The following is a 144,179-nucleotide window of genomic DNA, read 5'->3' on the forward strand; positions in this document are numbered from 1 at the left end:
AGGGTATTTGTTTTATATGGTTCGGGGTGGTGGTGTAGGTAGTAGGTTGTTTTATTTATGTATTCCGGGGGTTTTGGGCACTGCTCTGTGTTTATGTATTTCTAGGTTTATTTAGTTAGTTGTGGGTATAGGTTCTAGGTTTGTTTTCTATGTAGAGTTAATTGGGATTGGACTCCCAATTGAAGGCAGGTGTGTTGAGTTGTCTTTGATTGGGAGTCCTATATTAGTAGGGTGTGTTTGTCTGTGTGTTTGTGGGTAATTGTTTGTGAGCACTGCGTTTATTGAGCCTGCTACACTGTCTAGTCGTGAGTACTGTTTACTGTTTTGTTTTTCCCTGTGGATGCTTTTCTGAGTTTTTCCATTAAAAGAATGAGTATCCACGTACCCGCTGCATTTTGGTCTTCTCTCCACTACGACACCTGTGACAACAGCGGAGATTGGAGTATCTGTCCATAGGACTACTTTAAGCTGTACACTCCACAGAGCTGGGCTTTACGGAAGAGTGGCCAGAAAAAAGCTATTGCTTAAAGGAAAAAATAAGCAAGCACGTTTGGTGTTCGGCAAAAGGCATGTGGGAGACTCCCCAAACATATGGAAGAAGGGGTACTCTGGTCAGATTAGACGAAAACGCTATGTCTGGCACAAACCCAACACCTCTCATCACCCCGAGAATACCATCCCCACAGTGAAGCATGGTGGTGGCAGCATCATGCTGTGGGTATGTTTTTAATCGGCAAGGACTGGGAAACTGGTCAGAATTGAAGGAATGATGGATGGCACTAAATACAGGGACATTTCTTAAGGGAAACCTGTTTCAGTCTTCCTGAGATTTGAGAATGGGACGGAGGTTCACCTTCCAGCAGAACAATGACCCTAAGCATACTGCTGAAGCAACACTCGAGTGGTTTAAGGGGAAACATTTAAATGTCTTGGAATGGCCTAGTCAAAGACCAGACCTCAATCCAATTGAGAATCTGTGGTATGACTTAAAGATTGATGTACCCCAGGGAACCCATCCAACTTGAAGGAGCTGGAGCAGTTTTGCCTTGAAGAATGGGCAAACTCCCAGTGGCTAGATGTTCCAAGCTTATAGAGACATACCCCAAGAGACTTGCAGCTGTAATTGCTGCAAAAGGTGGCTCTACAAAGTATTGACTTTGGGGGGGTGAATAGTTATGTACGCTCAAGTTTTCTATTTTTGTGTCTTATTTCTTGTTTGTTTCACGAGAAAAAATATTTTGCATCTTCAAAGTCGTAGGCATCTATGTTAATTCCTTGTTGTAAGGCAACAAAATAGGAAAAATGTCAAGGGGGTGAATAATTTTGCAAGCCACTGTATGTCTTATGAAGGGACCTGTGCATCAATTTACCAACATCAGGAACCTGTGGTTGTGTTCATCTAAATTAGACTCCTGGCTTAAAGGTCAAAGTAGGTTGTAAGACAAGGGGTTTGGTTTAATACACCTTTCTGAGACGTGTTTGAATGCAGAAAGAATGAATGTCTTAGATTGTTAAAACATTTATGATGCTCAGTAAATTGGGTACTGCTTAGCATTATTTTACATATTGCTGTAGCCTACACTGAGAATACCAAACATTAGGAATACCTTCCTAATACTGAGTTGCACCCCCTTTAACCCTCAGAACAGCCTCAATTTGTCAAGGCATGGACTCTACAAGGTGTCCAAAGCGTTCCATAGGGATGCTGGTACATGTTGACTCCAATGCTTCCCACAGTTGTGTCAAGTTGGCTGGATGTCCATTGGGTTGGACCATCCTTCTTTAACCTGTCTCCTCCCCTTTATTTACACCAGGGATTCCCAAAAGTTTTGGCTCGCGACCCCATATTGACATCTGAAAATTCTTGTGACCCCAACCATATGAAAAAACATGTAATTAACAGCCAATGCTTACATTTTTAATTGGGGATATGACAGTCAGTTGCAAAACATTCAAACAGTATTTCTGATTGTTTTCTCAACTCACCATCATATATTTTTACTGTGGGCCTATGACAGTCAATTGCAAGTTAGACTGACATATTTTCTCTTATCGAACCACTACTAATGAGATGGTTGTGCTTGATGCATGTCGCATCAGAGCTTCTCAAAGTCAGGGGGCAGGGTCGACAGTGTGCACCTCGTCTCTCCTGTCACATCCAACCTGGATCGATATTTGTTTTTTATGCAGACGAGAGCACTGTATCAGTGTAGCATGAGTTTTAATGCTTGGAGGGAGACAGCACAGTATTCCCTTTGAGTCAGGAACCAAAACTCCTCCATAGTGACATTGTCTGCAGCATTCGGTGACAGCTCGATCAGCTGTTCAGTTTCACTTGCCGGCATGCCAACTGAGTCAGGATCACAGTCAAATGGATTTCACTGATTCGGTCAGTCATCTGTATAATATTTTTGTATTTCCCCTGCATGCTTGCATTCAGTTTCCCAAATATGTCTGTTTACATAGGCAAGGAGACACATTTTCTTTTCATTAAACAGAAAGTCAACAAAGTCTGTTTTTTTTACTTCCATTGCGAATGACAACAGTTCCTCTCTCAATTTGAAAAATCTTTCTAACACTCCCCCTCGATAACCATTGTCATGCTCTGATCCCATATCTCCACACAGTGCATTTGGAAAGTATTCAGACCCCTTCCCTTTGTCCATGTTTTGTTCGATGGTATCAAAAGCAGCACTAAGATCTAGGAGCACGAGGACAGATGCAGAGCCTCGGTCTGATGCCATTAAAAGGTCATTTACCACCTTCACAAGTGCAGTCTCAGTGCTATGATGGGGTCTAAAACCAGACTGAAGCATTTCGTATACATTGTTTGTGTTTAGGAAGGCAGTGAGTTGCTGCACAACAGCTTTTTCAAAAACAATTGAGAGGAATGGAAGATTCGATATAGGCCGATAGTTTTTTATATTTTCTGGGTCAAGATTTGGCTTTTTCAAGAGAGGCTTTATTACTGCCACTTTTAGTGAGTTTGGTACATATCCGGTGGATAGAGAGCCATTTATTATGTTCAACATAGGAGGGCCAAGCACAGGAAGCAGCTCTTTCAGTAGTTTAGTTGGAATAGGGTCCAGTATGCAGCTTGAAGGTTTAGAGGCCATGATTATTTTCATCATTGTGTCAAGACATATAGTACTAAAACACTTTAGTGTCTCCCTTGATCCTAGGTCCTGGCAGAGTTGTGCAGACTCAGGACAACGGAGCTTTGGAGGAATACGCAGATTTAAAGAGGAGTCCCTAATTTGCTTTCTAATGATCATGATCTTTTCCTCAAAGAAGTTCATGAATTTATTACTGCTGAAGTGAAAGCCATCCTCTCTTGGGGAATGCTGCTTTTTAGTTAGCTTTGCGACAGTATCAAAAAGACATTTCGGATTGTTCTTACATTCCTCAATTAAGTTCGAAAAATAGGATGATCGAGCAGCAGTGAGGGCTCTTCGATACTGCACGGTACTGTCTTTCCAAGCTAGTCGGAAGACTTCCAGTTTGGTGTGGCGCCAATTCCGTTCCAATTTTCTGGAATCTTGCTTCAGAGCTCGTGTATTTTCTGTATACCAGGGAGCTAGTTTCTTATGACAAATGTTTTTAGTTTTTAGGGGTGCAACTGCATCTAGGGTATTGCGCAAGGTTAACCTCTCTGGGTTATGTGGGACGCTATGTGGGACACTATTCAACAGTCAGTGAAATAGCAGGGCGCCAAATTCAAAACAACAAATATCTCATAATTCTAATTTCTCAAACATACAACTATTATATCCCATTTTAAAGATACACTTCTCTTTAATCCAACCACATTGTCCGATTTCAAAAAGGCTTTACGGCGAAAGCATAACATTAGATTACGTTAGGACAGCGCCTAGACAAGAAACACCACACAGCCATTTTCTAAGCAAGGAGAGGCATCACAAAAAACAGAAATACAGCTAAAATGAATCACTAACCTTTGATGATCTTCATCGGAATGTACTCCCAGGAATCCCAGTTCCACAATAAATGTTCATTTTTTTTTCGATAAATCCATCCTTTATGTCCAAATACCTCCATTTTGTTTGCGCATTCAGTTGAGTAATCCAAATCCACTGTGCTCGCGCAATGAGTAAAGACGAAAAGTCAAAAAAGTTATATTACAGTTCGTAGAAACATGTCAAATGTTGTATAGAATCAATCTTTAGGATGGCGCACACTCTCACGTGAGTGTGCGCCACTGAGCTCATGTCATTTTCTCAGTAATCTGATTCCAATTGCTCTTATTCTCTCCCCATTCACAGTAGAAGCATGAAACAATGTTCTAAAGACTGTTGACATCTAGTGGAAGCCTTAGATAGTACAAATTTACCCCTCAGACACTGTATATTGGATAGGGAATCACTTGAAAAACTACAAACCTCAGATTTCCACACTTCCTGGTTGGATTTGTTCTCAGATTTTTGCCTGCCATATGAGTTCTGTTATAATCACAGACATCATTCAAACAGTTTTAGAAACTTCAGAGTGTTTTCTATCCAAATCTACTAACAATATGCATATCTTAGCTTCTGGGACTGAGTAGCAGGCAGTTTACTCTGGGTACCTTCTTCATCCGGACGTCAAAATACTGCCCCCTACCCAAAAGAGGTTAAATTGAGTGCCTCAGTTAGGTGGTTAACTGATTTTTGTCCTCTGATGTCCTTGGGTAGGCAGAGGGAGTCTGGAAGGGCATCAAGGAATCTTTGGGTTGTCTGAGAATTTATAGCACGACTTTTGATGCTCCTTGGTTGGGGTCTGAGCTGATTATTTGTTGCGATTGCAAACGTAATAAAATGGTGGTCCGATAGTCCAGGATTATGGGGAAAATCATTAACATCCACAACATGTATTCCACGGGACAAAACTAGGTCCAGAGTATGACTGTGGCAGTGAGTAGGTCCAGAGACATGTTGGACAAAACCCACTGAGTCGATGATGGCTCCGAAAGACTTTTGGAGTGGGTCTGTGGACTTTTCCATGTGAATATTAAAGTCAACAAAAATGTGAATATTATCTGCTATGACTACAATGTCCAATTAGAATTCAGGGAACTCAGTGAGGAACGCTATATATGGCCCAGGAGGCCTGTAAACAGTAGTTATAAAAAGTGATTGAGTAGGCTGCATAGATTTCATGACTAGAAGCTCTTCATCCTGTTTCAACTGTTGCCATGCACCTGCAATAAGATTGCACAGATGTGCGAGTGCCTTTTGAATTTTGTATGACTAGAAGCTCAAGAGACGAAAACATAATTTTTTTTGTAAATTGAAATTTGCTATCGTAAATGTTAGCAACACCTCCGCCTTTGCGGGATGCACGGGGGATATGGTCACTAGTGTAACCAGGAGGTGAGGCCTCATTAAACAAAATACATTCATCAGGCTTAAGCCATGTTTCAGTCAGGCCAATCACCTCAAGATTATGATCAGTGATTAGTTCATTGACTATAACTGCCTTTGAAGTGAGGGATCTAAGATTAAGTAGCCCTATTTTGAGATGTGAGGTATCACAATCTCTTTCAGTAATGGCAGGAATGGAGGAGGTCTTTATTCTAGTGAGATTGCTAAGGCGAACACCTCCATGTTTAGTTTTTCCCAACCTAGGTCGAGGCACAGACACGGTCTCAATGGGGATAGCTGAGCTGACTACACTGACTGTGCTAGTGGCAGACTCCACTAAGCTGGCAGTCTGGCTAACAGCCTGCTGCCTGGCCTGCACCCTATTTCATCGTGGAGCTAGGGGAGTTAGAGCCCTGTCTATGTTCGTAGATAAGATGAGAGCACCCCTCCAGCTAGGATGGAGTCCGTCACTCCTCAACAGGCCAGGCTTGGTCCTGTTTGTGGGTGAGTCCCAGAAAGAGGGCCAATTATCTACAAGGAGGGGCAAAAAACAGTTTTCAACCAGCGATTGAGTTGTGAGAGTCTGCTGTAGAGCTCATCACTCCCCCTAACTGGGAGGGGCCCAGAGACAATTACTCGATGCCGACACATCTTTCTAGCTGATTTACACGCTGAAGCTATGTTGCGCTTGGTGACCTCTGACTGTTTCATCCTAACATCGTTGGTGCCGACGTGGATAACAATATCTCTATACTCTCTACACTCGCCAGTTTTAGCTTTAGCCAGCACCATCTTCAGATTAGCCTTATCGTTGGTAGCCCTGCCCCCTGGTAAACAGTGTATGATCCCTCAGGATCCCTCAGGAGACCATCCGCCACCTCATCAGGAGCATGCCCAGGCGTTGTAGGGAGGTCATACAGGCACGTGGAGGCCACACACACTACTGAGCCTCATTTTGACTTGTTTTAAGGACATTACATCAAAGTTGGATCAGCCTGTAGTGTGGTTTTCCACTTTAATTTTGAGTGTGACTCCAAATCCAGACCTCCATGGGTTGATAAATTGGATTTCCATTGATTATTTTTGTGTGATTTTGTTGTCAGCACATTCACCTATGTAAAGAAAAAAGTATTTAATAAGATTATTTATTTCATTCAGATCTAGGATGTGTTGTTTAAGTGTTCCCTTTATTTTTTTTAGCAGTATATATACAGTTGAAGTCGGAAGTTTACATACACTTAGGTTGGTGTCATTAAAACTTGTTTTTCAACCACTCCACAAATGTCTTGTTAACAAACTTTAGTTTTGGCAGGTCAGTTATGACATCTACTTTGTGCATGACAAGTAATTTTTCCAACAATTGTTTACAGACATATTATTTCACTTATAATTCACTGTATCACAATTCCAGTGAGTCAGAAGTTTACATACACTAAGTTGACTGTGCCTTTAAACAACTTGGAAAATTCCAGAAAATGATGTCATGGCTTTAGAAGCCTCTGATAGGCTAATTTACATAATTTGAGTCAATTAGAGGTGTACCTGTGGATGCACAGTCGTGGCCAAAAGTTTTGAGAATGACACAAATATACATTTTCACAAAGTCTGCTGCCTCAGTTTGTATGATGGCAATTTGCATATACTCCAGAATGTTATGAAGCATGATCAGATGAATTGCAATTTTTTTGCAAAGTCCCTCTTTGCCATGCAAATGAACTGAATCCCCAAAAAACATTTCACTTCATTTCAGCCCTGCCACAAAAGGACCAGCTGACATCATGTCAGTGATTCTCTCGTTAACACGGGTGTGAGTGTTGACGAGGACAAGGCTGGAGATCACTCTGTCATGCTGATTGAGTTTGAATAACAGACTGGAAGCTTCAAAAGGAGGGTGGTGCTTGGAATCATTGTTCTTCCTCTGTCAACCATGGTTACCTGCAAGGAAACACGTGCAGTCATCATTGCTTTGCACAAAAAGGGCTTCACAGGCGAGGATATTGCTGCCAGTAAGATTGCACCTAAATCAACCATTTATTGGATCATCAAGAACTTCAAAGAGAGCGGTTCAAATATTGTGAAGAAGGCTATGGGGCGCCCAAGAAAGTCAAGCTAGCGCCAGGACCGTCTCTTAAAGTTGATTCAGCTGCGGGATCGGGGCACCACCAGTACAGAGCTTGCTCAGGAATGGCAGCAGGCAGGTGTGAGTGCCTGCTGCCATCACTGCACGCACAGTGAGGCGAAGACTTTTGGAGGATGGCCTGGTGTCAAGAAGGGCAGCAAAGAAGCCACTTCTCTCAAGGAAAAACATCAGGGACAGACTGATATTCTGCAGAAGGTACAGGGATTGGACTGCTGATGACTGGGGTAAAGTCATTTTCTTTGATGAATCCCCTTTCCGGAAAAAGCTTGTCCAGAGAATACAAGGTGAGCGCTACCATCAGTCCTGTGTCATGCCAACAGTAAAACATCCTGAGACCATTCATGTGTGGGGTTGCTTCTCAGCCAAGGGAGTGGGCTCACTCACAATTTTGCCTAAGAACACAGCCATGAATAAAGAATGGTACCAACACATCCTCTGAGAGAAACTTCTCTCAACCATCCAGGAACAGTGTACTGTTGAACAATGCCTTTTCCAGCATGATGGAGCACCTTGCCATAAGGCAAATGTGATAACTAAGTGGCTTGGGAAACAAAACATCGATATTTTGGGTCCATGGCCAGGAAACTCCCCAGACCTTAATCCCATTGAGAAGAGGCGGGTGGACAAACAAAAACCCACAAATTCTGACAAACTCCAAGCATTGATTATGCAAGAATGGACTGCCATCAGTCAGGATGTGGCCCAGAAGTTAATTGACAGCATACCAGGGCGGATTGCAGAGGTCTTGAAAAAGAAGGGTCAACACTGCAAATATTGACTCGTTGCATCAACTTCATGTAATTGTCAATAAAAGCCTTTGACACTAATGAAATGCTTGTAATTATACTTCAGTATTCCATAGTAAAATCTGCCAAAAATATCTAAAGACACTGAAGCAGCAAACTTTGTGGAAAGTAATATTTGTGTCATTCTCAAAACCTTTAGCCACGACTGTATTTCATGGCCTACCTTCAAACTCAGTGCCTCTTTGCTTGACATCATGGGAAAATCCAAAGAAATCAGCCAAGACCTCAGAAAAAAATTGTAGACCTCCACAAGTCTGTGAGCATTTGGGAGCAATTTCCAAACGCCTGAAGGTACCACGTTCATCTGTTCAAACAATAGTATGCAAGTATAAACACCATGGGACCACGCAGCCATCATACCGCTCAGGAAGGAGATGCGTTCTGTCTCCTAGAGATGAACGTATTTTGGTGTGAAAAGTGCAAATCAATCCCAGAACAACAGCAAAGGACCTTGTGAAGATGCTGGAGGAAACAGGTACAAAAGTATCTGTATCCCCAGTTAAACGAGTCTTATATCGACATAACCTGTAAGGCCACTCAGCAAGGAAGAAGCCACTGCTCCAAAACCGCCAAAAAAACGCCAGACTACGGTTTGCAATTGCACATGGGGACAAAGATCGTATTTTTGGGAGAAATATATTCTGGTCTGATGAAACAAAAATAGAACTGTTTGTCCATAATGGCCATCGTTATGTTTGGAGGAAAAAGGGGGAGGCTTGCAAGCCGAAGAACACCATCCCAACCGTGAAGCACGATGGTGGCAGTATCATGTTGTGGGGGTGCTTTGCTGCAGGAGGGACTGGTGCACTTCACAAAATAGATGGCATCATGAGGTAGGAAAATTATGTGGATATATTGAAGCAACATCTCAAGACATCAGTCAGGAAGTTAAAGCTTGGTCGCAAATGGACAATGACCCCAAGCATACTTACAAAGTTGTGGCAAAATGGCTTTAAAACAACAAAGTCAAGGTATTGGAGTGGCCATCACAAAGCCCTGACCTCAATCCTATAGAACATTTGTGGGCAGAACTGAAAAAGCATGTGCGAGCAAGGAGGCCTTCATACCTGACTCAGTTATGCCAGCTCTGTCAGGAGGAATGGGTCAAAATCCACCCCATTTATTGTGGGAAGCTTGTGGAAGGCTACCCGAAATGTTTGACCCAAGTTAAACAATTTTAAGGCAATGCTACCAAATACTGATTGAGTGTATGTAAACTTCTGACCCACTGGGAATGTGATGAAAGAAATAAAAGCTGAAATACATAATTCTCTCTGTAACATGGGTTGTCTAAAGGAGACCAAGGTGCAGCGTGTATAGTGCTCATTCTCTTCTTTAATGAAAAAACACTTCAACAAAACAACAAACGACCGACAACAGTTCCGTAAGGTACACTTGACAAAACGGAAAACAACGACCCACACATGAAAAACAGGCTGCCTATGTATGGCTTCCAATCAGAGACAACGAAAGACAGCTGCTTCTGATTGGAAACCATACCTGGCCAAAACATAGAAAACAAAAACATAGAAATAGAAATCTAGAAACCCCCACATAGAAACAGAAAACCAAAACCACCCAAAACACCCACCTGTCACACCCTGACCACTCTACTATGGAAAATGACCTCTTACAAGGGTCAAGACGTGACAGTACTCCCCCCCCCCCAAAGGTGCAGACTCCGACTGCACCCAAACATAAACAACCCCAAAGACAAAGGGAGGGCAGGGAGGGTGACAAAAGTCTATGGCGGCTCATGTGCTACACCCAGAACCTTCCTCTCCCTCCGATCCTCCAGCAACGGAGGTGGCTCCGGCTCAGGGCGTAACCCCCGTTCCGCCCGCAGATCCCTCCGCTTCTGTAACACTGGCCTGTGGATCATTATCGGAGGAATCGGACTGTATCATTACCGGAAGCTCTTTGCTGTAGACCACCACTGGAGGTTCTGACCTCCAGGCCGCCGCTGGAGGATCTGGGCTGCAGGCCGCCGCTGAAGGCTCTGGGCTGCAGGCCGCCGCTGAAGGCTCTGGGCTGCAGGCCGCCGCTGAAGGCTCTGGGCTGCAGGCCACCGCTGAAGGCTCTGGGCTGCAGGCCACCGCTGAAGGCTCTGGGCTGCAGACCGCTGCTGAAGGCTCTGGACTGGGGAGTGTCGCTGGAGGCTCCGGATGGAAAAACGTCGCCGGAGGCTCCAGACTGGGAGGCGTCATAATAGGTTCCGGACTAATGACCGTTGCTGCTGGCTCCATGCCATGGATCATCTCTACAGGTTCCGCGCCAAGGATTATCACTGGAGGCTTCTTACCATGGATTATCTCTACAGGTGCCGGGCCATGGATTATTCCTACAGGCTTCGTGCCATGGTTTATCCCTACAGGCTCCGGACCATTTATAATCCCTCCAGGCTTTTTGCCAAGGATTATTTCTTCAGGTTCCGGGCCATGAATTACCTCTTCAGGCTTCGTGCCATGGAATATCCCTACAGGCTCCGGGCCATGGATCATCACTAGAGGCTTAGTACCATGGATCATCTCTACAGGCGTCGGACCATTGATTATCACTGGAGGCTTTGTACGTGGAGCAGGAACCGGTCTCACCGGACTGGGGAGACGCACTGAGGAGCGAGTGCTCAAAGCAGGCACCGGCCGTACTGAGTTATGGATGCGCACTGACGGGAGAGTGCGAAGAACAGGCACAGGACCTACTGGATTCTGGAGGCGCGCTGGAGGGAGAGCACGAGGAGCAGGCACAGGACGTACTGTGCTTTTGGAGGCGCACTGGAGAGAGAGTGCGAGAGGCAGGCACATGCTTACCACAAAAAGCACGGGTCGTTGACTCAGGCCTCACCCCTGGCCCAGCCTAACTACCCGTGTGTGCCCCCCCCAAATGTTTTTTGGGGCTGCCTCTCGTTTTTCCTAGGTAGGCTCCGATATCTATCGATTACCTGGCCCCAAGTCCAGTTCCTCCTCTCTATCCACTCCGTATGTGACCAGGTGTCCATTTCTGCCCAGGCACACCGCTTGATCCAGTCATGGTGGGTAGTTCTGTAACATGGGTCGTCTAAAGGAGACCAAGGTGCAGCGTGTATAGTGCTCATTCTCTTCTTTAATGAAAAAACACTTCAACAAAACAACAAACAACCGACAACAGTTCCGTAAGGTACACTTGACAAAACGGAAAACAACGACCCACACTCACACATGAAAAACAGGCTGCCTAAGTATGGCTTCCAATCAGAGACAACGATAGACAGCTGCCTCTGATTGGAAACCATACCTGGCCAAAACATAAAAAAACAAAAACATAGAAATAGAAATCTAGAAACCCCCATATAGAAACAGAAAACCAAAACCACCCAAAACACCCACCTGTCACTCCCTGACCACTTTACTATGGAAAATGACCTCTTACAAGGGTCAGGGCGTGACACTCTCCGCTATTATTCTGACATTTCACATTCTTAAAATGAAAGTGGTGATCCTAACTGACCTAAAACAGGGATTTTTTACTAGGATTAAATGTCAGGAATTATGAAAAACTGAGTTTAAATGTATTTGGCTAAGGTGTATGTAAACTTCCGACTTCAACTGCATATATACATTTTTTTTCCAGGATTTTGGAAATTCTCCCGTGACCCCGTTTTCATATCAGGCGACCCCCACATGGGGTCGTGACCCCTAGTTTGGGAACCCCTGATCTACTCTGATTAAAGTGGATTTAACAGGTTACATCAATAAGGGACCATAGCTTTCACTTGGATTCACCTGGTCAGTCTAAGTCATGGAAAGAGCTTGTGTTCTTAATGTTTTGTACATTTTGTATATTCTCCTTTCATTTTCCATTTCCCATCAGTAGTTTCAGATTCATTCTATATGTTGTTCTGGATATTTTAGTGTATATTATATGTATTCCATAGGGGAACTCTGTTAATACATGTGTATGGTGTATTCTTTATGGCAAGGTCTGTCCTCAGTTACAAGTGCACGAATGCCTGTATTGCATCTCAAGTGATGTCTTTGATCACCCAATCGTGGAGCTATTTAAGCTTGTGAGGTCCATTACAATTAGAAATATCAAATCAATGAGAGCGAGCTTGGGCGTTTTGTCATCATCAGTCACTCATTGGCCGATAAAGGTCAAAGAGTGGCAGGGATAAGGCAGCACACCACACACAGCATCACACACAGGAGAGGGAAAGGGCAGAAAGCATTGATTTGTTTTTACCATCATTAAAATCTGATCATGAAATAAAAGGACAAATTATTCATAGGCCTATTTATAAAGGCCTATTCATGCAATCACTATACCTCGTTTACCCTAAATAGCTATATTTATGCAAACATAGGATATGTCACAAATGGCTATGGCCCTGGGTCTAAAGAAGTGCACTAAATAGGGAATATAAGGTGCCATTTGACACGTAGTCTTGGACTTCACCATACAGATGAGCTCCACTAATGACCTCTTCAGGGACTTAGGGCTCATCCATTTTCCTACCAGCAGCTGTTGATGTATATGTATGTTTTGTCATTAACAACACAATTGTGATTCCGACCGCATGTAAATTATTGAAATTAAAGCCATTGGATGACAAAATAAAGTCTTCAATAAAACATTATGTATACTGCCTGTGGATAAATCGCACAACTGAAAGTTGATGAGGAACATACAAAAGGTGAATTGACCGGAATATTTTCTATATTCTGACCATGCCCGTAAACGTTGCATAAAATCAATATTTATTCCCACATTATAGTACAAGCAAAAAAAGGACACATTTTCATATATTGTTGAATCTCTCAATATCAAACAGGTGTTTTAAAAGCTGTTTGTTAATCTTGCGAGAGGATTAGAAATACCCAAATACATGTCTTATCTATCTTGTAATTCAGGAAGTAAAGGCAATAAATAGGCCATGGTGGCGAAGTAAATACAATATAGCAAGTAAAACACTGGAATGGTAGATTTGACAGTTGATGAGTGTGCAAAGTACAAATACTGGGGTGCAAAGGAGCAAAATAAATAAATAAATAAAAAATACAGTAGGGGAAGAGGTAGTTGTTTGGGCTATTTATAGATAGGCTATGTACAGGTGCAGTGATCTGTGAGCTGCTCTGACAGCTGTGCTTAAAGCTAGTGAGGGAGATAAGTATAAGTATTATGGCTTGGGGGTAGAAGCTGTTAATGAGCCTTTTGGTCCTAGACTTGGCTCAAGGCGGTGAGTTGGAAATGAATACCGCCAGTCGGTTACTTTGAATTGTTAGAATGTTTTGTCTCACAGTCAGGGACAGGTAAGTGGGCAACTGCAGTTTGACTGTTTGTCAGTAAATACTATAGTAGTTAGCCTGTTTTGACAGCATAGCCTAGCTAACTCGCTGTTTACCCTACATTAGCAATGATCAGCTGATACAGCCTAACCCCAGTAGCTGTTCTTCTAGCAAAGAAGTAGGCCTAGTGCTTTTTTCTAACTCCCTTTTATCTGTGGTTCTAGCTTTCTTAGGTGGTTTGGTGAATTTGGCTATAGGAGCAGTTGGCTACAGGAGCAGCCCGCCCATACCTTTATAATGCCTTGGATGTTGCTCATCTCTTCTCTGTGTATGTGCAGTCAGGTAAACATACAGATGTGAGCAGATTGAGATCTAGGCTATAAGGGCATATATTTAATTATATATGAATCAACTATATTTATAACCTACTCTTTAATAGACGATAATATGATTCAGTGAAATACCTAGGAAATTGCTTTATTATTTTTAACTTCTACCTCGTAATCTTTTCTGATATTTCAGGTTATCCTGTGTGAAATGTTAATGATTCAATCCAAATAATTTCAGTTGGAAAAGGTCACTGGGGTCTTGTCTGTATTCTATAAGTGCAAGCCACCCACCTCGCTTGCTAGCTTAGCAGGCTGGTAGGTGTACCTGGACCTTTGCCGTTGCATTGACCCTTGCCAAATCGAATCACCTGTTCTAAATATACTGAACAAAAATATAAACGCAACATGCAACAATTTTAACAATTTTACTGAGTTACTGTTCATATAAGTAAATCAGTGAGCTGAAATAAGTTCATTGTGCCCTAATTAATGGATCTCACATGACTGGGCAGGGGCGCAGCCATGGGTGGGCCTGAGAGGGCATAGGACATTCCTGCAGTCAGCATGCCAATTGCACGCTCCCTCAACTTGAGACATCTATAGCATTGTTTTGTGTGACAAAACTGCACATTTTAGAATGGCCTTTTGTTGTCCCCAGCACAAGGTGCACCTGTGTAAGGATCATGCTGTTTAATCAGCTTCTTGATATGCTACACCTGTCAGGTGGATGGATTATCTTGGCAAAGGAGAAATGCTCACTAGCAGGGGCATAAACAAATTTGTGCACATAAATAAAAAGAGAAATTTGCTTTTTGTGCATATGGAACATTTTTGGGATCTTTTATTTCTGCTCATGAAACATGTTGCATTTGTTCAGTATGTAATGCTTTGCATCCACTTTGGAACAAACAGTATTGAGTCATTCAAAACTAATTCCTTGCTTTATTATGGGTAAAAATCTGTATCACAATGATGGTGGTGGTGGTGATAATGGTGGTGGTGAAGATGATGATTGCATTTTATTATTAACCCTGTGCCACTGTCCATATCATTATTTTTTTCATTCATTCAGGAGCAAGGCCATATCCATAGTTAGTTGAACAATGGCACACTAGAAAACAACACATCCCAATTACTTTATGACTCATCTGATATTAACCCCGTTGTGGGACCATTGTGGACTGAGGGATGCTCCCCATTCATATTCAGGTGTTGCCTTGACTTCTTTACATTAGCGCTTGCGCAGACCATCATGATTCATGTCAGAGCACGATGATAGCCTCAGGTCTATGATATATAAGTCTTGTTTCGATGCTGTTTTGAAAACGCACTGTTGCAGGTTCATTGGAAGGCACAATTATTGTAGAAGAGATATCCTTTTCATAGCAACTTCACAGAAACATCTTCTGTCACAGTTAAACTCAGGTATTTGACAACCACTTGAATTTTTGGTTTAATTTAGGGAAATAGTTGTGGTGTTGTGTGCAGATCATTTAATTATTGATAGAAATGTAGCCTATTTACCATAAAATGCAATACTTAATACTTGTATACAGTATTAAATAATACTATTCGATGAGGTGGACATAGTTAACATAAAAGGGAATTGAAAAGTAATTAAATAACATATTATAGTTAAATAAGCAATTACAACATAAGCAACTGCTTTTATTGTTTTCAATGCAAATAAAATACATGTAAAATACAAAATCAGTCTTTGTGGCATATGAAAATACAACTTTTTGTCAAAGGGACACTCCCAGCCTAGGCTACTTAACATGCATCTTCACTTTAATTAATTTAATTGTGATTATGCACATGATAAAAATGAGCCTACATTTAATTCTCAGATTTCTCACAATCTCCTGAGATGAAGGTGAATGTCTTCGTTTTCGCCGTGGCTCTACTTGGTGCCTTCCAACCTCGCTATGAATGTAGAGCTATTGAAACCCCCCGGGCGGTCCATCCATCCCACGATCTACAGGCAGAGCGTCAACAGCAACTCCCTATTCTCCTGCGACTAGGAGAGGAGTACTTCATTCGGCTAGACAACTCCAATCAAAATTCGCTCCAGTCCTCATCGCCGAACACATCTCCTGGAGCTGCTGCGCCCTCAACAACGGTCAACAGGGCTTTACAACTTCAGCTCACGCAGCGCCTTCTGCAAGGTAAATTCGGTGATATCAATCGGTTTCTGAACAGCTACGCTAACCAGATGGGAGATTCCATGGAAAGAGGAAAGAGGTCCGGGCCGGGCGAAGAGCCACCGATCTCTTTGGACCTGACGTTCCACCTGCTGAGGGAAGTTCTAGAAATGGCTCGAGCCGAGCAATTAGCACAGCAGGCAAATAGTAACCGAAAAATGATGGACATATTCGGGAAATGAAAGTGTTAGAAATACATTTGCCAAATAATTTGTTTACATCTTGCACAAAGTGTACGCTACTATTCCATTTCTGTATTACTCTTTAATTGGTTAACTTTCGTTATTTTATTTATAATTTGTATTTATTTAAACGAGAGCTGTAAAATCGAGTTGTAATTCGCTGTATAGTTATTACATTGTTTGATGAGAAGCAAACATAGCCCGTTGACATGCTGAAACTGAACAAATATCCTTTGTCTTAATTTATATTCAAGCATAACATGTTTTGTATATACTGTTAGTCACACATTCATCCTCTCTTTCTGAAATTCCCTCTCATTGTACAACTGGTTAAAGTTTGATAATAAAATACAATATGAGCAACCAATCACATTTGTTGTGCAAGAGAATGTCTAATATTAATGTTTGTAATAAAACGTTGAAAAGTTACATTTATTGCTTGCTGTGTAGCCTAAATTGAGTGTATAAATACATTCCGGCTGTTCTTCTGACTGGCGCGTAAATCTATTGCGCAAAGGTGTGCCAAATTACGCACATTTTTCTCAAGTCAGAGATCAGCCCAATGACGTTTGTTTTCACAGTATGACGAATATACTGTAAGTGCTAGAGAGCATTTACAGATAAATTACAGTTATTCAACGGTAACAGAGTACTTATTTAAACCGTTCCTGCAGCAGGATGCTGACTCAATCAAAACAATGGAGTATTACAACAATTTCAGTATAGTCTTGAGGTAAGATGATAATCTACTTCTGGTTGTTCAGCCAAGAAAAGGAGAAGACGTGTTTGGGTCCATCTTTGTCATCTGTGTTTTGCTGACTTGATGCCGTATCAGAGGACATCTGTGAAAAACAGAGCAAAACCATTAGATGTCCCTTGTGTCACTGAACTATTGCGAAGCTACTCAAATTATAAATAGTAAATTGTTCAGAATGGGGTTTCTAAATGGGATCAAATTACTCGCAATGCATACTGAACAAGTAAAGTCTTATTTGGACAGAATACATAGAAATATTTCTGATATCTATAAAATGTCGACATGTCCATGCAAATGAACTAAAACGAAGGAACAATTCTGACTTTCTGAGTGGAAAATATAGTTTTTTTCATAATCCAAAGCACTAATTTAACACAATTTTCATTAGGGAAATCAAATATTTTGTAGTCTAAAGCACTACTATGAGATACGAAATACAAATTGACTCTAAAAGCTATATTTATCTCACCACACACATTGCCACACACAACCACGCCCACATGATGTCCTGTATCAATCAACATGATGTCCCGAATTACCATAATCATACCGATACAATAACCTTAGCGTACACAATAGCAGACAGCAATTTGACCTGATAAAAGAACATTGCACTGAATTGAAGCTTTTCATGTTTTCAATTTAAAGGGAACCTTTTAAGTGTTATAGATTGACTGCTTAAGTATTAGTCAGCGCCCAAATGAAGAATAAACATATCCGACCCAAAAGCTCAATAATTGTAGACTTTATCAGATTCCAAAGCTGATGCAGTACAATAAACAAAGACAAATACTTCCTGTGAAGAAACAAAACAGGATTATTAGAGTTCTTGTATGCAACATGAGGTGATGATTTTAGGTTATGCAGACACACCACACACACACACACACACACACACACACACACACACACACACACACACACACACACACACACACACACACACACACACTGTTACCACACAAAGGCCCCTTATGATAATCACATCTATGAATCAGTAGGCTGTTCAAGCCAATTTGTTTCCCTCTGGAATGAATGCAAACTGTTCCAGGTGGCTTTTCACTTCTAATTTGGATCCACCTGATTATGTTGGTGTGAACTTTATGCTCATTCAAATAAGCACTCCACATGTAAATTAACTCAATGATGATGACATGTAACAGAGTGGCTGATAATTATCCCAATGAAAACAGCAGCCTCCCCCTCCCTGCTTCACCCCTCACACGCAGTGCCCTGGCAACCAGAGAGCAGGCAGGTGGCTCATCATTAAAGCCTCCTGCTGAGGTGAAAGCCACTTCTGTAACACAGGCCAGGTTCCATGCAGGCTAACAGAGCTGAGAGGAGCATAGCTGCTTTAAACAATGACTGGAATATTCTGATACAGACTGGTTATTGACTGGTTTCAACAACCATTTTTTCCTCATACAGAAGGTAGGAGATGAAAGTCAAGCAATATTCATTTTAGATTTTCTTTAGCAGACACTCTTATCCAGAGCGACTTACAGGAGCAATGAGGGTTAAGTGCCTTGCTCAAGGGTACATCGGCAGATTTGTTTACCTACTTGGCTCGGGGATTCAAACCAGTGACCTTTCGGTTACTGACCCAGCGCTCAACCACTAGACTACCTGCCGCCCAATATCCATACGGTTAGTGAACTCAAATGTGACCTCGACTGTCACTGTGCTAGGGGTTTACTTGAGAAATACACACTCTTTAAAGACCCTTACAAGACAGCTGCTGGAATGGAGTTAGCCACGGCTCATGTATTGTTATTATTATATCAGTTATTATGTTGAGACATTTACAGTAAATCTCCCGGCTAGGCTGTATTGTGTCACAAATGTTTCTCTCACCTGTGTCGGTGGCTCTGCTGATGGGAAGTTGACCGGGATTGTGTTTGGGAACTGAACTGGGGTTGTGGTTGAAGTTGGGAAGTGGACTGGAGTTGTGGCGCGGGCCTGTGCGCTGGCAGTTGGGGTTGGGTTTAAGGATGGGAATTGTACCGGGGTTGTTGCATGGGCGGGGGCCTGTTGGGTGGCCAGTGTAGTGGTGTCGCCTAGGGTTTCAGTAGGTCTCTGAGGTAGGGGTGGGGGTGATGTAAGCTGGGGCTTTGGAGGGTTGGCCCCAACCGTTGCCGCCACTGCAGCAGCAGGAGAGACCTCTGTACGGGTCACCCCTGTCACCCCACTCACTTCTTCTTCCTCTTCACCATCTTCAAACTCATCATCATCATCTTCATCATCTGAACAATAATTCGATTTCAAAATAAGATTTGTTTATATTGTATAATTGGAAAGTGCTTCTACTGAGTTTTTATTTGATCTTGTTCTTGTTATTTACTGTATGTCATCAGTTAACACAGTCTCTATGGCACTGGAAGAAGTGATTTTGGACACATTGTGAAAGAACATTGAAATACCAAGGGAGGTGAAGAGAGTGTACCGGCGGTGGTGTACTCATAATACTCATTATACTCCCTACCTTTCACAAAGTCTATGGTGAGCAGTGCCCTCCTCTCCCGCTCAAAGTTGGCTGCGTAGTGATCCATGTTGTCATAGCCACGCTCCACTTTGTCCAGGTTGGAGATGTTAGTGCCTGCAACGAGCCTGGTGGACAAAGAGAGATCAAAGGTACACTGTTCTACAGATCAGCCCTACAGACTAAAACTGGCAAATGGGTATGTGTACTCACTTTTGTAGAAGAGGCTTTGCAGTCTGTGGGAGCAAAGATGAGAAAGGAATTATTTCTCAGAAAGCTCTGATGTGAAACATTAGAATACATTGCACAACATGACTTCTGGGAAGAAATCTCAGAAGACATCTCAGAAGACAACATGGTTGTAATAGCATGTTAACACTTTTTATTTAGACATGGTATATAACTTTATATAATTGTAATATGTCACTGATGCAGAATTTCTGCTGCCTATTTTATATGGTAGTAATTTGTTATCTTTGTAGATAAAGGCCATTCTTATCCCTTCTGGACAAAAAAAAGCATGTCATCACCTGCAGGAAAGTAGCCATTTCTGACTCCTCCATTGTCTGTATCCCTGTCTCCACGATCTTTGCCATGTTCTCCAGGTGCTCTCTATACTTCCTCATGAGGCCGTTTATATAGTCCAGTTTCTCCTGTTGCTCTGCGTTGATCTTCAGGGTCATGTCCCCTTTCCGCTCCTCCAGGATGGCATAAAGGTGATCAAAACTTTCACACACCTTGGATTTCTGCCTCCTGCCATTCTCCTGGAAGACAGCCATGATTGTACTGTAAGGTCGAGCCGACAGATAACTGGGTCATAGATATTGTCAGAAGTCAAAATTAGGGTGAATAAAAATAAACAATACATTTTTTCCCATCAATATTATTGCAGTTTTATACAATGTGTAAATGCTGTTATAGATGAAACATAAGAAAGGAGAAAAGGTTGAAGGCTTCACCTCAACGGTCTTACAGGTCTCATCCAGTTGACTCATGATGCCTTGAATCCTGTCATTATTCCCCACTAGCATGGCTATACAGTCAGTCAACTCAGTCTGGAACACACACACAGAGGAGGTTCATCATTATTTTACAAAGAAGGACGTTGTATGTACCAACTCTGATACTCTGTTCAATTCTTTTCTATCGAGAACCTAAAAGGGCTCTTCAGCTGTCCTCATAGCAGAACCATTTGAAGAACCCTTTTTGGTTCCAGGTGGAACTCTTTTGGGTTACATGTAGAACCCTCTATGTAAAGGGTTCTACATGGAACTCAAAAGGGTTCTACCTAGATTCTAGATAGGAAAAAAGGTGCTAAGAGTGTATACCTGTAAAGCATCGTTATTAAAAAGGTGATAGACAGTGGATGTAAAATAAATAAGTTAACCTTTTGCTTATTGAACACAGTGTTGAGTGGGGCCACATCACAGTCTTTGTGGGCTCCGAACACCTTGCAGAGAGAGCAGGTGGGCACGCCACACGTCACACAGTAGATGTTGATCTTCTCATCCTCATGCTCCTCACACATGGGCTGGTCACACCTGGCAGGCTCAGGCTTGCTGCTGCAGATTGAACCAGAGGGCTACAGTACAGGTTACAGTCATACTTAGGGGATCCCGTTTAATACACTCTTAGAAAAAAAAGAGTTCTACCTGGAACCAAAAAGGATTCTACCCGGGAACCAAAAAGGGTTCTCCTATGGGGACAGCCGGTGAACCCTTTTGGAACCCTTTTTTCTAAGAGTGTAAGACTACACATTTGGCAAAGACTTCCCTGTGACCTTTTTAAAAACTCAACAGCCCTGGTTTAACCGAGTTAACCGGGGTTTGTGAGCGAGGAAGCTATACTGTTGAACAAGCACAGTAACGTCCGTCACACTGGAAAGTCACAAAAACGATGTCTTTGAGACTCAAAGACTAAGTGTCTCTCTTTAAGCCATAATAATGTCACTTAAAAGTAAATAAAACAATGTAGTACAGACAGACTTTCTCCTCGTGGAATGTTGGCAAGTCAGAATAGCCATTACTTTGTCATTTATGTTTATTTGGCAACCAAGAGTATGTTAACATTTGGAATAACTGTTTTTAATAGCCCACTTGTGTTATCTAAACCATGGTTAATTGATTACCACACTGTTGATACCCAGAGCTGTGCTTTTCACACCGATTCAAACAACGTGTCCATGTGAAAATTGTATTCATCTTGTCACTGCAATATACTCAATAACATGACATTGATTACGCAAAAATAGCAAGAGCAGATGATGTCTTTCCAGAGACTACCATTAATGTAGTTACAGTAAGTAAATTACATGTAGATACTGTAGATACATATTCTGTAGGGAATCTACAGTGTATATTTAGTGACAGAAGTTGTATTTTGAAAACATACACCCTGTTCAAAAGTTTGGGGTCACTTAGAAATGTCCTTGTTTTGAAAGAAAAGCAAAAAAAATGGTCCATTAAAATAACATCATATTGATCAGAAATACAGTGTAGACATTGTTAATGTTGTAAATGACTATTGTAGCTGGAAACGGCAGATTTTTGTAATGGAATATCTACATAGGCGTACAGAGGCCCATTATCAGCAACCATCACTCCTGGGTTCCAATGGCACGTTGTGTTATCTAATCCACGTTTATCATTTTAAAAGGCTAATTGATCATTAGAAAACCCTTTTGCAATTATGTTAGCACAGCTGAAAACTGTTGTTCTGATTCAAGAAGCAATAAAACTGGCCTTCTTTAGACTCGTTGAGTATCTGGAGCATCAGCATTTGTGGGTTCGATTACAGGCACAAAATGGACAGAAACAAAGACTCTTTCTTCTGAAACTCATCAGTCTATTCTTGTTCTGAGAAATGAAGGCTATTCCATGCAAGAAATTTCCAAGAAACTGAAGATCTCGTACAATGCTGTGTACTACTCCCTTCACAGAACAGCGTAAACTGGCTCTAACCAGAATAGAATGAGGAGTAGGAGGCCCCGGTGCACAACTGAGCAAGAGGACAAGTACACTAGAGTGTCTAGTTTGAGAAACAGATGCCTCACAAGTCCTCAACTGGCAGCTTCATTGAATAGTACCCGCAAAACACCAGTCTCAAAGTCAACAGTGAAGAGGCGACTCCGGGATGCTGGCCTTCTAGGCAGAGTTCCTCTGTCCAGTGTCTGTGTTCTTTTGCCCATCTTAATCTTTTATTTTTATTGGCTAGTCTGAGATATGGCTTTTTCTTTGCAACTCTGCCTAGAAGGCCAGCATCCCGGAGTAGCCGCTTCGCTGTTGAGAGTGAGACTGGTGTTTTGCGGGTACTATTTTTTCTTGGCAATTCCTTGGCAATTTCTCACATGGAATAGCCTTAATTTCTCAGAACAAGAATAGACTGACAAGTTTCAGAAGAAAGTTCTTTGTTTCTGGCCATTTTGAGCCTGTTATCGATCCCACAAATGCTGATGCTCCAGATACTCAACTAAGAAGGCCAGTTTTATTGCTTCTTTAATCAGGACAACAGTTGTCAGCTGTGCTAACATAATTGCAAAAGGTCAACTATTTTTGTGAACTACTTGTGTCTCTAACCCTCCTAAAAGCAGAAGATATACTATATTGACGTCTAGAAAATGTAGTACGGCTCAAAGTGCAATAAAAATAGGCCTCTCTTAACTGACTGCTACCTCACTGGCCTACATTATAAAAATAGTTCAAACTAACAGGCTACTTGTCCAGCCACCCATGAGTCAAACCCTGATTTCACAATAGTGCTCTACAAAAACAAATATACACTGCATGTACAAAACATTAGGAACACCTTCCTAATATTGAGTTGCATCCTCTTTTGCCCTCAGAACAGCTTCGATTCGTTGGGGCATGGACTCTACAAGGTGTTGAAAGCGTTCCACAGGGATGCTGGCCCATGTTGACTCCAATGCTTCCCACAGTTGTGTCAAGTTGGCTGGATGTCCTTTGGGTGTTGGACCATTCTTGATACACCAGCAGTGTTGCAGTTCTTTTTGCAGATAGACTGTAGCTTCCATCAATGTAATTGGCTGCATCACTTCCAATCCCCAATACATTTTTTTGCACATATGTATATACATACATACATACATACATACATACATACATACATACATACATACATACATACATACATACATACATACATACATACATACATACATACATATACATAGAGTTGAAGTTGGAAGTTTACATACACCTTAGCCAAATACATTTAAACTCAGTTTTTCACAATTCCCGACATGTACTACTCTACTATTATTCTGACATTTCACATTCTTAAAATGAAGTGGTGATCCTAACTGACCTAAAACAGGGATTTTTTACTAGGATTAAATGTCAGGAATTGTGAAAAACTGAGTTTAAATGTATTTGGCTAAGTTGTATGTAAACTTCCAACTTACATTTACATTTACATTTAAGTCATTTAGCAGACGCTCTTCTCCAGAGCGACTTACAAACTTCAACTGTATATGGCACAGCTGTACATTTTTTGGTCCTTAAATGAAACTGGTATGCTTTTTTATTTATCACAATTTTCTGTAACCAATTATGGTCTTTAATGCAGGGCCGACAGACAAGTTCCCTACTTTTTCCCCCTTCCACTTTCCTCTTCCATTTTTGCCCTAATGCTGCAATTAGTTAGTTGTAATTTTGGGTAGAGCAGACATTTCCATATGGTAGCTGCATGTGTGACTTAACTCCACCAGTCCTAGTCATGATATCATTTACAAAATTGTTCTTAAAAAAAAAAATTGAATTAAAAAAAAAAGTGTATATTTCAGTTTAACCACAATATTTGTTGTATTATTTGTTAAATCTTTTTCTGGTGGATTAAACTGAAATTGACCATTCTTGATACACAGGGGAAACTGTTGTGCATGAAAACCTCAGCAGCGTTGCAGTTCTTGACGCAAACCGGTGTGCCTGGCACCTACTACCAGGAACTTTAAACATTTGTCTTGCCCATTCACCCTCTGAATAACATACATACACAATCCATGTCTCAATTGTCTCAAGGCTTAAAACACTCTTCTTTAACCTGTCTCCTCCCCTTCATCTACACTTATTGAAGTGGATTTTAACAAGTGACATCAATAAGGGATCACCGTTTTCACCTGGATTCAGCTATGTCATGGAAAGAGCAAGTGTTCTTAATGTTTTGTACATTCTGTACATTCTCCTTTAATTTTCCATTTCCCATCAGTAGTATTCAGATTCATTCTATATGTTATTTTGGATAATATGTAGTCTTCTTGATGTCCAGATTTGTTGGTGTGGGGGTTTGCTGTATGTCTAATGGGCCAGACATACATGGGACTACTACTGAGTGCCTTTGACTAGATTGTCTGCCGCAAACATTTTAAATAGGCATGCAGTGTCTAACCTTGAGGACTGCTGTATATATCAATGATACTCTGCCTGTCTTAGGCCCATTGTTTTAGACCCATTGTTTTAGACCCATTGTTTTAGACCCATTGTTTAAGGCCCATTGTCTTCTCTTATTAGGCCTTTATTTCCTCACCTTGAGGACTCCTGTTCCTGTTTGTACATATCAATGATATTCTCCACCAGCAGGTTCCTCTGGAGGCCATAGACACCATGCCTGTCCAGGACTACCTCATGTCTGCAGGATGGGCAGCGGAAACGCCCCCCTGAAGTCACAGTGGTTCCTCTGGTTGATAGATAAGGGTTTGAGGCCTACACAGATCAGGACAGCAGTAATGGCGTTAGATAAAGCCGGTCATGGATTTTTTAAAATATAGGCCTAGTAGTATTTGCATTGGTTACTGAACTTGTGTGCTAAATGAATCTGGAAATGGCATGGGTCAAGAGGTATACATGATGACAAAACACTTTTTGTTTCTTTTCAACATTACCAAATAAGTGGTAATTAAACAGTGACAATTGAAGGATGCACAATACCTTCACTACAATTTCAGAATGCTGTACATGTATATGAATGGTTTTTGACAGAGATAAACCTGTAACTTTACAAAGCCCATCAAGAGACAGCAGTAAAGGTTAAAAGTGAAAAGTTCAGCTGTATAATAACCAACCTACCTGGAAAATATCTTGGGCACATTTTCGACAAAGGTTGTGTTGACAAGGGAGAATGACCACCGGTTTGGTAAACATCTCCAAACAGATAGGGCAAATGAGCTGTTTCTCCAAGCTGTCCATGGTGCCTTCTTGCTTTGTGGAATGTGAATACCCCAGAGAGATACTCATTGCACAGTGGAAAAACAAAAACACTACTGGTCTTTGGGGATACCAAGAAATGGTCCCCAATGGTCCCCCAATCCCTAAAGAACTGACTTGGCAAATATCAAAGATGTCTACTCCTTTTGAACAACGCAGAGTCACTGGGCCTGCTCAGGCGCTCGTTGCTGTCCTCAAAGTTTCTTCGAACGGATCGCGTTGCTCCCTAGCTGGCAATCCACTGAGTGTCACAGGCTGTTTTTAGAAACCCCCACGTCAAGGGTTGTCATGCTTACTTGCCCATATATGAAAATGTCATGAGAAGGGTTAGGGAGTCCAGCTGTTACCACCTCTGAAACAGGAAGGGGTAGGCCCATACCTCCACTAAACAGAGTAGGCTGAAATAGCCGCTAGCCGCTGATCTTGGGTCAGTTTTGCATTTAGGATTGGGGGAGGGGGAAATGATCCTAGAGCTGTGTCTAGACTTCACCCTGGATGGAGCCTTTCTAACAAACACAGGCAAGTCCCTGCTTTGACTGTTGAATAACGGACTATAACTTCATTTTATGTTTGGAGTTGTCAATCAGAAAAAATGTCACTATAATGCAAGAATGCTTTAGTAGAAAACATGCAAGTTAGCCTACAACTGCGAAATCATTGAGATCAATGTTAAAAGACTCCAGTCCACCTCCCAATGACAAACATGATCCATTGCGAAACAGTGGTCGCCTAACAAATTAAGTAATTACACTACGCTGACACTGTAAGTAATGCCGCAGTCCCACATTGACTCAGAACCTTTCCTCAGGATGGAGACTTAAAACAAATATATACCACACTCATACCAAGATAATCAGATACCATTTCATGTTGACTGTATAGATAGATAAAATCATACATTTAATTTCGACAAAATACTTTAGTTGTATTTTATACATACACGTAATCTTTCCACACTGAGCTGTTTGTAGTGTATTGTAGGTGATAAGTAAAACCAATGCACTCCAGAGTGTTTAGTTCAGTGAATGGAGATGATGGATTGGTTTTGCAGGGGAACAATGACATCAACTACATCCAATGAAAACCCCAAAACTGAAATCAAGAAAAGTGAATAAAAACAACCAAAAGCACTGATTTCCAGACAATGCAATTGGGTTTGAGTGTGGGAACAGTCATTGACATAGAAATAGGCTGTGTAGTGTTTATGTAGTCTAGTGCCGCTACTGTTTATAGACATCCAAGTTCAGGTGTAGCTTCGGTGCCCATCCCCAATCAACTGCGTCTTCTCACTGGCATTAGTTGGCTGGTGCACAACCGGAGTGTCCACATCTAGGATTAGACAACAGTGTGAATAATGACACAGAAAATCCCTACAATATTAGATGATCAGCATAGATACATTTGTCCTTCTTATTGTGGTATATTCTCTCGTTCTGTTCAGGGATACATTGATGTTAAACTTTACTATTTAAGGGTATGTTTAGTTTGTTTGTTGTTTGCAGAAGATGTAAAGGTATGTTTAGAAATCATTTATTCATCTATTATTTTCCTAAGAGGTTATAGGAAATGGTTCTGACTGGCACAAGAAGGATATATCGCATCAACACAAATCTACCACATCTACTTGTTGTTGAAACTGCGGAGACATTTGCACATTGTACATAATTGCTCCTTTACTTCCCATAATTGATGAGTTGTCCAAAAATAATTAGCTATTTATCTGGCTTCACTGCCTCCCATACATTTCTGAACATGTAATAAACTAACATTCACAGTGAGAATTGTAATTTATAAACAGGGATTTTTTTTCTCCGTCAGCTATACCTAAATGGATGTTATATGAATATTGTGCTGTTGAAATCGTAGCGGCAAGGGTAGCTATGAGTTTCTTAAGTCTGGTCATACATTGTTGTGTATGTTGGCGGTAGTCATGAACTTTCACTTCCCTCCATGTTGGTGTAAAGTAAGCTCACCTTACCATATGGGCATTGGTCATCAGTTCCTTCTTGTGAAGTGTGTTAGTGGTGTGACGGGACCATCTGTCTACTGGTGCTTGCAAGCCGTACACTTTAACTATATGAGTTGTTGTTCCCTTTGCCTCTTGCCCTCCTCAAGTGTGAAATGCTTGTGTGTGTGAGCCTGTGTGTGCTTATGGGTGTGTGTATGTGTGTGTGCATGTGTGTGTGTGCCCTCACTGAGTGTGTCCCCTCACCAGTCTCCATGTCGTACTGGATCTCCTCCTCCAGGTCTTCAGGGGAGACATAGCTATCTGTTCCATCTCCAGGAGGCATCGGCTTCAGCTTCCCACAGCAGCAGTTACAGCAGCAGCACAGGCAGCAGCAGCAGTAGCACCCCGTTATCACGCCACACAGGGCAAAGAGACCCTGAAAGGAGAGAGATATAGGTTAACACAACACAAACAAACCAACATGCAATCATGAACTAATGCACACACAGACATACACACAGACAACCACACACGCATGCAGGGACTCACAGCAAATCATCCAGGGACTCTTTATGATTGTGAAGGCTCACCTTAGCCCACCAGGTAGAGAGCATGAAGTAAGTGTTGACATTCTCCTCTCCAAACTGCTGGGCCACGTAAAGTCCAAGGGAGCCGTAGCTGTCATAGATGTTTCTCTTTGTGACGTCTGACAGGATGGAATTAGCGCTATTGAGCTCCTTGAATTTCTCTGCCGTCTCTGGGTTGTCAGGGTTCTTGTCCGGGTGGTATCTCAGAGCTAATTTTCTGAAAGGCATTCAAAAGTAAATCAATGAACACACAATAATATCAAAAATCAGGGTAGAAAATGGACAACAGAACTTGGTGAACCTCTCGCTTGTGGTTTCAGAAACTGGATGAGAGATAATGTGCAAAGATAGAGGTTGTATTGTCAGTTTAGTGTTTACCCTACAGCTCTATGCCCGCTCTCTGGCTGGTATTTCATTGACATATCTAGACACACACTTGTTTGTATAGGTTAGTTAATGTACCATTTGATCAGCCCTGCTGGAGCTAAGTCCACTGCCCCATCTACTGTCTGGCAGAAAACAACACAGAGGAGATGTGTGGCTCAGTTGGTGGAGCATGGCGTTTGCAACGCCAGGGTTGTGGGTTCGCTTCCCACGGGGACCAGTACGGAGAAAAAAATAAAAAGATTTTAAAAAGTATGAAATGTATGTAAGTCGCTCTGGATAAGAGCATCTGCTAAATGACTAAAATGTAAAAAATGTGTCTGATGAGGTGAGCGAACATGCTCTGAAAATGTATTTTTTTGTATTATAAACTACTTCAGAGATAGTGATGTTCATAAAAATGTCTAATTCATTCAAGATACTGAATGAATACAGTTCAGAGAATATGAAACATGAATATCATTAGGGGTTATTCGCGTCTGCATTTAATAATGGCATGTCAGCTACCATTTCCAACAAAATAGGTCATAGGGGCATAACACATACACTCACCTATGTATTTATTTGGACAGTGAAGACAAAACTTTTAATTTGGCTCTATACTCCAGCATTTTGGATTTGAGATCAAATGTTTTTTATGAAGCGACATCACAGAATGTCACCTTTAATTTGAGGGTATGTTCATACATATCGGTTTAACCGTTTAGAAATGAAAGAACTTCATGTATATAGACCCCAATTTGAAGTATTTTGACAAATTCACTTATAGTGTACTACATTTAGTTAAAAGTGTAATATTTGGTTCCATATTCCTAGCACTGCAATGGAAAATGTGATTCATCCTGGTACGAGTGTCTACAGTATAACATAATTTCTTCCCAACATCTCATGTGGAATACAGTATATAATACATATAAACTGAGTGTACAAAACATTAAGAACACCTTCCTAATATTCAGTTGCAACCCCCTTTTGCCCTCAGAACAGCCTCAATTCGTTGGGGCATGGACTTTACAAGGTGTCGACAGCATTCCACAGGGAAGCTGGCCCATGTTGACTCCAATGATTCCCACAGTTGTGTCAAGTTGGCTAGATGTCCTTTGGGTGGTGGACCTTTCTTGATACACACGGGAAACTGTTGAGCATGAAAAACCCAGCAGCATTGCAGTTATTGTCACAAACCGGTGCGCCTGGCACCTACTACCAAGATCTGTTCAATGGTGCTTACATCTTTTTGTCTATGCACATTCACACAATCCATGTCTATTGTCTCAGGGCTTAAAAATCCTTCTTTAATCTGTCTCCTCCTCTTAATCTACATTGATTGAAGAGGATTTAACAAGTGACATCAATAAGGGATCATAGATTGAACCTGGATTCACCTGGTCAGTCTGTCATGGAAAGAGCAGGTGTTCTTAATACTCAGTGTGGATGTGATAGTTTATTGGATACACCCTAGGTTAGACCCCCCTTTGCCTCCAGAACAGCCTGAATTCTTTGTGGGATGGAAAAGTAGCTCAATTGGTATCAAGGGACCTAACGTGTGCAAGGAATACATGAACCACACCATTACATCACCGCCACCAGCCTGTACCGTTGACACCAGGCAGGATGGGGCCATGGACTTATGCAGCTTATGCCAAATCCTGACTCTACCATCAGCTTGACGCAACAGGAAATGGGATTCGTCGGACTAGGCAATGTTTTTCCACTCCTCAATTGTCCAGTGTTGGTGATCGCGTGCCCACTGGAGCCGCTTCTTCTGGTTTTTATCTGATAGGAGTGGATCCCAGTGTGGTCGTCTGCTGCAGTAGCCCATCTTCGACAAGGACCGACGAGTTGTGCGCTTCGAGATGCCGTTCTGCACACCACTGTTGTACTGCGCTGTTATTTGCCTGTTTGTGGCCTGCTTGTTATCTTGCACGATTCTTGCCATTCTTCTTCGATCTCTCAACACCAAGCTGTATTCGCCCACAGGACTGCCGCTGACTGGATGTTTTTTGTTTGTCGCACCATTCTCTGTAAACCCTAGACACTGTCGTGCGAGAAAAGCCCTGGAGGCCGGACGTTTCTGAGATAATAGAAGCAGCACGCCTGGCACCGATGATCATACCATGCTCAAAGTCGCTTAGGTCACTCATTTTGCCAATTTTAATGTTCAATATTACAGAAACTGAATGCTTGTCTGCCTGTTTTGTATAGCAAGCCACAGCCATGTGACTCACTGTCTGTAGAAGCTAACCATTTTCGTGAACAGGGTGGTGTACCTAATACACTGGCCACTGAGTGTCGATGTCATAGTGATAGATTTAGATGTGATAGATATGATAGTGATTGTGGACTACAGGAAAAGGAGGGCCGAACACGCCCCCATTCACATCGACGGGGCTGTAGTGGATCGGGTCGAGAGTTTCAAGTTTCTTGGCGTCCACATCACCAACAAACTATCATGGTCCAAACACACCAAGACAGTCGTGAAGAGGGTACGACAACTGCTTTTCCTCCTCAGGAGACTGAAAAGATTTGGCATGGGTCCCCAGATCCTCAAAAAGTTCTACAGCTGCACCATCGAGAGCATCCTGACCGGTTGCATCACCACCTGGTATGGCAACTGCTCGGCATCCGACCATAAGGTGCTACACAGGGTAGTGAGTACGGCCCAGTTCATCGCTGGGGCCAAGCTTCCTGCCATCCAGGACCTGTATACTAGGCAGTGTCAGAGGAAGGATCATAAAATTGTCAAAGACTACAGCCACCCTAGTCATAGACTGTTCTCTCTGCTACCGCACAGCAAGCGGTACCGAAGCACCAAGTCTAGGTCCAAAAGGCTCCTTAACAGCTTCTACCCCCAAGCCATAAGACCGCTGAACAATTAATCAAATGGCCACCCGGACTATTTAATTACCCTAACCCCAATAGTAACTTTAACCCTACCTACATGTACAAATTACCTCGACTAACCTGTAACCCCGCACATTGACTCAGTACCGGTACCCCATGTATATAGCCTCATTATTGTTATTTTATTGTGTTACTTTTTATTTTATTCTTTACCTTTGTTTATTTAGTAAATATTTTCTTGACTCTATTTCTTGAACTGCATTGTTGGTTAAAGGCTTGTAAGTAAGCATTTCATTTTAAGCTCTACACCTGTTGTATTCGACACATGTGACAAATGTTATTTTATTTTATTCTTAATGCTTTGTACAGTCAGTGTAGATGTGATATGTATATGTATATATATATATAGATAGATAGATACCGTAGATAGATAGATAGATAGATAGATAGATAGATAGATAGATAGATAGATAGATAGATAGATAGATAGATAGATAGATAGATAGATAGATAGATAGATAGATAGATAGATAGATAGATAGATAGATAGATAGATAGATAGATAGATGATAGATAGATAGATAGATGATAGATAGATAGATAGATAGATAGATAGATAGATAGATAGATAGATAGATAGATAGATAGATAGATAGATAGATAGATAGATAGATAGATAGATAGATAGATAGATAGATAGATAGATAGATACCGTAGATAGATAGATAGATACCGTAGATAGATAGATAGATAGATAGATAGATAGATAGATAGATAGATAGATAGATAGATAGATAGATAGATAGATAGATAGATAGATAGATAGATAGATAGATAGATAGATAGATAGATAGATAGATAGATAGATAGATAGATAGATAGATAGATAGATAGATAGATAGATAGATAGATAGATAGATAGATTGATTGATTGATTGATTGATTGATTGATCAATGTGAACTGCTGGTGCCTTTGTTGTCAATTCCCACCTGTAGGACTTCTTGATGTCATCATGGTTACAACCTTTCTCTAGCCCTAGAACTTGATACAGAGACTCCCCTGAGGTGGACAGAGAGCGCTGCCTTGGTTCAGACATCCTACAACCATTACCTGCTGGAGAAAGAGGGTCAATTAGATTAAAACAAATTCAACTATTAAAAAAATACACTCAGTCAAACCATGGAACTCTTATTTGACAGCAAAGAAATGCACAATCAAGAAATTATCATCCAAAGGTACAAAATAGATACCTGGCTTCCTTGTTCTAATATTATGCTGCAGTAGCCATCTTATTTCTTTACAGTATTAAAGTCCTCAGTTAAAGTCCTCTGTCTACCTGGTGAAGTGTATGGTAATGATGGAGTTGCAGTGGACTGCTAGCTACTGTTTGTCAGACTAAACCTGAGATGCGGTGAAATAAAACATTCAGAAACTAGAGGGCTTGAATTTCACAGGCCACCAATGGGCCTGCAATACACTCCTGTGTAGCCTTGATCAGGTTTCAGCCAACACAGTCTGCTGCTTGAATAGTGTGACTGAATGTAGGCATGACAACTCCTGGGTAGGGGTCTGAGAGAACAGAGGGCAAGATGCTGGAGAGGGCTCTTCTTTAGAATCACTATGACTAGGGACTGGGGGTCGAGAATCAATATGGAGAGAGGACTTCATAGTTTCTGTATCTGGTTGATAAAACAAGAGGTTTATGTTGACATGAAGTTCACATGACAGGTTTACTTTTCAAGTTATCATCTCAAGTTGAACAGGTGTTTTGACCACCCAAAGATCACACCATCAAGTGATTGTGTGTACAATGGTTATTTATAATGTAGTGCACAAATTTGTAACTGTTATTGAGGAAAAATATTGTGATTTCTATTCAAAATGAAAATATTTTAAGGTAGGGCCTACATTCACAATATCATAGGAAACACTGCCACATACAGTAGTTCATGGAAATGGGTAGGGGAGGATAGTTGTGAATACTACTTTTTCCAGTTTGCAATGGTTTGTTGTAGCTTACTGTCACTCTTTTATGTAATAGCATATTTTCATCGCAGGGTGGTGACAAACTCACAGGAATGTTTAGTGTATTGTTACAGTACTGCAGTCTGGAGGCACTGAAGAACTTGGAATTTTTAAAATTGTAATGCCATATAACGTTGTACATATAATGCAATGCCAGTTACATCTTAACAGCTTTTACCCCAAAACCATAAGACTGCTGAACAATTACTCAAATAGCTACCCAGACTATTTGCATTGGCGTTGCTGCTACTCTCTGTTTATTATCTATGCATAGTCACTTTACCCCTACCTACATGTACATATTACCGCAATTACCTGGACTAACTTGTACCCCCACACATTGACTCAGTCCTGGTACCCCAGTTGTTGTTATTGTTGTTTTATTGTGTAACTTATTTACTTTAGTTTATTTTGAACATTTTTTTCTTAACTCTTATTTTTCTTAAAACTGCATTGTTGGTTAAGGGCTTGTAAGTAAGCGTTTCACGGTATTCGGCGCATGTGACATAAAATGTGTTTTGATTTGATTTGACATATAAAGTATCAGATTTGATGAGAGCACATATGGCTGATAAAGTGAACATATGGCAGGAGGAGTGAATAGTTAGTCCTTCCTGTTTTACGGACTGTCCTCTGACGTAAATGCAAAGTTTATTTTGGGAGAAAAAATACCCTGTCATTGATTCTGATCAGAGGTCACCTCTGCTAATCTCTGAGCCATAATTGTTATTTGGATTTTTTCCTGTTGGATGACATGTGATGGTGGTGACTGAGCATTCAGTACACACACACACACACACACACACACACACACACACACACACACACACACACACACACACACACACACACACACACACACACACACACACACACATACTCACAGACACACACACACACAAACACACACACACACAGACAGACAGACACACACACACACACACACACACACACACACACACACACACACACACACAAACAAACACACGAGTGTGGGCCTCCTGGGAAACACCCAGATGGAAGACTCACCTGTGCTGTATTAGTGACTTCCTGGCTGGCTCCTCAAGGGTCCCGCTGGTGAAAAGCATGTCTACGCTGGGACTAGTCTGTGGTGAAAACACTGTGTTGGGGAAGTCATTAATTGAAATGAATACCCTTTTACTTGGCCGTTGGAATAATATGTGTAGTAAAGCTTCAGTTACAATCATAGAGAACATGAAATGATGTAGAAAAGTGTATTAAAAAGTGTAAACACATCTTACATCCATTTAAAGAATCCTTAAAAAATGTGAAACAACATTTTGCTTGTGAAATGGAGTACCTACAAGGTTGGTGTTATTTTTCACTCTGATTCCTCTATCTGTCTTGATACAAGCTAGCTGCCATAAGGTCTGTACTGTATGCGGTGAGTTCATGTTGCAGCATCAGCACTGTAACTTAGTTTAGCTGCAGTTGTAAATCCTTGCCCCATAGCTTGCCTTTGCTGGCCTGGAGCTCCCATGCATGACCTACTTTTGGACTGGAACACTCTCTCTCGCTCGCAGGCAGGCACACACACACACATACACTAGCACAATGTTACTGTACCAAATAATACCTCCCCTATCCTATCATGAGCTCATGGTTTGATGAGGCTTTTTCTCTCTCTCAAAGTCCAGGGGTCAGAAGTAGTACACTATATAGGGGATAGGGTGCCATTTAGGAAGGGGACAACGTGTTTAATGTTCTGTCGGGCATGTTTCCTGTGTTAAGGGCTTTAGTCAAATTACTCTCTGTAAATTACATATTAGTTTAAAGGGCCAATCTGCAGTTGCCACATCCATGTCTGGATTTATGAATTAATTATATATACTCATTGGATTTTTGTTTATTTACTTAACCTTTATTTATCTAGGCAAGTCAGTTAAGGACAAATTCTTATTTACAATGACGGCCTACCCCGGCCAAACCCGGGCGATGCTGGGCCAATTGTGCCCTATGGGACTCTCAATCACGGCCGATTGTGATACAGCCTGGAATCTAACCAGATGCAGTACCATAGACCGCTGCGCCACTCGGGATTCTTGAAGAATATAAGTTATAAATGACTCATGAGCTTAGTTCAACTGTCGTACCCCATCAGAACCCGAAATATAAGCTTGTTTTACTCCAATGTTTGTAAACAATTGAAATGTAAACAAACCCTGTATAGCCTCAACACATTTAAAACTATCATTTTGATATATTGGATGGTCAGTCCTTGCATCAATAGCTCTGTCTATGAATTTAAGAATGGTTACATTTCTCCAGGCTCATCCCTCAGCTTTTTACCAAAACAGAGGTGGGGTGTCCGCTTTGTTATTGATTCATCTGCCCCTTTAAGAAGGTTTGCCTATACTCCTCACCCCTATTCCATCTAGACTGTCCTCTAGACTTCCTTTGGAATCTGAACAATGTAGACCAACAATGCAATAAACACACACATCAAGTAAAAACAATAGTTTCAACTAAAATGTGTCCAGACTAACATATAACTGATTTAGATTTCTTCCAAAGTAGGCCTATACATGTGAGGACAAAGTAAGCCACATTTACATTCTGTTCTCCATTGATTCAGCAGTTATCTCTGCAATAATCCACTAATCATGTTACCTGTAGTTTAGAGCTGTGCACAATTGGCCCAGTGTCGTCCGGGTTAGGGTTTGGCCAGGGAAGGCAGTCATTGTAAATAAGAATTTGTTCTTAACTGACTTGCCTAGTTAAATAAAGGTTAAATAAATAAATAGTTTACACTGTACAATTGGTATTTTAATATAAGAAAACCTAGGTAGCGTATAAATACATTATATCTGTGACAGGGTCATCTGGGGATAGGATAATCTGTGATAGTAAGTAAACAAACAAGACCTACTCAATCAAATACGGGGTCCTAGTTCCCCTGGTTGGGAACCACTGTACTACAGTGACAAAATGGGACGAGAGAGCGCTGCGCTTTTCATGCTGCCAATAGACTTCTATGTATTATATGAGCAGTTCCTCTTCATCCAATCACAAAGAGGGTAACATCCCATAGATAAATACAATTGGACGTTTCAGACAGGGCGCATTAGATAGTCGACAGCTCCACCTACCTCTGGTGGGAATTTATGTTTGGGAAGAAGGTAGAGTCAGCTAAAGGAAATACACGGACTCCGGTGGCGTTGTAGTCTTTGTTGTTACTGTTAATTATTGGACCCATGGTAAATGATTTGTTTCGGAGTGTACGGTCATGAAGAACCCATATTAACCCCGTGTTGCTACATGGACAGTCTGTGCGCTACGGTAATCTATGCCAGCAACGCGGTGAAAATGGACTGAATGCATGCAGAATACTTTCTCTACCACCACCACTTCAAGCAGGGACAGAATAAATACACATTTAGTTGTACATTTCCTTTTTATATAACATTGTAGATGAAGGCTCTTATTTTCGGAATATTTTTTCCGTCTACGTTTTCATCGTCTGGTTTTGATTTGCTTTGGCGCGCACAGTCCCCATTAAACAAGGATATATATTGTTAAATATGAGGAAGCAATTTATTACAGAGATACCAAAAAGAAAGAGGCCTTTCCGTTTTCACGCCCGGATTTGAGTTCAGTAGGGGAATAATGGTGAAAAATCCAAATGGATGAAATATGGATATTGGAACACAATATTAGAGCAGTTGGATTGCTATCGATAACGTGACGTGCAAGTTTGATGAATCAAAAAAATAGAACAACCCATTTCTTCTACACTCAAATCTATTCGACTCAAATAAAGGGAAGTGGAACTGTTATTGGAATTACCACATTTTCAGTTGTGCCAGCAGCTTAAATGCAAATTTTTCTATGCGTTTTATGTTGCTTTTTTATTGCAATTTGAGCTGGACCGAGCATTGACTGTTCAATGGAAGTATGTTATCAGTTACCGGTTTTGCCTCTAGACAGGCCGGTTCCTAAACATGTTCTCAGCCGCAGGGGAGCCATTAGCTTCAGCTCCAATTCTTATTTTTTTGGTGGACCTGCCCCAAGACAGCTGGCCAAGGTAAGAGCAAGGGAAATAGCAATCTGGGGAATAAACAAAACCAATTTGATGCTTTCATTTTCAGCTATCAAATCAAGATTGGGGTTGTGCTTGCTGCCAGGAAATATTTGTATAGTTATATATTTTTGATGGAAACAAAGTAGCCATATTCCTTTATCTGTTTACATTTTTAGTGGCCCACCAAATTAATTGTTATCACAATTGTTATCGCATCATATTGATCAAGTTGACCCTTCCACAGGAATGCTCACAGTGGACTGATCTATCATCTTTATCATAATCTCTTAGATCAGTGAGATGCCTGACTTGACCTGGGTGACAAAACCCTCATCCCTAATAATGTGACCAAAGAAAACATTACTGTGATATTATTGTACTAATGTTTTAAGCCCCTCCTTATCTGTAATGCAAAGAGGTTTTGATCCATTAAAGCTGATTGAAGTGGACCAAAACAGCTCATCTGTCTCAAAGTGAACAATATTCCATGTACTCTCTGGTCTGGGCTGTTGACAACATTGCACAGTAGAGGCCTTGTTTTTCATGCCATGCGTTCAAGACAGTTTTTGACAAGTGTTTCTGTCTGGCTCCAACAGCTCTGGATAACTTGTAAAGATGGCACAGTAAAGTTTTTAACTAGTCCAAATCAAGTTTTATTGGTCACATACACATGGTTAGCAGATGTTATTGCGGGTGTAGCGAAATGCTTATGCTTCTAGATCCGACAGTGCAGCAGTATCTAACAGGTGGTATCCAACAATTCCACAACAAAACCTAATACACATAATCTAGTAAAGGAATGGGATGAGAATATATAAGTATAAAATATATGGATGAGCAGTGACAGAGTGGCTAAGATGGAATAGACAGCATATACAATAGAATAGATAGTGAAGGATACAGTATATACAGTCGGATGTTTACATACACATAGGTTGGAGTCATTAAAACTTGTTTTTCAACCACTCCATACATTTCTTCTTAACAAGCTTTAGTTTTGGAAAGTCGGTTAGGACATCTACTTTGTGCATAACACAAGTCATTTTTCCAACAATTGTTTACAGACAGATTATTTCACTTATAATTCACTGTTTCACAATTCCAGTGGGTCAGAAGTTTACATACACTAAGTTGACTATGCCTTTAAACAGCTTGGGAAATTCCTGGAAATGATGTCATGGCTTTAGAAGCTTCTGATAGGCTAATTGACATCATTTGAGCCAATTGGAGGTGTACCTGTGGATGTATTTCAAGGCCTACCTTCAAACTCAGTGCCTCTTTGCTTGACATCATGGGAAAATAAAAAGAAATCAGCCAAGACCTCAGAAAAATGTGTAGACCTCCACAAGTCGGGTTCATCCTTGGGAGCAATTTCCAAATGCCTGAAGGTACCACGTTCATCTGTACAAACAATAGTAGTATGCAAGTATAAACACCGTGGGACCACGCAGCCATCATACCGCTCAGGAAGGAGACACGTTCTGTCTCCTAGAGATGAACGTACTTTGGTGCGAAAATGCAAATCAATCCCAGAACAACAGCAAAGGACCTTGTGAAGATGCTGGAGGAAACAGGTACAAAGGTATCTATATCCACAGTAAAACGAGTCCTATATCTACATAACCTGAAAGGCCGCTCAGCAAGGAAGAAGCCGCTGCTCCAAAACTGCCATAAAAAAGCCAGACTACGGTTTGCAACTGCACATGGGGACAAAGATCGTACTTTTTGGGGAAATGTCCTCTGGTCTGATGAAACAAAAATAGAACTGTTTGGCCATAATGACCATCATTATGTTTGGAGGAAAAAGGGGGACGCATGCAAGCCGAAGAACACCATCCCAACTGTGAAGCACGGGGGTGGCAGCATCATATTGTGGGGGTGCTTTGCTGCAGGAGGGACTGGTGCACTTCAAAAAATAGATGGCATCATGAGGTAGGAAAATGATGTAGATATATTGAACCAACATCACAAGACATCAGTCAAGAAGTTAGAGCTTGGTCGCAAATGGGTCTTCCAAATGGACAATGACCCCAAGCATACTTCCAAAGTTGTGGCAAAATGGCTTAAGGACAACAAAGTCAAGGTATTGGAGTGGCCATCACAAAGCCCTCACTTCAATCCTATAGAAAGTTTGTGGACAGAACTGAAAAAGCATGTGCGAGCAAGGAGGCCTACAAACCTCACTCAGTTACACCAGCTCTGTCAGGAGGAATGGGCCAAAATTCACCCAACTTATTGTGGGAAGCTTGTGGAAGGCTACCTGAAACATTTGACCCAAGTTAAACAATTTAAAGGCAATGCTACCAAATACTAATTGAGTGTATGTAAACTTCTGACCCACTGGGAATGCGATGAAAGAAATAAAAGCCGAAATACATAATTCTCTCTGCTATTATTCTGCTATTTCATATTCTTAAAATAAAGTGATGATCCTAACTGACCTAAAACAGGGAATTGTTACTCGGATTACATGTCAGGAATTGTGAAAAACTGAGTTTAAATGTATTTGTCTAAGGTGTATGTAAACTTCCGACTTCAACTGTACATATGAGATGAGTCATGCAAGATATGTAATCATTCTTAAAGTGGCATTATTAAAGTGACTGGTGATCCATTTATTAAAGTGGCCATTGATATCAAGTCTGTAGGTAGGCAGCCACCTCTCTGTGCTAGTGGTGGCTGTTTAACAATCTGATGGCCTTGAGATTGAAAAATAGTTTCTATCTCTCTGTCCCAGCTTTGATGCACCTGTGTTGACCTTGCCTTCTGGATGGAAGCGGGGTGAACAGGTAGTGGCTTGGGTGGTTATTGTCTTTTATTATCTTTTTTGCCTTCCTGTGACATCAGGTGTTGTTGGTGTCCTGGAGGGCAGGTAGTTTGCCCATGGTGATGCGTTGTGCAGAACGCACCACCCTCTGGAGAGCCCTGCGGTTGTGTGCGGTGCAGTTGCCGTACCAGGCGGTGATACAGCCCGAAAGGATGCTCTCAATTGTAAAAGTTAGTGAGGGTTTTCGGTGACAAACCACATTTTTTTTCAGCCTCCTGAGGTTGAAGAGGTGCTGTTGTGCCTTCTTCACCACACTGTCTGTGTGTGTGGATCATTTCAGTTTGTCGGTGATATGTACACCGAGGAACTTAAAACGTTCCACCTTCTCCACTGCTGTCCTGTTGATGTGGATAGGGAGGCGCTTCCTTTGCTTTTTCCTGAAGTCCACGATCATCTCTTTTGTTTTGCTGACATTGAGTGAGAGGTTATTTTCCTGACACCACACTCCGAGGGCCCTCACCTCCTCCCTGTAGGCTGTCTTGTCGTTGTTGGTAATCAAGCCTACTACTGTAGTGTCGTCTGCAAACTTGATGATTGAGTTGGAGGCGTGCATGGCCACGCAGTCGTGGGTGAACAGGGAGTACAGGAGAGGGCTGAGAAGGCACCCTTGTGGGGCCTTAGTGTTGAGGATTAGCGGAGTGGAGATGTTGTTTCCTACCTTCACCACCTGGGAGCGACCTGTCAGGATGTCCAGCACCCAGTTGTACAGGGCGGGGTCGAGACCCAGGGTCTCAAGCTTAATGATGAGTTTGGAGGGTACTATGGTGTTGAATGCTGAGCTGTAGTCAATGAACAGCATTCTTACATAGGTATTCCTCTTGTCCTGATGGGATAGGGCAGTGTGATGGCGATTGTATCGTCTGTGGACCTATTGGGGCGGTAAGCAAATTGGAGTGGGTGGAGGTGATATGATCCTTGACTAGTCTCTCAAAGCAATTCATGATGACAGAAGTGAGTGCTACAGGGCGATAGTCATTTAGTTCAGCTACCTTAGCTTTCTTTGGAATCAGCATCTGTAACTGCCACTCCTTGGTGTTGGAACCATCCATGCAGAAGGGGTACATATTGGGTTGGCCTACTGGGATGGCCTGGTGTACTCTGGAGGTTTCTATGCCCCATATGACCTCTGTCTGCATCTGTATAGCAGATATACTGTAGTAGAAGCCTGCTGACACTTTAACAAACAAACCTACAGAAGAAGGAAAAACGCATAATAACCACAGCATAAACCTGAAATATACACAAAGCTGTTATTTTAATTAAAAGGTGCTCAATCTAAGTAGCCATAATAAAGGACATTGGATAACACTTAAAGTGGAATTGACAGCCCTTTAATTACTTTGCACATGTGAAACAAGTGATTAATATTACATTCCCAGTTTATGCTACAAAACCAACTTTATAAGAGGTTTTAAAAATAGGTTCTATTTGACTCAACGTTCCATGACATACACTAAGGCATTGCGGGCAGAATAGATGGATGCAGTTCAATGCATGTTTAATATAATTCACCAATACATTTCTTGCTAGTCCATAAAATATTGCTATCAGGTTGTAAATCACAGCTGGCCTGGTACATTGTTTGCTGTCTCCATTTGTGATGCACTGTTTCAATGACTCAATATTTTGGACAAAAACGGACGAATGTCAGTAAAGCTGGGAATGTCAATACAATCAGACTAGCAAGGGCAATGATCAGAAGTGGTGAGTGACTGACTTTTTCCCCTCATCGTTTTTTCAGTGGCTATACACAGCTAGAGATGCAGGTGTCATTTGGTTAGCTAGCAAGAACCTGAATGACTGTTATCCAGTTAGCTAGCATATCTTTTGCGTTCGCAAATGCACTCTGGCTATCTAGCTACTCTGATTTCACGAGTACTCTCGTCTGAGTGTGCCAGAGCTCAGAATAACTGATGAATTTACGAACGTGCAACACCCGCTGAATATGACCGTGTCAATAAACATAGGCAGGCAAAAAAATTTTTATAGTTAGTAACGAATGCTCTGGATAACATGTAAACAGCCTAACCAACTGTTAGGGTGAGTAAAATGGTCAGAGTGGGGTGTTCTCACATTGTATCGGCGAGTAGCAAGCTAGCTAACTTTAGCCAGTTAGCCTGGGTACTTGGTTGGGACAAGCGTGCATTGGCAGGCAAGCTGGAGAAGGATGAGTAGGCTACAATTCCCCATCGTTTATCAGTGCAGCATTGATAGCCTACTAGCTGAAAGTTGAAGAGGGTTTATCTAATGTTCCTTCGTTAGATTTTAGCACATCGTGCTCTGTGCATAACTGAGGGGGAGAGAGCCTACCTTTTCACAGTTGTTTGATCAATAGGACTGTAAAGTTCCCAATCCCGTGGTATTTGCAGAAATCCATTCAGGTGTATTTTGTGACATTTAGTGAATGCATTCTAATAATCTAAAGTTGCGCTGTTGCAACTGCCTGTGGCAAATGGCTTGTTTGTATAAAGGCCTACTGTAGCTCTGACTGGCTATGGCATATAGGTCTGTGTAAACTCCGGTCCTGGACGAGACATGTTTTTATTCCGTTTTATTTACTGCAGTGTCTATTAATCGCTTTCCCACTCTATATTGCTATACAATTTTCACAAATGCCTTAGTATACGTATACGTAATAAAATGACCGTATCTCAGTGCTTGCTTGTCAGAAAATGAAAAAAAAATAAAAAAGTGTCATTCTTTCTGGGCGTGTATATGAACAGATTTTAATAAGACATTTGATAAAATGCTGTCAGTTCCACTTTAAGGTGGTTGTAAAGATAAAAATAAAAAAAATTGGTGCATGTGACCAATAAAAGTTCATTTGATTTGAAAGGGTTTATGATAGAGGTCGACCGATTATGATTTTTCAACGTCGATACCGATTTATTGGAGGACCAAAAAAAGTGGATACCGATTAATCGGACGATTTTTATATATATATATATATATATATTTGTAATAATGACAATTACAACAGTACTGAATGGACACTTTTATTTTAACTTAATATAATACATAAATAAAATCAATTTACTCTCAAATAAATAATGGAACATGTTCAATTTGGTTTAAATAATGCAAAAACACAGTGTTGGAGAAGAAAGTAAAAGTGAAATATGTGACATGTAAAAAAGCTCCTTGCTCAGAACATGAGAACATGTGAATGCTGGTGGTTCCTTTTAACATGAGTCTTCAATATTCCCAGTTAAGAAGTTTTAGGTTGTAGTTATTATAGGAATTATAGGACTATTTCTCTCTATACCATTTGTATTTCATATACCTTTGACCAGGGGTTCTTAAACTTTTTCAGCCTGGGACCCAAATGAGAAATTCTGTTTTCCTGGGACCCAAGCTTAGGAAAATATGCAACTATATGTAAATATCGGTAAATTTCATTGCCCTTATGCCTAAAAAAAATGCAATATAGACAAAAACAAATAACAATGAAATACCCATAAATATTTTCATGTTTATTTTTCCCCATTAAAAACACTTTTACATACCTGTCTAGGTTGGAACTGTTGCGGTTAAAATACATACTTTTTATTCTGAACTGGAATAAACTGATTGATCACATCACACAGATGTAGACCAGAAAACACACACATACACACAGTCCTAATGAGAGGTGTGTGGCTGGTTGAAGTTTTCAACAAGGATGTCTATTCTGGGCTCAGTTTTTGACAGTACAACACTGAGGTGATGCTCAGCATTGACACTGTTTCTGTACTTGAGAACTCTGACTTGCATAGGTATGTGGTGCCAAACTGGATCAGAACATCTACTGCTTTCTCAGTCAGGTGAGGAGACCACTTCCTGCTGCAGATGAGCAACCCAGAACTGTATGAGTGTTTACATCAAAAAGCATCTTGCTTTAATCAGTTTATTCCAGTTCCGCATAAAAAGTATTACTTGTAACAGCAACATTTCCAACCTAGACTTGTTATCAACAATTTCTACAGTAAAATGTACAGTAGGCCTGAATTTTTCATCTTCATCTGTACTGTTTCTTAGGGTTGCACTATCAGTAGCTAGTTAGCTTGCTTTGGCTAACGTTAGTTATTAGCTGTGTAACGTTACAAGGCCAGGGGATTGTTTAAAAGAGAAACTCACATCTACTACTATGAGAGAGTACTCCCTTATTTCTGCTTGTCATCACCTCTTATAAAATGACAACAATGCCTTGTTAGTTGACTTACTTTTCCTCTTTCGAAGCACTGTTTCCTGAAGCATTCTGCCCTGTTCTGAAAGAACTCCCTGGGTTTACTGTCATGTTGTGCCTGGATGTTTGGTCAGGACGTGTAATTTTATTCATTTGTTCGTTTTGAGAGACTCATTACAAAGCACTTCCCCACACAAAACACATTGTGGGCGCTCCTCGTTATTTCTCAAAGTTTGTATGAAAGAGACACAAAGTCATCACTGTATTTGCGTTTCATGACAATTGACCTCAGTCAGAACTTTTGGCTAGCATGAGTCCATTTCATGACAGCGGTGAGTGATGGCGAGCGGGAATAACAAGTCGGTGGCTTGAACGACAGCGCTGCAGCGTGTGTGTCGCGGAGTGATCTTCAAGAAAACTGCAGAAAAAAGATCCGGTAAACCGCGAAGCACACAGGCATCTCCCTCTCCCAGTTGCCAAACAGAGCAGAGACCGCTGCTAAACAGAGAGCGCACTGAACCGAGAGCGCAGTTGCACTTGGCCAAATCAATTCCAGTAATGAATGAAATAATTATACATTTACGTCGCGAGCCACCATTAACAGGTCCGCGACCCATACTTTTTAGAAACGCTGCTTTTGACTATTAGATGTTCTTATAGGCACTATAGTATTGCCAGCCTAATCTCGGGAGTTGATAGGCTTGAAGTCATAAACAGCACTGTGCTTCAAGCATTGCGATGAGCTGCTGGCAAACGCAGGAAAGTGCTGTTTGAATGAATGCTTACGAGCCTGCTGCTGCCATTCACCGCTTAGTCGGACTGCTCTATCAAATATCAAATCATAGACTTAATTATAATATAATAAACACACAGAAATACGAGCCTTAGGTCATTAATATGGTCAAATCCGGAAACTCATTTCGAAAATAAAATGTTTACTCTTTCAGTGAAATATGGAACTTTTACGTATATTATCGAACGGGTGGCAACCCTAAGTCTACATATTGCTGTTACATTGCACAACCTTCAATGTCATGTCATAGTTATGTCAAATTCGGGCAAATTAATTACGGTCTTTGTTAGGAAGAAATGGTCTTCACACAGTTCGCAACGAGCCAGGCGGCCCAAACTGCTGCGTATACCCTGACTCTGCTTGCACTGAATGCAAGAGAAGTATTGATTTTAAGAAAGGCATTGAGGTTTATGGTTAGGTACATTGGTGCAACGACTGTGCTTTTTTCGCGAATGCGCTTTTGTTAAATCATCACCCATTTGGTGAAGTAGGCTGTGATTCAATGATAAATTAACAGGCGCCGCATTGATTATATGCAATGCAGGACAAGCTAGTTAAACTAGTAATGTCATCAACCATGTGTAGTTAACTAGTGATTATGTTAAGATTGATCGTTTTTTATAAGTTTAATGCTAGCTAGCAACTTACCTTGGCTCCTTGCTGCACTCTTGTAACAGGTGGTCAGCCTGCAACGCAGTCTTCTCGTGGATTGCAATGTAATCGGCCATAATTGGTGTCCAAAAATGCAGATTACCGATTGTTTTGAAAACTTGAAATCGGCCCCAATTAATCGGCCATGCCGATTAATCGGTTGACATCTAGTTTAGTTTATAAGTAGTTAATGCCCTTAATTATTAGGTAAAATGTAGTTGAAAAGTCATTAACAAGCAGTTGTTTTACTACTTTTATTGAAAGAAAACCGTAGACTATACTTGATTTGTTTCTTTCCTAGTGTTAGCGCAATGACTGGAAGTCTTTGGGTATTTGCTAACATGCTAGTAGATACCTATAGACTTCCTGTCATTGTGCTAATGCTAGTTAGCATTGGCTCATGAAACTACCTCTAACTTCCTTCATACTGGACACAGAGACATAAAAATGGTATCCACAAGTTCATCTGACTCTGGTGAAGTAGATAAAGGGCTTCATGGCCAAAATCCCGAAGTATCCCTTTAAAAGTTTCTGAGAGGTTTCTTTCTTTTAGTTGAAGACATCATGTTTTCTGTTATTAGAGATATTCTCTTCATATTCATACTTGATCAATGGAATCTTTATCTACTTTAAATTGTTATATGTTTACATAATACGATTGCAAATGGAACTATTCATGAGGTAGATATAACATGATGGTCCTTACCTCACACTTCACCTCTAACTCCCCTGCAGGCTTAACAGCCCTGCATCACTCTGTGTTCTGTGAGAGGCCAGTAAGGGTCTGTGATTAGTTTATGAACCCCTCACAATGCTCCAGTACAGACTGTTTGCCTTTCCCCTATATTGTTCATTGTCTTTTATGGCCCTCCATGAGCCAGACCTCATGGTCTGTTCCATTAAGAGAAGAGCCCATCCAGTACACACACACACACACACACACACCCTCTGAAGTGGGATTTACTACAGGTAACGCACTGGAAGGAATGTGGAGATGCTCACGCTGCTCTCCACACTGAAGTGCCACAATTCATGGGGATACTTTAAATTTGTGAAGCACCTTAGAACAGTTTTAGCTCTTGTTTATTTTACAGTTTAGAGACCGCATGTGTTTTGGGGACAGGACACACAGAGGCTAAGGGAGAGTTCATCTGTCCTGTACTTTCCTCCTCTTTTAGCTTTATTAGTTACATCTCTGTAGTCAGCCAGCCCACTAGAGCTGATATGGGATAAACCTGAGCAATGCAAGGTTTACTTGCCCTAGAGTAATAGCCCAGACTAATAAACCTGATTGGTCTGTCTGCTTGATTGATGGATACAATTCAGATTTTAAATGTCATGGCACCTCAAACACCAAGTCGTTCGCTGCAATGGACTTAGTGTACAGCTACAGCATAATGAAGATTACAGTCCAGGTATTTTCTGAGTCGCTCAGTGACGCAGATGCTATGCATTTTTTCAGAAGCACGCCAGAATGTGTCATCTGCTGTGGAAGTGAATAATCTGTTTTAGCCGGGCTACTCATCAGACTAGCTTGTAGTTAATAGATATGGCTGTCTAAGGTGTGTGTATACTAAACTTTGCTAAGATGTTTAGACCTTATGAATAATACAGGATGATGCAGATGGAGATAAGGAGACTGCTGTTGAATGGGCCAGTGACGTCAAGAGGTGCAGGATGCTGTATGAGTGATGTGGGTAGGACTAGGGAGCCTGTTTAAACATGAAAGCCAAAGCCCCTGTGACTGTGTGATTGTGTGTCCATAGTTGAACCACATCAAAGGCATCTGATCTGACTGACAAACGGTCATCTGAACATGTACATTGCATTGTCTGTCCTCTGCAGCAACAACATAGTATTGGATTGCAGGTACTGTCTCTAGCTAAGTCAGGGATGGGCAACTTTGAGAGAAAGAGAAAAACTGCTGATGCACAACCACATTTTGAAATTGAGACCCTGACTGAGTTTTTTAAAACTATTTTCTACATTGTGGAATAACAGTGAAGACATCACAATTGTGAAATGACACATGGAATCATGTAGTAACCAAAAAAGTGTTAAACAAATCAAAATATATTTTATATTTGAGATTCTTCAAAGTAGCCACCATTTGCCTTGATGACAGCTTTGCACACTGTGTTTTCTCAACCAGCTTCATGAGGTAGTCACTGGAATGCATTTCAGTTGGCAGGTGTGCCTTGTTAGAAGTACATTTGTGGAATTTCTTTCCTCCTTAATGCGTTTGAGCCAATCAGTGGTGTTGTGACAAGGAAGGGGTGGTATACAGAAGATAGCATTATTTGGTAAAACACCAAGTTCATATTGTGGCAAGAACAGCTCAAATAAGCAAAGAGAAATGACAGTCCATCATTACTTTAAGACATGAAGGTCAGTCAATCCGGAAAATGTCAAGAACTTTGACAGTTTCTTCAAGTGCAGTCCCAAAAACCATCAAGCGCTATGATGAAACTGGCTCTCGTGAGGACCGCCACAGGAAAGGAAGACCGAGAGTTACCTCTGCTGCAGAGGATAAGTTCATTCGATTTAACTGCACCTCAGATTGCAGCCCAAATAAATGCTTCACAGAGTTCAAGTAAAAGACACATCTCAACATAAACTGTTCAGATGAGACTGCTTGAATCAGGCCTTCGTGGTCAAATTTTCTTCTTTACATTTAACCAGGCAATTCAGTTAAGAACAAATTCTTAACAGTGGGTTAACTGCCTTATTCAGGGGCAGAACAACTGATTTTTACCTTGTCAGCTCAGGGATTCGATCCAGCAACCTTTCAATTACTAGCCCAAAGCTCTAACCACTAGGCTACCTGCCAAATTGCTACAGAGAAACCACTACAAAAAGGCACCAATAATAACAAGAGACTTGCTTGGGCCAAGAAACATGAGCAATGGACATTAGACTGGTGGAAATCTGTCCTTTGGTCTGATGAGTCCAAATTTTGAGATTTTTGGTTCAAACCGTGTCTTTGTGAGACACAGAGTAGGTGAACAATACCCCATAATGTGAAGGAAAAATGGCGCCGGAAGAAATGGCAGCAGTTTTGCGGCGCCCAACCAATTGTGCTATGTGTTTATTTTCACGTTATTTTTAACTTATTTTGTACATAATGTTTCTGCCACCGTATCTTAAGGCAAAAAAGAGCTTCTGGATATCAGGACAGAGATCACTCACCTCGGATTAGACAAAGATTTTTTCTACAACGAAGAGGACGCACAATACATTCTCCAAATACCCCACAGGGCCGACATCCCCGTTATTTGCAAGAGGAAGCGACACAGATACAGAGGACAAAGAGCCGGATGCCTGGTCAGGACCTGGAGAAAGCGATTGGAAAGCTGCCGTTACCGTCAATACTACTTGCCAATGTGCAATCATTGGACAATAAATTAGACGAGTTACGATCACGAATATCCTACCAACAGGACATCAAAAACTGTAATATCCTATGTTTCACGGAATCGTGGCTGAATGACAACATGGATATTCAGCTAGCGGGATATACGCTGCACCAGCAAGATAGAACAGCACACTCCGGTGGGACGGTCTGTGCATATTTGTAAACAACAGCTGGTGCATGAAATCTAAGGAAGTCTCTAGATTTTGCTCGCCTGAAGTAGAGTATATTGTGATAAATTGCAGGCCACACTATTTGCCTAGAGAGTTTTCAGCTATACTTTTCGTGGTTGTTTATTTACCACCACAGACAGATGCTGGCACTAAGACCGCACTCAGTCAGCTATATAAGGAAATAAGCAAACAGGAAACTTCTCACCCAGAGGCGGCGCTCCTAGTGGCCGGAGACTTTAATGCAGGGAAACTTAAATCAGTTCTACCAAATTTCTATCAACATGTTAAATGTGCAACCAGAGGGAAAACAATTCTAGATCACCTGTACTCCACACACAGAGACGCGTACAAAGCTCTCCCTCACCCTCCATTTGGTAAATCCGACCACAACTCTATCCTCCTGATTCCTGCATACAAGCAAAAATTAAAGCAGGAGGCACCAGTGACTCGGTCTACAAAAAAGTGGTCAGATGAAGCAGATGCTAAACTACAGGACTGCTTTGCTGTCACAGACTGGAACATGTTCCGGGATTGTTCCGATGGCATTGAGGAGTACACCACATCAGTCACTGGCTTTATCAATAAGTGCATCGAGGACGTCGTCCCCACAGTGACTGCACGTACATACCCCAAACAGAAGCCATGGATTACAGGCAACATTCGCACTGAGCTAAAGGGTAGAGCTGCCACTTTCAAGGTGTTGGACTGTAACCCGGAAGCTTACAAGAAATCCTGCTATGCCCAGCGACAAACCATCAAACAGGCAAAGCGTCAATACAGGGCTAAGATTGAATCATACTACACCGGCACCGATGCTTATCTTATGTGGCAGGGCTTGCAAACTATTACAGACTACAAAGGGAAGCACAGCCGCGAGCTGCCCAGTGACACGAGCCTACCAGACGAGCTAAATCACTTCTATCCTCGCTTCGAGGCAAGCAACACTGAGGCATGCATGAGAGCATCAGCTGTTCCGGACGACTGTGTGATCACGCTCTCCGTAGCCGACGTGAGTAAGACCTTTAAACAGGTCAACATACACAAGGCTGCGGGGCCAGACGGATTACTAGGACCTGTGCTCCGGGCATCTGCTGACCAACTGGAAAGTGTCTTCACTGACATTTTCAACATGTTCCTGATTTGAGTCTGTAATACCAACATGTTTCAAGCAGACCACCATAGTTCCTGTGCCCAAGAACACAAAGGCAACCTGCCTAAATGACTACAGACCCGTAGCACACACGTCCGTAGCCATGAAGTGCTTTGAAAGGTTGGTAATGGCTCACATCAACACCATTATCCGAGAAACCCTAAACCCACTCCAATTTGCATACCGCCCAAACCGATCCACAGATGATGCAATCTCTATTGCACTCCACACTGCCCTTTCCCACCTGGACAAAAAGAACACTTATGTGAGAACGCTATTCATTGACTACAGCTCAGCGTTCAACACTCTAGTACCCTCAAAGCTCATCACTAAGCTAAGGATCCTGGGACCAAACACCTCCCTCTGCAACTGGATCCTGGACTTCCTGACGGGTCGCCCCCAGGAGGTGAGGGTAGGTACTAACACATCTGCCATGCTGATCCTCAACACGGGAGCTCCCCAGGGGTGCGTGCTCAGTCCCCTCCTGTACTCCTGTTCACCCACGACTGCATGGCCAGGCACGACTCCAACACCATCATTAAGTTTGCAGACGACACAACAGTGGTAGGCCTGATCACCGACAAAGACGAGACAGCCTATAGGAAGGAGGTCAGAGACTTGGCCGGGTGGTGCCAGAATAACAACCTATCTTTCAACGTAACCAAGACTAAGGAGATGATTGTGGAATACAGGAAAAGGAGGACCGAGCATGCCCCCATTCTCAGCAGGAGCAGGTTGAGAGCTTCAAGTTCCTTGGTGTCCACATCAACAACAAACTAGAATGGTCCAAACACACCAAGACAGTTGTGAAGAGGGCACGACAAAGCCTATTCCCCCTCAGGACCCTAAAAAGATTTGGCATGGGTCCTGAGAAGGTCCTGAGAAGGTTCTACAGCTGCAACATCGAAAGCATCCTGATTGGTTGCATCACTGCCTGGTACGGCAATTGCTCGGCCTCTGACCGGAAGGGACTACAGAGGGTAGTGCGTACGGCCCAGTACATCACTGGGGCTAAGCTGCCTACCATCCAGGACCTCTACACCAGGCGGTGTCAGAGGAAGGTCCTAAAAATTGTCAAAGACCCCAGCCACCCCAGTCATAGACTGTTCTCTCTACTGCCGCATAGCAAGCGGTACCGGAGTGCCAAGTCTAGGACAAAAAGGCTTCTCAACAGTTTTTACCCCCAAGCCATAAGACTCCTGAACAAGTAATCAAATGGCTACCCGGACTATTTGCATTGTGTGCCCCCCCCAACCCCTCTTTTTACGCTGCTGCTACTCTCTGTTTATCATATATGCATAGTCACTTTAACTATACATTCATGTACATACTACCTCAATTGGGCCGACCAACCAGTGCTCACACACATTGGCTAACCGGGCTATCTACATTGTGTCCCACCACCCGCCAACCCCTCTTTTACGCTACTGCTACTCTCTGTTCATCATATATGCATAGTCACTTTAACCATATCTACATGTATATACTACCTCAATCAGCCTGACTAACCGGTGTCTGTATGTAGCCTCGCTACTGTATATAGCCTGTCTTTTTACTGTTGTTTTATTTCCTTACTTACCTATTGTTCACCTAATACCTTTTTTGCACTATTGGTTAGAGCCTGTAAGTAAGCATTTCACTGTAAGGTCTACACCTGTTGTATTCGGCGCACGTGACAAATAAATAAACTTTTCGCACCAAAGTACGTTCATCTCTAGGAGACAGAACGTGTCTCCTTCCTGAGCGGTATGACGGCTGCGTGGTTCCATGGTGTTTATACTTGCGTACTATTGTTTGTACAGTTGAACGTGGTACCTTCAGGCATTTGGAAATTGCTCCCAAGGATGAACCAGACTTGTGGAGGTCTTGGCTGATTTCTTTTGATTTCAAGCAATGAGGCACTGAGTTTGAAGGTAGGCCTTGAAATACAGGTATAAAATACAGAAATACAGTGTAGACATTGTTGTACATGACAATTGTAGCTGGAAATGGCAGATTTTTAATGGAATATCTACATTGGCGTACAGAGGCCCATTATCAGCAACCATCACTCCTGTGTTCCAATGGCCCGTTGTATTAGCTAATCCAAGTTTATCATTTTAAAAGGCTAATTGATAATTAGAAAACCCTTTTGCAATTGTGTTATCACAGTTGACAACTGTTGTCCTGATTTAAAGAAGCAATACAACTGGCCATCTTTAGACTAGTTGAGTATCTGGAGCATCAGCATTTGTGGGTTTGATTAAAGACTCAAATTGGCCAGAAACAAATACTTTCTTCTGAAACTAACCAGTCTATTCTTGTTCTGATTAATGAAGGCTATTCCATGCGAGAATTTGCCAAGAAACTGAAGATCTCGTACAAAGCTGTGTACTACTCCCTTCACAGAACAGCGCCAACTGGTTCTAACCAGAGTAGAAAGAGGAGTAGGAGTCCCCGGTGCACAATTGAGAAGAGGACAATTACATTTGAGTGTCTAGTTTGAGAAACGGACGCCTCACAAGTTCTCAACTGGCAGCTTCATTAAATAGTACCCACAAAACACCAGTCTCAAAGTCAACAGTGAAGAGGCAACTCCGGGATGATGTCCTTCTAGGCAAGAGTTCCTCTATCCAGTGTCTGTGTCCTTTTGCCCATCTTAATCTTTTATTTTTATTGGCTAGTTTGAGATATGGCTTTTTCTTTGCAACTCTGCCTAGAAGAGTTATATAAACAAACAAACATAGGGTTGGAAATGTGTCCGCTGGCCAACAGACTAGGGTCGCCAGTTGCCCATCCCAGAGCTAAGTTCTTCTTAAAATATACATTGATATTTGTCATTTCAGCTTTTGCATATGTTATTTCACCTTTCAGCGCAATTGTCATTTTAGTTTTGTCGCCCTACACCCTAAGGTTCTATGCAAAATAGGGGGAGATTACAGTACGCTACATGTTACAGTATGCATTCCACGGGCCTGTACTTGATAGAATAGCCTTGTTCGAGCTTCAGGTAAATTTACCTGTCATACTGTTTGTGGACGAGTGTCCTGTCAGATTTGAATATATGGTCAACTTTAGTTTGCATGAAGTCTGAATTTGCATATTTTGACAACTTTGAGGCCTAAAGGAAGGTTGAACTGTTACTAAACGCAAGCCAAGGTTCCGTCCTAATAATCTGTCCTTTGATAAAGAAAAGTTTGTCTTCTGACCTTATTTTCAACCAGTTTCATTTGCTTGTTTGTGTCATGCCAAACCTGAATTACAGTTCAAACTAGTCTTCTTTCAATCCAGCTCACACATGCTGTCAAACTAGTCTTCTCTTCAAAGCTGATTTCAGAAAGAAATGCCTTGTAAATTCTTGAATGGGAGGGCCTAGGACGCATCTTAATATCTTATTGTAGCTCTCCCCAACCCGCCAGAAACATGATGAGCTGGAAAAACAAACAAACCTGTGTTATGCTGTTTCCTGCTCTCAGATGGCTTTATCATCATCACACGTGACTATGGGACAGAAGCTATGTCGAAGAATGGCACCCTGTTCTCCATATAGTGCACTATTGACCACAGCCCTTTGGGCCCTGCTCAAAAGTAGTGCAAAGGGGTGCCATTTGGGATGTAGACAGACGTCCAGTATGAGATGGTTTGCTGTCATCACATTATTCAACTGGAAAGTATTATGTGGAATATTATCTATAGTGCGTTCGGAAAGTATTCAGACCCCTTGACTTTTTCCACATTTTGCTACGTTACAGCCTTATTATAAAATGGATAAAAAAATGTTTTTAAATCCTCATCAATCTACACACAGTACCCCATAATGACAAAGCGAAAAACCATCAACCCCGACCAACCATCCTCCTTTCGTTTTTTGCCTTAAGTAACCTTCTGTCTTATGTATCCATGCTAAACGTAACATATCATACTAATTTGAATGTCCAGGATTTACTTTTCCTATGTTACGTCTAGTCTATGAGACCAGGTTGCCCACTCAATCTTATCGGCTCCTTAGTTGCTGGACTGCCACTAGGCACAGATGGTATGTGGTTTTGTAGGCTTTCCAATGTGTACAGTGCCTTCAGAAAGTATGGATTAAATAACAAAAAATCCTCAGCAATCTACACAAAATACTCAATAATGATAAAGCAAAAACAGGTTTTTAGAAATGTCTGCAAATGTATATTAAATAAAAAAACTGAAATACCTTATTTACATATGTATTCAGACCCTTTGCTAAGAGACTCGAAATTGAGCTCAGGTGCATCCTGTTTCCATTGATCCTCCTTGAGATGTTTCTACCACTTGATTGGAATCCACCTGTGGTAAATTCAATTGATTGGACATGATTTGGACATGAAAGGCACACACCTGTCTATATAAGGTCCCACAGTTGACAGTGCATGTCAGAGCAAAAACCAAGCCATGAGGTCAAAGGAATTGTCCATAGAGCTCCAACACAGGATTGTGTTGAGGCACAGATCTGGGGAAGGGTATCAATAGATTTCTGCAGCATTGAAGGTCACCAAGAACACAGTGGCCTCCATTTTTAAATGGAAGAAGTTTGGAACCACCAAGACTCTTCCTAGAGCTGGCCGCCTAGCCAAACTGAGCAATTGGGGGAGAATGGCCTTGGTCAGGGAGGTGACCAAGAACCCGATGGTCACTGACAGCTCCAGAGTTCCTCTGTGGAGATGGGAGAACCTTCCAGAAGGACAACCATCTCTGCAGCACTCCACCAATCAGGCCTTTATGGTAGAGTGACCAGACGGCAGCCACTCCTTAATAAAAGGCACATGACAGCCTGCTTGGAGTTTGCCAAAAGGCACTTAAAGGACTCTCAGACCATGAGAAACAATATTCTCAGGTCTTATGAAACCAAGCTTAAACTCTTTGGTCTGAATGCCAAGCGTCACGTCTGGAAGAAACCAGGCACCATCCCTACGGTGAAGCATGGTGGTGGCAGCATCATGCTGTGGGGATGTTTTTCAGCGGCAGTTACTGGGAGACTAGTCATGATCGAGGGAAAGATGAACGGAGCAAAGTACAGAGAGATTGTTGATGAAAACCTGCTCCAGAGTACTCAGGACCTCACTGGGGCAAAGGTTCACCTTCCAACAGGACAACAACCCTAAGCACACAGCCAAGACAACGCAGGAGTGGCTTCAGGACAAGTCTCTGAATGTCCTTGAGTGGCCTAGCCAGATCCCGGACTTGAACCCGATCTAACACCTCATGAGAGATCTGAAAATAGCTGTGCAGCGTCTCACCCCATCCAACCTGACAGAGCTTGAGAGGATCTGCAGAGAAGAATGGGACAAACTTCCCAAATAAATCAAATAATATGTTATTGGTCACATACACATTTTAGCGTCATAGCCAAGAAGACTCAAGGCTGTAATCGCTGCCAAAGGTGCTTCAACAAAGTACTGAGTAAAGTGTCTGAATACTTATGTAAATGTCATATTTCAGTTTATTTTTAATACATTTGCAAAAATTGCAAAAAAAAACAACAGTTTTTGCTTTGTTATTATGGGTAATTGTGTTAGAATAAGGCTGTAACGTAACAATGTGGGAAAAAGTCAAGGGGTCTAAATATTTCCTGAATCCACTGTATCTCTTAAGTGAATTATCAATGAAAGAGCTTATTTTACAAAGTTGCTCTGAATGCACCCGTTTTTGTAGGACACTGCACATTTAGTTTTTATATTCCCATTTCCACCAAATGGAAAAGAGGAAGTTAAATCTACAACTGACATTTGGTTGATATTTAGGCCTGCTTTCAAATGTCTGCAATTTTTTTAAATAAAAAAATTGTAGTAACTAACCTTTTGAAATATGACATGTTTAACATTAAGGTCTGATGTTTGTCATTTTAATATTTTCTAGGAGTAGCCATTTATCGTAGAGAAATCGGAACTGTCTTCACCACTAGTGTATTAGTGGCCCCTCAATGACACTGAAGTCGAGGGAATAATCAGGAAACATCCCAAGTGTCCTGTTAGCTAGATTTTAGAGTGGAATGTTTGCGTAGCTGTCCTTGCAGGAACTCTGTTGCTGCATGGAGGATGACAATTTCCCAAGCCATGTGTGTTGAGTTCACAAGACTTCCTGTGTCGTTGGTTTGAGGCCCTTGCCTGATGATGGTGTGTGATGGTGGTCTATTTCTGGTCCCCTTTCACCACACTTATCAGCTGTGATGTCGACGTATGTTGAGGGTCTAATTCAGGCTGTGCGCTGCCTGAGTATGAGGGCATACCTAACCCCTGTTTTGGGACAGCATTTATTCAAGGCTACAGACCCAGAGCGTCTCAGAGAAACTTTTCCCTTTGTCTCTCTTCCTACAACAATCTGCCAGACTGACTTGTATTGTGTAAGATTGTAACTTATGTTAATGGTATAACTGAATCTTTCTCTAAGTTTATGTAGCGAAAGGAGCCACATTGTTCTGATGACGTTAAGTGCATAGTAGAACAGAGACTTGGGAACGTCAGTGATCTCATTCCCCTCGTTTAATTTGGGCTTATTATCAGAGATCATTTCTCATAGTGTAAACCTTTTGTCTTCATCTTGGCAGCAGAACCCACGTTTTTACATTGTTGGACTCGTGTTGCTGTGGCAAACTCAAATACGTGTACCTTAAGTGCAGGGAAAGAACACTGGTATGATCCTCTGCTGGGAGGTCCAATGGGAATTGTACCGATCTGGTCCTTGGTTGTGATTCTAACAAGGGGGATTTCCTAGAAGGTAGGTCATTTGACCCCAGCACACAGTCCATTTGGACTACTAGGTATCACTGCCTTTTTATCAACACAGATGATTTGACTAAAAGGATATCTCTGTCATTGTGTGTCCCATGTTTCATATTGACAATTCATTTGTACTGTATGCCAACTCCCCAAACCACCATGCCTTTAGCAAGGCACACATACTGTTGAAGCCAGGCTATGCAGTCATCTCCTTCTGACCTTTTTGGTTTCTCGAACCCCTACGTCATGAATAACGTGACATTGAGGTGTAGTAATGATGGTACACCTTGTCCCCTCTACCCCCCACCCCCTTCTCTGTGTCAGAGTGTTTATGATGGTGTTTGGCCGTTGCCACAGTGCAACACCATCCGTCCATATGGGGCTGAAGGGAGAGAGTGTGGTGTGTACCCCTCACACCAGCCCTTCGGTCGACTGGCAGTGAGTCAGCCAGCCCAGCCAGTCAGTCTGTCAGGCAGTCCCAGGAGTGTTAGGACTGGGCAGTCAGTCAGGTGATAGGTAGCTAGCGCTGGAGCTAAGACAGCTGCACAAGGCTCTGCTTACTCTCTGTCCGTCCCCTCCTGCCTGCCTGGGCCTTGAGCTGTCCTTCGTCTGCCTGTCTGCTAATATTTATCCGGGCTGGACCCACGACACAGAAACACACATGTACATCCAGGGAGAGGGAGTATGATCCTCGGCCACACGGTCCAATGGGAATTGTACTGATCTGGTCCTTAGTTATGATTCTAACAAGGTGGATTTCCCACAAGGTAGGTCCTCTGACACTAGCAGACAGTCAGTTTGGACTACTAGGTAAACTGCCTCTTTATCAACACTGAGTTGATTTGACTTTGAAAAGGATATCTCTAGCGCAGACAGATGACTGTGTGTCTGTTTACTGCCTTACTAGGAAAGGAGGTGTGGTGAGTTACTATGAGCTCACATTGTGATGGTGTGTACAGTATGTCTGCTATTTTCAGGGACTGATATTTTGAGGGTGTTTTTATTTTGACTGGTTTCATCAGGAACAGTTAAGACTTGGTAATGATACAGTGTAAGCAGAATACCACATTGGATTTAAGTAAAATATTGTTATTAGTAGTTTTGTCAAGTGTTTTTAGTTTAGGACACCAGTGGGGACCTGTTAAGGTTCCATCATGATTTGAGTTTTTAATGACAAAAGCTCTGTCCAAAATCATTGAGGCATCTTTGGGTGGTGGGAAAGTGAGTGGTGCCATTGGAGTGGTTCTCTTTGCTCCATGTGGTTTGTGTGATTTTCCCAGTGGCCAATACCGAAACCCATCCTGTTGCTGCTAATTAGACAGCATTCTCTGGGTGAGCAATTTCCCACAGGCCAGCTGTGTTTTAGCTTCATTAGCTGAAACTGAGCTTGGGCAAGGGTTTGGACAACAGTACTGGGAATCTTTCACAGATCCCTTTAAATACCATTAACTACATACTTTACCAAGAAGAGGCACATTTAATTGTGAGTTTGTATTGAGAGTTTGACTACCATCTTAATTATAGGTCTAAGTTAAAGACAGTGATTTTTGTGTATGTAAGAAGTGGTAGTTATAGTTGTTGTAGTAGGGTAAATCCATATGAATTCAATTACTTTTTGACAACATCCTTTTTGATTTAAACAAACATTTCCATGCATGTTTGCCCATGGAAGAAGTGGTCAGAAAGTAACTTTTAGACCTGAATGGCAAAACATTCAGTAGATAAAGATGCTCAAAAAAACAAAAACCTCAGATTATATAAAATAGGGTCTAAGCTACAATTTATGAGAATATGAAAAATGGGACTTTATGCATTTTTTTGATCATTGACAATTAAGCTTAATAAATGACATAAATTGTATAAGAACAGTTTGACAACCCTGTTTGTAAGCTTTTAAATTATATCATTCTCAACCGTTTCTATTTTCCAGTGATGAAGACATGGATGTCTCATGGTATGGTGGGGTATGCAAAATGGGTCAACTTAAAACACCTTTATCTCTTGAATGTTTTGGCATTCAGGTCCAAAAACTCACTTTCTGACCACTTCTTCCATGGGCAAACATATATGGAAAGTTTTGTTTAAATCAAAAGGGATGCTGTGAAGATGTTATTGAATTCAAATGGATTTACCCTATTGTAATATTAGTAGCAGAAGTAGTAGTTGGTTTATTGATTTAGCAGTAGAATCATAAACATATCATCCATTTCACAAGACATAACATATACTGCACATCGTGTACATTGCACAGTTATTTTTTGCATAATTTTATTGGTGGCTTAAAAGATGTAGTCTTGAAAGCACAGGCCATTTGTAGCTTGTCTTAGGAGTTTTGTGATGGATAATTGAATTGGGACAACAGAGTTGAAATAAAATATCAGAATTTGATGTTGAGTTGGAAGAAATTATGGGTAACAAGGAATACCATTGCATTTCTGTTCCTTCACCAAACTTGCTGGGTTTTCACAACACTGTACCACTGTGTGATGTTTAAAAGGATGTTGTGTCTGTACCAAATGTCTGATTTTAATTTTGACATCCATGGAATCAATCACGATGACGTACTGAGATTTACTGAATTATGAAGCCAGTCCACTTGCATTGAAGATTGCATTGAGAGCAGGAGCCATATCCACAAATCGTCTGAGCAGAAAATATTTTACTCCTACTCTTATGGGTAAAAAGAAAAGCTATGCATGAAGCCTCTTTGATCATAAGAGTCCCACCTAGTCGACAGATATTTAGGAGACCTCATGAGGTGTCCTAACCAGTTAAGAGTTAACAGCGGATGTCTTGATAATAGAAAAATGCAGCCAGTCAGTGGTTACTGTGTCACATGCAGTTGCTTTAGAATTGTTGAAAGAATGTTTTGATATTTACTATATGATCAATCCATATATAATCTCGACCTACATGTTTTTGAAAATGATTTCACATTAGCCCTATTTCACATACATTTACATACATACATACACATGATATGCCAAAATACTTATAACCACATAGGGTAATAAATCATGTCATTTTTCTTTAAATTATTTAATTAACCGACATGTTATTTCATTCACAAGTGAACATACGTTATGCCTTTGGAGCACAATAACAGGTTGTTAAAAAATATGCCTAGAAGTTGGGCAATTAAAAGCATCTAGGGCCAATGTTAACTTTGTATTGAGTGAAAATTATAGACCCTTCAAATGTTTTATGCAACATTATCGGCAAGTTTTTGGATGCCAAACTGTGCCAAAGCGTTGTTAAATGGTAGTGACAAGTGTGTTGATATAACGGTAATATTATAGGACCTTTTCTGAGATGCTTTGTGGATACGGGCCCAGAATCGTGAGCTGCAGTCATGTGTTGACTTGTGAATGTAGCATTGAATGTCAAGCATTTTAACAGGAGCGAGTGGCATGAGGGATGGAGGCATATGTCCGTCCCAGCCTGACAGACGCTACGGTGTTTGGAGTGCAGCGAGGCAAGCCGGTAGTGACGCACGCTGGGCTTGACACAGCCCACATAGCGCCATGTGAAGGGAGATGCCAGTTGCTTGTCTGGATAGCTTGTGTGAAGCACATATGGGCATGGCAAGGTTGGATGTCTAACAGCCCCCGTCCCTGTGAGAGCCTGATATACCCCGGCTCTGGCTGCCATAAACAGAACTGATTTGTGTGAACACTGGCGTTGTTTGTGTAAACACTGGCGCCTTCAAACCAAGGTTTTTATATACTGCTTTGTCTGTTTAGTTCATATTAGATTAGCTTTTTTAAACAAAAGCCTAGGCTGTATGTAATGTAGTAGTATTGTGTCTGCCCATAAACTACGACCCTGCTGTTTGTGTAATTGACAGTATCTGGCTTGAATTGAGGATGATAAACTAGAGAGAGGATGAGTTGGACATCGACGTCTCGCTCTCAGACAAATTAAACAACTTCTTTGCGAGCTTTGAGGACAATACAGTGCCACCGACACGCCCCGCTACCAAAGACTGTGGGCTCTCCTGCAACGCGGCTAATGTGAGTAAAACATTTAAACGTTAACCCTTACAAAGCTGCCGGCCCAGACGGCATCCCTAGCCGCGTCCTCAGAGCATGCGCAGACAAGCTGGCTGGTGTGTTTATGGACATAATCAATCCCTATCCCAGTCTGCTGTCCGCACATGCTTCAAGATGGCCACCATTGTTCCTGTTCCCAAGAAAGCTAAGGTAACTAAACTAAATGACTATCGCCCTGTAGCACTCACTTCTGTCATCTTGAAGTGCTTTGAGAGAATAGTCAAGGATCATATCACCTCCACCCTACCTGATACCCTAGACCCACTCCAATTTGCTTACCGCCCCAATAGGTCCACAGACGATGCAATCGCCGTCACACTGAACACTGCCCTATCCCATCTGGACAAGAGGAATAACTATGTAAGAATGCTGTTCATTGACTACAGCTCAGCATTCAACACCATAGTACCCTCCAAACTCATCATTAAGCTTGAGACCCATGGTCCCTGTGCAACTGGGTCCTGGACTTCCTGACAGGCCGCCCCAGGTGGTGGAGGTAGGAAACGACATCTCCACCCTGCTGATCCTCAACACTGGGGCCCCACAAGGGTGCGTTCTCAGCCCTCTCCTGTACTCCCTGTTCACCCATGACTGCGTGGCCATGCACGCCTCCAACTCAATCATCAGGTTTGCAGACGACACTACAGTAGTAGGCTTGATTACCAACAACGACAAGACAGCCTACAGTGAGGAGGTGAGGGCCCTCGGAGTGTGGTGTCAGGAAAATAACCTCTCACTCAACGTCAACAAAACAAAGGAGATGATTGTGGACTTCAGGTAACAGCAGAGGGAGCACCCCCCTATCCACATCGACAGGACTGTACTGGAGAAGGCGGAACGTTTTAAGTTCCTCTGTGTACACATCACGGACAAACTGAAATGATCCACCCACACAGACAGCGTGGTGAAGAAGGCGCAACAGCGCCTCTTCAACCTCAGGAGGCTGAAGAAATTTGGCTTGTCACCTGAAACCCTCACAAACTTCGACAGATGCACAATCGAGAGCATCCCGTCGGGCTGTATCACAGCCTGGTACGGCAACTGCACCGCCCTCAACCGGAAGGCTCTTCAGAGGGTGGTGCAGTCTGCACAATGCATCACCGGGGACAAACTACCTGCCCTCCATGACACCTACAGCACTTGATCTCACAGGAAGGCAAAAAGATCAGCAAGGACAACAACCACCCGAGCCACTGCCTGTTAACCCTGCTATCATCCAGTACAGGTGCATCAAAGCTAGGACCAAGAGACTGAAAAACAGCTTCTATCTCAAGGCCATCAGACTGTTAAACAACCATCACTAACATAGAGAGGCTGCTGCCAACAGACTCAAATCACTGGCCGCTTGAATAAATGAATTTAATAATGGTATCACTAGTCACTTTAAATAATGCCACTTTAATAATTTTTACATATCCCACATTACTTATCTCATGTGTATATACTGTATTTTATACCATCTATTGCATCTTGCCTATGCCGCACGGCCATTGCGCATCCATATATTTATATGTACATATTCTTATTCCATCCCCTTGCGTTGTGTGTGTGTGTGTGTGTGTGTGTGTGTGTGTGTGTGTGTGTGTGTGTGTGTGTGTGTGTATAAGGTAGTCGTTGTGAATTTGTTAGATATTACTGCACTGTCGGAACTAGAAGCACAAGCATTTAGCTACACTCGCATTAACATTTGCTAACTATGTGTATGTGATTTGATTTCTCACTGATTCAGCCCCATACAGTATGATGGAATAGATTACTCTCACTCAGTAAAAGAATAGTGAAGTAGTACAATGTCCAATCTGTGTCAGCATACTTTATCATTAGCTGCCACATAAACGCAATAAGAAAACACTCCGCTAACAGACACAGGGAGCAGCCAGTATTAACAATAACACTGTCAAACTTTGGCAAGGCTTTTCAATTTTTGAAGTTGACGTAGGCTGTGATTCGATGATAAATTAACAGGCTCCGCATTGATTATATGCAACGCAGGACAAGCTAGTTAACCTAGTAATATCATCAACCATGTGTGCAGTTGTGGCAAAAGGTTTTGAGAATGACACAAATATTAATTTTCACAAAGTCTGCTGCCTCAAAATTGATGGCAATTTGCATATACTCCAGAATGTTACAAAGAGTGATCAGATGAATTGCAATTAATTGCAAAGTCCCTCTTTGCCATGCAAATGAACTGAATCCCCCCAAAACATTTCCACTGCATTTCAGCCCTGCCACAAAAGGACCAGCTGACATCATGTCAGTGATTCTCTCGTTAACACAGGTGTGTGTCGACGAGGACAAGGCTGGAGATCACTCTGTCATGCTGATTGAGTTTGAATAACAGACTGGAAGCTTCAAAAGGAGGGTGGTGCTTGGAATCATTGTTCTTCCTCTGTCAACCATAGTTACCTGCAAGGAAACACGTGCCGTTATCATTGCTTTGCACAAAAAGGGCCTCACAGGCAAGGATATTGCTGCCAGTAAGATTGCACCTAAATCAACCATTTATCGCATCATAACGCTCCAGCATGATGGAGCACCTTGCCAATAAGGCAAAGGTTGATAACTAAGTGGCTCTGGGAACAAAACATTGATATTTTGGGTCCATGGCCAGGAAACTCCCTAGACCTTATTCCCATTGAGAACTTGTGCTCAATCCTCAAGAGGCGGGTGGACAAACAAAAACCCACAAATTCTGACAAACTCCAAGCATTGATTATGCAAGAATGGGCTGCCATCAGTCAGGATGTGGCCCAGAAGTTAATTGACAGCATGCCAGGGCGGATTGAAGAGGTCTTGAAAAAGAAGGGTCAACACTGCAAATATTGAATCTTTGCGTCAACTTCATGTAATTGTCAATAAAAGCCTTTGACACTTATGAAATGCTTGTAATTATACTTCAGTATTCCATAGTAACATCTGACAAAAATATCTAAAGACACTGAGGCAGCACACTTTGTGAAAATTAACATTTGTGTCATTCTCAAAACCTTAAGCCACGACTGTAGTTAACTAGTGATTATGTGAAGATTGTTTTTTAGAAGATAAGTTTAATGCTAGCTAGCAACTTACCTTGGCTCCTTGCAGCCACAAGGTCCTTTTGATGCTGCAGTCGCGTAACATGTGGTCAGCCTGCCACGCAGTTTCCTCATGTATTGCAATGTAATTGGCCATAACCGGCATCCAAAAAGGCAGATTACCGATTGTTATGAAAACTTGAAATCAGCCCTAATTAATCGGCCATGCCGATTAATCGGTCAACCTTTAATATATACGTACACACACACACACACACACACACACACACCCACCAACAGTGCCTTCGGAAAGTATTCAGACCCCTTGACTTTTTCCGCATTTTGTTACGTTACAGCCTTATTCTAAAATGTATTAAATGTTTTTCCTCATCAATCTACACACAATACCCCATAATGACAAAGCAAAAACAATTTTTTTGAAATTTTAGCAAATGTATTAAAAGTAAAAACTGAAATAGCTTATTTACATAAGTATTCAGACCCTTTGCTATGAGACTTGAAATTGAGCTCAGGTGCATCCTGTTTCCATTGATCATACTTGAGATGTTTCTACAACTTGATTGGTCCACCTGTGGTCAATTCAATTAATTGGACATGATTTGGAAAGGAACACACCTGTCTATATAAGGTCAGTGCATGTCAGAGCAACAACCAAGCCATGAGGTCGAAGGAATTGTCCGTAGAGCTCCGAGACAGGATTGTGTTGAGGCACAGATCTGGGGAAGGGTACGAAGGGCCTTGGTCAGGGATGTGACAAAGAACGCGATGGTCACTCTGACAGAGCTCTAGAGTTCCTCTGTGGAGATGGGAGAACCTTCCAGAAGGACAACCATCTCTGCAGCACTTCACCAATCAGGCCTTCATAGTCAAAAGGCACCTAAAGGACTCTGACCACGAGAAACAATATTCTCAGGTCTGATGAAAACAAGATTGAAGTCTTTTGCCTGAATATCAAGCGTCACGTCTGGAGGAAACCTGGCACCATCCCTACAATGAAGCATTGTGGTGGCAAAATCATACATTGGGGATGTTTTTCAGTTGCAGGGACTGGGAGACTAGTCAGGATTTAGGGAAAGATGAACGGAGCAAAGTATAAAGAGTTCCTTGATGAAAACCTTCTCCAGAGCGCTCAAGACCTCAGTCTGGGGTGAAGGTTCATCTTCCAACAGGACAACAACCCTAAGCACACATCCAAGACAATGCAGGAGTGGCTTCGGGAAAAGTCTCAATGTCCTTGAGTGGCCCAGCCAGAGCCCGATCGAACATCTCTGGAGAGACCTGAAAATATCTCTGCATTGACGCTCCCCATCTACCCTCACGGAGCTTGAGAGGATCTGCAGAGAAGAATGGGAGAAACTCCCCAAATACAGGTTTGCCAAGCTTGTAGTGTCATACCCAAGACAACTGGAGGCTGTAATCGCTGCCAAAGGTGCTTCAACAAAGTACTGAGTAAAGGCTCTGAATACTTATGTACATAAAGTATTTCAGTTTTTATTTTTTGCACAAAAAAATCAAAATGTTTTTGCTTCGTCATTCTGGGGTATTATGTGTAGATTGATGAAGGGGAAAACTTTAGAATAAGGTTGTAATGCAACAAAATGTGGAAAAGGTCAAGGGGTCTGAATACTTTCCAAATACAGTGTGTGCGTGCGTACGTACCTACATACATACATACATACATACATACATACATACATACATACATACATACAATACATACATACAATACATACATACATACAATACCAGTCAAAAGTTTGGACACACCTACTCATTCAAGGGTTTTTCTTTAGTTTTACTATTTTCTACAATGAAAAATAATAGTGAAGACATCAAAACTATGAAATAACACATATGGACTCATGTAGTAACCCAAAAAGTGTTCAACAAATCTAAATATATTTCATATTTGATAACAGCTTTGCACACTCTTGGCATTCTCTCAACCAGCTTCATGCGGTACTTTTCAATTAACAGGTGTGCCTTGTTGAAAGTTAATTTGTGGATTTTCTTTCCTTAATGTGTTTGAGACAATCACTTGTGTTGTGACAAGGTAGGGGGTGGTATACAGAAGATAGCCCTATTTGGTAAAATATAATTGAAGACTTTTCTTTGTGTCATAAAAATGTATTTAAATTGCTTAGGAACTTTGCACACTCCAACCCTTGTCATTTTTTTTGTCTTATGTTGCACCTAGCCCACATTTTCAATGAGTAGTCTTATCGTATTACTGAATGTATCCAGAGTGTTCTCAGATTTCGTTATCAACAAAGTACAGTAAATGTAAAATGCATATAAAATCAACAGTTTAATGTTTGGATTCAGTTTTGTGTCAGTTGAACTATTGTGTTCTCACCTTTTGATCTAATCATTTCCCCATTATCTCCAAACACTGTTGCCTTTTAATTGCTACCATGGTTATGCATATACTTTTCATACTTTCAATTTAGCCCTATCCATATAGGCCAATTCCCACGAGTATAAAGGGTTAAAGTAACAAATTACAGTATGTGTGATGCCCTAAGCTAAGCACACAACACAGGCTTGTCCATACATGCACTAACATGGTTGATTCTAGTTCATTGCTGTGCTGGTTGCCTGCTACTCATGATCAGTTGGTTTCATATAGCGTAGAAGCGCTTGATGACCTACCACCACAGTTTTGTGTCATCTGTCAGCTGGGCCATTCTATATGAGGTTGGCCCAAAGATATTTATGATGTTTAGGATCTTCCTGAAATGAAATCCATAGAAAGGTCATTTGGTGGAAGGATGCATTTGGCATACCTTTTTGAAATCTGAATCCAAAATAACTATTGAGAAATAACAAATTCAAGTTAGGAAATGCGATTTTGGCCTTACCCAGGCCTTCTTTAAGACACTACAATGATGAGTCTGTAGATGCTACAAAACCAGTCTTTGGTGTCATTTGAAACTTACTGTGTGCTCTGAACTGTAAGTACTGTTTAGATAAAGAATACAATTTCTGTACATTCATTTATGGAAACTAAAAAATATATGTAAATATCTTTAAAGTACCCTTTTTTGATTTTGTTCATTTTTCTACATCTTTTTTAAGCAATATAATCTACATGCAATGTTCCCTCTAAGCTGCGCACCGGCTCCCCCGGGACTGCTGCGCAGAATAAATATCAGCCGTTCTGCACAAGATTGAACTTCACTCAACCTTCTAAATTTCCCCTTTAGTTAACACAAACAACGTTTCCTTCTACTGTGGGAATTGCCAATATTAGCCACTTTCAATAAAACATACAGAAACAAAATTAAACTATGCAAGACTTAGTATGCAAGGAATTTTCTTGTAGGCTGAACGCACCGGAGAAGAATTCTATTGCATTGACAGGCATGATTCTACAGACCAGCGCGGCATAACCAATCAGAGCTGCAGTATCTCCATATTCAAATAGACCATTGCCATACAGTATATAGATCTGTGCCATTCCTTTGAACTGGACTGTGTTTACAGCATGAGTGGTCGCAAGTAGATGCGCTTGTTTTGAGATCTGCATGTAGCCACTTGTTTATATTCTTTGCTAGTGAGTTAGTAGCCCAGTTATAGATCATTTCTAGTTATAAATGGGGTGTGGTTGCTTCCGAACAGAGCACTTAACGTGTGCATTCTAGCCATATTTAAAAAACGAGTCAGGTAAAGAAATGTTTTTCTGTCTTAAAGGGGCAGTGTTGTATTTTGAGACAGGCTTGAATAAGCTAAGTAGCCAATAGGCAGAGGGTAGCATAGTTTGTCTGATTCACTGTAATAATGGTATGGGAATAATAATAATAACTTTATTTTGTAAAGTGGTTTCTTTCATCAAACAACAAATCTTCAGTCATTTCCTTGTCTAAACGACAAGTGGATAAACAGGTTGTCAAGCCCTGCATATTTTTTCCAAAAGTCTCACGGAATCGAGGCCTACATTGAACACCACACATTGGCTGCTACTGTAGGCTGAATGATTGAACAGCTATTTCCATGTTAAAATGTTATGGGATGCATTTTCTCCATTGTTTATGTTAGGGCACTCTGATAGGCCTACATTATGATCCAATAGCCACAGTAGCCTACTTGGCCACGGTTATAACTGTAACTTAAAGCGGGTACAGTCTGTGTTCACAAAAGAAGCACGCCAGAAGTTGCACAGAATTTTTACAACCTTCACGTTTGCATTCAGCAGGCTTGAAATGTACTCAGTGCTGAAAAAAATGAGGGAACATTGTCTACAAGTACCACACATTTCAGGTCTTGTATTCTAAACTCAGTGCAAAGTCACATGCAAGACTGTATAAGTACAGCCACTGGCCAGAGAAGCCGGTATGGCATATGTCTTAAGCCTTTGCATTCAACAGCGCTTATGCGGCTAGGGCTTGGCTGATGGAGGAATGTAAATTATGCAAATATGTTGAGGAGATTGACGTCATAGTTCGAAGTTTATGCCATCTGGGGACACCCCGGTGAGCTGAGAGAGCATTTGCATCAGAGGGCGAGGGGAAGAGCAGAAAAAGAGAGGAAGGGAGGGGGAGGAGAGGAGCATAAATAAATACTGTTATAGGTTTTGTCAAATGTTGTAGTTTGTGTTGTTTATTGTTTAGGACACCAGTGGGGACTTGTTAGGGTTCCATCATTTGAGTTTTTAATGACAAAAGCTCTGTCCAAAATCATTGAGGCGTCTTTGGGTGGTGGGAAAGCGAGTGAGTGGTGACATTTGAGTGGTTCGCTTTGCTCCATGTGGTTTGTGTGATTTCCCAGTGGCCAATACTGAAACCCATCCTGTTGCTGCTAATTAGACAGCATTCTCTGGATGAGCAATTTCCCACAGGCCAGCTGTGTTTAGCTTCATTAGCTGAAACTGAGCTTGGGCAAGGGTTTGGACAACAGTACTGGGAATCTTTCACAGATCCCTTTAAATACCATTAACTACATACTTTACCAAGAAGAGGCACATTTAATTGTGAGTTTGTCTTGAGAGTTTGATGGGATGGATAACTGAATTGGGACAACACAGAGTTGAAATAAAATATCTGAATGTTTTGTTGAGTTGGAAGAAATAGTAACAAGGAATAACAGTGCATTTTCTGTTCATTTACCAAACTTGCTGGTTTTTGGAAGAAACTGTGGGCTCCAGGGGCCTCTCTCTCGCTGCAGGGAGCTCTGCATGACCCCTGAAGTATAAAGAATGACTGGGTCCTGCAGAGGGCTTTAATGTCCTCCACTGTCACATGGCTACAGCTGCATGTGACACAGCAGAAGGGCACCCCTCACCTCCCCTGACTGTTACAGTAGAAGTGCCGCAGGGCAGTCACTAGGTGAGGAAAGGCGGTTTGTTCAATGTTTCTGTTTTTACTGCGTATTATGTTACCAACTCTCTGAAATGTGCATCGCAAATGCTTTTGTAAGACCACCCACTGTAGATGTCTGACTGCGAAATTCTTCACACGATTCTACATGTAAGATCGGTGCGCACTCGGCCAGCCAACTCTATTGGTGTGTCTGAGGCCTTAATGATCCCTTCCTTGTGTCCTTGCAGAGACGAGGGGCGATCTCTTATGACAGTGAGAATCAAACAGCTCTCTACATTCGGATGCTCGGTACGTATGGTATGATATTCACTTGATTTTTCTCAATCCATATATATTGAAACATATCGTATGACCTTTTTCAGCACCCATATGAATATTGATGATTTAAGTAATGTTTTGATGCATGTTTGTTAATTAGTAGTTAAGCAATAGCTCTACTGCTGTTCCATGTCTAATCTTGTATGTACATCTATGGGTAATCTTACCCAGCAAGGTGGCTGGTAGCCTAGTGGTTAGAGCGTTGGGCCAGTAACTGAAAGGTTGCTGGTTAGAATCCCCGAGCCGAAAAGGCTCTATCGATGTGCTCTTGAGCAAGGCACTTAACCCTAATTGCTCCTGAAAGTTGCTCAGGATAAGAGCGTCTTCTAAAAATGCAAATATAAGGTCTAATAGTACTTTAGACATACTGACTAAGAAAGGGTATGTGTTTCTGTTTTACGATCCTGTCTCTTATGAATACAGGATCTTTAACATGTACTCTTTTTAGTCAGTATGGCTAACAGTTCTTAAGATGTTTTATATCACAGGCGAGGAATGTAAGATGTCTCCCAACTAGATAACTACCTAACTCTATCTAATATAACTGCAGAGTCTGTTTTGATCTAGTCTGAATAGAGAAGGCTTCCTCTTCTCCAGCTCACTGACACCAGTGTGAATACTAATGTGTCAAAGCCATGCTTCCTCTTCAGCTGTGTCTGTGTTGCCTCAGCCTTTATCTCCCAAAGGGCACCCTATACCCTATGTTGTGCACTACTTTTGACCAGAGCCCTATGGGTCCTGGTCAAAAGTAGTGCACTACATAGGGAATAAGGAGCTATTTGAGACGCAGCCTCAGTCTCTGCAGGTCCAATGCTTTATTAAATGAAACACCTCTTTATTGCCAGTACCTTGAGGACCGTGTTTTCCCATTTCTTCTAGGAGATGTGAGAGTCAGAAGCCAGGTGGGGTTTGAACCGGAGCCAAGAGGGTCCCATCCCTACTTGTATGTCGATTTCCGAACTTTGCACTGTAAGTATGAACCAAAAACTCCCATTCATTGTGTGACCACCCCTTAAAACCCCTTCTATCAATAAAGAAGCTGAACCATTTTACAACCCATGATTTGTTGCTTGTTGCTCTTATGATTGAAGTAACCCTGTACAATAACTTGACTTATGAACTAAATGGCAGATGTAAAGTGGACACTCAACAATCCCTCATCTAAATGTAGGCAAGATACACATCCACATGCTGTAGTGGATATGATTATATCACTTTAACTGATATGACATTTAAACGGTCATGTGCTTGAATGAATGAAATTAAAGCATTTGATATTATTCACTTGTCGAATTGGATCTTCTGAAAAGGTCTATGAAAAGAACATTGTACAAAGTCTCTCTAACAAATTGATCAATGGAAGCCATCCAATCCAGCTGGCTGTCCTATTGACGTGATCGTAAGTGTTGTGTTTGCTGACTGTGCAAAACTTTCCAGCAATCAATATTGCATTTTAGAATGTTTTGGGACCATCACCTATTAGACATTAGACATTAATCCTGGCTCTGTTTGTTAATGCCTTGATCTTTCCAAGAGTTTTCTAGAATGCAGGTTTGCTGCAAGAGGCCATTTGAGGCTTGCTAGTCTGCAATGGTTGGTGAGTGTGCGTTGACAATGCGGTACTCAGATTGGTGGGCTGCCAGCTGGCTGGAGAATGGGCTGCTGTGTCAGCAGCATGTCTGCACACTCACACCTCTTTGCACTAGTCACAGTGGTGGGGGTGGCCACGGCATGGCGGGCTCAAATCCTCTCTTGTGTTTGTCCTCTCTCAATGCTACTCACTGTTTGAATTGACTTGGGACTCTTGACACTTCCCTCCTCTTTTCAAAAAGTTTCACAGTAAACAGGTTATTATTCTAACTCTTTCTTGAAATGCATCTGTTCTATATTGAGGTTATTACAGTACAGTACAGTATTAACCCTAATGTTATTGACTTTTTGGCGTGTTTTTTTTACTTTGTCCTGAATGATTTGCTGTGCTCTGCTTTTAGTACAGAGTGTAGATTAGAGTTGTGTGCACATATGGAGAATGGAATTCTGTAATAGAACTGTTTGAAAACCTTTCAGTGTTCTAGAGCTCCAAAAGCCAACTGATGGTGTTTTTTAGTTTTTTTTTAAATCACCAACGCATGTGAAGTAGCTAGCTAGCCAACTGCAACTTGAAATATTACTTAGCTATGGAAAAAAAAGGTGGTAAGCGAACTTCTGGCGGTTGTGGAGATGGACATCTCTTGAAAGCTACTTAAAAAATAATGCAACAAAGCATCATGTTACTTTTACCTGGAAATGAATTAAGTTGTTAGCTGTATAAACTTGGCTTAGCTTTAGAGCAAAGTGAGTACATTTCAACCATAGCTAATCATCCTGTGCTTTTGTTTCCACAGCCCGACCCCAGTCTGCGGGGCCTGTGTCTGCCAGGAATGTCCGCAGACTGCTGAGCTTTCAGAGGTACCTCCACTCGTCACGGTTCATCCGTGGCATCCCAGCCTCCAACCCACTAGGCTACCTCCTTGACGATGACTACACAGGTCAAGCCAAGGTTAGTGGCAATCTATCCAGCAACAATACTTCTTAAATATGTAAGTATTGTAGTATCACTGAGTAAAAATTGGTCAGGTGATAATTGTAACCCAATATAATTCTTCATGTATTTCAGTTAATGCTGGAGAAGGTTGGAAACTGGAACTTTGACATGTTCCTTTTTGACAGACTTACAAACGGTAAGGTGTTTTCCTAGGTGATTGTTGCCCTCTACTGTTTGAGAATTGCAAATGCAGTGCATGCCTGCTTTATTTTCTCACCCTGACACGTATTGCTCTCTATTTTCATTTGGAAAATGTTCAATCACATAATAGTTTTCTATAAATGTGGATGGAGATGGCGTTTTGCTAGTGATTTTGTTGTGGATGGCGTTTTGCTAGTGATTTTGTTGTGGATGGCGGTTTGCAAGTCAGACTAAATAGATGTGGTTAGAGTTCAGCTTTAGATTAAGGAGTAGGACTATTACATCATGTGTCCCTTCCCTTGTCTGTTATTACAAACTGCAGTGTTATTATGCATTTGTTGATTCATTGTTTCTGTTCTGCTTACTTACAGGGAACAGCCTCGTCAACCTGACCTTTCACTTATTCAACAGTTATGGGTTAATTGAGCTCTTTCAGTTGGACATGGTTAAACTTAGAAGATTTTTAGGTATTGAAATTAAATTAAATACACTGTATTGCACTGGGACATGGGTTTATTTAAACTCAATATTGTCTACTTGAATGAAGTGGTGATGCATAGTTGAAACTCTCCCCAAATGAAATGAATACGTAATGTTGTTGTTGTTGTTAGTCATGATTCAAGAGGACTACCGCAGCCAGAACCCCTACCACAATGCAGTCCACGCTGCGGACGTGACTCAGGCTATGTATTGTTACCTGCAGGAGCCCAAGGTGAGAGAAAATTACACTGTTAACCACTAACAAATAAGTCATCTACAACTGAATGTCCTCAAAACAGATCAATACGCTTAAGCTTTTCACATTTCTTTGAAAATGTGTTTATTTTTTGTAGGGTTTTATTTTGTAGAAGGATGTGTATATCTTTGTAAGTGCTGTAGCCTTCAAAATGTGTGGACCAAAAAAAGAATAACCTACAAGTACACCTGGAGAAGTTTGTTCCAACTGTACCTCTTCATGAGGAGTCTGATGAGGAGAGTTCTCTGTTTTGCAGCTTGCTGAGACGATGACATCCTGTGATCTCCTGCTGGGTCTGCTGGCTGCTGCCACCCATGATCTAGACCATCCAGGTGTCAACCAGCCTTTCCTCATCAAAACAAACCATTATCTAGCAGCACTGTACAAGGTAAGGCCCTATACTGAAAATAGCCTCTGGGCTCAATGTTGATGCTTGTGGTGATAAAACCAATTTTCCCAAACTGGGATCAATACGTACTACTCCACTTTCTCTACAAGGGCAGTCGACCGAGAGTCGTCCTGTTCTTTCGACCAATCGATTGGTCTAAATGTTTAAACTTATTTTTCCATATATAGACAGACACACCCTGTGTTGGAATAAAACCAACTGCATATGCGCTGAGCTTGTCTGACGCTTTAAGCACACTGTTTAATTAAATAATTAAGACACGCAAATGACTCAAGAAAGAGCCCGATGGTCACGCTGTGTTAGGCAATAATTGGGCTACACTGATAACTTGAGCATGGTTCCCAAGTTTGTAAACCATACCAAACCATATTTGGTATACAGTAGTGTCGCCATAATATTTGAATTGATGAAGTATGATCATAATCATTAGGATATTTTAGCGATCCGCAGTAGACGTCCAAAATGCCCCCCAGCCTACAGCACTTGAGATGCGTTCTAAGGCTATGGATGAGAAAGTGAACTTATCATTCCAAAAGTTTAGATCAGTTGTATGCTGCTTTGCGATCAATTAACAGCAAGGGTTACATTAAATAGGCTCAATATTTTTGACTGATACATTTGGCAATATTCAATTCATACGCGCAAAACATATAAACAAAAGCATTCACTTTTGAACGTTGGTAAATGTAGGCCCTTCATATATAGGCTATACACAGCACTACGTTCAATTTATGAAATCAGTTATTGTTTTCTTGCTCAAACCATAAGCAACACAGGGATGTTGATTTACACGGGACTAGTATTATCAGTGGACCTTGGCGTTCACCAAAAAACAGTAGGTTATTCTGGTTGGAATTGTTACTCTCCTACCATGTACAAATTACTGACATGGCAGATTCGGCGGGACTAAAATAACAGATGTTTTGTGCTTGTGCACATAATTACATTACCCGACCAACCCCAGTAAAACTAATCCTGTCCGAATAGGGCTTAAGGCAAGGGCTGTTTCCTCGCCTCTGCTGCTGCTACCCCTGCTGCATTGTTCTCAATCCCAATATGCTGGTTAATTTTGCTGTTATGCACATAGCAACATAGGGAAAGCCGGCAATTCTACAGCGCACTAAAGATTCTGTTTCAGAACGGCGGACAGCTACCATATCCAATGCGGAAGAAAGTGCATTTTTATAAAATAATATTAGATTGCACCATTATTTTTACATAAACATATACAATTGCAGTATCACATGTCTTAGAGTGATGGACTGTGCCATCCCCGTGGCCTCCGCAATTTATTAGACCACTGAGACGGGTGCGAATCAGACAGGTGTCTTGTGCACCATGAAAAAATGTATTAATTGTGACTGCTCGACTAAAGAAATCTCGGTCGACCATCAGCCTATCGACCAAACAATCGACCAGTCAACTAAATGCGGTTAGCCCTAATCTCTACTCATCATTATTTTAGTCTCTTTGATGGATAAATGCTGATATAGTTGTCCATAAAATGTTGAATGACTTTAAAATACATGTTAATGGTTGGCATCAGACATCATCTAGCCCATGTACAATATAATTACCTCTTTAATACTCTGAGTATTTTTTGGGTTGTGTTTTCCATTGTAGAATAGCTCAGTTTTGGAGAATCACCACTGGAAGTCTGCTGTGGGCCTGCTCCGAGAGTCAGCACTCTTGTCCCACCTTCCCACTGAAGACAGGTCAGTTCAGAGACGGGGCATCTTCTATAACAACTTTATTTGTGCCCTCAAGGCAATTCTATACAGTGCCTTCGGAAAGTATTTAGACCCTTTGACTTTTTCCACATTTTGTTAGGTTACAGCCTTATTCTATAATTGACTAAATCGTTTTTTTCCCCCTCATCGATCTACACACAATACCCCATAATAACAAAGCAAAAACAGGTTTTTAGAAATGTTTGCTAATTTTTTTTTTTTTTTAAAGCTGATATCGCATTTACATAAGTATTCAGAGCCTTTACTCAGTACTTTGTTGAAGCATCTTTGGCAGCTATTAAAGCCTCAAGTCTTCTTGGGTATAACGCTACATACTTGGACAAGGAAGATGGTGCCGACAGACACGGAAACACTGTTTCTCGCTCCTAAGCAACTTTGCAGTATTTTTTTCTTACAATATTAGCACAGAACGTTTTTTTTTTGTGTTATTACATAAAGCCGGAAATGTAAATGTATTTTACATTTTTTTACATTTAACCTTTATTTAACTAGGCAAGTCAGTTAAGAACAAATTCTTATCAATTCTTATTTACAATGACAGCCTACACGGGCCAAATCCGGGTGACGCTGGGCCAATTGTGCGCTGCCCTATGGGACTCCCAATCACGGCCGGTTGTGATACAGCCCGGAATCGAACCAGGGTGTCTGTAGTGATGCCTCTTGCACTGAGATGCAGTGCCATAGACCGCTGCGCCACTCGGGAATCCAAAAAGAACTGTTGGATATCAGAACGGTGGTAACTCACCAGCATTACGACCAGGAATATGACTTTCCCGAATTTGATCCTTTGTTCGTAGCCCCCAGGGCAATTGAACTTATCCCAGACGCTGCTCCAAGACACCGCCAGCGGAGAGAGGTATTTGGAGTGGACTTCTAGTCAGACTCAGGAGGCGTGCACACCATCCACCGCTTACGAGTATATTACTCGCTAATGTTCAGTCTCTGAAAAATAAAGTAGACGAGCTCAGGGCGAGGATCTCCTTCCAGGGAGACATCAGGGACTGTAACATACTCTGTTTAATGGAATCATGGCTCTCTCAGGATATACTGTCCCCGTCCATATAGCCAGCTGGGTTCTCAGTACATCGCGCAGACGGGAATAAAGAACTCTCCGGGAAGAAGAAAGGCAGTGATGTGATTGTGATAACATACAGAAACTCAAGTCCTTTTGTTCACCTGACCTAGAATACCTCACAATCAAATGCCGACCGTATTACCTCCCAAGAGAATTCTCTTTTGGTTATAGTCACAGCCGTGTATATTTTCCCTCAAGCCGATACCACGATGGCCCTCAAGGAACTACACTGGACTTTATGCAAACTGGAAACCACATATCCTGAGGCCGCATTTATTGTAGCTGGGGATTTCAACAAAGCAAATTTGAGGAAAACGCTATCAAAGTTCTATCAACACATTGACTGTAGTACCCGCTCTGAAAAAACACTCGACCACTGCTACTCCCCCTTTCGAGATGCCTACAAGGCCCTCCCCCGCCCTCACTTCGGAAAATCAGATCACGATTCCATTTTGCTCCTCCCTTCCTATAGGCAGAAACTCAAACAGGAAGTACTTGTGCTAAGGTCTATTTAACACTGGTCTGACCAATCAGAATGCATTTTGATCATGCAGATATGTTCTGGGTAGCCTCTGAGAATAACATTGACGTATACATGGACAAGGTGACTGAGTTCATCAGGAAGTGTATGGGGATGTTGTTCCCAATGTGACTATGAAAACCTATCCAAACCAGAAACCGTGGGTAGATGGCAGCATTCGCGCAAAACTGAAAGTGTGAACCACCGCATTTAACCATGGCAAGGTGACAAACCGTGTAGTTATTCCCTCCGTAAGGCAATCAATCAGGCAAAACGTCAGTACAGAGACAAAGTGGAGTCGTAATTCAATGGCTCAGACACGAGACGTATGTAGTAGGGTCTACAGACAATCACAGATTACAAAGGGGAAACCAGCCATGTCACGGACACAGACGTCATGCTCTTTTTCACCCTGAGGATAACACAGTACCACCGACGCAGCCCACTCCCAAGGACTGTGGGCTCTCGTTCTCCATGGCCGATGTGAGTAAGACATTTAAGCGTTAACCCTCGCAAGGCTGCCGGCCCATCCCTAGCTGCGTCCTCAGAGCATGCGCAGACCAGCTGGTTGGAGTGTTTACGCATATATTCAATCTCTCCCTATCCCAGTCTACTGTCCCCACTTGCTTCAAGATGTCAACCATTGTTCTTGTACCCAATAAAGCAAAGGTAACTGAACTAAATGACTATCGCCCCGTAGCACTCCCTTCTGTCATCATGAAGTGCGTTGAGAGGCTAGTTAAGGATCATATCACCTCTACCTTACCTGACACTCTAGACCCAATTTGCTTACCACCCCAATAGATCAACAGACGATGCAATCGCCATTGCACTGCCCACTGCCCTATCCCATCTGGAGAAGAGACAAGAGGAATACCTATGTAAGAATGCTGTTCATTGACTATAGCTCAGCCTTCAACACCATAGTACCCTCCAAGCTCATCATTAAGCTCGGGGCCCTGGGCCTGAACCCCGCCCTGTGTAACTGGGTCTTGGACTTCCTGACGGGCCACCCCCAGGCAGTGAAGGTAGGAAATAACACCTCCACTTTGCTGATCCTCAACACTAGGGCCCCACAAGGGTGCGTGCTCAGCCCCCTCCTGTTTTGCAGACGACACAACAGTAGTAAGCCCGATTACCAACAATGATGAGACAGCCTATAGGGAGGAGGTGAAGGCCCTGGCAGAGTGGTGCCAGGAAAGTAACCTCTCTCTCAACGTCAACAAAACAAAGGAGCTAATAGTGGACTTCAGGAAAAAGCAGAGGGAGCATGCCCCTATCCACATCGACGGGACTGAAGGGGAGAAGTTCCTCAGTGTACACATCGCTAACAATCTGAAATGGTCCACCCATACAGACAGTTTGTTGAAGAAGTTGCAACAGCCCCTCTTCAACCTCAGGAGGCTGAAGAAATTTGGCTTGTCACCTAAAACCCTCACAAACTTTTACAGATGAACAATTGAGAGCATCCTGTCGGGCTGTATCATTGCCTGGAACGGCAACTGCATCGCCAGCAACGTGCAGGGCTTTCCAGAGGGTGGTGCGGTCAGCCCAACGCCTTACCGGGGGCACAGTGCCTGCTCTCCAGGACACCTACAGCACTCGATGTCACAGGAAGGCCAAAAAGATCATCAAGGACATCAACCGCTCGAGCCACGGCCTGTCCATCCCGTTATCATCCAGAAGGCGAGGTCAGTACAGGTGCGTCAAAGCTTGGACCACGAGACTGAAAAACAGCTTCTATCTCAAGGCCATCAGACTGTTAAATAGCCATCACAAGCCGGCTACCACCCGGTTACTCAACCCTGCACCTTTGAGGCTGTTGCCCTATATACATAGACCTGGAATCCCTGGCCACTTTAATAATGGAACACTAGTCACTTTAATAATGTTTACATACTGCTTTACTCATCGCATATGTATATATTGTATTATATTCTACTGTATTGTAGTCCAATGCCACTCCGAAACGGCTCATCCTAATATTTATATATTTCTTCAATTCCATTAATTTACTTTTAGATTTGTGTGTATTGTTGTGAATTGTTCGATACTACTGCACTGTTAGAGCTAGGAACCCAATAATTTCTCTACACTCGCAATAACGTGCTAAATACAGTACCAAACAAAAGTTTGGACACACCTACTCATTCAAGGGTTTTTCTTTATTTTTACTATTTTCTACATTGTAGAATAATAGTGAAGACATCAAAACTATGAAATAACACATATGGAATCATGTAGTAACCAAAAAAGTGTTAAACAAATGAAAATATATATTATATTTCAGATTCTTCAAAGTTGCCACCCTTTGACTTGATGACAGCTTTGCACATGCTTGGCATTCTCTCAACCAGCTTCTTGAGGTAGTCACCTGGAATGCATTTCAATTAACAGGTGTACCTTGTTAAAAGATAATTTGTGGAATTTCTTTCCTTAATGCGTTTGAGCAAATCAGTTGTGTTGTGACAAGGTAGGGGTGGTATACAGAAGATAGCATTATTTGGTAAAAGACCAAGTCCATATTATGGCAAGAACAGCTCAAATAAGCAAAGAGAAACAACAGTCCATCATTACTTTAAGACATGAAGTTTAGTCAATACGGAACATTTCAAGAACTTTGAAAGTTTCTTCAAGTGCAGTCACAAAACCATCAAGCGCTATGATGAAACTGGCTCTCATGAGGACTGCCATAGGAAAGGATGACCCAGAGTTACCTCTGCTGCAGAGGATAAGTTCATTAGTGTACCAGCCTCAGAATTTGCAGTTCAAGTCAATCAATTGTCATGACGTGGCACTTTTTGGGTATAGCTAGTGGCTTCCCCCTCTCTCGCTCCTACACCCAGGTTCTGTTATCTCAGATTGTAAATTCCTGGAGGAGACTCTCTCTTCCTGGCCATGCAGAAAGAGACACATAGAGAGAACAAAGGATTTCACATGGCGAACTCCTAAATCCCCAAAATGAGGATTTGATACAAAATGTACACTTGTGAGAAGATGGGAATGGTCCGTGGACACTTGTCACAGGTGTTGTAAGAGACGGACCAAGGCACAGTGTGTGTTGAGGTCCACATATTTATTTAATGTGAAACTTCTTCAACAAAACAACTAACAAGCAACAAAACGTGACTACGTGGTGCAACAAGCACAAAACCAAACAATATCCCACAAACACAAGTGGGAGAAATGGCTACCTAAATATGATCCCCAATTAGAGGCAACGATTACCAGCTGCCTCTAATTGGGAACCATACAAAACACCAACATAGAAATATTGAACTAGAACACCCCCTAGTCACGCCCTGACCTACTACACCATAGAGAACCAAGGGCTCTCTATGGTCAGGGCATGACAACACTTAAGGGACGGGTATGACGAGTGTGTTTCATTTGGTGACCTCAGAGAGGACAGGAAACACACATGACTATATCTCTGAATATGTATATTTCTAAATTTTGGGGTTTGCATCTAATTCTTGTATAAAATGAATGAGTGAAGATGAAACTATTTGTGAAATGATGTAAGGTGATGTTAAACCTTTAATGAAAGAGAATTGTATTCCCTTTCAAGTCTAACTAAGTCATTGGCCCGCCCCCGTGAGCACAGACATGATCTGGCGTCATGGAACTGCCCTTTTCTACTGAATAAAAACTCCTCCTGAGGAAATCCTCTTCAGACCACGCATACCTCGATGGACACCGAGGGGGCACAGGTTGAGTTCAGACCACGCGTACCTCGGTCAGCTGAGGGGGAAAAGGTTTGAGTAGAGACCACAAAAACCTCAGTGTCTGCTAAGGTTACAATGGTTGTTGAATTCCTTACCATACCACGTGGAGCATTGGCTACACGGGTGGAAATGGTTCAACTCTGAGACTATCGATCCCGACAGAATAAGAGCAAGTCTTAGATACTAATTACTATTCTGCAGCTAGAAATTATGTCAACCTGGGATGCGAAGACCGACAACCGCCGAAACATCTATTCTATGAGAACATTTCTGAATGGTACTGAAGACTTCAGGGAAGCAGAGAGAGAGAGACGCTCGGACGAACTCTCCAACAGAAGGACTGACGATTCCAACAGAGATTACGATGACACACTGGGTGTAAATACAGTTGAAGTCGGAAGTTTACATACACTTAGGTTGGAGTCATTAAAACTCGTTTTTCAACCACTCCACAAATGTCTTGTTAACAAACTATAGTTTTGACAAGTCGGTTAGGACATCTACTTTGTGCATGACACAAGTAATTTTTCCAATAATTCTTTACAGACAGATTATTTCACTTATAATTCACTGTATCACAATTCCAGTGGGTCAGAAGTTTACATACACTAAGTTGACTGTGTCTTTAATTAGCTTGGAAAAATCCAGAAAATGTCATGGCTTTCGAAGCTTCTGATAGGCTAATTGACATCATTTGAGTCAATTGGAGGTGTACCTGCAGATGTATTTCAAGGCCTACCTTCAAACTCAGTGCCTCTTTGCTTGACATCATGGGAAAATCAAAAGAAATCAGCCAAGACCTCAGAAAAGAATTGGAGACCTCCTCAAGTCTGCTTCATCCTGGGGAGCAATTTCCAAATGCCTGAAGGTACCACGTTCATCTGTAGAAACAATAGTACGCAAGTATAAACACCATGGGACCACGCAGCCGTCATTCCGCTCAGGAAGGAGACGCATTCTGTCTCCTAGAGATGAACGTACTTTGGCAAATCAATCCCAGAACAACAGCAAAGGACCTTGTGAAGATGCTGGAGGAAACAGGTATAAAAGTATCTATATCCACAGTAAAACGAGTCCTATATCGACATAACCTGAAAGGCCGCTCAGCAAGGAAGAAGCCAGACTATGGTTTGGAACTGCACATGGGGACAAAGATTGTACTTTTTGGAGAAATGTCCTCTGGTGTGATGAAACAAAAATAGAGCTGTTTGGCCATAATGACCATCGTTATGTTTGGAGGATAAAGGTGGGAGGCTTGCAAGCCGAAGAACACCATCCCAACCGTGAAGCACGGGGGTGGCAGCATCATGTTGTGTGGGTGCTTTGCTGCAGGAGGGACTGGTGCACTTAAAAAAATAGATGGCATCATGAGGATGCAAAATTATGTGGATATATTGAAGCAACATCTCAAGATATCAGTCAGGAAGTTAATGCTTGGTCGCAAATGGGTCTTCCAAATGGACAATGACCCCAAGCATACTTCCAAAGTGTTGGCAAAATGGCTTAAGGACAACGAAGTCAAGGTAGGTATTGGAGTGGCCATCACAAAGCCCTGACCTCAATCCTATAGAAAATGTGTGGGCAGAACTGAAGTAGCGTGTGCAAGCAAGGAGGCCTACAAACCTGACTCAGTTACACCAGCTCTGTCAGGAGGAATGGACCAAAATTCACCCAACTTATTGTGGGAAGCTTGTGGAAGGCTACCCGAAACGTTTGACCCAAGTTAAACAATTTAAAGGCAATGCTACCAAATACTAATTGAGTGTATGTAAACTTCTGACCCACTGGGATTGTGATGAAAGAAATAAAAGCTGAAATAAATCATTCTCTAAACTATTATTCTGACATTTCACATTCTTAAAACGAAGTGGTGATCCTAAGACAGGGACTTCTTACTAGGATTAAATATCAGGAATTGTGAAAAACTGAGTTTTTAAATGTATTTGGCTAAGGTGTATGTAAACTTCCGACTTCAACTGTATTTTCATCAATGTGTCAAGAGATGTAGTATTAAAAAACTTGAGTGTCTCCCTTGATTCTGGGTCCTGGCAGTGTTGTGCAGACTCAGGACAACTGAGCTTTGGAGAAATACGTAGATTTAAAGAGGAGTCCGTAATTTGCCTTCTAATGATCATGATCTTTTCTTCAAAGAAGTAAATGAATTGATCACTGCTGAAGTGAAAGCCATCCTCTCTTGGGGAATGCTGCTTTTTAGTAAGCTTTGTGACAGTATCAAAAATACGTTTTGGATTGTTCTTATTTTCCTCAATTAAGTTGGAAAAATTGGATGATCGAGCAGCAGTGAGGGCTCTTCGATACTGGACGGTACTGTCATTCCGAGCTAGTTTCTTATGACAAATGTTTTAGGGGTGCGACTGCATCTAGGGTATTATGCAAGGTTAAACATCCTTGGGTAGGTGGAGGGAGTCTGGAAGGGCATCTAGTATTCTTTGGGTTGTCCAAGAACTTATAGCACGGCTTTTGATGACCCTTGGTTGGGGTCTGAGCAGATTATTTGTTGCGATTGCAAACGTAACAAAATGGTGGTCCGATAGTCCAGGATTATGAGGAAAAACATTAAGATCCACAATATTTATTCCACGGGACAAAACTAGGTGTGGCAGTGAGTAGGTCGGAGACATGTTGGACAAAACCCACTGAGTCGATGATGGCTCCAAAAGCCTTTTGGAGTGGGTCTGTGGACTTTTCCATGTGAATATTAAAGTCAATGTGAATATTATCTGCCATGACTACAAGATCTGATAGGAATTCAGGGAACTCAGTGAGGAACGCTGTATACGACCTAGGAGGCCTGTAAACAGTACCTATAAAAAGTGATTGAGTAGGCTGCATAGATTTAATGACTAGAAGCTCAAAAGACGAAAACGCAGTCGTTTTTTGTAAATAGTTTTTTGTAAATTGAAATTTGCTATCGTAAATGTTAGCAACACCTCCGCCTTTGCGGGATGCGCCGGGGATATGGTCACCAGTGTAACCAGGAGGAGAGGCCTCATTTAACACAGTAAACTCATCAGGCTTAAGCCATGTTTCAGTCAGGCCAATCACATCAAGATTACGATCAGTGATTAGTTCTTTGACTATAACTGCCTTGAAAGTGAAGGGTCTAACATTAAGTAGCCCTATTTTGAGATGTGAGATATCACAATCTCTTTCAATAATGACAGGAATGGAGGGGGTCTTTATTCCAGTGAGATTGCTAAGGCGAACACCGCCATGTTTAGTTTTGCCCAACCTAAATAGAGGCAGAGCCACGGTCTCAATGGGGATAGCTGAGCTGACTACACTGACTGTGCTAGTGGCAGATTCCACTAAGCTGACAGGCTGGCTAACAGCCTGCTGCTTGGCCTGCACCCTATCTCATTAATTCAACTAACAGACACATTTCAACATCAACTGTTCAGAGGAGGCTGCTTGAATCAGGCCTTCATGGTAGAATTTCTGCAAAGAAACCACTACTAAAGGACACCAATAAAAAGAAGAGACTTGCTTTGGCCAAGAAACATGAGCAATGGACATTGAACCTGTCATCCAGGCAAAGGGACGCTACTTTGAAGAGTAAAATATAAAATATATTTTGATTTGTTGAATACTTTTTTGTGTTCTTTCATAGTTTTGATGTCTTCACTATTATTCTACAATGTAGAAAATAGGAAAAATAAAGAAAAATCATTGAATGAGTAGGTGTGTCCAAACTTTTGACTGGTACTGTATGTGTACGTGACCAATAAAATGGCATTTTATTTATTTGGGATTTTGTCCCATTCTTCTCTGCAGATCCTCTCAAGGTTTGTCAGGTTAAATGGGGAACGTTGCTGCAGAGCAATTTTCAGGTCTCTCCAGAGATGTTCCGTCGTGTTCAAGTCCGGGCTCTGGCTGGGCCACTCAAGGACATTCCGAGACTTGTCCCAAAGCCACTCCTGCAATGTCTTGGCTGTGTGCTTAGGGTTGTTGTCCTGTTGGAAGGTGAACCTTTGCTCCGATCTCAGGTCCTGAGCGCTCTGGAGCAGGTTTTCATCAATGATCTCTCTGTACTTTGCTCTGTTCATCTTTCCCTCGATCCTGACTAGTCTCCCAGTCCCTGCTGCTGAAAAACATCCCCACAGAATGATGCTGACACCACCATGCTTCACCGTAGGGATGGTGCCAGGTTTCCTCCAGACATGACGCTTGGTAATTCAAGCCAAGGAGTTCAATCTTGGTTTCATCAGACCAGAGAATATTGTTTCTCATGGTCTGAGAGTCTTTAGGTGCCTTTTGGCAAACTCCAAGCGGGCTGTCATGTGCTTTTTACTGAGGAGTGGCTTCTATCTGGTCACTCTACCATAAAGGCCTGATTGGTGGAGTGCTGCAGAGATGGTTATCCTTCTGGAAGGTTCTCCCATCTCCACAGAGGAACTCCAGAGCTCTGTCAGAGTGACCATCAGGTTCTTGGTCACCTCCCTGACCAAGGCCCTTCTCCCCCGATTGCTCAGTTTGGCCGGGCGGCCAGCTCTAGGAAGAGTATTGGTGTTTCTGAACTTCTTCCATTTAAGAATGATGGAGGCCACTTCGTTCTTGGGGACCCACAGTCCTGTCTCTGAGGTCTACGGACAATTCTTTCGACCTCATGGCTTGGTTTTTGCTCTGACATGCACTGTCAACTGTGGGACCTTATCTAGACAGCTGTGTGCCTTTCCAAAGTATTTCTAATCAATTGAATTTACCACAGGTGGACTCCAAGTTGTAGAAACATCTCAAGGATGATCAATGGAAACAGGATGCATCTGAGCTCAATTTTGAGTGTCATAGCAAAGGGTCTGAATACTTATGTAAAAGATGTTTCTGTTTTTATTTTTAATACATTTGCAAACATTTCTAAAAACCTGTTTTCGCTTTGTCATTATGGGGTATTGTGTGTAGATTTTTATTACATTTAATACATTTTAGAATAAGGCTGTAACGTAACAAAATGTGTAAAAAGTCAATGGGTCTGAATACTTTCCGAAAACACTATATATTGCACCTATAGGAGAGATGTTTTGTTACTGGAGACAGAGAATGACAGGACATCCTGTGACTCTGAATTGTGTTTCCTCTAATCTGGGGTTTTGTTGCATGCCATGAAAACATTTTGATTGGATTAGGATCTTTATGTGATGTGGTTGATTTTTGTTTTATCAGATCCATGTGATTACTGCTAGCATAGACTTATTGTTGTGTTCGGTACTTCTTGCAGCAGTTCATTTGCCACAACTTGGTAGAAAAATATGAATAGGTTTAAGCCCTTGAAGTTTTTCATCATGTTTTCTTTAACTTTATTAAATGTATTTTATCTAGTGAGCTATATTAGTGAAGAGCTAGGGTTCTTTCCAAAGTATAATTTCATCCATTCATTAGGCATAAGCCTTGTTGGCTGTCAGATCTAGTGTATATTTAACTACATCTACATCCACTAAGACATTTAGTTGATGAAATACTAACTATGGAGTCCCCAGATTTAGCTAATTTAAATGTATCTTCAGACTTCGGTGTAATCACCCATTGCCATTGGAACATTGCAGTAAAAAAAAGGCATTACCTTTATGTTTATGAAAATGACTCTGTTTCATTAGTATGTGCTAATGAATATTGATTGGATGCTGTTGTCATTTAGATTGAACATGGAGGAGCGGCTTGGATCCCTGATTCTGGCCACGGACATCAGCAGGCAGAATAACTATCTGTCAGAGTTCAGGGCACACTTGGACAAGAGAGATCTCTGCCTCACTAATGGAGGACATCGGCACTTTATCCTTCAGGTGAGCAATGTGTACCAAATAACAAAAAGAGCATTAATGACTGACTGTATTATCCATCACCCTTTTCCACTGTTGTGGCATTAAGAGATCATCTCAGAGGCAATGAAGTGTTGCTAAAAGTGAATCGTCCATGTGGTTGAGGCTGATGGAGGAAAGGGAGAGAGCGAGACAGACTGAGCGATATGTTGTCCTTTTCCTGAGTCTCCGCTCTGTTTTCCCCATTGACCCTGTAAAGATAGCTCTGAAGTGTGCGGACATCTGCAACCCCTGCCGACCGTGGAAACTCAGCAAACTGTGGAGCGAGAAAGTGACCGAGGAGTTCTTCCACCAAGGTACTATATCATGAAACCCTGTACTGGGCTAATCCCCTTTATTATTAATCCAGGTGTTTATTAAGAGTGCACCCAAGTGTGACAGTATGGTTTATATAATGAGTATTAACCAATCCTTCTTTTCATCAGGTGACATTGAGAGGAAACATCATCTTGAAGTAACCCCATTCTGTGACAGGCAATCCAACTCAGTTGCCAATATACAGATTGGTAAAGTTACCCCGCTTAATCTAAGTCCGCTATAAGCATATGATTAATTTAGATTTTATTATGATTTGGTGTCCTGTCCAGGGGGTGTACGTCCAGCTGCCTCACGCTACAGAAACAATAGATCCTATTGTCCTCTGGGCCATTCTGGTTCGGACAAGGCTACTTACTGTACTTGTAATGATTTAAAATGTGTCCTACTTAATATTTGTACATTTGCTTGTGGTTGGGTTTTTCTCCTCCTGACTTTAGCAGCATTGTGTGATGTATTAGTCAGAACTTGCTCTGAATGAGAGATGTCTCCTTCCCCTGCAGGCTTTATGACGTACGTGGTGGAGCCTCTGTTTGTGGAATGGTCACGCTTCTCCGACACACGGCTGTCCCAGACCATGATGGGCCACCTGAGCCTAAACAAGCAAGGCTGGAAGGAGGGTAGGGACAAGCAGGAGGCTAGCACTAGTATGGCCTCAGAGGAACAGAGGACTTCTGCTGCCAAGGACTCAAACTCCAAAGAATTACCTCAGGGAAGTAAACGGTCATGACTCGCCAAGAGAGTGAAGCGTCAGGAAGCGAAGAAAATCTCCACACCGGACAAAAACTACATTACCCATCACTCCCTGCACCACAGCACCTCAGCCACATGCTCCCCATCTAGGTTAACCACTGTTTTTGTTTTTCACATAATTTAACTTAATTTATTGAATTTGGACCCTTTACTTTAACAACATAGAGCAATACATAGATACCTCATGTTGCTTCTGCTGTATTTCGTTTTTTATTTCATATTTTATTTATTTTTACCGTAGTTCTGCTCTGACATCACTAATTTGACATGCCACCCTTTGAATAGAGGAGACCTGAAGGGAATTATTTAAAAAAGACCCTTCTGATTAAAGTGCCATCTGCAAACAATTGTTTTAATGTTTTTAAAGTGAGGTTCATGTTGAATGATTGAGACAAGCTTCTGTGGGTTTCTCTATTACAGACTTAGTAATACTTCCTCGTACAATAAATAATGTGAAAAGCCCACTTCACTGCTGCCTCTTTAAAAGCATCTACTTTGTGTTGTATTTTACAAATTAAACATTGGTTCTGTAAAAAAAGTACATACTGTATGTGAATAACAGCTCACATGAAATAGTTGTCCTGTACATACTGAACAAACATCTGATTGCAGATCAACACACCAAATGCCCTGAAACGACTGTTTTGGTCCATTTGTTGCTACTTGCACTGTGAATTATAACATGTCTTATGACCCAAGACTCAGTCAGCTCAGAGACTAATTGTGTGAAAAAAGTATATTGGATGTGGTATGAAATCAATTTCTTTCTTTACCTGTATGGTGTTGGGGATTTAACTATAGTCTGATGTTTTGTTAGGGGGGAAAGGGGGCATGCGTGTGGCCTTAACCATAGAAATAGAATCTATATTCTATTTCTATGACCTTAACATTCTTTCAACACTTGAATAACCACTCTTCCATATTAGTAACGGATGACCAGAGTTAAGTGTGTTGAAGGTATAAACAGCATGACTACTTATTAAGAGAAATTGGGAGGTCTGCCTCTGGTAGAGCTGCGCCATGACATACAATGTTATTTTAGAGAGTTGAAGCCCTTTCTAGAATGCAAACAGGCAACATTTAAGACTGGCAACGGATGCCTTTAAGCTATGCACAAAACTAAGTGACCAAACCAGTTGTTTTTTAATAAGGTGGATCATGTATTCTTGTTTGCCTCTGATGTGGAAGGAAATTACTAGGCATTAGTAGATTGGTCAGTGACTCAGTCAACATACAACATTCCATATTTAATTTATTTTTGTTATTTCATTCTATACACAAGGCACGATCGTGTCTCTGGTTGGACGTTCAGTACATTGAATGAAAACCGGTGCTTTTCATTATGGCAACAAAAAAAATATGTATTTTCTGGTAACTGAAAGACTGTTTGATATAACTGTTTACCATTTTGATGTAAGTCGTTTTTGGCTAGAAACTTGCGCGGCAAACTATTTTGTGAAAAGCTTTGCCAAATTGATATTTTGATACTTGCCATTTGCAGTTACATTTTCATTAAAACAACTTGTCACACGTGCTTGCTTTCTTTTCCTCTCTTTTCAGCAGTCTCAGTCGTTCTTTACAGTTTTACAAATAATGTTCTATTCTCTGTGGTGTTTTGCAAATTCGAGAAAGGATTTATTTAATGTTTTATTAAAGATGCTGGGGCGTATTCATTAGGCCAATTCTGTTACAAAACGTTTCCTAAACTAACGGAAGGAAACGGGGAGGGACCTAGACATAATTAAATGTTAGTAATTTAATAGGATATATATGGTACCTACCAGAATTTGTCCAAAATAAACTCGTTATAGTTGAGAACGTTTTGCAACTGTTTGGACTAATGATTACATCACAGATAACTAAGTTTTCTCTTTGATCTGTGTTTTGTTTAAAAATATCGCGTTGTAGAGGTGACATTAATACAGATCTAGGATCAGTGCATTGAGGATCCGTGTTACAATATTAACCGTAAAACTGATCTTAAATCAGCATACCGAGGCATCATCTGACCAGGTCTAAGAACAATGCAGCAGAATGGCTTGTGAAGTGGGCATGTCACCCTCAACGTCCAATCGGAGGCGTTTATATTGCAGAGTGGCCGCTTGGAACAGTCCTGTCCAGTTTGTCGGTAACCGAATAGCACATTTTGTAATGCAGAATAACAGAAAATAAAAGCGTCTGGGTACATTTGTGCTATTTTTACCTGTTGGATTTTGTTCATGCTGTCTTTCTTGGACGCTGTGTGCACATTGTGCAGGTCTGAAGAGGCATTTATTTGAAGGTAAACGGCTGTGTTGCTAGCTTATGTTAGTTAACTAGCGAGGTTGTGTCCAATGTGTCATGAGTTGAGCCATTGTTTTGCTAAATACTTTTGTATTTGCCCGCCAAACATAATTGTGTATCTATATTTCAAACTTGGCAGCTAACATAAAAAGTATTCAGTTAATAACTTTAACTAGAGCGAACACATTCACCCAATCCCACCAGTATAGAGTTAGCTTATTTACTACGTTAGCTAGTTAACTATCATCCACGTTGGCTCGAGCATAAAAACGAACTCACATATTCTCCTACTGACAAACACGTCAGCTATATAGGTAATTAAGTAAAAACCTAGTTATCTATATCTACTAAACACATGTTATATTGGAGCACAGAATGTTGCCCTGCGGGATGTAATTTAACTATCTAACGTTAGCTACATACTGTGTTTACAGTATAGTATTGAACTTACTAATGAGCTAGCTAATACATTTAATAGCAAAAGTTGCTGACTTGTTTCTGAATGTCAGTCCCTCCATATCTTCTCTCTCTCTGTCGATTCAGTCTGGTATGGGTCTGTAAGAGGCATCATGAGTAGGGAGCCAGACGCTTTGGCTGTGGTGAACCAGTTGAGGGATCTTGCTGCAGATCCTATGAACAGAAGAGCTATTGTTCAAGACCAAGGTTGCTTACCGGGACTCATCCTTTTTCTGGACCATCCCAATCCCCAGGTTGTCTACTCAGCACTCCTGGTAAGCCCCCTTGTAGTGGATGCATTGCATTCTATAAGTCAATGCACCTGGTTACTGAAGTGACTGGGCTGCTTTGAAGTCTGTGTACTAGCTACTTACACCCAACAACAAATAAATGGTGGTTGGGTGTCTTATCGTAATCTTAATTCAAATACCATGCTCCTTAACCTTGTATGTGGGAATGTCATTTTGCTGTGGGTGAATGTATTCTCTTGTGTTTCTTGTATCCCCTTCAGGCTGTGCGCTACCTTGCAGAATGTCAAAACAGGGAGAAAATGAAGGGAGAGCTGGGGATGATGTTAAGTCTTCAGAATGTCATGCAAAAGTGAGTATTTGACCCTTGCGAAAGCCCAGATCATGATTGTGTAGTCTCACTCATCTTGTCTGTTGATATCTTTGTCAAATAGAAAATATTTGGTATTCTTTGCAACTGTTCTTTTTCCCTGTGAGACCCAAGGTTGCAAAAATCCAACAGGTCCTAAACTCATGTCAAACACTACATAGCTCATCTTCTTAGACCCAGTTGGGTTGCTACCATGTTGTCATGTGGTGTTGCTACCATGCTGTGTTGTCATGTGTTGCTGCCACGCTATGTTGTCGTCTTAGGTCTCTCTTTATGTAGTGTTGTGGTGTCACTCTTGTCGTGATGTGTGTTTTGTCCTAAAAATATATATATTTTTAATCCCGACCCCACAGGAGGCCTTTTGCTTTTTGGTAGGCCGTCATTATAAATAAGAATTTGTTCTTCACTGAATAGCCTAGTTAAGTAAAGATTAAATACAAAGTAGGTAGAGAAACATTCTGAGGCAGAGCTAGAAGGTATTTTTGTAAGTGCTGCAAAACTGTATTTGTAATTTTACTTGGGTCTCACAATTAAGAGCCTGTACATTAATACTGTGTTGAGACTAAAGATTTGAGTCATCTAAAATCTATCTTTTCCCCCCCTTAGGACAACCACCCCAGGAGAGACTAAGCTGCTGGCCTCAGAAATCTATGAACTCCTCCAGGCTTCTAATGGTGAGGATGCAGACAAGCCAGAGGAGGGGCCCTCTTGCAGACGCAAGGCCCAGTTCTTCCTGGGCTCCACCAACAAGCGGGCCAAAACAGTGGTCCTCCACATACATGGCTTGGATGACTGAGTGCCCCCATACTGACCAATAAGGAGACGGAACACTGTCATGTTAGCTCCAGTAACATCTTTACTAAGATAAAACCGGATATGTTACACAGAGCATTATGGGTTCTGTAATACATCATGCGTCAATAAGTAGCTATTAGCTCAGGTGACAGTTCTTGTAGTCCACTATAAGAGGTAAAGTGAGTTTATACAGTTATTCCCATTAATCTCCTCCAGAGCCGGAGGAGCCTTTGTGAAGAGTCCTTGTTGAAGATCCGAGGCGTCATCAGCTTTACATTCCAGATGGGCGTTAAGAGGTGCATTGTCAGAATCCGCTCAGACCTGAAGGCAGAGGTGAGTCGCATCCTGTCTGTCCTATTAGCCAACAGCATGCTCTAGGGAGGCAATGGAGGCCAGAGGCGAGTCTGTCTAATCCCGGCAACCCATAACCAAAATCTCACAGCTACTCTATTAGGTTCTGGGGGGAGAGGTATGAAGGCACATCACTGCATTCTGTATCAGAAAGTAGGCTCATCCTCCTTGAAGCCATGTAGATCGATGCATTGCACTCTTTTTGTTTATAAAGCCCTTCTGCATGAACTTCTGCCGTACCTTACTTCATTGTTAACTTATAGACGTACGAGATACCAGAACCGGTCTCAGTGATGGCTAACTCTGGAGATCCCTTCGAACTCCACTGAGTTAGTTAAATCTGCGTTTAGGCTCTCTAAAATTGGATGAGTTGGTGCTTCTAGGGCAATTCAACAAGACTGATGGAGGACCTTTTTACAGAAGAATGTTTGTTTTCTATGATTGGGTTTTGCTTTTAGTGTATTAATGTATATATTGATGTGCACAGGGTATATAGATGTTTTGATATGTATACAGGGCTCATCTGAGAAAGAGTCCTTGGTCTCAGCATGACTCCCTGTCGAAATAAAGGTTCAATAAAAAATACATAAACCTAGAGTGAGTGGCAGAATCAGAATGGATCCCCTTTGGTAGGTCAACCCAACTCTCTCTGCAAGTCTTGGGCAGGTGTCTGGGCCAAAAGTCCCCTTCTCGAAGATGCCAGGTGTAGGTTCACACCCGTAAAGTCTTGATTTGTCCAAATAACCAGCAGTTGCTCCTCGTTAAACGCCTGTCCATGAGCACCCTCAGCGTGGTCGGAAACCTGACACATCCAGTTTTCAGGGGAAATGAAAGAGAGCCTGTGATGCGCCTTCTGCTTTTGGACATTAACCAGTATTTCTGCGTTAATAAGGCGACACTCCATCTTAACTCCTCCACATTTACTGGATTGGTTGAACAGTGCAGAAGAGAACCTCCCCCGACAGTTATTTTTCTCTCGCCAGGACCAGTAAGAAGTCAACTTTGCTGATGCGTTTCTTTTACGCCTGCTTCGTTAGATTAGTCCACGAGAGATTAAGGTGGCAGACAACCTGCTGTCCTGTTAGAACATTCTGGAGAGGGGATGGAGGAGGGAATCATGGCTGATGTGTTGTTGGTGTTAATTTAGTAGGCTCTGGGTTCTGCCATCGCCTCAACCGAAGTAATGAAAGCTCAACAGGTGGTCAGGGGAAAGGATGGAGAAGAGGTTTTGTATTTCTGAATTAACGTCCAGTGTTTTGTTTCTGTTGTCATAACAACAGCCTTAGATGAATCACTGTTTTATATACTTTGTTGCAATTGATTTCCCCGAGAAGGTCTGTTTTGGTCTACAAATATTATTAAGAAATTATCTTATCTCAAGGATAAAGCTTACAGAAAGGAGTTGTATCTAATTCGACTCTAAATTCAAATACCATGCTCCTTGACCTTGTATGCAGGAATGTCATCTACCTTATGGTGCACATTGAATTGAACACTTCCTTTTGCTGTTCAGGTAATCATCCCATTCCCGGAGGATGGTTCGGTAGCGGTGGAGCAGAATGTGGATCTTCCAGAGGAGGAGAGCCCGTCCCAGGAGCCAGACAAGGCTGTGACCTGCGTGGGCACAGGGCAGGATGGAGCAGGCTGGCTAGGCACTGCAGCTAACTTCCTGTCCCGCCCGTTCTACTGGTGACACTCCCAGACCACCCACACCTGTTCAGATACAGAATCAGCCAAAGAGCTGGACTGCCAAAGGCCATGTGTAACAACAAACTATTCCAATGTGTACAGTACACACATGCACCCACAATCCCACACCCACCTTGCACTATACAGAATCACCAAGCCATTAAGAGAGAGGACTGGCTTCTGGAATGGACTCTTATTTCTTATCTTTAGGGTTCTGATTCAGAGCTAGACTATTCTTTCTGCACATGTAAATGTTTTGGAAACCAAATTGTCTTGTGAGGAGCATTATTGTGGCAGCATTAGGACTTGATCCATCAGAAAGGGTCCAAACTTTGCCACAAAATTAATTTCCTGTAGTTGGAGCACTTTAAGGATCTGAAAGCGTGTTTGCAATAAGTGTCTTTTCTCTGACTTTTTAGACCAAGAACTGACCCATCCTCCCCTTTTTTGGCAATGGGTGTTCCAGAATATGCAGTAATCAACGTGTGTTCAGTTATCGTGCTTTTCGTTTCATTCTGTTTACATGGAGACCCTTGTGACTGACTGTCAGCTTTAGTTCTAAAATGTATTCTGCCTGTAAGGCTCCCTCCTTTGATATATTCCAAAGGTTACTGATGTAGACACTGGATAAACTCCAATCTAGGTACTCTTCAATTCCAATGCCTACAGAAATCATTAATGGAATCTGTCGTGAGATATGAGAAATGTTTACAGGACTGGGTGGCTGGTTGGAGACGGTTTCCTCTCCAGAAACAGCATGGAGATTTTACACAGTCTGAACACTGTGGTGTCATGCATTATTAGCTTGTTTTATGTTAAGTATTACTCATTCAAAGGACAATATTAGAATATCTTTCCTAAGGAAGTGCATTGTTCCTCTATCAAGGACAGCCTCTGCCATTTCCCCAATGTCTTGCATGATTTAACACAGTTAAAAATAATACAAGGCTAAACGTAATCTCTCGTGGACAGACTACATAAATGGTTAAGCATCTGACCAAATTACGTGAGATTTAAGTTCTTGTTTAACCAAGATTAGGCTAAGCCTAACATTAATAATCTCTGAATATATGTTGATGGAAACAAACATTGTTAGATTTCATTGGAGATGGATTGGCCAGCAGTGTCCATAAACCTGTGGTTAAAGGGAGCTGAAGTGGGTGCTGCCTTTGTTTAGGGTTATCTGTAAGTTTAGAATTCTGAATATTTTGGCTGGTTCAGTCAATATAGTGGATCAATTGCCCAGCCTCTGAAATAGCTATGCTATCAGCGCATGTTAGTGTATGCATGGGAAATGTTTGTGCTGAGCTTATTACTGTTCAAAGTAAATCTCAGCATAAGAAGTATTCAGTTTGGACCACCTATTTTACAGGTAACAACCTCTCAGTGGGAGAACTTTCAGAAGAGGTTATCTTTTGAAAGTGTTTCTTGAAAGTCAATATCTGTCTGTGGAGGGGAAAAAAATCCTTGTATAGAATTGTCAAGAAATGTCCTGTTGTCCACTCATGTATTTGTGTTGTTTTGTCCTATAAAGACTCCCATCTCGTACAATCACACCTGACCGGATTGTGTTCATCATGCCAGGGCAGCATGCATCTTATTTGCGAATACTGTATAGTTCACACTCATCAATACTGTGGATTGGTTGCCAATGAAGTCATTCAAAAAGAAATATGTAAATATCTTTGTCTTGTCATTGACATGCTTTTTGTTCAGAAACCATTATTAGGTCAACTATCATGATTTAAGTCAGCCTTTTGTTTGTCAGCTTTATTTGACTCAGGTGACATTTCTTATCACATAATCCACAGACTAATCACTTATGTATTTTAAATTAAATATTTCCTTTCCCTCCTGACTATTAAAGTGCAATTCCACCACTTTTCAACCTCATTTTCATTATCTCCAGCACAATACCAGTGTCTACCGGCAATAAAATACCCTCCCTCTGGCTAGAAACTCATTGCAGATTTTGAAAATCACTTTTTTTTTAAACTTTTTATCCTACACTGATGTCACAAAGAAGCATTTTATAGGACCTTGTCTTTTTAACCACAGATAATAGAAACACTGTTTTCAGATGGTTTGGTGCTGGAGATAATGAATGAGGTTGAAAAGTGAATTGCTCTTTAACATTACAACCTATTTATGCTTGAGTTGTGTTTCTTTCCACCAATACAGAATGAACACCTATCGCACAGGAATGTTATGTACAGTATGTGTATTCATCACAGGTATGTTTGCTGCCTGTCAGTTTGTCTGTAGTGTTGTGGGCCATTGTGTTTTTGATGCGAGTTATGATTCCTAAGCGTTACCTCAAATATTAAAAATCAATATTATATGAAATATGTAATTGTTCATTTTATTGACACTGATGGGATAGGGTACTGCCTCAAATGGAGGACATGACAGTTTTTTCAACATAATAAACGATGAAAGATGTTGACCATGTTTGGTTTCCATGAATGAAATGTCCCTTTTACTGACAACTGATGTCCTTCTCTGAGAAGTGTCTATCACTTTCATTTAGTGTCAATGTTCTGTATAGTAGATAACTAATGCCCTTATCAGTATCGAAAGAGTCAAACCAACTGACTTGGCTTCCCTCTAATGTACTGTACAGTATGATTCACTTGTGATTGCATTCCCTTAAAAGTGGAAAGAAACAATGTTGGTCCAATGGGACATTACTAAAGGGCCTTGTCTTAGAGCTTCTTCCCAAAATGCATGTTCTTCTTGCTATTACTTTGGACCCAATAGGCTTGGCAAATGTCCAACCTCCCACATTTGAAACTAGTGGGGCCCTGGAGAGGAGAACAGAATTGAGGATTATGCTATTGTCTATCTTGGACAAGGGCCTCATTTATAGGTTTAGACTACAGCTCTCGCCACTGAGTTGCTGCAATCCCAGCGCTCATGGAAGCTGCTCAACTGCAACCTGCTCAACTGAAAGAAAAACGTGTTTCAACTTGCACTTCCAGACAGCTATGTCCACACAACCAGTCTAGATTTTGTTGGGTTGGTAGTTTATTGAAGTAGATGTGAAACAGTTGCAAGACAGACAGAAAAGAGCAATGCCGTCGTTGTCTTGGCAGACTGTAACTGACTGACAATCCCAATGAAAATGCAGAGGAAGCAAAGCCCCATGTGACAGCATCAATGGGATTCCCTTTGGGAATCTTCCTGCTGATTGTCCCCATAGCGACCCTTTTATTCACATTGCAACAATGGGCAAACTATTCAGCAGCACACTCCATGCATACTGTAAGAACAATCAAAAAGGAAGCCTCTGCTTTTTACCCTTGTTTTCTGGACCTTACCTCTTCGTCTGAAATACAATGAAGTAGACATAAGGTGTCAGTGTTGCATCACCACTGCAGTTTGCCACCAAGCCGCTTGAGGTGAATGAACTGAGAAATGCTTGATCATATAGACTGTGCCTATATATATTCTCTTATTTTGTCATGTTAATACGTTTTGTATTAAAAGTCATCCAAAATGATCAATCAATTACAGTAGAATATAATACTTCAGTTAATCTTGTGATATTACAGTAGAAAGAAACATGCAGAGCCATGATATGTAAAAAAAGGTGGTAATTGACCCCCTGACAATAGCTATTCCCATACAATACAATATGTTGTGTGCATGAATGCTGTGATGTATTAGGTTTCCTCTTAGTAACCTCTATTCGTAGTTACTAGAGGAGAAGACTTTTGTCGTCAGAGGGGCATAAGAGAGACCTGTGCCAAGACCTACTGAAAGCTGTTACCTAGCAACACATAAACTACCACGGGGGGGGGGGTTTAGGGACAAGAGGAAGGTGGCATGAGAGAGGCCACAGGACGTTGATATAGCTATGCTAAATAGAATAGTACTTACCGCGAGTGCATAAAACATTATTTTGAATGAGAACCACTAACACCATTATTGATATTAACTCTCAGAGCCTGTCTGAACTTGCTGTGGGTGGAACAAGCAAATGATAATGGCCATACTGAAATCTCAATAGAGGTTGTAGATGATTTGATGCTGTCACAGCAAGTGTGTCCTTCAAGAGGGGCTAGAGTATGGGGAGCACATAGCTCAGAGTATCTAAATAATATATCACCATGCAAATATGAGAGGGGGTGGAGTAGCCTAAAATTTGAAATATTTATGTTTTAACAATGCTATGAATGCCATCATAGCCCTGACCTGCACTTCCTTAAATTACCTTGTTTATCCCCTTTCCCTGTTTGGTGGTATGTAATCAATCAAGATCAATTAACCAAAATGTTGAATCATTAAAGTCATTATCATTAGTTGAGGTAATTAGGTAATTATCGCTATTTGGAAAATGAATGGCTCATTAGCTTTGTTGTATATTTAATCTCTTGCGCTCTAGATTTGTTGTAATAAACCGTTTTCAGAGTATTACATCTTTCCCCCTGAAGTTGATTCTTTACAACAACCATTTAGATCTGAGTGATAAGACCAACATGTGATCCTGTATCTGAACGTCAAGAGAGACAAAACGTCCAAATACTGAACACCGGCCTCTATTATGTTGGTCAGATTAATCCAAATTTACATACAGGTCTTTTTTTGTAGCTTGTCTGCTGGACGCTAATGTTGTAAACTGAGGATCATGACACATTGAAGGTCATTCATGCCTGGTTTCATCTTGAAGGGAGCCTATGTAGAAGAAGCAGAGAGAACAGACCAATGAAGTCCCAACCCATATGGCACTCCTCCCACAACCAGCTGGGCTCGCCATGTGTGGCGGCAACACACTGCAACATGCATGGAACACACACACACACACACACACACACACGATTACCATTCAGCATTCAGGTCTTGCAGAGTGTGTTTATTAAGTCATTACTGTGTCTGAACCAAAGACAGTCAATAGGCTGTAGAGAGTGTGGACTCTGCTGAGGTGACTACAGTAAGTGTGTGTTAATGGACTATAGTACAATGCCATCATCCAGGCAGTTCATAGTTAACAGATTGGTTTTGGCTTACTTAGAATAGCCTTAGTGAAGCTGATGCTTCATTTCCCCCAGAGTGCAATGGAATGCAAATATTTGCAGATGGTACTGTAAAACTGTACATTACATTGCATCACTTGAATACATTTACATTTTGTTCCAAGAGCTAGCCACCCCCCATGGCCATTTTACTAGAGGCCAGAATCTTTATACCTCTCAACCTCATCAATTTGGCCATAAGTGTCATTGGACCTGAGCCAAGCCAAGATGTAGTTTTGGGTGGGAGTCATTCGAAAGCAGTTATTGTCAGTGATGGCCAGCTGTTTTCTAACAGCCCGTGACTGACTAATAGAGGTGTAAAGGGGTTTTTGACACTTTTCCAGGATTTCTGTATCTTTCCTTGGCCATTGTCAACATGTTTCACATTCCAGAAAATAACTTTTATTTATACAGGGTGGGTCACCATTGAGACCAGGGTCTAACTTACAACATGAACTTACACAATAACATGTAATACAACAAAATGTAAAACAACAATATCAATACAACAAGATGAATCAAACCAAACACAACTCTCACATATCACCTCCGTTAAACTCTAAACTGTCCAATATGGTTTGTATTTGTATTTATTAAGGATCCCTAGTATTTGTATTTATTATTTATTTAACTAGGTAAGTCAGTTAAGAACAAATTCTTATTTACAATGACAGGCAGCAGCTACTCTTCCTGGGGTCCAGCAACATTAAGGCAGTTGACTGAATTAACTCATAAAATCTCAAATTAATTAAGAACAAAAAAAATTCTAATCACACAAAACTGTAATAAAAAAGGCCTACGTTAAATATGAATATCTTGGTCTTTTCACTCACGAACACATTCCAACAGTGTCTAGGACATGATGACCGGAGCGTTCTCCTATTGTGAAGGTATACACTGAGTGTACAAAACATTAAGGACACCTTCCTAACATCAAGAACACCTTCCTTAAAAACATTAAGAACACCCTCCCTCCACAGGGATGCTGGCCCATGTTGACTCCAATGCTTCCCACAGTTGTGCCAAGTTGGCTGGATGTCCTGTGGGTGGTGGACCATTCTTGATACACACGGGAAACTGTTGAGTCTGAAAAACCCAGCAGTGTTGCAGTTCTTGACACAAACCTACTACCATACCCCGTTCAAAGGCATTTAAATATTTTGTCTTGCCCATTGACCCTCTGAATGGCACACATGCACAATCATGTATCAAATGTCTCAAAGCTTAAAAATTCATCTTGACCCCGACTCCTCCCCTTCATCTACACTGATTGAAGTGGATTTAACAAGTGAAGTCAATAAGGGATCACAGCTTTCAGCTTGATTCACCTGGTCAGTCTATGTCATGGAAAGAGCAGGTGTTCATAATGTTTTGTACACTCAGTGTACATCTGTAGGTAGTAGTAAACAAGTCACAATCATTTACAATTATTTGAAACTCATATTAAATAAACAGATTAAATATTCAGTACATCCAGGCCTTGGGAGAAATGCAAAGCAAACAACAACGTTGATTATAGCGGTGTGTGAATCATCTTTCATGGCAGAACCCATGCCAGCTAGGAGGCCTGTCTGTCTGTGTATGTAGGAGGAGGAACAGCTTGGGTGTACGGAGGAGTGAGGCTCCTAAGGGGTATGGTTGTACACTCTAAAGACTCAAAATAAGCGAGTCTGTGTGCGTGTGTGTGCCCACCACCATCTGGCTCCGTGCATGTGGTCCGACTGGAGGCCAGAGCCCAATCTGTACCATCATGACTCTCCAGAGATGCCGGCTGCCATGCAATTATGGTGACAGATGGCAACGCTGCTGCTTGCAGCCTCACCAAGGAGACCAAATTCACCTTCATTAAACTCTGACTGGCATCATGGGTCCTTGGCCCCCTTCAAAAGATTACTTCTTTTTTTTTGTAGAAGGAATTGTGGGTGAGATGTGTGATCTACAGAAGCCCGTTCCTGCCAACCCCCCCCCCCCAAAAAAAAAAATCTTTAAATGAGTTATGAGTACGGTGGTGTATTGCTGCCACTCAGATTATTATTTTATTACAAGATAAGATCACATTATTCCAAAACAATTCAATAACTTGGTATAACAAAATAATCCATTACCTCATTATTACGAGAAAGATCACGTTCATAACGAGAAAGTTGTTATTATTATTACTAAATAATCCTTTATGATGAGAAATATCCTTTATTACGATGAAACGTTAGCAATGGCTGCTTGGCAAGCTTGGCTTCCTCTCATGCACAGGTTGACATTATGGCCAGTCTCCTTGAGTTGATCAACTTTGATTTTCTCCTCGGTTTAAGGCATTGGGAGATATTAGTATCATTGAGCAATATAAATGGTGTTGTCATTAGTTTACGTACATTGCAGAGAATTCTGTGTTCTTCAAGGCTCTACAGACAAAAAAACAACAAATCAGACTTCCTTGACATAGCGTTATTCTTTATTGATCAATTGGGCTGACATGGGAAGCTTCATGGATACAAACTAATGCATCTTAAATGCATCCAAGCGGGATTTTTGGTGACCCAAAACACAGTCAGGCGTTTACTTCATAAAATTCTAGACCCCCATGGAGTGGGATCGAGATTAGCTAGCTAGCTATTTTACCTTCACAACCAATAGGACTTGTAATTTCACATTTGGAAGGTCCATTGAAACAATTAACTAGCATGGTTATACAATTTCTTTTTTTGTCCTTTTTACCCCTTTTCCTTGGTATCCAATTGGTAGTCACAGTCTTGTCCCATCGCTGCAACTACCCTATGGACTCGGGAGAGGCGAAGGTCGAGAGCCATGCGTCCTTCCGAAACACAACCTTGCCAAGCCGCACTGCTTCTTGACACACTGCTCGCTTAACCCAGATCCAGCCGCACCAATGTGTCGGAGGAAACACCGTCCAGCTGGCGACCAGCCAATTTCCCCCGCTTGGTGGTGGGGAGACGCCTCCTCCAACCAAATCTCGCTTTGGGTCCCCAAAAAGCTAGAGCTAGCCCTTTGTGTGTGTCTGTCTGCCAGCCTGTCTGTCTTAGAGTTCCAGATGTGGCTGGAGGAATAGTGGTGGCCACTGTATGGCAACTTTAATACTGGAGCGCATGTAGGAACTCATGGTCATGAAATGAATCTACAACAGTTAATACAAGTATCCTATATTAGGTACTACTACAATGCTAGCTAGCTAGTACATGTACATATGGATTTACAGTACCAATAATATTTTATTAATATACAAGGTCCACTTTGACCCAAGAGAACAAATCAGACTAAGGATTTGCAAAAGGTAAGATCATAATGAATACTACAATACTATTAAATAGACAGAGGACCTGATCCTAGATCAGCACTCCTACTCTGATGGCAAATGATCTCTCCCCCTCATCCTTTCTATAACTTCAGATAGACCCACTGGTCTATGATTAGTTGATGTGGGTGATTGGAAAAACAGATTTGGGACTAGCCTAGCAACATAAGCTCTTCTCAACTATTGGCAAGGATTTATTTGACATCCAATCACCATGAGAGATGCTTTATTCTGTATTCAACACTTCTATTGCAGGAGCGGTGAGCACCTATCAGATCCCTCTGCTCTCCTTCACCCCTTGGGGGAGCCTTTGGGGCAACCATTGCTGAGGCCAGGAAGAAGTTTGCAAACCAATGTAGAAACCAAAGTAGAAGCCAAGTTAATCGCCATGCAATGCTCTACTGACCAAGGTAGACTATGCTTTAAAGGGATACTTTAAACTACTTAGCCAGAGTCAAATGAAGTTGTGGATGCATTTTTTATGTCTCGGTGTTAAGTATGAAGAAAGTTAGAGGTAGTTTCGCTAGCCAATGCTAACTAACGTTAGCTTCCAGTCATTGCGCTAATGCTAGTTAGCAATTGCGCTAGCTAGCAACTTCCTTCAAACTGCAGGCAGAGGCATAAAAATGGTATCCATGAGTTCATCTGACTCTGGGGAAGTTGATAAAGGGCCTCATTGCCAAAATCCCAAAGTATCCCTTTAAGTAGCAACTGACTGACTGACAGGCAGTCAGTCAGACAGGGACTTGACAGCACTCTACTCACAGATATCCCCCTCTCCCATTTATCTCCCGTCTCCACCCTAGGTGCCACGTGGTCTCCCATCTCCTTCATAGTGGCATCAGCTGGACCCCATCGCATAACCTCTTGGTCTAGCCAGGTGAATCAAGAGCTTCAGCAGAGACGGAAGATGAAGCGAGACATGTTTCAGTGGATGTCAATGAACAAAGTAGACCAGACCCAGCTGATATCACATTGGGTGTCTATGGGAGATCCACCCTCTTAAGTAGACAATGGTAAACGGCCTTGTCTTCACCCCGACCTAGTAGGAGACTCTGAAATTCCACCCTCAGTGTTTCCCTTAAAGATGGGGAAGCTCACCTGCTTGCTCTACCCATCCAGTACTGTTACATCATATTTGCTTGAGTCAATACTTAGGATACATCTTACTACACAATAGTGAAAATCCTACATTCAATGCATATGAAATGTTTGTGTGAAGTATAATGTAAATAGGTCATTGATTTGTCATGCCCAATCTGAACATTTAAACCATCACAAGTTATGTTGACAATATACCCTTACTGTAAATAGTGCAGGCTCTACTGCAGCCTCTGGACATTTACACCTGGATCTTGCAGCTAGCTAGCTGCTACCCGAGTGACTATTGGCTAACGTCGGTCCCGGAGCTAACATCAATTATTCCGGAGCTAGCCAGCTGAAGAGTTCCATCAGCCACTCCTGGGCTACAATCACCTATCCGGACCTGTTTTACTGCCGATGCGGAGCCCCATCGGGCCTTCACGACTGGACTACCAACGTTATCTGCCCGAGGGAGTTATCCAACTGGACCCTCCGTCGCGACGTAACCTGAACACCCATCTGCGGCCCGCTAATCGTTAGCTGTCTTATTGGCTGCTATCTGAATAGGTCTATTGGACAATTTTTTGGGGGGGGGCCACTATAACTATTTTGCCAATTGGACTGGTCCCCCCTACCACACGGAACCCCACTAATCTACAGACGGAAACGCACGAGGTGGCTAAAAACAGACCTCCCTCCATCTTCTGCCAGCTTGCTACCTATGGCCCGGCACGCTGTCTGAATCTCACGGGACCCTTATGATCACTCGGCTAAGCATGCTCATTATACCTTATCCAAACTTTCAGTTCCACCACCCACACATGCTATGACATCTTCTGGTTTCAATGATGTTTCTAGAGACAATATCTCTCTCATCATCACTCAATGCCTAGGTTTACCTCCAATGTATTCACATCCTACCATACCTTTGTCTGTACATTATACCTTGAAGCTATTTTATCGCCCCCAGAAATCTGCTCCTTTTACTCTCTATTCTGGACGTCATAGACGACCAATTCTCATAGCTTTTATCCGTACCCTTATCTTACTCCTCCTCTGTTCCTCTGGTGATGTAGAGGTGAATCCAGGCCCTGCAGTGCCAAGCTCCACTCCTATTCCCCAGGCGCTCTCTTTTGATGACTTCTGTAACCGTAATAGCCTTGGTTTCATGCATGTTAACATTAGAAGCCTTCTCCCTAAGTTTGTTTTATTCACTGCTTTAGCACACTCTGCCAACCCGGATGTCCTAGCCGTGTCTGAGTCCTGGCTTAGGAAGTCCACCAAAAACTCTAAATTTTCATCCCTAACTACAACATTTTCAGACAAGCTAGAATGGCCAAAGGGGGCGGTGTTGCAATCTACTGCTGAGATAGCCTGCAGAGTTGTGTCCTACTATCCAGGTCTGTACCCAAACAATTTGAACTTATACTTTTAAAAATCCATCTCTCTAAAAACAAGTCTCTCACCGTTGCCGCCTGCTATAGATCACCCTCTGCCCCCAGCTGTGCTCTGGACACCATATGTGAACCGATTGCCCCCCATCTATCTTCAGAGCTCGTGCTGCTAGGTGACCTAAACTGGGACATGCTTAACACCCCAGCCATCCTACAATCTAAGCTTGATGCCCTCAATCTCACACAAATTATCAATGAACCTACCAAGTACCACCCCAAAGCCGTAAACACGGGCACCCTCATAGATATCATCCTAATCAACTTGCTCTCTAAATACACCTCTGCTGTTTTCAACCAAGGTCTCAGCGATCACTGCCTCATTGCCTGCATCCGTAATGGGTCAGCGGTCAAACGACCTCCACTCATCACTGTCAAACGCTCCCTGAAACATTTCAGCGAGCAAGCCTTTCTAATCAACCTGGCCCGGGTATCCTGGAAGGATATTGACCTCATCCCGTCAGTAGAGGATGCCTGGTTATTTTTTTTAAATGCCTTCCTCACCATCTTAAATAAGCATGCCCCATTCAAGAAATTTAGAACCAGGAACAGATATAGCCCTTGGTTCTCTCCAGACCTGACTGCCCTTAACCAACACAAAAACATTCTGTGGTGTTCTGCCTGAGCATCGAACAGCTCCCGTGATATGCAACTTTTCAGGGAAGTTAGAAACCAATATACACAGGCAGTTAGAAAAGCCAAGGCTAGCTTTTTCAAGCAGAAATTTGCTTCCTGCAACACAAACTCAAAAACATTCTGGGACACTGTAAAGTCCATGGAGAATAAGAACACCTCCTCCCAGCTGCCCATTGCACCGAGGATAGGAAACTCTGTCACCTCCGATAAATCCAATATAATTGAGAATTTCAATAAGCATTTTTCTACGGCTGGCCATGCTTTCCACCTGGCTACCCCTACCGCGGTCAACAGCACTGCACCCCCCACAGCTACTCGCCCAAGCCTCGCCCAAGCCTCCCCCATTTCTCCTTATCCCAAATCCAGTCAGCTGATGTTCTCAAAGAGCTGCAAAATCTGGACCCCTACAAATCAGCCGGGCTAGACAATCTGGACCCTTTCTTTCTAAAATTATCTGCCGAAATTGTTGCAACCCCTATTACTAGCCTGTTCAACCTCTCTTTCGTGTCGTCTGAGATTCCAAAAGATTGGAAAGCAGCTGCTGTCATCCCCCTCTTTAATGGAGGGGACACTCTTGACCCAAACTGCTACAGACCTATATCTATCCTACCCTGCCTTTCTAAGGTCTTCGAAAGCCAAGTCAAACAGATTACCGACCATTTCGAATCCCACCGCACCTTCTCCGCTATGCAATCTGGTTTCAGAGCTGGTCATGGGTGCACCTCAACCACGCTCAAGGTCCTAAACGATATCGTAACCGCCATCGATAAGAAACAATACTGTGCTGCCGTATTCATTGACCTGGCCAAGACTTTCGACTCTGTCAATCACCACATCCTCATCGGCAGACTCAATAGCCTTGGTTTCTGAAATGATTGCCTCGCCTGGTTCACCAACTACTTCTCTGATAGAGTTCAATGTGTCAAATCGGAGGGCCTGTTGTCCAGGCCTCTGGTAGTCTCTATGGGGGTGCCACAGGATTCAATTCTAGGGCCAACTCTTTTCTCTGTATACATCAATGATGTCGCCCTTGCTGCTGGTGAGTCTCTGATCCACCTCTACGCAGACGACACCATTCTGTATACTTCTGGCCCTTCTTTGGACACTGTGTTAACAACCCTCCAGACGAGCTTCAAGGACAAACGAACTCTCCTTCCATGGCCTCCAACTGCTATTAAATACAAGTAAAACTAAATGCATGCTCTTCAACCGATCGCTGCCCGCACCTGCCCGCCCGTCCAGCATCACTACTCTGGACGGTTCTGACTTAGAATATGTGGACAACTACAAATACCTAGGTGTCTGGTTAGACTAAGCTCTCCTTCTAGACTTACATCAAACATCTCCAATCCAAAGTAAAATCTAGAATTGGCTTCCTATTTCGCAACAAAGCATTCTTCAGTCATGCTGCCAAACACACCCTCGTAAAACTGACCATCCTACCGATCCTCGACTTCGGCGATGTCATTTACAAAATAGCCTCCAATACCCTACTCAGTAAACTGGATGCAGTCTATCACAGTGCCATCCGTTTTGTCGCCATAGCCCCATATACTACCCACCACTGCGACCTGTATGCTCTCGTTGGCTGGCCCTCGCTTCATACTCGTCGCCAAACCCACTGGCTCCAGGTCATCTACAAGACACTGCTAGGTAATGTCCCCCCTTATCTCAGCTCACTGGTCACCATAGCAGCACCCACCTGTAGCACGCACTCCAGCAGGTATATCTCTCTGGTCACCCCCAAAGCCAATTCCTGCTTTGGCCGTCTCTCCTTCCAGTTCTCTGCTGCCAATGACTGGAACGAACTACAAAAATATCTGAAACTGGAAACACATCTCCCTCACTAGCTTTAAGCACCAGTTGTCAGAGCAGCTCACAGATCACTGCACCTGTACATAGCCCATCTATAATTTAGCCCAAACAACTACCACTTCCCCTACTGTATTTATTTAGCTCCTTTGCACCCCATTATTTCTACTTTGCACTTTCTTCCACTACAAATCTCCATTCCAGTGTTTTACTTGCTATATTGTATTTACTTTGCCACCATGGCTTTTTTTGCCTTTACCTCCCTTATCTCACCTCATTTGCTCACATTGTATATAGACTTATTTTTCTACTGTATTATTGACTGTATGTTTGTTTTGCTCCATGTGTAACTCTGTGTTGTTGTATGTGTCGAACTGCTTTGCTTTATCTCGGCCAGGTCACAATTGTAAATGAGAACTTGTTCTCAACTTGCCTACCTGGTTAAATAAAGGTGAAATAAATAAATAAAAAAACTGTACCCTTGGGGACCTGTGATGGAGAAATTGTCCTAAAGGTTACAATAATTATTGTCCTAGAAAAAGCACCTGTGGTCAAGAAACAGGTTATAATTTGTATGTTTCATGAAATATATACCCTGAGAACACCTTCCTAATATTGAGTTGCAAACCACCCTTTGCTTTCAGAACAACATCAATGCATCTTAGCATGGACTATACATGGGACACTGGCTCATGTAGACACCAATGCCTCCCATGGTTGTGTCAAGTTGGCTGGATATGCTTTCGGTGGTGGACCATTCTTGATACACACAGGAAACTGTTGAGCATGAAAAACAGTACACAATCCAAGAAATTGTCTCAAGGCTTAAAAATCCTTCTTTAACCTGTGTCCTCCCCTTCATCTACACTGATTGAAGTGGATTTAACAAGTGATCATCACCTGGATTCACCTGGTCAGTCTATGTCATGGAAAGTGCAGGTGTCCTTAATGTTTTGTATACTCAGTGTAAGTTTCTCTTTAAGTTACAAGATTAAAATCACTGTCACTTTTTTGTTTGTTTGTGAGCCAGTACCAACAGTTATCAATCAATAATACATACCCGGATGGTAGTCTCTAGAACAGCGTTTCCCAAACTTAATCCTGGGGACTCCAATGAGTGCACATTTTGTTTTTTGCCCAAGCACTACACAGCTGATTCAAATGATCAACTCATCATTAAGCTTGAATTATTTGAATCAGCTGTGTAGTGCTAGGGCAAAAACCAAAACGAGCACCTTCTGGGATCCCCAGGACCGGATTTGGGAAAGGCTGCTCTAGACAGACAGGTTGCCTCCCACAATGTACTAATATTTCGGTTTACATGTCTGTACGTAAAGAACGTCAGTTTGGCATAGAGGAAAGGGCGGAGTTGGGACATCCGACCTTCCTACGTCACTGCCTTATCCAATTGTCCTAGCAAAGCGTTTCCCAACTCTAATCCTCAATTACCCCCAACAGTACACATTTGTATTGTAGCCCCAGAGAAGCACACCTGATTCCATTTGTAAACTAATCATCAAGCCCTTGATGAGTTGAATGAGGTGTGTTTGTCCGGGGCTAAAACATACATTAGTATGGTTGGGGGTACTGGAGGACCGGAGTTTAGAAACACTCTCCCAGCACAATGAGGGAGCACTATTAACCTGAGCTGCGGTGCCCGGGTCTATGGCCCATGACGTTAACAGGCAAACATGGTGAGGGAGGAGTGCCCTTCTCAGATCGAACAATAATCTGCGCTGCTCTGTCATGTCAACAAGGCAGCATGGTGCATCATCCAGAAACATACATACAGTACCGGTCAAAAGTTTGGACACACCTACTCATTCAAGGATTTTTCTTAATTTGTACCCTTTTCTACACTGTAGAATAATAGTGAAGACATCAAAACTATGAAATAACACATATGGAATCATGTAGTAACCAAAAAAGTGTTAAACAAATACAAATATATTGTATATATTTAGAGTGTGCCAAGCTGTCATCAAGGCAAAGGGTGGCTACTTTGAATAATCTCAAATATAAAATAAATAACCCTTTTTTGGTTACTACATGATTTCATATATGTTATTTCATAGTTTTGATGTCTTCAATATTATTCTACAATGTAGAAAATAGTAAAACTAAAGAAAAACCCTTGAATGAGTAGGTGTGTCCAAACTTTTGACTGGTACTGTATATTAAATAAAATATATGTTCAAATGTTCAAACTAATACTCATTGGGAAGGCAGCTAAAGCGTTTTTATCTAAAGCAATCACTTTTGCATGTGAAAACACAGAATCCTACTCAATACTCCACATGCTTAATTTAGCCTAGGCTACGTCACTTGTGTTTTGAGCCAACTTTGCAATGGGCTTTGAATGGGGCACCTGGCTGACGTCCAAGAGGCAATTCCAAAAGAAATGCAATCACTTTTCACCCGGTGAAAACTCTCCCCATCGGGGTAACCCGGGCCAGATAATCAAATCCCCTCAATTCCTGACTGCATTTTAAGCCCCGCCCACCCAAACATGATTTATTAGGAGAGTTGTCTGTCTGAGGAGGACCCTCCCCGGAACAATTTTTTGAAGTTACCAAAAGAGTCCGTCATTAATCCCAAACCTAATCACTGCTGTTGCCTTGGTCTGGTTTTCCAAAACTACCCAGATGGTGGCTTGCGCTCCACTCAATCAATACTTTAAATAGCTTGGACTACAAAGCATTAAGTTACTTTACTTACATTTCATAATATTAATAAATACCTTACCGAAGTCACCATCACACCAAGCATAGGGAAGCACGTGGAGTAGTGCTTGGGGCAAAAACTACAAAAACAACGATAGCCGACAACCATGAATGCAGGGCAAACTATATTAGGACAGACGCAAGATTGTAGCTAGCTCCAACCAGAGCTCTGCAGCTCAGACATTTGCAGTTTGGACAGACAGCTTTTTTCTTGGACCCAAGTGCCATGGTCACGTTCCTGCTCCCCGCACTGCCCTAACATCCCTCTTCGAAGGACACATATCTTTTTTAGTTTTTACAGCTTTTCAGCTACATATACATACTTTGACATATATGTTACTTTTATATACAGCAATCACATAACAATAATACATTACCAAACATAAGATCTTTAATCCCACCCCTCAGACACTCTCAGCCCATCCCACCTATCACCATAGACCTCATTTGGTTTCCATATTTTTCAATTGTGCTGTGATGTTTTACATTTTTAACCTTTCTAAATCGCATACAATCCACAGATTGTGAGCTAAAGATGAAAACCTTTCCTATGAGTATTATTATATTATTGATTGATTGACTATTGCTTTCCAAATCGCCCAACACTGCTATTGGTAAGGTTAATTTGAAGTTAATGATTTTTTTAACCATTCCTGAACCTGTGACCAGAAACAAGATACATAGGGTCAGTACCAGAATAAATTATCTAGTGATTTTGTTTCTTCGCAGCACAATCTATAGAGCTGAGATTGTTGTATGCCCCATATATTTAGCATTCTGTTGGTGGCAAGAATTTTGTATAATAATTTAAAACTCTAAGTGTTGAATCAAGTGTTGTTTTTTTTTGTATCAGTTCATAAACCATGTGCCATGGAATCGGTACATAAAAAATCTCTTCACGTGTATTTTGCTACCTGTATGGAGCAGCTGTCAACATTTTTGTTCTCAAATGAAACTGCTATATTTTTCTATTTATGCCAATCTTTTTCAGCCTGTTTTGGTCTTTAATATATGGCAGACAAACAAATTCCCTACCTTCTCCCTCTTCCACTTACCTCCTCCATTTTCTGTGCTAGTGATGCAGTCAGTTGGTTGTAAGTTTGTATTGAGCAGACATTCCCATATATTTTCGATAGCTGCATATGTGACACAACTCCACCGTTTCGATTCATAATATCATTAATGACTATAATACAATTTTTTTATCCATAAATAATGTTTTTTTTATTAATAAGTATATTTGAGTTTAACCATACTATTTGTTTTAATATTTGTTCTATTTCTTCTGGAAGATAAAACTGAAATTGTGACCAGCTTTGTATGGTTTGTTTAAGTAAGGTCGATACTTTAAACAAAATGTAATTTTCAATTAGTCGGAAATGAGCAGTTGTAATCTGTATAAAGACAAAAAGGCAATTTTTTAACAAAGGATGAACCTTTCTTAATAATCTACTGGAGAACCATTTTGGGTTTAAGTATATGTATGAGTGAAGCTTTTAGTGAGAGGTTTAATACTTTAATATGTAATCATTTTAGCCCCCCAAACTCATATTCATGATATAAATAGGCATGTTAGAGGCTGTCAGGCTTAGCATTCTAAATAAAGTGAAATATGTTTTGCTCATATGATTTAAAAAACGAGTTGTCAGGAGTAGGCAGCGCCATTAATAAGTAAACTCTGATAGGACCAAAGAGATAATCAATGTGATTTTTGCATAAATAGGCAGGTACTTACCTCTCCATGGTTGCATAATCTTATCTATTTTTGCAAACTTTCTATTGAAATTGATTGTAGTAAGTTCATTTATATATTATTTTAAATATGAATACCAAGTATGTCTGTATTTTTTCCCAGACTGAAAATATTTAATTGCCTCAAAAAGTTCCTCTGTAAGTTGGCCTTCACACAGGTCTTTCTGTAAATGTGTTATTTTTACATTATTATTATTAGGAAATAAATCCTTACAGTTAAAATCATTCAGTGGAGATGGAGGAGACTGAAAAGAATACATATGTTTGAAATATTTTGCTTCCTCTTTCAAAATATAATTTGGTGAACCATGGATGACTCTCATTTGTAACTAGTTTCTGTAAATCATTTTTGGTAGCATTTCTGTTTATTTAAGAAGAATTTAGTGCATTTTTCACAATTTTCCATCCAATTCGCTCTATTTAAAAAGAAAATACATTACACTTGATCGTTCTTGTATAAGTTCCTGCAATCCTTTTTGTTTTTCCTAACCTATTTTGTTCCTCTATTGTACAGTTTCTATTACCATCTACCTGCACTGTTATCTACCTGCACACACATACAATACGGGGATCTGCTGTACCTATGTTATGCAGAAGAATGTCAATTATTAATTATTTTGTCTTAATTAAGAACAAATCAACATCCAGTAGGCTTTGATTAAATTTCCAATATCCCCATCCACATGGAAATTCTGTAAGAGTTACTTGGAGGCCAATTAGATGGTGGTCTGATCGCATTTGGTCTCCTATTAATACTCATAAACTTTTGATGCCAGTAAGAATGAGGTACTTAAAACCATATTATAATCTCCCACCATAATAATAGATTCAGTCGTTGCTTGTGAGCTCAATAGATTATTATATATATTTTCAACGAAGTGTGGATCGTCATTATTTGGCCCACAGATTCATTAGCCAGATCTGGTTTTGGTCCAATAGCATACTTAAAAGGATCCATCTTCCTTGAGGATCTGTTTGCACAGTTTGCACAATTGGATTAAAATAGTTGCTAATTAATATAATCACCCCTTTTGAGTTTCCTTGCCCATGACAGAAATATATTTCTCCCTCTCAGTCATTTTTATACCCAACTTCATCTATTTATATAGAGTGAGTTTCCTGTAAACAATAGATATTATATTCTTTCTCTTTTAGCTAGGTAAAAATGTATATATTTTTACGATCTGCTAAGCCATTACAATTGTAACTGGCTATTCTTATTTCACCACTTACCATAATGATACCCAAGTTTCAATTATACTTACCACAACCAATGTTTGTAAACCTACCATCAAAAAGCACCATGATGATTAAGTGTCCACATAGCTGTACCATAATATTTTCACTGTTAAACATACTGTAGCTGCAACTGTGTAAACCTTCAATTGTCCTAATATTCCACCCACTAACCCCCCCCCCCCCCCCCCCATATTTAGGTCTGTTGTCACTAAGACCATCAGACCATCTCCCTGACTCATGACGCACACTTGTTTCCTACGGCAAACCCTTGGCTGCCAGTTGGCGCAGGCCAGAGGGAAATATGGGCAGTCCCATGATAACATAATTAAGTACTGCCACCCCACATTCAAAGCCCAATAGGTCTATTGCATATCTGTGGGGGTGCTTTTTAAGAGAGAACCAACCAAATAACATGGAAAACAGTCAGATTGCTTTTTATATTAACAACAATAATAGATAATATTAAAGGAAATAATAACAGCACAATACTATAAATTCATGCTCATTTAAGAAATGAAAAGAAAAATACCTATAAATATCGCAAGACCAGTTATTTTTGTCCATTACATGCACTCTGCCTTTCGGCAGAGAAACATATTTCATCTAGTCCTCATTACATCCTGTTTTATTCCGACAAAAAGGAAGAAGGAAAAAGGAACATACATTCTTATGGCTGCTAATGACTGCCAGTTAAAATTCGTAATTTTTAATTGTACTCTTCTCATGCACAAAGAGCTTGAACCTAACACTACCTAACACTACTTTCAAACTCTAAATATATAAAAACAATATATTCATACCAAGAGGATAGAATGATAATCTACTGTACAAATAGCAAACAGAGAGAGATGTAAATTGAATCTGCACAATTTACATTTGTACAGTAAATACATAAAACAGTAATATAAAACAGTAATTTACAATCTATCAGGTGCCACAACAGGTGCCCTTCCTTTCCATGGGAGAGCAAACTCACCTGGCTGACAGTGGACCGTTTCAGCAGGATCTAAAAGACAGGAGGAGGTCTGCTGGAGCACCTAGAGGAGCTGACGGAGTTAACCACACACAGCAATGGCGTTGGTCAGGTGGCCCACTCCCTTCTCATAGTCTCCTGAGGGTTGGGAAAAAAATAGATTAGTTGAAAAGGAACACTGTCAGGTCGGGATTAGATGAACACTAAACTAATAGAAAATAATATAGAAAATAATATATTTTAAAAATAACTTCTGAAAACTTCTAATCAGGCAACAGCCCCCTTACAGTCTCTGGTACTGTCCCCTGAGATAATTTAATACTTCACTATTGTAAGTCATCCAACCATGATAAAATGTAAAAGGATCCGCAGGACTTTTCAATTTCCATGATCCAGACTTACTATGTAATAATTATGATTTACATATCTCATAATAATGACTTAGTTACTACATAATTATGACTTATAACTATAAAATGGAAACTATTGGCTATAACGTAGTCAGATATTTTTTTTGGGTGGAGGGAACGGGCTTCCACATTCCATAGTGATCAAAACATAGCACTGTGTTAGAGAGGAAGAGGCGAAGTGAGAGGGCTCACTCTCGCCAAAATCTCTCAAGAATGAGCCCAATGCATTTCTATTGGCTTAATATGCAGACCTAAGCTTGTCGCCTGTCTTCCCGCCTTTGGGAAAACGACTCCCATTGTTATGGCGGAGACATGAGCATACACAGATCTCTGACTGAGTGAAATTTTGTAATCAGAATAATCTGACGTCTGGCGTCAAATCTGTGAGCTTCATGTAGCTTTCAATTATGCCCGAAGATGTGAGGAGCAAATTATACTGTTTGATTTCAGATATTCTGTATATTTGAGATCACATCCATTTATGGGTTGGTTTACGTACATACAAACACTGGTACCCAAAGTAATACTAAATAAGCAATGGTATCCCCTCTGAATGTTGTTATAATTTTTGGATAAGATATTTAAGAGCCAGAAGCCTTATGTGGTTCTAGACACTATGACAGTATGGACTTGGCTGGTGAACAAGACTATCAAGCCATGCCCACTGCTAGTGACTTTAGTGAACAACATATAGGGTATCAGGACAGAATGTTGTAACTAAAAGATGTGACATGTTCTGAAAGCTATGATCATCTTTGGAGACAACCATTTTTACTTCCATTTTACTACCCTCTCACTAATCTCGGTGACCCAAAAGTAAAATTATCTGGAGAAGGTTTGTCATTTCCTTTGCAAAGGAATGAAGCAAAGTCTCCTCCGTGGCAAATGGAAACTATTGGCCAAAGCCCTCCCTTCCGCTAATTTCACCGTGTTTATCAAGGACAAAAATGACATTTTTGTTTTCATACATTTTTGCGATATAGACAATTTTGACATTGTGGCTGTGGAATCTAGTGGAAACTGTTCATCATCCGCACATGGGCTTGAAAATCACAGCACCAGATTAAGCACCGCCTTCTCCCAATCCTTATTCGTCCAAATAATCAATTAAGAAAACCCCAAACTAGGAACTACTGCTACGCGTAATCACATAATTCTATGTGAGCCTTTTAATTATATATATTTTTTTTATTAACTACAAATCAATACAGGAAGTACATGTGGGAACACAAGTATATATAAAGAATATACAAAGGACAATTGGGCTAGGGGCGGGGCTAGGGAGTACAATATCACATTACACAAGGACCTTAAGGGACATACATACACTATTCTAACAGCTTTTTTGTCAGTAGAGTTTTTAATTGTCTTAAAATACAGTTCAATTTCCTTTTGTAAGGTAAGGAAATGTGGTGTTTTGTTTGTAAATTTACATTTGTGAATATGAAATTTGGCCAAAAGAATAATGAAATTAATTACATAAAAATGTTTCAGCTTATTTCTATCGTAGGTAAAGAATCCAAGCAGTACATCTCACCACAATAGTGTAAGATCTTCATAAATGTGTTCAAATATAAATCTACTGATGTCTTGTTTTCTTACATGAATACAATGCCAAAAAAGATGCAACACTGTTTCTGGGTGGTAATTACAAAAGGAGCAATTAGAGTTTATGCTTTCCTTATACTTCTTCATATAGTGGTTGGCAGGATAATATTTATGAATAATTTTAAAGGAAACTTCCTTAATTTTGTTAACAAGTAGGTATATGTGGCAACATCCAAACTTTTTTCCAACAGATATTAGCAATAAATCCATTCCAATAAGGCATGACATAAGGTATAGATATAACATCCTGCTGAAACAAGGTTCGTATCGCTCTGTTATTGAATAGACCAAAAGAGAAACAAATCTTTCCTACTGATGAGTCAGGGTCAATGGAAGGTAGGCACTGAGGATCAGGTCTTGACACGTTCCTGAATAATAAAGCAACACCTGAGGGAATGGCATCTAAAACAATTGCAAAATCTTTAGGTGTTACAGGGACCTTGTAAAGTGATAAGAATTCCTTATAACTGAGTAAAAGACCCTCTGCATTTACCAGTTGGCTCACAATAGGATATTATTTTGGAACCAATATTCTAAAAACAAAGAAGTATTTTTATACAATATATTCAGATTCTTCCATACAGTGAGGGAAAAAAGTATTTGATCCCCTGCTGATTTTGTACGTTTGCCCACTGACAAAGAAATGATCAGTCTATAATTTTAATGGTAGGTTTATTTGAACAGTGAGAGACGGAATAACATAAAAAAATCCAGAAAAACGCATGTCAAAAATGTTATAAATTGATTTGCATTTTAATGAGGGAAATAAGTATTTGACCCCCTCTCAATCAGAAAGATTTCTGGCTCCCAGGTGTCTTTTATACAGGTAACGAGCTGAGATTAGGGGCACACTCTTAAAGGGAGTGCTCCTAATCTCAGTTTGTTACCTGTATAAAAGACACCTGTCCACAGAAGCAATCAATCAGATTCCAAACTCTCCACCATGGCCAAGACCAAAGAGCTCTCCAAGGATGTCAGGGACAAGATTTTAGATCTAGAGAAGGCTGGAATGGGCTACAAGACTATCGCCAAGCAGCTTGGTGAGAAGGTGACGACAGTTGGTGCGATTTTTCGCAAATGGAAGAAACACAAAAGATCTGTCAATCTCCTTCGGCCTGGGGCTCCATGCAAGATCTCACCTCGTGGAGTTGCAATGATCATGAGAACGGTGAGGAATCAGCCCAGAACGACACGGGAGGATCTTGTCAATGATCTCAAGGCAGCTGGGACCATAGTCACCAAGAAAACAATTGGTAACACACTTCGCCATGAAGGACTGAAATCCTGCAGCGCCCGCAAGAAAGCACATATACATGCCCGTCTGAAGTTTGCCAATGAACATCTGAATGATTCAGAAAACAACTGGGTGAAAGTGTTGTGGTCAGATGAGACCAAAATGGAGCTCTTTGGCATCAACTCAACTCGCCGTGTTTGGAGGAGGAGGAATGCTGCCTATGACCCCAGGAACACCATCCCCACCATCAAACATGGAGGTGGATACATTATGCTTTGGGGGTGTTTTTCTGCTAAGGGGACAGGACAACGTCACCGCATCAAAGGGACGATGGACGGGGGAAATACTTATTTCCCTCATTAAAATGCAAATCAATTTATAACATTTTTGACATGCGTTTTTCTGGATTTTTTTGTTGTTATTCCGTCTCTCACTGTTCAAATAAACCTACCATTAAAATGATAGACTGATCATTTCTTTGTCAGTGGGCAAACGTACAAAATCAGCAGGGGATCAAATACTTTCTTCCCTCACTGTATATAATATCTGTGAGGAGAAAAATCCTTTGTAATGGTTATGCCTAAATATGTAAGTTCTTCTTTTACTGGAATACCATAATATGAAGGTGTCACACAATCTCTGACAGCCATGAGTTCACATTTATTAATGTAATGATATAGACCAGATGCTTTGCAAAAGGCTTGTATCACATTTATCGATATGGGAATTTGGTTAGCATCTTTCAGAAAAAGTGTAGTATCGTCAGCCAGCTGACTTATACTTTCTTTACCAGCTATGGAAATACCTTGTACAGGACTATTATTTAAAGAATTTGTAAGAAGTTGGGTGATTAATAAAAACAGGTACGGAGAGATAGGACAACCTTGCCTAATTCCTCTCTTTAACTCAAATCTAGGTGAGGTGCCATATTTCAATTTGATAGAGCTGTTACCATTTGTATAGAGAGTCTTAATAGCCTTACAGAAAAAATCCCCAAAGCCAAGTCTCTCAAGGGAGTGGAAGAGGAACTGATGCTCTACTGTGTCAAATGCTTTATAAAAATCTAAAAATAATATGAAGCTATCCTCGGTTATTAGGTCTGAGTAGTCAAGTATGTCTAATACTAGTCTGATATTGTTAGAAATATGTCTGTTCCTCATAAAGCCAGACTGGTTTGTCAATGATTGCATCCAGGACTTCTTTAATTATTTTTGCAAGTAGTAAGGCTAATATCTTATAGTCATTATTAAGAAGACAAATTGGACGCCAGTTATCGATGAGCAGCACTTCTTTTTCAGGCGTAGGTATCAGTGTTATTAACACCTGACTCATTTTAGGAGGGAGAACATTGTTTTTAATACTCTCTAAAAATACTTCAAATTCTATGTGAGCCTTGACAGACTGGGACATACTCTTTTCACACCACTTCGATACAGCTACGTCCGGAAGTGATTTTCGTAGCAGATTTGGAGAGCATTTTCGCTAACCCTAATAACACCATACCCAAAACGGCCGTGCGCATGCACGCTCGTGCGCACATTGATTTTGTCCCCCAACACCAAACTCGATCATGACACGCAGGTTGAAATATCAAAACAAACTCTGAACCAATTATATTAATTTGGGGATAGGTCGAAAAGCATTAAACATTTATGGCAATTTAGCTAGCTTGCTTGCAGTTGCTAGCTAATTTGTCCTGGGATATAAACGTTGAGTTGTTATTTTACCTGAAATGCACAAGGTCCTCTACTCGACAATTAATCCACACATAAAACGGTCAACCAAATCGTTTCTAGTCATCTCTCCTCCTTCCAGGCTTTTTCTTCTTTGGACTTTATATGGTGAATGGCATCTAACTTTCATAGTTACCATGACAACTGACCGAACTCAATTCATCTTTCAATCACCCACGTGGGTATAACCAATGAGGAGATGGCATGTGGGTATCTGCTTCTATAAACCAATGAGGAGATGGGAGAGGCAGGACTTGCACCGCATTCAGCATCACAAATAGAACTGACTTCTATTTTAGCGCTTGGCAACGCAGACGCTTGTTGGCACGACGCGAGTGGTGTGGTCAGCATGTTAACTCTTTTCCTAACCTTAACCTAATTCTCCTAACCTGCCCCGATAAAGTAACTTTGTCATAGCAGTATTGAAGTTGTGTGAAAAGAGTGTTTTTCTTGACGGATTCTTGCCGTTTCACTGGCAATGAGAATTTGTCCACAAGACGAGAGATTACTACTCACTAACAACATGAACAGTGTTTGAATGTGTTCTGATTTGTCATGTTGTTTGCCAGGACATGTTCCCTGCTATTCTTGTATTAACTTAATCTACTGTACAAATGGCAAACAGAGAGAGATGTAAATTGAATCTGCACAATTTTTTATGTTTGTACAGGACTATTATTGAAGAATTTATATTAAGAGAGATGAGATCACTACAAATTGTAATGAGGAGAAATGTATTCTTATAAGAAATACCCCATCAACACCCCTCCTCACCACCCTCAGCACAGAGGACACTTTCCTGGAAACTGGAAACAGCATGATAAGAGGGACACAAAGTGCAGAGCCCTAGTCAAAAGTAGTGAACTACAAAGGGAATAGAGTGCCATTTGGGATACAGGCAATGTTAACTCTAATAAGACTATCTAAATGCACATGGTCTGAAATCGATGCTCTTCATTATAATGCTAATAGACAATTTGTTTTCAATACATTTCCTGGATTTCCAGAATTAGGAGGGAATAAACTGGAAATCCTGAATCTTTCAACCATGATTTCTTGGAAACCAGTGAATTTCTTTATTGCAACCTATTTGCAACCTTAATCTGAATTATATTAATCATATGAGGTGTGCTGATGACATACTTCCTGCTCTGATTATTTACAGTAGTTAGTAGGCCATATTAGTAGGCCTAATATTCTCTATCTAGGTGTTTGTTTGAGACAATGGAGAACAGGCTCTTTTGATATGTGTACATTTCTGGCACTGAAAGCATTCTTTCTCAGGTTTTCAAGGACGTTTGTCTCGACATGGTGTTACAGAGAAGCATTTCAGGAAGGTGTGGACTTTGTTCAAATCAACAGTATACGCCCCTACAGTTTACCATGGCCTTTAGTCAGTTGGAGGTTCATTCTGTTAGTTGTCTTGGAAAATGCCTCTGTCTCTGTCCTATGAATTCCACTATGACTTCCACTATTCATCAATACACTGATCCTTTCCAGCAAACACTTCTCTGTTTGTATTAGCCACAAAATGCATTAATCATTCATTGAACTGTATGATGTTGACATCACTTCTGTATTCTCTGTAATTCTTTCTTCATAGAGAAATGGATATTGCAATTTTACATGCAGCACAACACAACCTACTTAGACATCAATGATAAGATACTGCACAGTATGTGGTGAATCCATGGTATTTGTTGAAGGGTTGAAGCCTGTATAATCTCTTGCGGACAGATCTGACCAAACTAGGCAACATTTTAGTTCTGGGTTAATCGAGAGTAAAGCCTATATAAAGTTAAGATACATCTGAGTCAAACGGAAGGGACATTTTCATCAGATAGCAAGCCTCCATTAACTGTGCATTGATTGGTGACATTTCTATTATGGCTCATTTTTTTAATTTGTTTACATTAGTAGGCAAGGCAGGTAGGCTAAGCCACAATTATTTAGACATTGTTTGAGCACATGCAGCAACAAGATAAGGGTGTGCGTGCGTGGAATGTACGCTATCAATTAGAGACTGCAAAAAACTATCCATCTGGAACATGTCTTGAACTGCGCTTTGAATGTCACGTTTCATTTATTTTCTCACACTGTTGCTCAACAGCATTGCTTCATTACTCAATTCTTTGAACTACTGTACTTCCTGTAATAAAAGCCACATCGTCCGGCATAACACAGGTCTGGTTAGAATTAGATAGTAGTCATGTCAGAAACAGCGCGCCCACGTGACCAAACCCGAACTGTGGCAATATGAAGGAGAGCAGTTGACTTCGACTATCGATTACAACTATTGATTTACAACTTTCCGAAGTTTTCCCTGTTGTGGAACGTCTTATAATCTCCCAAGGAAATGTTAGAGTTTGTTTTACCTTTGTTGTTTGGCTTTTTGGCACTCTACTTAATCAGCGTGCGGTTCAGCAGAACAAGGCAAGTGGTGAATGAATTCCGAGTTTATTTGAAGAGTTTGTGGTGTTCACTGTTTAGGAATCTAACTTTCGCCTAAACACTACATAAAATATTTGCATAGCGTTCATGCAGGAGATTATTTTCACAAAGGTTATCAAACTGTTGTGTAAGAACATGAAGAAGATTGCCTCAATTAAATAGATAAGACTGTCTGTTGTACAGCTTATCCTAGATGGTTATGTTTCTTGAGTGAGCTTCTTGTTGCTTCATTTGAGTTTTAGCGACATTGTTACAACTTTTTTTTTTAAATATATAACTAGTGTAACTATAGCCAACAATTTATAACCTGCAACTTCATGTGAAAAGTTGTGACAATGTTGGAACAATGTCGCAACCATAAATGTGACGTGTACAAATTTGCTGAAATGAAATGCGTTATTTTAGGAATTATACAATCTGCATTGGCCAACGGCCAGATAGGTGAGAAATGTTTTCCCAATTAGACTGAAAAGTTACATAGGCTACACTGTCATTGTTAAAAATACTATGTATGCCACTGAGTGTAGCTATATCCAAACAAACAGTCCTTTACCTTTTCTTCAGTGTTGTTTGCTCTATGAACATAGTTTTCATAATCTTAAATACCTTTATTACTTCCCCTTGAAAAGATAGTAGGTTGCAGTTAATGAATGTCTTGTTAAGTTCCATTTGCTGCTGTTACTGCGAGTTCATTGGACTGCAAACCCAGGGTTCGTCCCAAATGGCACCCTAGCCACTATAGTGCACTACTTTTTACCAGAGCCCTGTCAAAAGTATTGCACTATAAACGGAATAGGGTGCCATTTAGGACTGCAAACCTACTGTGTTCTCTGTGAGAAATAGGTCAGCCACAGACACAGTCTCTAAAGGAATTTCCTTCAACATTGTTTGCAATGGCTGGTCAACTCCCAGAGGGGCAGTCACTGAGGATCAGACCTGGTGGGTTCAAATACTATTTGAAATCTTTTGAATTCTTTGAGCATTTGCTTTAGAGTCTAGACTGCCTGTAGTGCCAGATGGTGGGTTTACAGTTTTGGGACTATTCTATTGGTTAAATTGTGCCAGACAAGCTCAATCAAGCTCAGATAAAGTATTTAAAATGATTTCAAATAGTATTTGAACCCAGGTCTGCTGAGTATAGTCATCATCCCCAGTGTTCCCCACCACCCTCTTCTTATCTATGCAAAAGGGAAGTACCTTGCTGTTGATGATCTTGAGTAAGAGAAACATGTTATGGATTGCATTTTGTTGCCCCTGCAAGCTGATTGCAACATTACTTAATGATGGGTTGCAACTTCCTAGCAAATAGGGCCTCAACAGTAAAGGTAAATGGGATTCCATATTCTACATACAGTATCATCCTATTTTGTTTAATGTGAAGTATAACAAATGACAGGTCTAATTGATAAACACTCATTGCTGCAGTGTGGGCATCTGTTGTTATATTGTTACTGACGCATGGGGCCCTTATTCTGATGCTGTCCTCTCCAAATGTGCTCACTGCTGGCAGACACTATCAGCCTCCCTGATTGCTTCTGACAAGTGGCTGGCAGGCAGACAGGCAGGCAGGCGGCAGTGTGGACTAGGTGGGGGCACAAGCACAACAACAACAAGCAAGCCTGGCCTGAGACTTGTCAGTTTGAGGCCTCACAAATAGCAGATAGTCTCTCATGACCAGCTCTCTCCACACACTAGCAGGAGAAATGGAATATTATCCCTTGGATGGATAGGCACACACATGAGTTAGTTTAGCACTGACATTGCACAGATTAGTATTGTTTTGTTGATTCTCATGCATTATTTTGTGACACAGGACACTGTGCTCCGTGCTGCACCACGTCAGCTCTAGATACAGTATTTTCCTGCATAATACCTTATTTGTTTTGTGTTTCCAAAAACAAGTACAGGAAAGGAATGATGTTGAAATCTATGGTAACAGTTAGCCTATGTATTTGTTTTCAATGACACAATACTTTGTAGTATACTGCACCTTACAATGCTGCCTCTATTTTATCAGTATAATGACCCACTGACATTGTGTGTCTATAGGGCAAATATTGGAGAAGATGACGGGTAACATTGTGCCCCCAACTCAGCTACTGTATGCTAATAGTCTTGTGTACACACCCTGTGGCTATAGACTATATAAGTACATGTCTCGCCAGCTCAACCTCGAACTGGTCAAATAAACCCTGATCGGTAAACATATCCTTAAGCTTCAAAAATCATTGAACAAATATTTGATAATAGCTTTCTGAATCTGCTCAGTTTGTATTACAGTTTTCTGTCCACTACTGCAAGATCATCCACAATAAAGGAGAGAGGGTGTTCTTTGCTTAGCGTTAAGGGTGTTCAGTGTTTTTCTGTAATGTAATGTAATGCACATACACACACTCACAGCCAACACTGCTGTCCCATGTTGTAAAGGCATTGAACCACTGGTCACTTCCCATTTCACACTGTGTATTGTTGTGGAAATTCAGTACTGAGAGAGACTTGGTCATTTCTTCAAACAATCATCTTTATTTAATATCGATTCATTATTGCAATAATGAAACTGTTGACCCCACACTCTGAAGTGTGTTGCCGAGTGCTTAACATAAGGAAAAAGCAGACGTTATATAGGACCTAAACATGCCTAGTCAGACTGGTTCCAACTCCCATAAGCAACCATGGTTATCTACACAGGATGGTGTTTTACCCATAACCCGGCTTCGTTTGTCTATGGAATGCCAGCTTTTAGGTTTTTATCAATCAAGTCATTGTCAGCTCATGCTATCTCTAGCAAAACCCATTTTCCTTGACCCTACGTCCAGACTAACTGCAGGAAGCTAGAGTGGAAACCATCTCTTTAACAGTTGCAAGCCCAAGCTTCAAAAGACTCCTCCCAGTTAACTCAGAAAAGGAGCGAGAGAGTCCTAAGAACCTTATTCTATTTCATAAAACAACCATTTGGTGCCCTTTCCCACCTGGACAAAAGGAACACCTATGTGAGAATGCTATTCATTGACTACAGCTCAGCATTCAACACCATAGTGCCCTCAAAGCTCATCAATAAGCTAAGGACCCTGGGACTAAATACCTCCCTCTGCAACTGGATCCTGGACTGATCCTGATGGGCTGCCCCCAGGTGGTAAGGGTAGGTAACAACACATCCGCCACGCTGATCCTCAACACAGGGCCCCTCATAATTGTGGACTACAGAAAAAGGAGGACCGAGCACGCCCCCATTCTCATCGACGGGGCTGTAGTGGAGCAGGTTGAGAGCTTCAAGTTCCTTGGTGTCCACATCACCAACAAACTAACATGGTCCAAGCAAGAGGGCATGGCAAAATCTATTCCCCCTCAGGAGACTGGAAATATTTGGCTTGGGTCCTCAGATCCTCAAAAGGTTCTACAGCTGCACCATCGAGAGCATCCTGACTGGTTGCATCACTGCCTGGTACGGCAACTGCTCGGTCTCTGACCGCAAGGCACTACATCACTGGGGCCAAGCTTCCTGCCATCCAGGATCTCTATACCAGGCGGTGTCAGAGGAAGGCCCTAAAAATTGTCAATGACTCCAGCCACCCTAGTCACAGACTGTTATCTCTGCTACTGCACGGCAAGCGGTACTGGAGCGCCAAGTCTAGGTCCAAGAGGCTTCTAAACTGCTTCGACCCCCAAGCCACAAGACTCCTGAACATCTAATCAAATGGCTACCCAGACTATTTGCACCCCCCCCCCCCCCCTATTTTACGCGCTGCTAATCTCTGTTATTATCTATGCATAGTCACTTTAATAACTCTATCTACATGTACATATTACTTCAATTACATTGACTAACCGGTGCCCCCGCACATTGACTCTGTAACGGTACCCTCTGTATATAGTCTCGCTATTGTTATTTTGTTGCTCTTTAACTACTTGTTACTTTTATTTCTTATTCTTATTTTTTAAACTGCATTGTTGGTTAGGGGCTTGTAAGTAAGCATTTCGCTGTAAGGTCTACTGCTGTTGTATTCGGCATATGTGACTAATACAATTTAATTGAATAAATATAACATTATTTTGTAATCCTGCTACCACAGTATTTAAATACTTGTCACGTCCTGACCAGTAAAGGTGTCATTTTGTTATTGTAGTTGGTCAGGACGTGGCAGGGGTCTGTTTGTTTTGTGTGGTGTTTTTTTTGTTGGTTAGTTCTATGTTATGTATGATTTTCTAGTATTTCTATGTGGTATTGTTTGGGATTGGTCTCTAATTGGAGGCAGCTGTATCTCGTTGCCTCTGATTAGAGGCCATATTTAGTAGGGGTTTTTGTCTTGTGTTTTGTGGGTGGTTGTCTCCATGTATAGTTAGGTTACCTTACAGGACTGTCGTTCGTTTTCTTGTTTTGTTTCAGTGTTCATGTTTTAAATAAAAGTATAAGTATGGACACTTACCACGCTGCGTATTGGTCCGATATTTCTTCCTCCTCAGAAGACGAAACTTATGACAATACTCTATCCCTGACATAGCTTATTGTAATATATATACTACTGTACATTGTATTTTAGTTACACTGTTTATTCACACTTCATATTTATTTATATACTGGATTCTTGACATAGCTCAAACTAATATATGTACTGCTGTACATGTCATTCTTAGTTCATCTTGTGTAAATTCCCCCGGTGTACATATGTATAGATTGCATTTTGATACTGCGAGAGTGCTATTGGGGTTGTTAATTGGATTTGTCCGCCGTTCTTGTTTTCTTGCCATTTTTTCGGTGTATTTTTTTTTGTACATTTGACATTTGACTGCATTGTTAGGAGCTAGTAACATAAACATTGCCCTGCTCCGCTATAACACCTGCTAACTGTATGTGACCAATAAACTTTGATTTGATGTGTTCTGAAGGACCTGTGTGTGTGTGTGTGTGTGTGTGTTAAGGGCCCAGTGTGTGTGTGGCTGTCCTGTTGACAGGGTCAAAACTGCCCCTGTCTTTCTTTAAGCTAATGCATGCATGATTTTTACTGCACACCCGTGCATGCACATACATGCACATGCTCACAGACACATGCTCACAGACACACACCCTCACATACATGGATTAGAAGGTAATATTTAATTTGATCTATAGGACAGACAGTGCGAGAACAGAGCAGTGTTAGATGTACAGTGTTACATTTCCCTGGGAAAATAACCAGCCTACTCTTCCTGTAATCACTAAGCGATTATATTGCTATGCAGGACTCCCATGTTGCCTTCTTTGTAATTGTCTTCCATCTGTATTCACTTAAGGGTTAGGGTTGCAAAATTCTGGGAACTTTAAAAAAAAATCGCTGGTATTCCTGAAATCCCAGTTGGAGGTTTCCTGGAATCAGGGGGGAATAAGCAGGAAATCTGGCATCATCCAACCAGGATTTCTGGAAAACCACAGAATTTGTAATAATTTTGCAACCCTACAGCTATTTATAGCTGTTTGAGTTGGATACAATTTGTATGGGAGTGATTCATGCTCTGTCATCGAATTTTGTCTGAGATGATGCTCTGTGTTATAATCTCAACTCGGCACAGCCAGAAGGGGACTGGCCACCCCTCAGAGCCTGGTTCCTCTCCAGGTTTCTTCCTAGGTTCCTGCCTTTCTAGGGAGTTTTTCCTAGCCACCGTGCTTCTACATCTGCATTGCTTGCTGTTTGTTGTTTTAGGCTGGGTATAGCACTTTGACATTGGCTGATGTATAAAGGGCTTTATAAATTTGTTTGATGGATTGTGTCGTGTCTTTGTGCTCAATTCTTGGTCTTTAAATTCTTCCTTTAAACCTTGCCACCCAGCATCTGCTGTATTTGTCTTTTACACTGTATATGTGTTATTAAAAGAGAATAGATGTTGGGGATAGCTGATACGAGTCCAGCTTGAAGGTTTGTGAGACGCTCAATCACACGGCTACGCCTTGTTTCTGTTACCAGTTCCTTTGTCCATAAGATCTCATTTATATTGTATCTGAATCCGATAGATCAATGCTTTATCTCGTACTTCGCCTGAAAGATTTTAGATGCATATATTTGTTGATGATATGACATGTTATCTCTTTTATAGGAGAGATGGGGAGCCTCCACTTGTAAATGGTTGGATTCCATTCCTTGGGAAGGCTTTGGAGTTTCGAAAGAATGCACATGGATTTCTGGCAGCACATAAGGAGAAACATGGAGATGTATTTACTGTGCTGATTGCTGGTGATTGATACTAATGTTTTATTACACATTTTTAAAATAGTGTAGTTCTAAAAAGAAGCAAATTAATGTTACTGAAATGGTTGACAAAATCTATCTATTCTATTGCGCTTATTACTTATGCTTATTACTTATGGCATAATGCTCTTTTAAAACAGTAAAGCTTTACACAGTTTACGTGTTTCATGTCTATTGAAATACAATCCTGTCCTCGTATTTCCACTCAGGTAAATACATGACGTTTATAATGAACCCGTTGCTGTATCCGTACGTCATCAAACATGGCAAACAGCTGGACTTCCATGAGTTTTCTGACCAAGTGGCCCCCGTGACGTTCGGCTACCCCCCTGTCAGGAGCGGCAAGTTCCCCGGAATGGACGAGCACATCCAGAGGTCCTTCCGCCTTCTGCAGGGCGACAACCTCGATAACCTGACAGAGAGCATGATGGGAAATCTCATGCTTGTGTTCCATAAAGACTACCTGGATGGGGAGAGCGAGTGGAGAACTGAAAGTATGTACCAGTTCTGCAATTCGGTCATGTTTGAGGCTACTTTCCTGACCATGTATGGCAAGCCTGCCCACACAAACAGACACAGCGGAATGGTGACGCTCCGACAGGACTTTGTCAAGTTCGACAACATGTTCCCCCTCCTCATTGCCAGGATCCCCATCTCTTTGCTGGGAGGAACCAAGACCATCCGGGATAAACTCATCAACTACTTCCACCCTCAGAGGATGTCTACATGGTCCAACACGTCTGGGTTCATAAAGGAAAGAGCAGCCCTGTTTGAACAGTATGACTGCATGGGAGACGTAGATAAAGCAGGTATACACAGCCGATATACTGTAGTACCTAGGCTTATTTATATGTTTCTGTGATGTACTTTACCTTACTTCCTACATTTGAATATGTTAATCCATCTCGGTAATATGCCTTGCCACCGTGATATATAGGCCTAAGGCCGAGACAATAAGAAGACATAATGGCAGAACAAATTTAACCACAACTTTGTTCACCTATAATTAGTTTAATACAGTGACAACTAAAAGATGGTAAAAAATGTTTTTAGTCCAATCAACGTAAGCTTAATATGATATGGCTGTCCATGGCACTGATTTCAGATGTGGCTGTCCATGGCACTGATTTCTCTCTCTGTGTGTGTGTATGTATGTGTGTGTGTGTGTTCAGGTATCCCCCTTTCCCTTTCAAGTAGAGAAAACATGTTGACTCACCCTACTGGTAGAAAAACGCCAATGCCATCCTCGTCTTTCATGTTGCCTAAACGGTCTATGACTCTGTCGTACAGTATACGCTCTTAGTTTTTGTCGTACTAGACTACCTGGCTAAAATGCTTGCTCGCTAGCCTAACTTCCTTTCATTGGCAACGATGCGCCAGGCCAGCTTGTTAACATTAAGCTACTATATCTAGCTACATGTTGAACTTCCATCCTCTCAGGCCAGGGGCACAATGTATGAATTTATGGTTGGTTCAGAATCGCCGTTATAATCATTGGCCTGTACGGAGAATTAAGTAAAACCACAAGTCCAAATCCCTATCAAGGGAAGCCAGTTTGGATTTCTCTTCACACCAATCACATCACATCAAAAGCAAAATGTCATTGTCCCTTTCCTTTCCATGGCTAATTTAGGAAAGGGACAATGACATTTTGCTTTTGATGTGATGTGATTGGTGTGAAGAGAAATCCAAACTGGCTTCCCTTGACACTTTTTTTTGGTACACCAGGACCATTCACAGCTGAGCTCACTCAGTTTTCCTCAACGCTGATTTGCTAGAATTGTTTTCTTTTTTTGTCAAAGGAGGCCAAATGCTTGTTGGCTTCCCTTGCATTCAATGCTATGGGCGGCAACAATGTCATACTCTTTTTGACCAGAAAGCATCAGATAGATGGGCTACACATACTGAGACAGAGGGGTGCTGTTTTGATGCTAATTCCAGTGAGATACATTCAGCCTCTTGGGAATTGAAGTAAATTTATGAAACACAGAGAGATGAAAGATGCATTATTTTGTATGTTTCTTTGTTTGTTTTTTTTGTAAATATTTTGGTGAAGCCTGGTGTCCCTTGGCATCCATGAATACATGACACTGGTTAAGCTACACTAAAGCCACCCTTAAGAAACATATATTTTACTTAACTGAAATGACTTTGAAAAAGTAGTTCACTACATCCAAACTTCTTTGTGAAAGATGATCATATGTAAATCTGAAATGTCGTAGACCGCAAATTGCAAGACAGATCACTTTGGGGTCATATGTTAACAGAATGTGTAGTTTAGCCTATTAAACACAAAAAAATATGTTCAAGTAAGAATTAGGCAGGTCTGATTCCCCAAAATAAAGGAAATTATTGCCGACGTACTGATCCTAGCCTAAGTTCATAGGATTTCACCCCGATCATGAAAATGTCTCCAGGACGGAAAGATCGTGGCGAAATTGTGTAGTGTATACCCGACATTACCTTTAACTTTACCATATACACTTATACCTACACAGTAATAACTGTAGGAACAATATGGTATTACCATGTAGCTGCATCTCTATACACATACAACATAACATGTGCTACTTTGACTTCAACCAGAACCTCCCAAACCTAACTAATAGACTCTCTTCTCTGTACCTGCCACAGCTCATCATTTTGCCATTCTATGGGCGTCGGTGGGAAACACAGTCCCAGCCACCTTCTGGGCCATGTATTACCTGTTGACACACCCAGAGGCCCTTGCAGTAGTGCGTGAGGAGATCCATTGTGTCCTGAAGGTCTCAGGACTAGAAGCAGACCACAACCAAGACGCCACCTTCACCCGAGAACAGCTGGACAGCCTACTGTATCTTGGTAGGGTTTCATTCTATTCTACTATATCTGGCTTATCATTGTTGCCTACTTTATCTGGGTAGGTTATAATTGTGGTGTATCGTTGTTAGGTCTGTCTGCGTATTGTCCAATTTGTCCTCAGCATTTTATGACTGATAGAATGTATAATTGTATTCCTCTTTGATTTGACTAAGTGGTCTTTCTGGCTCAGCCCCAACTAGCACAGACAGAGTTCAGTTGTCTATGGTAGTGTGTCTTTGAGAGGGCCTTCCAATCCTCTGTATAGCTGACTATACTTACATATATACCCATAGGTCTTCTTATCACACTCCTACTGTATAGTGTCAGGTGTTCTATGTGTGGCTCTGTGTACAATTTAGGGCAAATTGTCCTGTCCCACCCCCCAACAAACCAGTGTCTGTGATTGTAGTAATGAAGCCAGTTCAAAAGGATCCCTCCAGACTCTGTACCTGTCACATTAGATCACACTGCTGCACCCACCATGCTGACTGTAGCCTCATCTCTTCTGACAACTGCATGCTCAGGGACAAATGCCACTAGTCTAGGCTGGCTGTGGCTCTCTCTCTCGCTCTCTCTCTCACACACACACACTACTGACAATTTCATCTCCTCAGGGGAAGACAGTCAAATATCCGTTTCACATCTGTTTGTTCTTATAAGTGATAGGGGGTCGGATGAGTCCTCAGTTAGATTTTGGAATCTTCTCTCTTTTTTGACCTATAGTGTCTTGTCTCGGTTAAGATTGTAATGGTTTTAATGAAACACTGCTAGTCAGGATTCCTTGATGGATACATGTGGAAACAAAGCTATGTATGACTTGGTCACTCAGCTTGTGCTTTAGCCATTTTGCTAGAGCATTTCATATTGCTAACTAATAGCCTTCAAGTCTCCAAGCTTTCTCTTCTGTGTGAGTACATGTATGTAGTGAGTCAGTAGTATTGTGGCCACTCAAGGTAATAAAAAAAAGAACAGATTGGCCAGAATAAAACCGATGGCAATGTTGGTAGCTATAAAACAAAAACCCATGGTGACTAACTGAACCGTTCTGTGTTCTGTTTTCAGAGAGCTCCATAAACGAGAGTCTGAGGCTGTCTTCAGCCTCCATGAACATCCGTGTGGCCCAGGAGGACTTCAGCTTGCGGCTGGAGGGAGAGCGCTCTATCGGAGTGAGGAAAGGAGATATCATCTCCCTGTATCCCCAGAGCATGCACATGGACCCCGAGATCTACGAGAATCCAGAGGTAAAGAAGACCTCAGAAATCTGTGGGCGTTCTAGAAAAGCTGTAGGCTTTCACTGTGTCTAGTCTAGTCTGTTCTGGGAGTTGTGTAATGTTCTACTGTAGTGCCTCCCTCCACCACCCACACCACCTGCTATTTGTGTGTGTGCATGTGTGCGTGCATGTGTGTGTGTTTGTCCCCAGGTTAGATTAATGAGGAGCATGCATGGACTGTGAGTGATTGAATCCACCCACTGGCCTTCAGAAGGTCACAACATGCATGCTAATGTAATCAGGGTGTGATGGGTGATAATCTTGCCATGATCTGTGACTGAACAAAATGGAATCTTTCCTGGAATATGCAATAAACAGGAAATATTACCCTTTGTTATATCACTCCTTTGGGGTGAAGGAGCTTTAATATATAGGAGGTCGATAATAATAATAGCCTGAGTGCCAGTCTGTGCTATCATGCCAACTCCTTGTCACTCCTTGTCATGCCAAACATGGACTTGGTTTGGCTTGACAATGACATCAATGGAGTTGGCAAGAGCATAAAAAGATCTGGGATCAGGCAAATAATAATAATCCTGAAAATAATGCACTAGAAACATATTATTTATTACCCGTCCAACAGATGTACAAGTTTGACCGATACGTCGAAGACGGAAAGGAAAAGACGGACTTCTTTAAGGATGGCCAGAAGCTGAAGTACTACCGGATGCCATTTGGCTCGGGCTCCACTAAGTGCCCAGGAAGGTACTTTGCTGTGAATGAGATAAAGCAGTTCCTGTCTCTGCTGCTGCTTCATTTTGACATGGAGGTGGTGGAGGGGCAGGAGCCGTGTTCCCTGGACTCTAGCCGTGCTGGCCTGGGTATCCTGCTCCCTGCCACAGACGTCCAGATCCACTACAGACCACGTCAGGCCAGAGAGGAAGAATAGAGGGCTGAGCCCCATGCAGCTCATATGGATTTTTACTATTTTTCTCATGGGGTGCATCCCAAACGGTACCCTATTTATTCCCCACATAGTGCACTATTTTAGACCAGGGCCCATAGGGTCATAAGTACTGCTCTATATTGGGAATAGGGTGCCATTTGAGACGCACCCATGTATTTTACTATTTTCTCATAGACTGATGTTAACTCTATGGTTATTCACACGAGAAGTTATTGACTTGCTAATTTATCAATTTATTATATAGGCAAGCTCCAGCTGTGGGTAAGGCTAGTGAATCTGCTAGCTAGGAACCTTTTGTTGTTTTATTCCATAGGACATAATGAGCCAATAATTAGATATAGTTAGCCGTTTTTGCTGTTAAAAAACGATGACCATATCTTGTATTAAAATAAAATACAAATGTTTATTATTATGCCTTGCTTATATTATTACATAAGCTGTATCCTACAGTACAGTGGCTGTATCCTACAGTACAGTAGCTTTACAGTAACGTGATCATAGCTTTATGTATGGTGGTGTCCCTAAACATTTCTGATGGCATATTTATTCGTATAATGTTTCAATAACTGACCATTTAATGTTATACATTCAAATGTCTTTCCTATTTCAAGACACTAACAGGACACTTACTATTTACTATTCATGAAATCAAATAAATTAAAACCTAACAAACCAGTCCTGCACATGGCTGTAATTGTATTCATACATTTTTACCTAAAAGTGACCTATATTCTTTTAATGGGGTCATTGGAGTCTGCAAGGTTATCAACTATGATCAAAGACTAATTGTTTTGTTTGACAACCTCACTGTGGCTATGACCTTCCGATCCTTGTTTGAGCATGTTGTTTTCCTTGCTACTGAAAAGACCCCATTTATGTTTGTTAGGCTATATGGCTGAGTTTTTACATAGTATTTAGGGGAAATTTAAATAAGCACAATAACAATCTTAAATTGTTGGAAATAAATTGTTGATACATTGTGACTTTCAGATGTTAAGTGTGGTTGTACATACACGATTTAGAATATAATGCAGAAATATAGACCATATCATCTCTATTATATCACCAATACAATTTATTCATCGAACATCATCGACTCAAACTGAATAAAATTAATAAAGGCCTACATAATGGTCAAATAAATAGACTGGACTTGCATTGTAATTTGTTAAAGACAAATTAGCCTCACCATTTTGACCATGTTATGGAGCTGTGATTTCGTTTGGTGTTGCAAAAACAACAGGTATTTCGATACATAATCACCATGAAATATATAACATCATCATATACAGTAAGAATCCATATTTTGGTAATGTGGTTACTTCTCAGTCAGTCACGCTGGTCCCACCAATTCAGTTGTGTGCACGAAACTTGAAGTCCCCTGTTAGTGTCGTCGGCCACAACTGTTCAAGGTTTATGGTTGAAGTGTTTATTAAAGAGATTTGCATTGCTATGGAAAGGGTCTGGAGTCCCAGCAGAGAACGGGTATCCTGTCTGCTGGTCATAGAGCCCTAATCCGGGTGCACCAGATGTATTCGCCGCGGTAACGCCGGGTCCATGGTTAAGATAAGTGACAAGTCTTCTCATCTCTTCAAGTGCTTGCGCTTGCATGAGGATGTAGTTTTTGGCGAGGAGCAAAGTGGCTATTTTGGATAACTTCCGTACGGACGGGCTGTGCGCGTAGGGGATCACCGACCTCAGTTCATCGAGCGCGTCGTTCAGGTCATGCATCCTCCTCCTCTCACGGGCGTTAATGTTCAGCCGCAGCACTTTCTGCTCTTTGTGTTTCTTACCTGCGTCACATTTGGCCATTGATGCCATGAGCCTTTCCTCAGGAAAAAGCACCATGTCACTCCTGCCAATGCCATCGCTGTCATCATCCTGACTCTGCTCCCCGCCACTGCTCTCAGCGGCTGCTGCGGCGGCAGCGGTGTGTTTTAAAAATTCCCCGTACTTTACGCACAACGATTCAGATGGGAAGCCAAGTGTTCCCGCTTGAACTCCGGCCATTGTTCCCGGTTGTGAGTGCTCCTGATCAAAACTCATGGATGATTGTCGATCTCTGGGAGAGGGAGACAGTCTTATGCTAGAGCCCGATCTGAAAGAATCCATCCTTTTGCGCCCAAACGCTGGACCTTTGTGAAGAACTTCTCCTACAGAGTTCTGGTGTGCGCAGTCCTGTTAAGTCAGTGGTCCCACCCCCCACTCTTTCTCGACCACTTGTGATTGCCCTGGATTCTGCGCGCCACTTTTTTGATGTTACACTTGTCCAGTGACGGTTTAATATGATACAGTACATTGCGCCCTCAGACGTTCACCTTCAGGAGATAATAAAACACATTAGGAGAAGCAGGATTATGCTGCAGGCAGTTTTCTACTTGATTAACTCCAGGAAGCAGTGAGAGGCTTATTTTATAGACCAAATGGAGAGACAACAACCCATGTGTAATAGGATACATGGTGATGCCATTGACCATCATTCATGTTAATGTGCACTGTGATGACAGGGATGAAGATAATGATTGCATCCCCTGTCAATCTTTGGTTTCAATCATAACACCGATCATCAGTTGACTTGACTACTGTTTTAAATGCATCTTAAAGTTAACTCATTATGGTATTGGGCATCATAGCACAGGTCTATAGTGGACTGGTCCATAGCAGGCTACTGTGGTCTGGCCTTCTTCCTGATTTTGTTGCAAATCCTCAAATGAATAGATATATGATTTCCTTTTATTTGTCAGATGAGCTCAATTTTGTCCTAACATAAAATATTTTTCTCCAAGGCCCAAAACAACTGAAAATTTGAACTTTCAAATGACATGGAGAAAATAACATTAAAAAAATTGATATTTCATGCTGCTAATCATGCTTCCAAGTAATATTTGGAAGCATGACATATCATTTTTTTTTTTTATGTGATCTTATAATGATATATTATATCAAACTAAATCAACTGGAGAAAGGTAGCATTTAACAAGGAATCCCTCTAGCAGTTAAACTAAACAATTGAATATACAATGAGCTCCTCCCCTACTGCAGAGCCCCACAATTATGAGACTTCTCAGCTACAGTGGATGGAACATAAAGTCTATAACAGTCTATTCTTCCTCTATACAAGAATCATAATGGAACATTGGCTTAGGAATACTTTACTTATCCTGGCTGCATGCTATTTTGGTATGGTATAGTGCTTGTCATTTCTACATTCTCATTCTCTGAACCTTAGCCTATTATGTATTATAAAACCAAAAAATATAAATTTTTCAGATTGCAAAGGTGAAGAGGCTGTTGACCAGCAGAGTGGACATGTTACTGCCCTTGAAGGAGGACTGGTAACACTCAGCTGTAATTACACTACCAGTAGTCCATCTCTTGATCTCTTCTGGTACATCCAGTTAACTAGTAATTCTCCTCAGTATGTCCTGAGAAGAGATCGTTATTCAGAAGGGAGCAATAGTGATGAGTTCAAGAAGAGGTTTGATTCCAGACTGAATTTCACATCTAGCTCTGTCCCCTTGACGATCCAGAGGTTGCAGCTGTCTGACTCTGCTGTGTACTACTGTGCTCTGAGTCCCAATGTGGCAACAAGAGATTCAGACACTGTACAAAACCTCAGGTTAGAGTGTTCAGACAATTTCAAAAGCTGACGATACACAGAAAGAGGAGGAGATAAGGATTTCATAGTCTCATCATGGCCTAGTTACATCAGAGTGGTATTACTCTTCTCCCACTGATCTCACAGTAGCAGACATGGGACCCTGGCTGAGTAATTTACTGATTCTTGCTGCATGTTGTTATGGTATTATAATATTTTTCTTATTCGTTTACTGCCTTTGCTCCCATTCCTTTCTTGTATCAAACATATATTTTTTAGTACAATACTTCTACTATTAATTTTATACTTTTTATCTCCTCAATCATGTTGCTTTATTATTTTCCTCCTAATACAAATGTGTATTACATTATTTTCCAGAATGCAGAGGAGAAGACTCAGTCACTCAGCCACCAGGAGATGTGATTGCTACTGAGGGAGAACAGGTCACACTGGGCTGTCAATTTGATACTCTAGATACAAGTCCATACCTGTTCTGGTACAAGCAGGGAGCTAATGACTTCCCAAAGTATATGCTGAGGAGAGTGACTTTCGGATCAGATAATGTCATTGAATTCCAGAGGAGATTCGATGCCCATCTCAATTTAACTACATTTAAATCAGTCCCCTTGACGATCCAGAGGTTGCAGCTGTCTGACTCTGCTGTGTACTACTGTGCTCTGAGGCCCACTGTGACAACAGGATATACAACCCCCTATTGTGGTAACAACTGTATTTAGAGTAAGTAAAAACACATTTAGCATAAAAGGGGAAATTCTATACCCATTAGAGAATATTATCAATATGGAAACCAAATCATTTGAAAAGGCATTTTTATTCTGGTTATTCATTCACTTCAGAAGATCCGCTGAAAATGAGTTGTGCTGTGTTTCGAGGAGGAGCTAGTATGAGAATGAAAAGGAGACACTCAAAATGACATGAAGGTCTTTCCTCAGTGCATTGTAAGATTGTCATATATATTTATATATATATATATATATATTTTTTTTTTTGTATTTTACCTCCTTTTGCTCTACAATTTCAACCTTGTCTCATCGCTGAAGCTCCCCAACTGCCTCGGGAGGCGACGGTCGAGTCATGCGTCCTCCGAAACATGACCCACCAAACCGTGCTTCTTAACACCCGCCCGCTTAACCCAGAAGCCAGCTGCACCAATGTGTCTGAGGAAACACTGTTCAACTGATGCCCGAAGTCAGCCTGCAGGCGCCCGGCCCTCCAAAAGGAGTCACTAGAGCGCGATGAGCCAAGTAAAGCCCCCCCGGACAAACCCTCCCCAAACCCGGACGGCGCTGGGCCTATTGTGCGCCGCCCTACGGTACTCCTGATCACGGCCGGTTGTGACACAGCCTGGCATCGAACACGGGTCCGTAGTCACACCTCAAGCACTGCGTTCCACTCAGGAGGCCCCACCTTGTTCTTTTTTATTTCTTTTTTATTTTTTACATTTGTGGGTAAGTCAAATTAATTTAACAGTAATGATAATGTGTAGTTACAGTATTTATAATGTGTAATTACTTCCTTACAAACTTGGAAAAACGACACACAAGCTTTGACCGTTAATGTTGACAAAGTGGTCGAACGTGTGGATCTGGAGATCTCCTCTGTTGAAGTGACAGACTCTGCTCTGTACTACTGTACAGGTGGCAGTTATGAAAGTGACATAAAACCAACTTCAGAGACAGAACATGGCATGGAGGGAAACAGTGTTACACTGTCTTGTAACTACTCTGGCTCAGTAGACTACCTTCAATGGTATCGTCAATATCCCAGATCAGCACCACAATTCCTGCTCTAAACTACAGTCTCCTTAATACCCTCTGTATTTATAGCTAAACCTGATGACCCTCGACTGTTTGTTAATCCGAATAAAGAGAGAACCCCTGTGGATCTGGAGGTCTCCTCTGCTGAAGTGACAGACTCTGCTCTGTACTACTGTGCTCTGAGGCCCACAGTGACAGGAAACCCAGAAACCTGACAGCTCATGATAAACTCCTTTAACCTATTGAGGGTAGGGGGCAGTATTTGCACGGCCGGATAAAAAACGTACCCGATTTAATCTGGTTATTACTACTGCCCAGAAACTAGAATATGCATATCATTATTGGCTTTGGATAGAAAACACCCTAAAGTTTCTAAAACTGTTTGAATGGTGTCTGTGAGTATAACATAACTCATATGGCAGGCAAAAACCTGAGAAGATTCTGTACAGGAAGTGCCCTCTCTGACCATTCCTTGGGCTTCTTGACTCTTTTTATTGAAAACTTAGGATCTTTGCTGTAACGTGACACTTCCTACAGCTCCCATAGGCTCTCAGAACCCGGGAAAAAGCTGAATGATGTCGAGGCAGCCCCTGGCTGAAAAACATTAGCGCCTTTGGTAAGTGGTCTATCAGAGGACAATGAGACTGAGGCGCTTGCACGAGGCGACCCCATGTTTTTATTTTCTCTCTCTTTGTACTAAAACACGGTTTCCCGGTCGGAATATTATCGCTTTTTTACGAGAAAAATGGCATAAAAATTGATTTTAAACAGCGGTTGACATGCTTCGAAGTACGGTAATGGAATATTTAGAATTTTTTTGTCACGAAACGCGTCGGGCGCGTCACCCTTCTTTACCCTTTCGGATAGTGTCTTGAACACACAAACAAAACGCCGCTATTTGGATATAACTATGGATTATTTTGAACCAAACCAACATTTGTTATTGAAGTAGAAGTCCTGGGAGTGCATTCTGACGATGAACAGCAAAGGTAATAACATTTTTCTTATAGTAAATCTGACTTTCGTGAGGGCTAAACTTGGTGGGTGTCTAAATAGCTAGCCCTGTGATGCCGGGCTATCTACTCCGAATATTGCAAAATGTGCTTTCACCGAAAAGCTATTTTAAAATCGGACATAGTGTCACGTCCTGGCCAGTATAAGGGTTAATTGATATTGTAGTTTGGTCAGGACGTGGCAGAGGGTATTTGATTCATGTGGTTCAGGGTGGTGTTTTTGTAGTAAGGGCATTTGATTTAGTATTCCGGGGTTTTTGGGCACTGTTTGAGTTTCACGTATTTCTATGTTGATCTAGTATGTCTATGTTTGGTTAATTGGGGTGGACTTCCAATTGAAGGCAGCTGTGTGGTGTTGCCTTTGGTTGGAAGTCCTATATTAGTTGGGTGTGTTTGTCTGTTTAATTGTGGGAGATTGTTCTGTGTTTAGCCGTGTGCCTTACCAGACTGTTATTTTGTCGCAGTGTTTCAGTGTACGTGTTTGTTGTTTTCAGTTTTCCTTCTTTATTTAATAAAGAGGATGAGTACACTTATTTCTGCTCCATTTTGGTCCTCCTTAACCGACGACAGCCGTGACACATAGCGAGTGCATAAAGGAGTTCTGTATCTATAATTCTAAAATAATTGTTATGTTTTTTGTGAACGTTTATCGTGAGTAATTTAGTAAATTCACCGGAAGTTTGCGGGGGTATGCTAGTTCTGAACGTCACATGCTAATGTAAAAAGCTGGTTTTTGATATAAATATGAACTTGATTGAACAAAACATCCATGTATTGTATAACATAATGTCCTAGGATTGTCATCTGATGAAGATCATCAAAGGTTAGTGCTGCATTTAGCTGTGGTTTGGGTTTATGTAACATTATATGCTAGCTTGAAAAATGGGTGTCTGATTATTTCTGGCTGGGTACTCTGCTGACATAATCTAATGTTTTGCTTTCGTTGTAAAGCCTTTTTGAAATCGGACAGTGTGGTTAGATTAACGAGAGTCTTGTCTTTAAAATGGTGTAAAATAGTCATATGTTTGAGAAATTGAAGTAATAGCATTTCTAAGGTATTTGAAAATCGCGCCACGGGATTACACTGGCTGTTGCGTAGGTGGGACGATTTCGTCCCACCTAGCCCAGAGAGGCTAATGCATATTTTAGCGCAGGGGTGGGGTGTCCTACTGTAGGTTCATGAAAATAAATTATCCTTTAAAATACTGTGTTGAACTTTACCCCAGCATATATCCTCAGCTACAATATGATGGTTCTCTACACAGTTATTTTACTTTCTGCTCTGACAGGTTAGTAAATTATTGTATTCCTGTCATTCTTTTGACTAAATTTTGTAGGCTAATGTATAGTTTATCTGTTTTTTTTTTTTGGGGGGGGGGGGGGGATTTTAGAGTAAATAACAAGATCTTTCCTCATTTCAAATACATCTACCTTGTGATTTATCCATCACCTCCTCACATTAGCAGGTGACAGTCTTCAGACCATGCAGCCAAACCAACATGAAGTGTATGGAGAGGAGGGTGGTAATGTTCAGCTATCCTGAAACTACTCCTCAGCATACAGTGTACTGTGGTATAAACAGTATCCAGGATCAGCTCCCCAAGTCCTCCTCTTCATCCTCCATGCCTCTAGGACTGTAGTGAGAGATAAACCTCCCTACCCTCGCCTCCCTGTTAAACTGAACAAAGAGAAGACGTGTGGATCTTGAGATCTCCTCTGCTGAAGTGAGAGACTCTGCTCTGTACCGCTGTGCTGTGATGTCCACAGTGACACTTAACTCATTGACTCAGCACTCTGCAGAATACAGACCTGTCACCTGTCAGTTAGTTATAGATTTACATGCATCTGATTTATTTTGCTTGACCACAGCACCATCAAGTGGAGTGTTCAGTGCATAAATAATTTTTAAACCGCTATTAAATGTACATATAAAATACATTTGTTTCAACATAGTCAGTAGGAGGAGCTAAAGTATAAAACTCAGGATCAGATTATGAATAATGCCACTTTAATAATGTTTACATATCTTGCATTACTCATCTCATATGTATATACTGTATTCTATACTATCTATTGATTTGATTAGATTATGAATCCTCAAGATAAGACGTGATACTACCATGAAGATTATAGCCAGTTGATACTTTTGCTTTTCATCAGCAGCTGGTGCTTATTCTACACATCCTGTCATCTACAATGTTGTTATGTTCACTTTTACTCTTCTTTGACTTGAAAGGTAACTAACTAGATTTTCATTCAAACTGAGTGTGATTATGTTTAGGTGTATTTCTTTTTCAAATCAAAGAATTTAAAGATAATTCACAACATTTTTATCTTTACACTGCATTTGGAATTAATTACATTTTCCATGTGGGTTTAAAGTATTAACATATATGTGTTATAATCATAATCACACAGGTCTCAGTTCTGAACAGGTAATAACACCCTACACTGATATAGAAGTGGCTTCAGAAAGGGACAGAGTTACTCTCTCTTGCAACTACACCATCTAAGTTAAAACTTTTCTATGGTATCGACAGACAATTACGGACTACAAAAATAAAACCAGCCATGTCACGGACACCGATGTCTTGCTTCCAGACAAACTAAACACCTTCTTTGCCCGCTTTGAGGATAGTACAGTGCCAACAATGCGGCCCGCTACCAAGGACTGTGGGCTCTCCTTCTCTGTTGCCGACGTGAGTAAGACATTAAACGTGTTAATCCTCGCAAGGCTGCCGGCCCGACGGCATCCCTAGCCACGTCCTCAGAGCATGCGCAAACCAGCTGGCTGGTGTGTTTACGGACATATTCAATCTCTCCCTATCCCAGGCTGCTCTCCCCACATGCTTCAAGATGGCCACCATTGTTCCTGTACCCAAGAAGGCAAAGGTAACTGAACTAAATGACTATCGCCCCATTGCACTCACTTCTGTCATCATGAAGTGCTTTGAGAGGCTAGTCAAGAATCATATCACCTCCACCTTACCTGTCACCCTAGACCCACTTCAATTTGCTTACCACCCCAATAGATCCACAGACGATGCCATCGCCATAACACTGCACTCTGCCCTGGACAATAGGAATACCTATGTAAGAATGCTGTTCATTGACTATAGCATTCAGCATTCAACACCATAGTACCCTCCAAGCTCATCATTAAGCTAGAGGCCCTGGGTCTCAACCCCACCCTGTGCAATTGGGTCCTGGACTTCCTGACGGGCTGGCCCCAGGTGGTGAATGTAGGAAACAACATCTCTACTTTGCTGATCCTCAACAATGGGGCCCCACAAGGGTGCGTGTTCAGTCCCTTCCTGTGCTCCCTGTTCACCCATGACTGCGTGGCCATGCACGCCTCCAACTCAATCATTTTATTTTTATTTATTTTTATTTCACCTTTATTTAACCAGGTAGGCAAGTTGAGAACAAGTTCTCATTTACAATTGCGACCTGGCCAAGATAAAGCAAAGCAGTTCGACAACATACAAAAACACAGAGTTACACATGGAGTAAAACAACATACAATCAATCATGCAGTAGAAAAAAAATAAAAATAAGATTATATACAATGTGAGCAAATGATGTGAGATAAGGGAGGTAAAGGCAAAAAAAATGCCATGTTGGCAAAGTAAATAAAGTATAGCAAGAAAAACACTGGAATGGTAGATTTGTAGTTTGAAGAAAGTTCAGAGATAAAATATAAATAATATGGTGCAAAGGAGCAAAATAAATAAAATAAATAAATACAGTAAGGGAAGAGGTAGTAGTTTGGGCTAAATTATAGATGGGCTATGTACAGGTGCAGTGATCTGTGAGCTGCTCTGACAGCTGGTGCTTAAAGCTAGTGAGGGAGATAAGTGTTTCCAGTTTCAGAGATTTTTGTAGTTCGTTCCAGTCATTGGCAGCAGAGAACTGGAAGGAGAGACGACCAAAGGAGGAGTTGGCTTTAGGGGTGACCAGAGATATATATACCTGCTGGAGCGCGTGCTACAGGTGGGTGCTGCTATGGTGACCAGTGAGCGGAGATAAGGGGGGACTTTACCTAGCAGGGTCTTGTAGATGACCTGGAGCCAATGTGTTTGGCGACGATTATGAAGCGAAGGCCAGCCAACGAGAGCATACAGGTCGCAGTGGTGGGTAGTATATGGGGCTTTGGTGACAAAACGGATGGCACTGTGATAGACTGCATCCAGCTTGTTGAGTAGGGTATTGGAAGCTATTTTGTAAATGACATCGCCGAAGTCGAGGATTGGTAGGATGGTCAGTTTTACGAGGGTATGTTTGGCAGCATGAGTGAAGGATGCTTTGTTGCAAAATAGGAAGCCAATTCGAGATTTCACTTTGGATTGGAGATGATTGATGTGAGTCTGGAAGGAGAGTTTACAGTCTAACCAGACACCTAGGTATTTGTAGTTGTCCACAAATTCTAAGTTAGAACCGTCCAGAGAAGTGATGCTGGACAGGCGGGCAGGTGCAGGCAGCGATCGGTTGAAGAGCATGCATTTAGTTTTACTTGTGTTTAGGAGCAGTTGGAGACCACGGAAGGAGAGTTGAATGGCATTGAAGCTCGTCTGGAGGGTTGTTAACACAGTGTCCAAAGAAGGGCCAGAAGTGTACAGAATGGTGTCGTCTGCGTAGAGGTGGATCAGAGATTCACCAGCAGCAAGAGCGACATCATTTATGTATACAGAGAAAAGAGTTGGCCCAAGAATTGAACCCTGTGGTACCCCCATAGAGACTGCCAGAGGTCCAGACAGTAGGCCCTCCGATTTGACACACTGACACAATCATGAAGTCTGCAGACGACAAAACAGTGGTAGGCTTGATTACCAACAATGTCGAGACAGCCTACAGGGAGGAGGTGAGGGCACTTGGAGTGTGGTGTCAGCAAAACAACCTCTC

At 41.4% G+C, this 144,179-nt stretch overlaps 7 protein-coding genes across 10 annotated transcripts; 4 read left to right on the top strand and 3 right to left on the bottom strand.

Annotated features, from left to right (window-relative positions):
* Nucleotides 1-15,546: 15,546 nt before the first annotated feature.
* On the bottom strand, nucleotides 15,547-26,017 carry LOC106569041 (E3 ubiquitin-protein ligase TRIM63). The gene is made up of 9 exons (XM_014139987.3): nucleotides 25,602-26,017; nucleotides 25,063-25,238; nucleotides 20,909-21,083; nucleotides 20,481-20,576; nucleotides 20,052-20,285; nucleotides 19,735-19,757; nucleotides 19,525-19,649; nucleotides 18,897-19,285; nucleotides 15,547-17,127 (listed from the first exon to the last, which is right to left on the bottom strand). The coding sequence occupies exons 1-9, from the start codon at nucleotides 25,767-25,769 to the stop codon at nucleotides 17,032-17,034; spliced, it is 1,482 nt and encodes a 493-aa protein (XP_013995462.2). The 5' UTR covers nucleotides 25,770-26,017; the 3' UTR covers nucleotides 15,547-17,031.
* On the top strand, nucleotides 15,770-16,285 carry LOC106569042 (corticoliberin-1). The gene has a single exon (XM_014139988.3). It carries the CDS (start codon nucleotides 15,770-15,772, stop codon nucleotides 16,283-16,285), a length of 516 nt encoding a protein of 171 aa, XP_013995463.2.
* Nucleotides 26,018-26,705: 688 nt separating the features above from the next.
* On the bottom strand, nucleotides 26,706-32,607 carry LOC106569113 (dnaJ homolog subfamily C member 5). The gene is made up of 4 exons (XM_014140097.2): nucleotides 32,490-32,607; nucleotides 28,278-28,491; nucleotides 27,952-28,123; nucleotides 26,706-27,068 (listed from the first exon to the last, which is right to left on the bottom strand). Exons 1-4 carry the CDS (start codon nucleotides 32,594-32,596, stop codon nucleotides 26,983-26,985), a joined length of 579 nt encoding a protein of 192 aa, XP_013995572.2. The 5' UTR covers nucleotides 32,597-32,607; the 3' UTR covers nucleotides 26,706-26,982.
* A 4,026-nt stretch (nucleotides 32,608-36,633) lies between these two features.
* LOC106569043 (high affinity 3',5'-cyclic-AMP phosphodiesterase 7A) lies at nucleotides 36,634-89,565 on the top strand. Of its 4 annotated transcripts, none has more exons than XM_014139990.3 (13): nucleotides 36,634-37,570; nucleotides 70,096-70,165; nucleotides 71,066-71,155; nucleotides 72,571-72,725; nucleotides 72,843-72,906; nucleotides 73,283-73,378; nucleotides 73,523-73,623; nucleotides 73,904-74,035; nucleotides 75,680-75,771; nucleotides 86,784-86,928; nucleotides 87,164-87,260; nucleotides 87,390-87,470; nucleotides 87,783-89,565. In XM_014139990.3, the coding sequence occupies exons 1-13, from the start codon at nucleotides 37,433-37,435 to the stop codon at nucleotides 88,007-88,009; spliced, it is 1,488 nt and encodes a 495-aa protein (XP_013995465.3). In that variant the 5' UTR covers nucleotides 36,634-37,432; the 3' UTR covers nucleotides 88,010-89,565. The 4 variants fall into 4 exon arrangements, with proteins under 4 accessions (XP_013995465.3, XP_013995466.3, XP_013995467.3 ...); XM_014139991.3 differs by having other exon boundaries at nucleotides 71,069-71,155; XM_014139992.3 differs by having other exon boundaries at nucleotides 70,096-70,156.
* A 192-nt stretch (nucleotides 89,566-89,757) lies between these two features.
* Nucleotides 89,758-96,570, top strand: LOC106569044 (armadillo repeat-containing protein 1). The gene is made up of 6 exons (XM_045694081.2): nucleotides 89,758-90,313; nucleotides 90,859-91,046; nucleotides 91,283-91,371; nucleotides 91,996-92,063; nucleotides 92,401-92,517; nucleotides 94,049-96,570. Exons 2-5 carry the CDS (start codon nucleotides 90,885-90,887, stop codon nucleotides 92,418-92,420), a joined length of 339 nt encoding a protein of 112 aa, XP_045550037.2. The 5' UTR covers nucleotides 89,758-90,313; nucleotides 90,859-90,884; the 3' UTR covers nucleotides 92,421-92,517; nucleotides 94,049-96,570.
* A 24,786-nt stretch (nucleotides 96,571-121,356) lies between these two features.
* Nucleotides 121,357-133,563, top strand: cyp7b1 (cytochrome P450, family 7, subfamily B, polypeptide 1). Its single transcript, XM_014139999.3, has 6 exons — nucleotides 121,357-121,633; nucleotides 127,718-127,854; nucleotides 128,079-128,678; nucleotides 130,504-130,710; nucleotides 131,773-131,951; nucleotides 132,565-133,563. The coding sequence occupies exons 1-6, from the start codon at nucleotides 121,557-121,559 to the stop codon at nucleotides 132,868-132,870; spliced, it is 1,506 nt and encodes a 501-aa protein (XP_013995474.1). The 5' UTR covers nucleotides 121,357-121,556; the 3' UTR covers nucleotides 132,871-133,563.
* Nucleotides 133,564-133,945: 382 nt separating this feature from the next.
* On the bottom strand, nucleotides 133,946-135,102 carry LOC106569046 (class E basic helix-loop-helix protein 22). Its single transcript, XM_014140000.3, has one exon. The coding sequence runs from the start codon at nucleotides 134,998-135,000 to the stop codon at nucleotides 134,296-134,298; it is 705 nt and encodes a 234-aa protein (XP_013995475.1). The 5' UTR covers nucleotides 135,001-135,102; the 3' UTR covers nucleotides 133,946-134,295.
* Between the last annotated feature and the right edge of the window lie 9,077 nt (nucleotides 135,103-144,179).

Source organism: Salmo salar, chromosome 14, assembly GCF_965601325.2.
Source record: "Salmo salar chromosome 14, fSalSal1, whole genome shotgun sequence".
In the NCBI taxonomy this organism is placed as follows: Eukaryota; Metazoa; Chordata; class Actinopteri; order Salmoniformes; family Salmonidae; genus Salmo; species Salmo salar.

Excerpts from the sequence above, each read along its gene's own strand:
- LOC106569042 (XM_014139988.3), top strand. The coding sequence starts at position 15,770 with ATGAAGGTGAATGTCTTCGTTTTCGCCGTGGCTCTACTTGGTGCCTTC.
- LOC106569041 (XM_014139987.3), bottom strand. The coding sequence starts at position 25,769 with ATGAGTATCTCTCTGGGGTATTCACATTCCACAAAGCAAGAAGGCACC. Across the intron at positions 19,758-20,051 it reads AAATGGCTACTTTCCTGCAG|ACTGCAAAGCCTCTTCTACA; the intron begins GTGATGACATGC and ends TTGCTCCCACAG. Across the intron at positions 19,286-19,524 it reads CACCATAGACTTTGTGAAAG|ATGATGAAGATGATGATGAT; the intron begins GTAGGGAGTATA and ends ATTATTGTTCAG.
- LOC106569113 (XM_014140097.2), bottom strand. The coding sequence starts at position 32,596 with ATGTCTGAACCAAGGCAGCGCTCTCTGTCCACCTCAGGGGAGTCTCTG. Across the intron at positions 28,124-28,277 it reads TCTCTACCTGGTGGGCTAAG|GGTCTCTTTGCCCTGTGTGG; the intron begins GTGAGCCTTCAC and ends CTCTCCTTTCAG. Across the intron at positions 27,069-27,951 it reads CCAGTACGACATGGAGACTG|ATGTGGACACTCCGGTTGTG; the intron begins GTGAGGGGACAC and ends GTCTAATCCTAG.
- LOC106569043 (XM_014139990.3), top strand. The coding sequence starts at position 37,433 with ATGGAAGTATGTTATCAGTTACCGGTTTTGCCTCTAGACAGGCCGGTT. Across the intron at positions 86,929-87,163 it reads ATCGGCACTTTATCCTTCAG|ATAGCTCTGAAGTGTGCGGA; the intron begins GTGAGCAATGTG and ends GACCCTGTAAAG. Across the intron at positions 87,471-87,782 it reads AGTTGCCAATATACAGATTG|GCTTTATGACGTACGTGGTG; the intron begins GTAAAGTTACCC and ends CTTCCCCTGCAG.
- LOC106569044 (XM_045694081.2), top strand. The coding sequence starts at position 90,885 with ATGAGTAGGGAGCCAGACGCTTTGGCTGTGGTGAACCAGTTGAGGGAT. Across the intron at positions 91,047-91,282 it reads TTGTCTACTCAGCACTCCTG|GCTGTGCGCTACCTTGCAGA; the intron begins GTAAGCCCCCTT and ends TATCCCCTTCAG. Across the intron at positions 91,372-91,995 it reads CTTCAGAATGTCATGCAAAA|GACAACCACCCCAGGAGAGA; the intron begins GTGAGTATTTGA and ends TCCCCCCCTTAG.
- cyp7b1 (XM_014139999.3), top strand. The coding sequence starts at position 121,557 with ATGTTAGAGTTTGTTTTACCTTTGTTGTTTGGCTTTTTGGCACTCTAC. Across the intron at positions 128,679-130,503 it reads GGGAGACGTAGATAAAGCAG|CTCATCATTTTGCCATTCTA; the intron begins GTATACACAGCC and ends TACCTGCCACAG. Across the intron at positions 131,952-132,564 it reads AGATCTACGAGAATCCAGAG|ATGTACAAGTTTGACCGATA; the intron begins GTAAAGAAGACC and ends CCCGTCCAACAG.
- LOC106569046 (XM_014140000.3), bottom strand. The coding sequence starts at position 135,000 with ATGGATTCTTTCAGATCGGGCTCTAGCATAAGACTGTCTCCCTCTCCC.